The following is a 110,118-nucleotide window of genomic DNA, read 5'->3' on the forward strand; positions in this document are numbered from 1 at the left end:
TATACACTTGTAGACCTGGTTTGATTGCTTTTAGTTCCTAGATTCTGTATTTTGTCTCATTCCACATCATTTCTGTAGCTTTGGTTGCAAAATGGTTTACACTGACAGCAGACAGACACCAACGTTGTGTTCTTTCTGGCATCTGCTTAAAACATTTTTGTTTAGGCAAGTCTATCCAGACATGTAGATGTTGATGTATTTTAATGGGTTTTTCTTTCTTTCTTTTTGCTGACCACTAGTTTTAATGCTTTCTAATCACTTGTTTTAAACTGTTTTTATTGATAATTTTAATATTTCTTGTAAGCTGCTTAGAGATTTTGTTACAATCAAACCATATATAAAATTTGTTGAATCAATCAATCCGCAAGTAAACACAACAAATTGTTGCCCTTTCCTGACACCCCTGAGGGTCAAATGACACACTGTGTTTAATGTGGTTCTAGAGTAGAGTCCGAAGACACAGGGGGGCACCACCTTGATGAAACTAAGCAGGTCTGTGCCTGATCAGTTGGGAGGAGTAGACTGAGAACCACATATACACAGCCTTGGGTTCCATGGTAGAAGGCAGACAGGATTTCTTTATTTCTCTTTACTATTACATTTATAGTCCACACTTCCTCCAAGGAGCTCCAACCGGTGTACACCATTCTCCCTCCTCCTATTTTATCCTGACAACAACATTGAGAGGTAGGTTAGGCTAAGAGTTGGTGACTGGCCCAAGGTTGCCCAGTGAGCTTCATGGCCAAGTGGGGATTAAACTCTGGTCTCCCATGGTTCTAGACCAGACCTGTGGCCACTACGAAACCCTGACTCTTGTGTGGGAAGAATGCCAAGCACAAGTTGTTCTGTATGCTCCAAAGCTAAGCACTTAGGAACAGTGAAGGCAAAACGGCTGGGACTCATCTTCTGCAAATCACCCAAAGATCTACCGGCACATCCCAACCTACCTTCTGCCTACCCCCTGCTCTAGCATAGGAGTGTATTTTTGCACGTTGACACAGCAATAGACAGCTCGCTGAGTTTTGCACGCACTCAAATGTCCAGGTAAGTCTCCTAGCCGTGTCAGGTTATTACACCCCCCAAAAAAGTGTCCTAGCTACTTAGGATGATGTCAACAAGGCATCTTGGAATCAGGAAAAGTGTTTATTTCATACAGTGAAGAGACAGACACTGTTAGTACGATAGGGAAATAGATTAAGATACCATGGGCAATACCAGGGAAAGTAGGAAGTTGTGGTGGGCATTTCATAGGAGCGGGAAACCCAGGCTTAAGTTTGGCTACGATACTGCTGCGATGGCATTTACAATTGTTTTGTTAAGGCATACCCATTGGCAGTAATAAAAATCATAGAAAGTACAGACCAAATAATCCAAAACATCCCTGCCCACAAACAATTCTAAAGCAAAGGAAACCTAAACCCCCCACCCCCAGTCCTCAAAAAGCCTAAAACGCAGAGCTCACAAACACTGAACTGAGCCAGAGTAAAACAAATACCCCAGAACTGGCTCCATAGGTGGCACCAGAGTGGGAAGATGGGGAGCAAGCTATGCCCCTCCCGCAAACGAATAGCTTGCTCTTTGCCGGAGCCTCCTGTGAAATGGAAAAGGCTTTCTGTTATTCACTAGTAAGGAGGAAGAAAAAAAAACCCACCACATACACTTTTGCCAGACAACACCTAAACAATATAACTAAATCATAAACTAGGAATTAAAAGAAGGCCACAATTCTAATGCATGCTTACTTGAAAGTTAACTCTATCAAAACTAATAGGATTGCAATCGCGTGAGGGGGGCATGGGACATTTACTCCAGGGAAAAACAGGACGGAAGCATGAAAGTGAAATATGCCATTGTTTTTCTTTCACAAATCTTAACATGTGGAACCATGTTCCCACCACCCAAAATGCACTTTGTCCCTTCTGCCACCCCACAGAAGTGGTGCTGATGCTCATAAACGAGTTCAGAAGACTCAGCTGCTCTCAGGAACACCCTTAAGAACACAAGAACCTAAGAAGAGCCTGCCGGATCAGGCCAATGGCCCATCTAGTCCTGTACTGTTGTCACAGCAGCCAACAAGACGCCTGTGGGAAACCTGTAGGCAGGAATTGAGCACAAGAGCACTCCCCCCAGCTTTGGTTTCTGGCAACTGGTTTTCAGAATTATTGCTGCCTCCAACTGTGGAGACAAAGCACAGCCATCATGGCTAGTAGCCATTGATTGCCCCCTCCTCCATGGATTTGTCTAGTCCTCTTTTGAAGCAATCTGGTGCCCATCACTGCCTTGTGGGGGTGAGTTCCATAGTTTAACGATGCACTGCGTGGAGAAGTACTTTCTTTTATCTGTCCCGAATCTTCCAACATTCAGCTTCACTCGATGTCCACAAGCGGGTGGACATCTGCTCTCTTGTGGGTAAGAGTTTTAACAAATGTCAACTAAAGGTTGACCGCACACCAACCCAAGCCCAACGACTGAACCAGCCTTTGACAACCTGGCGCCTTTTAGATGTGTTGGACTATATAGCTCTCGTCAGCTCCAGCCAGCAGAGCCATAGTTTGAAACATCTGGAGAACACCAGGTTGGCAGAGGCTATGAGCCAAGGAGTTCCAATGCACACTTTTAAGAGGCCCTAAACCCTGGCATCTAGACACCGTTCTTGAAGTACCCACTTTCAAAACGTCTGGTTGGAAAAGCCTGACACAAAGAATGAGACTGGGGGGCAGGCAGGGGAAGGTTCCTGGACCGCTGCTATTTTGCACATGGAATTCAATCAGATGCTAGCAAGTTCAGGTGGAGCAATTAATAGTGGATTTAGAGCTCTTGTTCATGACACTTAAAAAAGGAGAGCCACTTTTTAGCAGTAAGGAAAGTGATGGGAAAATGCACTGGAAGGTGTGCAATTATAACTGCTTGATGTTACATCCAAAAAAATTATAATTAAAATAAATAAAGAAGAAACACTTTCCAGGTTGGGGATGGGAGAGAGAATGGTAATCCATAACATCACATCTATGGCAGCAGGGCTGGTCTGGCCACTACGAGCCAATTTCTGCTTTTCTCCAAGTACTGCTACTACAGAAATGACTGATTTCACCAAAGTCCACAATTGTACGGGGGAGGGGGGGAATTAAAAGTGTACCACCAGCAATGATAGTTCTACAATACTGCTGCACAACTTGAAAAAATATCTATATACAAGCTGTTGGGAGGATTTTGTTTTTTTAAAGAAACTGTCATTAGCAAAGTCATAGACCAGGCATAACACAACAACATTATGGGTGCAGCGCAGTGACTTCAGGCTCTGAAGTCGCACTGAAATCAATAGGCCTTTGGCATCCTTCTATCTGGAGTGCACCCCTCACATGGGAAATGAGACCCTTTCCTGCTCCCCCAGAATCTACCAGTCATAGTTGTACATGAGTCCACAGCAGACACAGGGTATATGCATGCAAAATGTCTAATGAAAGTGACCAATCAAGTGCAAGATCAAAAATACTTTTTTCTCCAGCATAAATCCAGCAGAATCAGCATATTCCTTCCTTCCAAGATCAGGCAGCTGAGGTCTGCAACAAGAAACACAAACCAGTTCCCTACTACCTGACTCATGAGGAGTCCTCTTTCTTGGATGGTAGGATTAGAATCAGGCCCTGAGAGGATGGCTCTTCTTTAGAGACCTCTTTATGCTCTACAGATCTTCCACTCTCCAAATAATGGCTGAATTCTGCCTTCAGAATTTTCCATGCATTTGCACTTACGATCGCAAACAGTACCACAATCATTTCCCCTCTGTACTCTCTTGTACAATGGATTGGCAACGAAATGACTTGTTCACTTTAGTGTTTGTGCGCTGACTTTACCGCTTAAGCAAACTCCTGCTGTTTATGAGGATACGTGCAAACACCCATAGGTTTGTGGGGTTTTATTGGCAGTGGAGAGTTGACCTCTCTGGTTGACAGGGGTTTAGCAGAATGAATCAATGGGCTGCATCCAGCTTAAATAACTTAACACTTTTAGTTTTGCTGGAACCGGTGGGACTTAATACAGTCACAACCAACTTGTCTTAATGATTTCAATGAGCCAACAGCATGACCAAGAGCACCATCCTATCAAATACTATTCCTCTATGTTCAATGGGACTTTCTGCAAGATAAGAATATGGCAGATTGCAGCCCAAGAGTCTGGAGTCAACCAATATTATTCTTTTCTTTAACTGTTGTGTGGCAGAACCTCCACACTTGGGAATGGAGGCTGGCCCATTACGGTGAACAGGGCACTGCCCTACCCGTCTCAAGTCTGCCCTCAGCCAGTCCTCCCTGCCTTCTTTCTTACCACTGTATGGGGGGGGGGGGGTTACACCGTCTATCAGCAATCCTTAGTCTCTGTGTTGTCCTTGCCCAAGTCAGCAGGGAGAAAGATGGGAACTGGAATTACTTGGCTCTGCCTGTCATTGGCTGTGGCTCCACATTTTGTTGATCTCACAGCCCCATGGGCAACAGCTATAACTACACACTTCTAGAATGGGTATGGGTGTGTGTAGGTCCAGATATTTAAGCCATGGGTCAGAGTTGACATATTCTTAGAAAACTGTCTTCCCCCACTCCACACATCTGAAAGCTTATTGATAGTCAGGAGGAGGACGTGTTTAAGCCTAGGTGTGAGAAGGAAGCAGTTTCGCTTCCAGGAAAAGCTGCCTTCTGGTTGTGATGTATGAGGGAGCAGACCTGAAAACTCTACCTCTGGCCCCAAAGCGAACTGACTTAGCTTGTGCTCCTCCCTTGAAGCATTAAGGCTCAAATCAGAATCAGGAGCCTCGGCCCTAGTGGAAGGAACGCCACACAAACTGACCACCCAAGAGGAAGGGAAAGCTATGCCAGTCTCAAGTGTGTTGTGTGGCAATTACCAGGGATATCCCCATTCAGAAAGGCAAAAGCCTGACTTTGGGGAGATAAACCCCTAAGGCAATTAAAAGGTTGCAACCATCATTTAGGGCACAGCAGAACATTCCAAGTATTTCTCTAGCAATTGCAGGGTCTTGGGAATCCCAAACAAAAAAAGCCAACCACCATGAGTCTGTACTGTGCAGACAAATAAAGGTTCACCATTTCAGTATTTCCACTGTTTGAGCACTCAGAGAGAAACCAATGTCAGGCTTAGTTCGGTTTCAAATTCATAGGAAGCAGAATAAAATAAGAGTTGACATAGAAGTATGAAACAGCTGCAGTTTTGACCAATCAACCTTAATATTCTTTCCAACGATTCTTGTGGTTTTTGTTGCGCTACATCAAGTTGGCCATTGAGATTCTGATGTACAGATGCTGTTTCTCCCATTTTGTATTTAGAAAGAGTTCAGAAAAAGCAGAGCGAAAACAAAAGAGGCTCTGCCTGCATCTTGCTGGCAGTTCCATTTGTTATGACCAACACGGGCTTCAAAGATTTAGACCTGTCATTAGGCAAACTAGTAAAGGTGTTATAAAGAATTTTTGCTCTTAGCCGAACAAATGGAGAGTTGGCAGGTTGCTGTCGCTCCTTGGCTCCTATTTCCTCCCTCCGTTGAGTTTCAATTTATTTCTTTTGTGTGTGTTCATAAACTCAAACCTTTCTAATGAGACGTTTTGCTCCATGCTTGTTGTACTTCTGCACTGCTTCATCATCCTGGATTCCAAAGAGGCCACATCAAAAATGACACATGCAGAGGCCAAGGGCCACATAACTCAAGGCAGCCACATGTGGGAATCCATGTCTTAGGGGGGCCCTGATACAAGACCATGGCTGTGCCCTTGTGCTATGCCTCTGAAGAGCCCGAGTGCCCAGGACCTTCACATTAGATTAGTTAAGAGCCACAGACAGCAAACTGGGAGACAAGCAAGACAGTATTTCCTAGGAGCGCAGGCTTAAGCAGAGAAAGTTTCAGGGACTCCAATTAAGAAGTTTGGTGCCTCCGCATCTCTTCCCATATGTTTCAGAGCAGCAAGATAACCGACTTCCTAAAGAATCACCAAATGTCCCCTTAAATGTCTTCTATAGAGGAAAATCAGCTAACTATTTTGTGTGTAGACAGCTGACACTATCATCTATAACTTCCTCCTCCATTTAAAAAAGCACAAGTAGCGACATTAAAAAATCCAACTAATTTAAGGTTAGTTTTTTACCCTATCTCTCAACTACAACAGAGTTACGCTGTGAAATGTATCAGCAGAACTATAGTCTTGTCCAAGGAGAAGAAAACCGTTCCAGATAGGAGATTCAGCCTTACCAGGAGATGCCAGATTGCACCTGGGATCCTATGCATACAAGGCAGATGCTGTACCACTGAGCTACAGCCCTTCTGAAGGGCAGAGGAGAGACAAACCCAAATGAGAACAGAGCATGCTCGGTGGCCACAGAACACCGAGTATCTGTCAGGTGGGGCAATGGGACAGAAAACTGGGAGATGGGGAACAGGATGGAGTACTCTGAAAAGAGGCATGGCTGGCAGGCAAAAGCACTGTAACATTTTGTTGCAGATCCCACTCGCAAGATAAAAATACTGCAAAACTAGATGCACACACTGCCAAGTGCCATGGAAGAGATACAGACAACTTTTGAGAATTGGTTCAGAAGCAAACCAATAGCCTTTGCCCCCAGCTGAAGGATACTGAAATGCTCAAAGGTCAGGCCCAGTGTTCCTGGTGTCATTTCCTGGGTACTGTGGGCAGATGCAAGTATGATATAAACTGCTTTTTCTTGGCCACCATGGCTGAAATGAAAAGCTGAGGGAAAGGAGGGTGGAAGAGTTACTCTAACTTCATTCCAAGTGAATCACCAGAATGATGCTTTTTTTTAACTCCAGATTGCCATAATGTTTACATGCTCACACATCCGTTGAGATGCTGGAGGTGTGCAAGGGGGAGGTGTGCAAACACCTCAAGTCTAAGCGTTCGTTCAGAGTTTCTTACTTTTGACGCACAGCATATTTCTTGATAGCCAAGTGGAAATTTAAAAAGGGTGGCCTTCATTTGCCATACTGAAGAGAAGGAAAAACACCCACCCCCACATACAGATGGCGTCGGGAAGATTTGACACTGTCCTTCCTGCTCTGAAAGAAGTAGCAGAACAACCTGCAGTTCCAGCATTTAAAATTATCGTCATTAGGTCTGCAAATGAACTGAGTGTGTGAAATCCACATTGCTTCGGTCTTTGTGCAGACCAGGGACCAACCACTGCTGAATTTGTTATGCCCAATTCTCTCTCAAATCACAGCAGCTAAACACTCAGGTTATTTTATAGCATGGAGAAAAGACGGGGGAAGGGGGGGGGGGGAGAGCCATCCTGACATAAAGACAAACGTATGTCCAATACTGGCCATTTCTCACCCCCCGTTTGGATGGATATAGGACCAACCCAGCTGACTAAACTTTATGTGTTCTCTGGTGCCTTACAAGGTGGGAGGCTGCCCCAAACCCTTTCCCGCAGCTGGCACACTTGAAAGGTTTCTCCCCCGAATGCGTGGCACGGTGGCGCTCCAGGTGGGCGTTGCGGGTGAAGCCCTTCCCGCAGTCGCCGCAGGAGAAGGGCTTGTCCCCGCTGTGGATGCCTTGGTGGCGCTGGAGGTGTGCGCTGCGGGTGAAGCGCTTGCCGCAGCGCGTGCAGCGGAAAGGCCTCTCCCCGGTGTGCGTGCCCTGGTGTCGGGTGACGTGGGCGCTGCGCGTGAAAGCTTTGCCGCAAACCCCGCACTCGTACGGGCGCTCCCCGGTGTGCGTGCTGTGGTGCCGGGTGAGGTGGGAGTTGCGCCCAAAGGCCTTCCCGCAGTAGGTGCACTTGTAGGGCCTCTCCCCCGAATGGGTCTCCTGGTGCCGTGCCAGGTGGGCGCTCTTGGCAAAGCTTTTCCCACAGTAGCTGCAGCTGAATGGCCGGTCCTCTTCCGGCACCTGCTGCCCGAGGCGCTTCCCGCCCAAGGGTCGCTGGAGCCCAGAATGGGTAGCCATGTGTCGGGTCAGGTGCGAATTGCGCCGGAAGCCTTTCCCGCAGTAGGGGCACGTGTGAGATTTCTCCCCCATGCCAGCGGCTGGTGTTGGTGGTGGTGGTGGTGGTAGTGGCGGCGGTCCGGGGAAAGTTCCTCCGTAGGAAAAGGAAGCTCCTGCCTCAGCACACCTCACCTCGGCCTGGCCTGGCCAGCAGTGGTTGAACAGACCTCCTGCCAGCCCAGAGCAATAGGCCTGGCCTATCTCGGGGCTTCTGCCGCAGTAAGCCGTTTTGATAGCTAGGCTTTTTTCTTTCTTTATAAGCCTTCTTTCAACCACTTCTCACCTTCTCAGCCTTCTCTTGACTAATAGTTTTTGGACCTTTGCCCACACCACCTGCTCGAGAAACAGAGAAAAAGAAAAGAGAGAGAGAGAGAGAGAGAAGGAACATATATGAGTTGTGGCCAAAGCTGAGCAATAGGATGGGAAAGAGAGACAACGTAATGTAGGTCAACAAAGTTTATGAATACTTTTCACCTGCTGCACTCGCCACCTTCACCCCCACATACATTTTTTTTTAAAACAGGGGCTCATGTACTTTTGGGGAAATGTAGTAGATAAAAAGTAGCATTTCACAAGTTTTATTACTGCACTATTGATGTGCATTGCACACATTGTACCTTTAGATCCAGGGCGTTTAGGCTTGCTTCTTAATAACACACTTCCAAAGAAATTGTGTTTTTTTTAAATGTCAAATTATACTTTTCAGGTAAGATCGGCTCCCAAACCAGCTTACATGGAGAATCTACTGAGATAGAATCAGAATTCCATCTTAAAACCACGGCCAGTTCAGACACAGTGGCTTTGACACTACTCCACAGCCACCTTTTCCTTCCCCACTCATTGTTTCGCTTACCCTTCAGGCCTGGTGAAGAGTCCCGGAAAACTTGCACACTATGTTGTGATGTTTAATAGTGAATGTGTATTTAGCTCCCTGCCCCACGTAGCTTACGCCCTACGTTAAATCTTAAATGCTACTCAGAAAAACAAAACAATGGTTCTTGAATCTGTGTGGGTGTGTATGTGCAGGGTTTTTTTTAACCTGAGCTCACAGGACCTCAGCTCTGGCACCTCTCAGGTGGGCGCCATTGCCATTCTAAGAGAATAAGGGAGAAGCTCACAGTGAGCTTGGGCACCTTTTCCCCCTAGAAAAATATCACTGTGTATGTGTGTGAATATGTATGTATGTATATACAAAGAGAGCAAGCCAAGCATTCCTATAACACCTCAGATACATCATTAGAAAGCCGCACCCACACAGCCCTTTTTTTTTTTTTTCATTACAAGATAAATCGCACAAATCCGATAGGTCTCAATGGGGCTTCCCCTCTCCCCCCGGTAAGTAGTTACAGAATGACCGCCTTCAATCTGCAGCAAAATAAAATAATTAAAAAAAAAGAATAACCCACAACGAAAATCCCACCCGAGGTTGGGCCGCGCTTAGTCGCGGAAACGGAGCGAATGGGAGGAAGACAATTAAAGGCAGAAAGCGAGGAGGGAGGAAAGAAGCTCCCTGCTGCAAAAAAACCGGGGGCAATAAGGAAAGACAGAAAAACGGGGGGAATGTGGGGCACGGAACTGGGAGGCGGGAAGCGCCCTCCGGCGCAGGGGGCGCGCGCCGCCCTCCCCGGCTCCGCATCGTGGGCTCCGCCCTCCTCTCCGTCCAAGGCGCTCTCACCGATGCAGCCCCCGCGCAGGGATCCCGGAGGGGGGGATTCGCGCGCCCTTCGGCAGACGCGTCCGGACCTCGGGCCCTGGGAGGGAACCAGTCACCCTCGCAGCGTGTGTGGGTGGGTGGGCAGCGGCGGGTCCGGGCACAGGAAAGGACCCCTCGCTGCATCCTGTCCCCCACCCTTCGCTTCGCGCGGCGGCGGCGGCAGCAGCAGCTCCGGCTCGATGGTTTTAACCCTCCTCCAGCCGACGAGGTAGAGAGTTCGTCCGGTTGGGTTGGGAAACAGCAGCAAGCGCAGAGGGAAAAGGCACGACGGCAAGCTCTCGCCGCTCGTTTCCACAGACCCGAGAGGCAGATTTATTTCTTTCCGTTTAAAAAAGAAAACCCGTTCCGAATGCAGAGGTCGCATTCAGCACCGATTTGCAAGATTTGCTGCCGTGCGTGAAGGGCAGTGGTGTTGGTGGTGCGCGCACACACCGTATATTTAAAGCGCATTTTCCCCCTCCCCCGCAAATAATCCTGGGAAACGTAGGTCGTTCAGGGTGCTGGAAGTTATAGCTCTGTGCGGGATAAACTGCGGTTCCCGGGACTCGTGCGTGTGCTTTAAATGCACGGCGTGGTCGCAGCATCCTTATGTGAAGCACTTTGAGCGCAGTAAGGTGCATAGTCTTATTAAATCGTTTGATGCGCACAGTTCGGCTTTAGCAACAGTTTTAAATACTGGCTCGGCTCCGATTTGGAAAAGGGGAGGTGCTTGATAGCTTCCAATTTTACACTATAATACATTTACGAAAGCCTAAGCTTATCCTTTTGGTAGCCTCCTTTGTGCCCCTTCTGCCTCCAGGCAAAACACTGCTCCTTTCCTTGATCCGCCCTGCAGACTGCTCCCCCACCAAGAGATTTATGCTTGTCCTTCTCCAATACTCCCTTTGTTCTAGTTTATGGCAGGGTTGATAAGACTGTGAGAAGGGAGGACGAGTCTCTGTTCCTCCACTGACCAATGCACTTCAGGAGTGTTCTAAAACTGCTTTGAAGCTTCACTCCTAGAGCTCAGGGAGTGAGCAGCAGGGCCCCAGAGATATTATCTGTAACATTGATTTAGTTCCCTTTCAGCTTCAGCAACAAACCAGACTGGAGTAAGGGCATGGTTGGCTGCGTTTCTGGAATTTCTGAGTTATAAGTATCTATAGCCTATAAATTAAAATTTCTTCTCTGTCAGAAATCCACACAGATGGAATTTGTCCTGTCCCTGAAATTGTCCTATATGTCCAGTTTTCCATTTCTCATATGGCCTATGCAACTCCCTCCCCCTTCAGCTAGGAGCCAGGCCATTGTCTGCTTATCTTTGGTTTTTTTTATCTGTTATTTCTAGTCATTTTGTGTATGATTACTTTTCAGATAACTCTGTATCTCATGGTCTGAAGGTACATGATGCAGTTTGAAACTTAAATATGGGAGAAGGGCAGACAACAGTGAGGTGCTTTTGAAGACTCGCGGTGCGGCTCCTAACTAGCTCTCTCATTCCCTCCTTGTTCTCCCCACAAATAAACAAAGATATATTACTAATAGGAAGTGTACACAAAACCTTTAGTGATTGCAATATACTGTATTTTCATAGCACTCAAATGAGAAAACTACTGCACCAGCATTTTATGAAGCTTCAGTCCCCCTCCCCACCTTTGGAGACTATGCTGGAGTATATACCAGTGCATATTTAAAAGAAAATAGCCAAACAACACACATTCCCAATCTAGCAATAAAATTCTTTCACTTGCTCTTTTATTGAATACTAGCTGGAAGAGCCCAGCATTGCTTGGGAATTCTAACAAGCTAATAAATACTGGGATTTATAAATGAATACTATATTTTCTTAGTTCTTAGTGCTATGCATGCCCACCCTCCCACAACTAGGGAACACCTGACCAGCGACAAATCAATTTGGGGGCAGGCCTCGTGTTTAATTAGGATTTTAAAAACATGATATGATGAGGAGGGGGGCAAAGGAAGGAGATGCTGCATCTCCTCCCCACCCCACCCCGCCTCCCCACCACTCTGCAGAGAGCAGAAGGGTTCAATCTGCTGGGTGTTGTTCTGTTAACATGTTCCCTGTAGTGAGCACTATGGCAAAGCAGACCCCTGCAGCCAAAAGGACTGCAGTATTGGTGGGAGGCTCCTGCACTGCTGATGCACATGCTCATACCTGCCTGCTTTCCCCTCTGTGCCCTCCCACCCTCCACATTGTTGCCCATGTGTCCTGACTTGTGGTTCAGGCCTCAGGCACATCCACTCTGATCACTACCACTGCCAGCATCGCCTTCTCCAACTCCCTGGCCACTGCTTATCTGGCTGCCATCATCGCTGCTGCTACCACCACCACCACATTGTGGGAAGCATCCGCCTGACCTGGACCCAGCTCACTTTCCCTCCCATCTTCTGAAACTGACTTGTGCCTTAGTCATTGCCATGGGGGCCATAACCGATGGTGAGAGACCAACTAACTGACCTGCAGTGGTGGTCCAGTGCAGTAGTCACACTGTATTAGTGACTAGGTGGTTCAGTCCTGTTCAGTTTGACTGTGTGTGTGTTTCTTTGCTGGGAGTAGACACACACAGCCAAACTGCTGTGTGGGGTTGTTTGAAAGCCCTCTTGAAAACAGCCCCATGCTGGTAGAAGCTGCCTGTCTCACCTTCTCCCCCCTTGACAGACCTGGATTACTCCAGGCAACCTGACTTAGGGTGATTTGTAGCTGTCTCAACCCAAATTGGTTGAAGCTCAGATCCAAATTTGGTGCACAGCCATTTTAGTTTACTGCCAAATTTGATTAAAATCACTGCAATTTTGAAAGGTTCAGCCCACTATCTTTATTCAAAATAGCATCCCATGATATCCAAATATAGACCAAAATGTTACCCTCTATCTTAGGAACCATCATGCCAACTTGGGTGGTGATATCTTCAGAGGTGCAGTTTGGAATGGTTTTGTCTGCCATCTTGATTCAAAAGGGGCATGGCAATTTCCAAACACAGACCAAAACCCATCTCCATCCTGGGAAGCATCACAACAAATTGAGCAATGATATCTTCAAAAGTGTCCAAATCAGTAGTGTTTGTAACTGTTTGGTCTTTCATAAACCAAATCCCACTCCTCAATCTTGGGAACTGTCACAGCAAATTGGGTGACAATATCTTCAGAAGTGCCCAAATTGATGCAGTTTGGAATGATTTGGTCCATTATTCTGATTCAGAATGGCACCTAGTTTCTAAAAGTAGGCAGAAACTAACTCCTCCATTTTGAGAACCATTGTGCCAAGTTGGGTGGGTGATATATCAATAGGTGTATGAATGCATAGAGAACAGACAGACAGACAGACAGACAGACAGACAGATGAACTAACTTGGCAAAATACTTGGTAGAGGGGAAAGTAGGAAGAAAAGGAGATAAAAAGCCCTGCTGGATCAGACCAAAGCTCTATCAAGTCCAGCATCCTGTTCTCACAGCTGGTATTCAGAGACATACTGCCTTCAACAGTGGACATGGTACACAGTCATCCTGACTAATAGCAATTGATAGCATTATATTATATGAATTTTAAAGCCATTCAAGTTCTCTACCATTACTACCTCTTCCGGGAGCAAATTCCACAGCTTAACTATGTAGTGTGCAAAGAATTACTTCCTTTTACCTGTCCTGAATCATCAAACATTCATTGCATGACCCAGGTTCTAACCTAGTATTAGAAGACAGAAAAACCTTTCTCCAATTTTCCCACACCATGCAACTTACCAGGAAGTATTTTCAAAGAGTTTAACAATGGAGTGAAAAGGCAGGGTGACAGTGTTTCTATGGAAAAGAGAAAAGTGCAAGCTAATAGTCAGTTGTTCCTGATTGCTCTGTTTCAGTGTATTAGCATCTAAACGACCTATTATGTCTTGCCTGGAAAGTCAATGCAGGCTTCTTCTAAAGGCTATCCAAAAAAATGTAAAGGTTAAGTAGGATAAATCAGGGAATAAATGTAATAAATAAAACTTGGGAAATCCTTCATTGTTATTCACTGATGAGAGATCAATGGAGCCACTAAAGCACTGGGGCTGTGAATGAATGTGTAAGAAAGTATGTACTTGAGAGTCATTGTCCATGGGGGGGGGGGGGGGTCCACTTCAGACTCCATTGTATGTTTTCAAAATTTTGGCAGCAGAATCCAAGGCATGTCTACTCAGGAGTAAGTCCCCTTTAGTTCATTGAGGCTAATTCCTATGTGAATGGGCATAGGGTTGCAGACTTACCGAGTAATTACTTGGGAAGAGTAATGACCGGGAAATGAAATGCAGCGGTAGTTGTATTTTATGATGTCTGAATCAGTTAAACACAAATGCCGTGATCCTCCTCAGGTTTATACATGCCCCTCAAAACAGATAGCTGCTAAATTATTTTAGAGAGAGGCTCAAGCTTGGATTTTGACAAATCTGTGTGGGGAAAAGATGAGTAGCTGTAGGAATATTGCTGGGACTCTCATGGTGTGTGTCTTTGATACTGGAACCTGGAATAGGATCATCATGTGAGGATGGTACAGTATTGTATTTGAAGGAATATTGGAGTAACCAGACTAGTTACAAAGTAGTACCGGGAGACTCAGATTCAAAGCCCCCCATTCAGCCAATGGGGTTACTTGGGGGTCAGTCATTATCTGTTAGTTTTGCATACTTTACAATAATAATTATTATTTCATTATTTGTACCCCACCCATCCGACTGGTTTGCCCTAGCCACAACAGAGTGGCTGTGATCATAAAACGGAAACATGGAAAACCATGTACTCTTCTTGGAGGAAAAGCAGGATATACTGCAAATGTATTAAACAGGTTAGGTACTCTTAACGAAAACGAATAAAAGATAAAACAATGTATTGGAATGTGTCCTTTACTTGAAAGGCTATCTGGTCCAAACCCAGTTTAAAGATTAAAAAACCAATTAAGGACAGTAAAGAGCTTGAAATTGGCCATCAGAATTTAGCAACTGGGCAGCCAACAAAGGAGGCACACAGGTCACTTGATCCGAGCCTGCCACTATGGTCTCCCCCCCCCCCTTTTTTAATCTATGTATATAAATCAGCATAAGCAAATTTTATGCAAATCTCTTTTTTGCTGGCAGTGCATTTGCACATTTTTGGTGTTAGATAAGTGGCCACCTTAATGTGGAACCTAGGTGGCTCAAATTAATGTTGGCCTAGTCTTCATAAGCAATAGCTGAGATGGCAAACTACCAAAAATAAAAATAAAAAGATTGTGACCAAGCTTCCAGTCACCAGAATCCCCATAATGAGACACACAAAGTGTTATCTTTATTTCATATATCTAATAAAGTGAGTTCTAGTCTTGAAGGCTTATGCCATTGTTGTTGTTTAGTCGTGTCCGACTCTTCGTGACCCCATGGACCAGAGCACGCCAGGCACTCCTGTCTTCCACTGCCTCCCGCAGTTTGGTCAGGCTCATGTCTGTAGCTTCGAAAACACTGTCCAACCATCTCGTCCTCTGTCGTCCCCTTCTCCTTGAGCCTTCCATCTTTCCCAACATCAGGGTGTTTTCCAGGGAGTCTTCTCTTCTCATAAGGTGGCCTCAACTTCATGATCTGTCCTTCCAGTGAGCACTCAGGGCTGATTTCCTTAAGAATGGAGAGGTTTGATCTTCTTGCAGTCCATGGGACTCTCCAGCACCATAATTCAAAAGCATCAATTCTTCGGTGATCGGCCTTCTGGATGGTCCAGCTCTCACTTTCATACATCACTACTGGGAAAAACATGGCTTTAACTATACGGACGTTTATGCCATTAACTACCACAATATATTTACTAGGCTTCATGGGAAGGGGGGAAGGGAGGGGCAGCTGCCCCCATAATCAATAAAAATCAATAAAAATACATAGCTAACTGAGGTTCTTCCCCCCCCATCCTGGCCACGCCCATGCTAGGTTTTAAGGTGCTGCAAATTTATTTTTTAAAGAAAAAAATGTTGCTGGCTTCAAGCATACAGTGTTAGGGCGTGATGTGTGTAGCAATACTTCCCAGCCGTTAGTGGTGGCAGGGACTGGCTAGTGCTTTAGGAGACATTTATGAATCCGGAGTTACTCCCCATTATCCTTGAAAAATAAATTACCCCGTTCATTGGACTGTGAAGGGGTTGGGGTGTGTGTTATCGGTGTCACTTTGGAGTCACTCCGAAGCAGCTACTCCAGAATTACCCTGACCTGCTTGCTTCGCTTCAGCCATTTAATGCTTTAAAGGGTATCCTCTGTTCGGGCTTCAACATGGAGGATGAAAGGGATTCGGTTAAGCAAAGGGGCGGGGAGGCGGAACAAAAAGGACTGGCTGCTCCCAGACTTTGCTTCTTCGCAACTGGCTCTTCCCATGTCAATCCAAAGCCCATTCCCGCCTCTCCCAACCAGCTCCAGAGACTTCACGGTTGCCATGGTTTCAGCCTCTTAAATCTCCCTTCGCCCGCCCTGCTCAGGGAGAGGGCGGGGCCTGAGTCAACAGCATTCCAAGCCTTGATTTATTCGCTCCAATAAAACAGACCGGGGAAGCTGAGGTCCGCGGGGTGGAGGAGGGGGGTGTACAATTGTGAAGCGTACCGGATTTTGATTGGACGGCTATTTATTCCCTCCTTGTTTCTTGGAGGAGGCGGGAAGAGGGCGGGCAGTTTACCAGTTGGCCGGTTTTGAGCATCGATCAAATATTCCGATTGGCCTTGGAAGATGCCTAGCTCCGCCTCCTGAAAAAAAAAAGAGGCCTGGAAGGCGCGCGTAACGGGGCTTCTATCCCTGCCTCCCCCCCCCAACTCCTGAAAACTACCCGTCGTTCACTCGGCCGAGTGGGCGGAGCTTCAGGAGGAGGAGGAAGGAGGGAGAGAGAGCGAAGGCAAGAGCGAGCTGTAACGGAGCCAGGCCTCTTGTCTGTCTCTCTGTGCTCGCTGCGCGCGCCGCTCCCCTTGTCTTTCTCTCTCTCTCGCAGCGCGTGCGGGGAACAGGCAGGGCCCCAGCGGGTGGCGGAGCGTCTCCCTCTCGAGGCCGCCAGCGCCGCGCCCCCCTCCCGCCAGCCTCCCACGAGGCCCAGCTTCTAAGCGCGCGGGCGCGTGTGTGCGGCTGCTGCTGCTTCTCCTGCTCCTGCTGCTCCTCCTCTCGGTGCAATGTCTGCTCCTGCGACGGCCCCTGCCCCTGCGGAAGCTGCTGGCGGAGGCGGCGCCGCTGGGGACAAGCAGCGCTCTTCCACCGCCGCCGCCGCCGCCCCGCTCAACGTGGAAGGCATCGACCTGCTGGAGAAATGCGGCGTATGCCGGGAGAGGCTGCGCTCCGAGCGGGACCCGCGCCTCCTGCCTTGCCTCCACACCGTCTGCAAGGAGTGCATGAAGGTCGAGCCCGCCGCCGCCGCCGCTGCAGCAGCCGGCGGCAACAACAAGGATGGCCAAGGTGAGGCTGGCGAGGAAGAAACGGGCGGCGGGTGAGGAGCCCCTCCTGGCAGGGGTCGAGGCGGAGGAAGCTTGCGACGGAATGGGAGGCGGGTGCAAAAGACGCTGGCTTCCTATCCCATCCCCTTTGGTGTGGGAGGGAACGTCCTTGTTTTATCCTCGTGCTCGCTAGGTCGATTTTTATATAAATATATTTGCAAGAAGTGGCCTTGGGAGAGTGCGCGCGGGGGGGGGGCGCGTCAGGCGTGCTGGTATAAATGGGAGTAAAAAAAATGGAGGAGGAGACGTGGGGGAAAAAGGTGCATGAGAGAGGAATGCCTTGTTTTGTACACGTTCCCCGCTCAATTTAAAAAGAGAGAGCATATTTTGGGGTGGGGGTCGTGAGCAGGAGGAGGCGAGGGGGAGTGGAGGAAGGGACGTTGTGGAGAAGGAGGAGGATGCGTGTATGGCGGCGGCGGAGGTGCAGCGAGGGAGGCGTGGCCACGTGCATTCCGACGAGGGGGGCAGCGACGCGTATCGCGAGAAGTGCAGCTGCTGGTCTGCTTTTTTTTTGAGGTGGGGGGAAGCGACGGGTCCTTATCTCTCCCCTCCTCGCCATTCCCGCCTTTTCCAGGCCCGCCCTGGTTGCGTTGAGCATTCCCATAAGGAATTTCTGTCTCCTTATCCTCAAGGATTTGTGGGAGGGAGAGGAATGGAATTGTAACAGATGTTGGAAGCGTAACTTTTTGTTTTATGCATACAGTACTTAAGGTGCCTCGTTACAAGGGGGAAAGCTTGCGTGCTGTGGAGCGGACATGAATTCCCTGAGTTGAATATGGGGTACGCCCACAAAAAAACAGCATGTGAGACTTCAGTCAAAGTTGGTGAGAGAACATCTAGGAAAGCATGCATAGGAGGAGTACACTGCAATGGGGTCAGAAACATATCTAAATGGGTTAATTAAAAGCAGCATGTTTGCTGTTGATGTCCCTAAGAAGAGTGTTTGCACTCCAAAAGCTTGCTACTCAACACTGTTGAGCCAGTACTATATGGTCATTGTTCTAGAACATAATTCATGTGATAATTGTTTCCTCCACGTTAGTGAAAGTAAACCGAAGTTACATGCTATGTGCTTTTTCTTGACCCATGCTTATATTCCCAGTTCTTGATAGTATCTGCATACCCCAAGTATATTTAGGTCATTTCCCTCTAGCACTAAATGAAGGTGTCCAGGTATTTGTCATGGCTTCTCAGTTCCAAGCAGTCTTAAATGAAGTTGATTATTTTGATCCTTTCAGTTTAGTTTCAGGCCTGGATATTGGATTGGAAACAGCCTCAGTCACCTGGGAGGAGAAGGGGTGCTAGCTGTTAGTTTTCCTGGACCTATTCATACCACTGACTGTGGGGTATCCTTCCTGGTCATTTGTCTGAATTAGGCTGGGAGAGGCACTGTTTTACAATAGTTTTATGGTTTTTTTTTTTTAAATGTTATAAGCTTCTTTAGGCCTCCTTGTTCCAGAAAAGTGGCACGATTAAAAAAAAAAAAATTCTCTGGCATTGGACTTGGAGAACCTTTGAATCTGCTTTGGCCAATCTGGTCCCCTCCAGATGTTTTGGACTACATCTTGGGCTAGTGGAGGACATCAGATTAGCAAAGGCTTCTTTAAAGGCTTGTCTCTGGCCTTGAACTTCTTGGGATGGGGAATGTGTTTTGTTTCCCTCCATCTAACCTCATTCTGTAACATCAACATAGCCAAGTGTTTATGGTAAGCTGTTTGGTTTATTATTATTATTTGTTTCCTGTAAACTCTTCTTTTTAAAATACTTTTATTAGTTTCCAAGTACAATTCAATAATAGCCTCATTATAACAATACCAATTGTTCAAATATGTTTTTCTTTTCCCCAGTTGTTGCTGTTATCCATCATGCCTTGGGAGAAGCTGATATCCCATTGTTCCAGAAATTTCTCCCTTGCTCGGTCATTTTGCAACTTTAACAGCTGCAAAAATCACTGTGTCCCAATAAATAACCTGTTTTCACCATTTCCCCTCTCAGCCTGGGAAGAAGAGAGGTCTGTCGAACTGCAGATGACTCAGTAATGAACCCTATCAGTTCCTTGGCAAGTTCGCAGATTTCTTTCATCCTTCCTTTCTATACTGAAGATAAATGAGCATTTATACTTCCAATTAAATTCCAAGTCCTCTTAGTGTCATTTAGTTCACTCACTAAATAATAAAGGGGAAGGGCCAGCTCTAATTTTCCATCAAAAACCTTTGCAAAATAGAGCTTTCCCCCCTTTTATTAACTCACAAAGTTCAGTTTAATGTTATATTCCATATCTCACGTGTACAAATATAATTTGAACTAAACATTCAGAGGAAGGTTGCCAAATCATAAATGTAGAGAAGAAAACTTTAAATAAACCATAGGCTCCCCTCCCCCCACACCGTCTTTTGCACCAAATGAAGTTTTATGTCAAATTCAAATCTTAAAGTCCTTGCAGTTGTTTCCGTTCCAGAGTTTGTGATCTCACTTCTAGCATGTGCCTGTACTTCAGTCCAATTAAACACTAATTAACAGGAGAACCTCTGCTTCATAATGGCGGTTTTGGAGGGGTTTGTTTTGCACTCGGCTGCTTGGTCTGTCAGGCAGCCTATGCATTCTACTCCTACCTACTTCCACTTCTTCCGGTGCAAAGAGGAGGGCTTCTGGAAGAGATCGGGGTTTCTTTGAATTGTGATGTGGACAAGATGATGTAGGAATTTGTGGTGAAATAAGCCTAAAATGTGCCCCAGTACCTTCCTTCAGGGATCCTACTGCTTGTGAAGATGTGTGCTTCTTGATTCCACAGGAGTTCCACCTGCAAGCTGAACAAGCAAATTAAGATAATGTTAAAGTTTATTAAGTTATGATTACTGCATACAAAAGAATAAACAATATATGCAAAGTTACTGGTTTTTATATGTAATGAACTTTTAGGACAGGTGATTTCCGATAGTGTCTTGGCCCAAATCCAGGTTCACATATGGGTTCAGTTCTTTGTCTTTTCTTCATCTGCCGAAAGCTCTGCCCAATAAATCTGTTCAGATATGAGAGTGCCTTTTCTTAGTTTTCTTAAATCAAGTCTTCCTGTGGTGGTAACTTCTGCCCTATTCATTTCTTTGAAAAGAAAACAATGTCTCTCCCCCTCCTTGGTTCTGTTTTCTTAGACATTTTTCAGACTGCGATGCTAAAAACCTCTTATTTTTCTGCATCAGCTCTTTATTTAATGGTTTGGCCTAAGCATACTTTTAAGTATGTGCCAAGGGGTGTCTAAGCTATTTATTTGATTTCAAACTGCTTTTAGCTATGATTTTGCCTAGCCCTTAGAGTAACCCTCAGTTTATCCAAAGTTTTCCTTAAGTTTGATCGGCCTTGTTATGTGAGTATGTACATCTTATTCTGGTGCTGGAATAAGACAAATAATGGAACCTATCTGCTTTGTTTTTTCGCCTTCTCCAGGAGTGAGGAGGATTCCTCTGCCCAGATGTCCTCTGGTGGGAACATGGGAGTGGGCTGGAGCCTTGTCTGCTTACACAAGGGAAGCACCCCCCCCTTAAGCAAACAAACCTCCCTCTGAGAAATCTCAGCCTTTCTTCCAAGTCCTCTGATAGTTCTGGAGGAAAAATGCAAAGACTTCTCTTACTCACAGAACACTGGGTAACTTGCTTTGCCTCTTTCTTAGATCCCTCTGGCAAACAAGAGAAACCAGAGTGAGAAGTGAGATCTCTCGGGACACTTTGGTCAAGGAAAAGAAACATCTAGAGGTTTCTAGCAAACTCTGAGCAAACAAAGATTTATTATTCTGGCACATTTTTATTTTGCCATCCTATCACTGGTGCACAGCGGCAGCCAGACAAGCTTTCTTAGTGGTGGCCCTCCCTGTTGTGCATGCAAATACACGTGAGCAACTTTAGGGATTTCATTCCTTCAGGGCACATCTTGGAGTAGAAAAGGAAGAATTCAAATCCCCCAAAACCATAAACAACGGTGCAGTAATTTTGATGCTGGGCTTAATGGTCTTAAGGAGTCCTTCACTCATTAGTCAAGTGTATTACTTCATTCACTCTAAAATGTTGTGATAGGAATTTTATGGTATTAGATATGTGGTAATATTCATAACTGCACATATATAAATCAACACAGGAAGACCAACCTGGAACCATTTTGATTCCTAAACTGACCAAATCCTTTCTCTGTGGAAAAGCCTCCCCATTGTCTTCTTTCCTCACAAGATATGTCTGTTTGAATAAGGTGTGACCTGGCCCAGGAAATAAGTATTTTAGCACTACAAAAGAATGGTCAGGCACCCCAGACAATCCAATCAAGTAACTTGCTAGACAGGAGATAGTAGAGGTGAGAGGAGAAAAACAACATTTAAATTCCTGTGATGTATGCATGTACCTGAGGGGTGGTCTTAGGTTACACCCCTTCTGTGATGTATGCATAATGTTTCTGGGGGTGGTCCTGATCTAGAGAATGGGATTTTCAAAAGTCTTTATAAGCTCTGGCACAGCAATTCTGGGGGGTCCTCTTCCTCTCCTGCGTGTGAGGGGAGTACCCTGTTGCAACAGATCAATAAAGATCAAGCTTACTAGCTGCTTTGCTTCTCAATATTCTCTGGTTGGCCTCTGTTATTTTCTCCTACCAATAGGGAACCTATGTAAGGACTCTATATGGGCTCTTGGATACCCCATAAGGGAAAAGGGCATATTTTTATTTACAACAGATGGCGACCACGCACGAAGGGACTTTTGGTTACCCGGATTCTGGAAGCGAGGAAGGAATGGTTATCCAGCGCGCACCAGGCAGTTTGCCAGGAGGAATAACCAGTCCTCCATCGATCCCAGGGTCTGGAAATAACTGGAGGTTCAGCGGGGCTAACCAGAGGAAGCAACGCCTGATCAGGCCGGCCTTAAACAACCAGTCAAGAGATCCCAGGATCACCAGGACAGCGCTTGCGAAGTGAGTATGAGTAGGAAAAATGGGTAGTAGGGTGGGATTCTGCAAACCACAGCAAACCTATACTTCTCAAATCCTTACTTCTTTCCTCACTTTAACTCTTGAAAAAATTGCCTTCTCCTTTCTGTCCTCTTTCTGTTCTCAACACCAGCCCTAGCCCTTCGGAGTTTGCCCAGGCACAAGGTTGTGTGTGATTTCTTCCACTTAATTCTACATGCCAACCTATTCCTTCGGAGTTTTGCCCAGAAAGGTTGTGCAATTTCTTCTGCACTGAAAAACTATAATTCCCAGCGCAGCCGCACCTCTGCCATGGCGATCTTTGTTAGAAATGACCTGTGAACAGAGAACGCAAGGGCGCTGAATTCCTTTCCATCTTTTCATATTCCAGTGTCTCAATCTGGCATTGCAAGTGTGCAAGCGTTCAGTAGGGACTCTGAGTTAGATTGTAAGAGGCAGGGAGGTTGCTGTGGGTTGTAGAATAGAGATTAAGTGAGGTATCCCCAGGGTTTTTTTTCCTTTCGGAGATTTGTCCAGCCCCAGGTTTTTTTTCCTTTCGGAGATTTGTCCAGCCCCAGGTTTTTTTTTTCCCTTTCGGAGATTTGTCCAGCCCCAGGTTTTTTTATGCCCAGGTTTTTTTCCCCTCGGAGAATTGTCCATGTATCCCCAGGTTTTAACGTATCCCCAGGATCCCCAGGCTTTTCCCCCTCGGAGCTTTGTCCAGTTTTCGGAGTTTTGCCCAGGTCCAAACCCCTTTTAATTGAGAATGGGTGCACCCTTGTCAAAAGAAAAATAGTCCTCAGACCCCTGGCGTGAAAGAAGCCCAATTGGTGCTTACTTCCCGCCTGGACTCTGACAGTCCCCTTCAATTTGTGTTTAAGAAACGTTTTTCCTGTGTTTAAATTGTACTTAGGTAACATCCAGCAGCTGCTTATCTTACATGTGCCATCTAAAATAAAAATGCAAGCTTGCTCCAAAATTTTAAATCTAAGAAAGCCATGTTGGGCCCTATCAATCTTAAACAAGACAACATGGAGAATGAAGTGTGCAAATGTTTGTTATTTGAGAGAGGCGCTAAAAGAGAGTTTTCCTCCCAAGTGGTAAAATCCTGTATATGTGCTACTTGTGTTCTGAAAGGAGGATTACCCCACCTCCTTCCTCTAGTTTAAGTGAGGAGGGTGATTTTAAGTCTAATGGTAAATGGTGTTTTGTTGTAACTTTTGAGTTTGCGAGTACACCTGTGTTCCAGTCTATTTTGGAATGTGAAGTTAACCTAATGTTTCTGCTGCAAAAGCCTAGTTGAGCACAATTGCTCTCAAGCTAAAATGCAGTGTATGTATTTGATTTAGCATATTCCTATGAAAGTATGGTGTTCCTTCTAAGAAAAATATCTGAGTCCAGTTTTAACTTTGATTTGGTTGGACAGAAGAGTTATTGTAAGGCTCCTGATATCAGTCTCTATAAGACTGGCCTCTTTTCTTAGAAAATGCCCCCCCCCCTTGTTTCATTCTGTCGCTTTCAGGTTTTTTTTCTTCTTACTTCTGTGCCAGGTAAATTTACTCCCGAGTAAGCTTCCTTTAAAGGAAACTGCAAGGGGGGGGGGGCATAGATTAGGCTTACTATTCCTCTGCAAGTTTAGGAAAAATTGTTCACTTCTGTATTCCTTTTAAATCAAATCTATGGCTGTTTTAACTATGCTTTATAAGAGACCCCCTTCCTATCTTAGGAAAATGTTCACTTCAATCTTACTTTAAAGATCATTTTTCTAGGAACTTGCACTCTTTAGTCTAAGGAAGCAAACTCACTCAAACTATCTCAAGATCTGCTAAAAGGGTTCTGTATAAAGTTGGGTACTTTTATTTTCCTCTTCCTTGGTACATGATAGGAGCATGGCTTGTGGTCTCTTCAAACAGTTGTGTCTGTGTACATAAGTATGTGTGTGTCTCTTTGGTAGTACAAATCTTGCTATGAACCCTGTATTTTGGGGTTGGACTAGATGACCCCAGGGTCCCTTTCAAGTTTCCCAATTTGTGGCTGTGTGGAGGGCCATGTATTTTGGGGTTGGACTAGATGACCCCAGGGTCCCTTTCAACTTTTCCAATTTGTGGCTGTGTGGAGGGCCATGTATTTTGGGGTTGGACTAGATGACCCCAGGGTCCCTTTCAACTTTTCCAATTTGTGGCTGTGTGGAGGGCCATGTATTTTGGGGTTGGACTAGATGACCCCAGGGTCCCTTTCAACTTTTCCAATTTGTGGCTGTGTGGAGGGCCATGTGTCTGCAAGCATGTGATGAGTTGAAATTCAGCCCAACTTTGCTCTTTGTTTTTTAAAAATTTAGAGTTGAAAGCCGTGATGTTTTGAAGCAGAACTGGTGAGGTCAGGCATTTAAGTGATTACAGTGTTAATCATTTTGTCTATTATTTACAAAAATCAAACTTAAAAGTCTATTCAAAGTTTAAGCACATAAAAAAATCATATAGTATAAAGTTGAGTAGCCTTCACCATCCTGTAAATAAAGGGCAGGAAAAATTTTGTCTGCAAATGGTAAGGCTGAAAATGACTGAGAATGTTAAAAATCTTATGATTTCTGACTCTCTGGCCATTTTTTCCCATATATAAGGGCGTGGCATTGTTCTGCGAATGGCCAGAGGGATATTAGCCCTTTCCTGTACATAAAGGAAGCAGCCATTTTGCTTGGGCTGATATTGCTAGCTTTGGTGAATACTTGAATTGCTGAGTTTCTCTTTTTTGTTTTAAAATCTAACCCTATTTTTAAAATCTACTCCTTACCCTTCCCTTCCTTTATTCAAATGGTAATTTAGCCAAAAGATGCAACAATTCCAATAGTAGAAAAGGTTTGCTGAGACATGAACTCTGCACATGCACAGGGGCTAGATCAGTTTTTTTAAAAAAAAAAAAGAGAGAGAGAGAGAGAGAGAGAGAGAGAGGAAGGAAGGAAGGAGGGGGGAGAGGAGGTTTGGAGAGAAAACTTGGAACCATTGAGGGAAATCACCCTTAATGTGTCTTTTGCTCCAAGGGCTACTTAAGACAAAAGGGTTAAGTACTGGACCATCAAAAGTCAAGAGGTTGCCAAGTTTCAAATCTTTACATGCCAAATTCTTTTCACAGGTAAATATCAAAGCACTCCTACTGTGAGTTCCTCTGCCTCCCCAATGGAATTTAAATTTTGTAACAGTTTTTTGTTGTTGTTGGTGTTGTTGGTGTTTTTTTTGTTTTTGTGTGTGTATGCCTATACATTTTAGGAACAGCATTTCCTGACAGACCTCTCACATGAAATAATTTTCCCTTTTAACAGGATATGTGAACCCCACTAACAAAGTGTTTGTCCCTTCCTTTTCTCCCACAGCACAAATGATAATGAGGGGATGCAAACGGTGATTTAAATACTCTATAAAAAGTAATTGCATTTGTATTTTTGTTTTTCTTCCCTTAAAGCCAAACAGTCACTTACTTTCTGTTGTGAAACAAGTCTGAATCCCTGCTGTATTAGTGACTTCCATCTCTTTGTGGCTTTTCAGGTTACAAATAATCTGTTTTTCATTTATTAATCAGTTTCTCATTGGGTTGTTAGAATGCCAAAACAGGTTACTTCAGGTTACTTCAGGTTTTTTTTTTTTTGGTTTTTTTTTAATTGTCCTTATTAGCATTTATTTGTTTTTGGTTCCTCATAGGTCATTGTGTGTGTGTGTGTGTGTGTGTGTGTGTGTGTCTGTTACTTTTGGGACATGTCCATTACATGTTGAAAGTCATTTTCATCAAGTTCTACTTATCAGATCAAGTTCTACTTATCAGATAGCACATGCTGAATTTTAAGCCTTTCTCCATTGTTTTCCTTTTTTCCAGTCCAGTAGTAATCTGTGTGGTTTTGATAATATCTTTGTATTATTTAATAATAATTCTTTTCTGAATCTGATGTCTTTGTGTCAAGTCCGTTTTCATCTGAATGGTAATCTAATTTTTTGCTTTTTTATTTTTTAACCTTTGTTGTATTTTTACAGTTCTCTTTCTATGCATGTGGAGTAATTTTTTATTTAATAATATGAAAAAAAAAACTAAGTGAATGAAAACAAACAAACTTAACAGATAATAACAGTAATTATATGGAAATGTGATAATAATATTAAAATGAGTAAAATGCTTAACATGCTAAGATTTTATTATTTGCAGCTAATAAGGAGATTTTCTTGGGGAGGGGCTTTTGCCCCTTCTTTTTCTAACTCTGTCTTTTAAGTCCCAAAAAAACCCTGCCCCTTACAGGATGTCACTTCTACAGATGTGCAATGATGACAAAAGCAGCAACAACCCCTCAACTCAGTTCTTCATCACAAGACCTGCAACAACAGACACCAGAGTTTTCAAAAATGCCCACAGCTATCTCTTTAAAAGGATATAGACTGAGGGGGGAGTGAGGGGGGGGAGTTGAATTCCAAGGACATTTTCTCACTTTTGAACCTGAATACTGTGCTCCAGGATTGAGATCACAATTGTCTCAAGATATGCAACTGATATTCAATTAGTTTGTTTTGTATTATGTGTTATTATGTAGGATAATTAGTTTGTTTTGTATTATGTGTTATTATATAGGAATGTTGAAATGTGCTTTAACAGTGTGATTTCCACAAAGGGGGGGGGGTACTTTTTGTGTGTAATTGTTTTTATGTTTAATGTCTTATTGCTTACACACCAATGGAGAATTCTCATGCATTTTATACTTTCTAATAGCTCACGCTATTGTGTAGTCCAATGTTTAGATCAATTTATAACCACATTTCATAGTGCCACCTGGCACTCTGCCAACCTTCCCTACCCATTTTAAAAAATGTGCTAAAACTCCCTTTACCAAGGAGAAGCTTCTAAGATACATGAAGGTGGATATGCTTTGGTTTAGCAAGAATGATCCCTTATAGAGTTAAATTGACTTATTTGGAAACGTGCCCTTTTTTTAAAGAATGGTTTTCTTTTAACAGATTGGTTTGAAAAGTTGAGAACCATGGGGCAAGATAAATTATAATTGGACTCAGTTTGAATTGGGCAAGTGTATCCAGGCTGCAACCAGCTTTTTGGTCCTTTAAGTGCAAGTGAGCAACTTCCCATGAATGCAAGACCAGAGCCTGCAATAATTAAACCCCACTGAAAGCCAAGGTAAAGACGTCTCTCTCATGCGATGTCCAAAACTTGTGGCAGCTAGGGTGAATGACAGGCGACAAGGTTAAATGAAAGCCCCGAGAGGATTCAACAGGATGTGTTGCTGTAGGACTATGCCGGCGTGGGACCACAGAACAGCTAGCTTGACACCTGAGAAACACACAAAAATGGCGAAGGACAAAACACCAACTGCATTTTTCAGTCAGTAGTGGACCTTCCTGCTAAATGTAAAGCATAGCCACTATTGAGAAAACATTTCTCCCAAGAGCTAGAATGCCACAAGTACTTTAGTAACAAAATGCAACATATGTTATTTTTATATGATATATTTACAGAAAAGGCATCCATTTACAATATATGATGTTATTTGTGGGGCAAAAATTTTTAAGAAAAATTCTAGCCCCAGAGGGGGGAAATGTGATAGGAATTTTATGGTATTAGATATGTGGTAATATTCATAACTGCACATATATAAATCAACACAGGAAGACCAACCTGGAACCATTTTGATTCCTAAACTGACCAAATCCTTTCTCTGTGGAAAAGCCTCCCCATTGTCTTCTTTCCTCACAAGATATGTCTGTTTGAATAAGGTGTGACCTGGCCCAGGAAATAAGTATTTTAGCACTACAAAAGAATGGTCAGGCACCCCAGACAATCCAATCAAGTAACTTGCTAGACAGGAGATAGTAGAGGTGAGAGGAGAAAAACAACATTTAAATTCCTGTGATGTATGCATGTACCTGAGGGGTGGTCTTAGGTTACACCCCTTCTGTGATGTATGCATAATGTTTCTGGGGGTGGTCCTGATCTAGAGAATGGGATTTTCAAAAGTCTTTATAAGCTCTGGCACAGCAATTCTGGGGGGTCCTCTTCCTCTCCTGCGTGTGAGGGGAGTACCCTGTTGCAACAGATCAATAAAGATCAAGCTTACTAGCTGCTTTGCTTCTCAATATTCTCTGGTTGGCCTCTGTTATTTTCTCCTACCAATAGGGAACCTATGTAAGGACTCTATATGGGCTCTTGGATACCCCATAAGGGAAAAGGGCATATTTTTATTTACAACAATGTGGTAAGCTAGCTCAGATGCATTTGGGAGTGGGACCCACCTTCCGCCCCAGAGTCCTTTCCTGACAGCAATGCTAATCCACAACACATTTTAATACGTCATATACTTTTTTGGGAGGGGGCAGACTTTCAAAGCAGCAGCTGGATACTCCTAGGAAACTAGGCAATTGAAAATAATTTTACCTTGAGTGCTCTTCTCTTTCTTGACTTGAAATGCAGCTTATCTAAATGAAGAGTGGGGGAAGTTAATTGATTTCTGTCTTTTACTGATTAACAAAAGGAAGGGTTTGATCTGCCTTTGTTATGATCCTTCTGCCACCAGTGCAGCTTCAGTGAAGATGGAACTGAATTTAATTCTTGAGTAGAATGTTTGCCAAGTTGGCATTGAATTGTGAAAGCAGAAACCACCAGTTACTCCCCCTGATAAGATTCTGCAGCAGTCTGGGAGCTAGACCTCTTTTCTTCTCTCCCACATAGTTACACACTCCCCCCGCCAAAAGAAACCAGCTATTCAATTGCAATTGGTGAAAAATGGTGGGGAAACCTTAGCAAAAGTTAGCATTTTAACTGGTTTACCTTTGGTCTTTATACATTTGTGATCTCTATGCTTATGTTTTCTCTCTCCACATGTGTTTACAAACCTGGCAAACTGGGATAGCATTGCATACATCTAGTCCCTGAAAGCTTTTGGCATAATAAATTTGATAGTCTTTCAAGTACTACAAGTCCTTAGTTTTCTTTTTGCTACAAGAGACTAAAACAGCTACTCCAAAAGCTAGAATGGTATTAGTTTCCTGCTGCTTAGTCAAAAGAAGACAAACAGCAATTTTCATCTTTGTTTATGAGAGTAAATAACAGTGCTTTCTCTAAATAGGGGCCTGTTTACGTTGTGTGTTGTTAAAATTTGTATGTGGCACTGTTTTCTGATTAAGGAAGGAGAGTATATTAATACTGCTCTGTTTACTATAGAATTGGTAGTCCTTTTAAAGATGGAGAATTCTTAATTTTGTATCTATCCAGGATTCAAATAGTTCAGATGTCTTGTATGGGAGCATAACTTTACTGTTTGCGCCTAAATACCACACTCATGTTAACAGCTGTGTGCTTCATTACCTAAATGTTTTTTGGCTTGTATTTGAATCAGCTGTGACTGAAACCCTTTCAGCTTGCTTTGGGAGCTATTGAAAAACTGGTTATTTGGAGAAATGGAGCCAGAGAACTTCCAAATCCAATGCTCCCCATTGGGAAACGATGCTTCTGAGTGTAGTTGGGAGCATCATTCCCACACTAGCAATATTTTTACCCTTTTGGTTAACACTCTTCCTGTAGGTTTCTCATTCCTCTGGAACAGATTTGTGGGGAAATTGGCTGGGAAGGCCAGACAGCTATTGGAGAAACAGCTACATTTTGAATTGACCGGAATTCAGAGGTGTCTAGTTCAAAATAGGCTTTTCAAACTGGGGGGACTCAATTTTTGCACCCCCTGTCCCCAGTATAAGAAAGCCAAGGTTAGAGTGGTCTGTATAATATTGTTACAGAATGATGGGAGTTGTAGTTAAGAACACCTGGGACCCAAGGTCAAGAAAGGTGAGCTGGAGGAATGCAAGTGATCAGCAGGGTCAAATGACTGCTAATCTCAGAAGAATGGAATCTGTTGCAGAGGAGTTAAGTTAATGAATGAGACATTAATTAAAAGTTAATTATAAGAATGCTGTCTTCTCATACAATGAGCAGTCGTGGAGACTCTTCATGTGCGCTCATCACAATAAGGGTCTAGCTTCATTTAAAAGCCTGCATCTGGCTTTCCTTTGGTGACACCAGGCAAACGGATTCCTAATCTTAAAAAAAAATCATACTGTGATTTTAGTTCTAAATGGTTTTGTCTTCACATAAATGTGTGTTTCCCCACCCTTAGATTACAGCTAATAACTACAGAAAGGTTATTTCTGCATTGCTGCCAATGTAGTAGGATGGTTACAGCACTGGAGTGGGAAGACTTGGGCTCAAATCTCTCTACCTGCCCATGAAGATGATTGAGGGACCTTGAGATGGATATATAGACAGCATTTTAAAAAGTAGAGACATCACCTTGCCAACAAAGGTCCGTATAGTAAAAGCTATGGTTTTCCCAGTAGTGATGTATGGAAGTGGGAGCTGGACCATAAAGAAGGCTGATCGCCGAAGAATTGACGCTTTTGAATTATGGTGCTGGAGGAGACTCTTGAGAGTCCCATGGACTGCAAGAAGATCAAACACATCCATTCTTAAGGAAATCAGCCCTGAGTGCTCACTGGAAGGACAGATCGCGAAGCTGAGGCTCCAATACTTTGGCCACCTCATGAGAAGAGAAGACTCACTGGAAAAGACCCTGATGTTGGGAAAGATGGAGGGCACAAGGAGAAGGGGACGACAGTGGACGAGATGGTTAGACAGTGTTCTCGAAGCTACAAACATGAATCTGACCAAACTGCGGGTGGCAGTGGAAGACAGGAGTGCCTGGCGTGCTCTGGTCCATGGGGTCACGAAGAGTCGGACACGACTGAACGACTAAACAACAACAAACCTCTCCTACTAAAATGAGAGGTTGGCACACACGTACAATAGCATGAGCTTCTTGGAGTAAGATGGGATAAAAATGTAATTTAAGTGAAGCTTTTAAAAGGTACTTTAAAAGGTCTCCGACAGATAGGTTACAAACTTGGCTTTCATCTCTCAGAAATGGGGAGAAGCCATTGCCTCTTCATCCCAGAATCCTTGGTGGATAACCTGATATGCTGAACACCTGGGAGGGATTTGCTTATCCTGCAATCTTCATCTTGGAAATTAGCCTACAAGCTGACCTCACGGCTACAATAGGCCGTTTAATTTTTGTACCTGACACCCTTGTGCAAATTAATTGAAACAAAGTATGTTTTCTATCCTACTCGTAATCCTGTACTCAAAACAAACACGAAAAGTCAGTTTGATCATTTTTTATGTTTTAATGATGCAGTCATTACGTCAGCAGCTACTGTATTGCATCAGGCTGTAGAATTCTGTCCTACCACTGTAGTGTATGATGCAATCATTACGTCAGCAGCTACAGTATTTCAGCTTTTAGAAACCTGACCAGATGCGATTTGACCGCTGTTCGAGATGGATGTGACACCTCGGAAACGTACAAAGATCATAACTCTGCACGAACACACAGCTAAGACGTATCGAGAGATTGCTTCAGTAGTTGGTGTGAGTTTAGCAACTGTCAGCCGTGTCATCAAGTTGAAGCAGGAAACCGGATCGGTTTCTCCTAAACGTAAAGGAAAGTGTGGTCGTAAGAAGAAAACAACTCCTAGAGATGATGCTTACTTGCTTCGACAAAGCAGCAAGGATCCCCGCAAGACGAGTGATGCATTGAATACGGATTTGAAGGAGAAAGGAATTCAAATCAGTTCCTCTACAGTTCGCAGGCGCCTTATTGCGGTCAAACAAAAAGCCGGAAGACCAGTCAATAAACAGCTTTTTACAAAAAAAAAAAAAATGAAAGAAAAGCGGTATAAACGGGCAAAAAAGTACAATGAATGGATGAAAGACCAGTGGAGAAAAGTCCTCTTCACCGGCGAAAGCCATTTCTTTGTACAGGGTCGGCGAAGTCCGCATGTTCGAAGGTCACAGGGAGAGAAGCTTCATGATTGCCACATTGGACCGAGCCCCCTGTCACACATCGAAAGTGGTGAAGAAATTCACAGCAGAGTAGCAAATACAGGTGCTTGATTGGCCAGGGAATTCCCCGGATGTAAATCCTACTTAAATTCATTGTTTGTTTCAATTAATTTGCACAAGGGTATATATCACTTGTTTCTTCCCAGCTCCTGCTTTGTGTAATATCTTGCCAAGTTCCAGGCAACTCTAGCATTCTGTAGTTTTGTGACATTTTGTAAAGTACTGGTCAGCTGCAGTTTGTAAACATTTCTGAACGTTCCCTAATGTGATAGTTCCATGAAAACAGGAAACAAGTTCATGGGGGGGATGGCTAGGCTAGAAATTTGAGTACTAATTTTTTTATTTGCAGGCTTCTGGGGTTTTGTTTTGTTTTTGCACGAGGCAACATTCAAAAGCAGTATCCCTCACCTACAACCTGAAGTGATAGTTTCTCTTCTGCCTCATTCTGCATGTTTCAGGCGCAGTAGAACATGCTTTCGGGGTTTGTAGTAAAAGTACCCTAAGTGGTCAGGACCGCACAAGATCACCAAGTCAACATTTAACTTTCTATTTACTCTTCATACTGCAGAAATGGAAGTATTTGTAAAATATTTTAATATCTTAAGTGCTTTAAGATCAACAAAGTTCTTGTGGCACCTTAATGCCGTAAGAATAGTTTATTACGACATTAAGTTTTCGTGGATTTCAGTTGACTTCATCAGACACATGGAGCGTTATCCATAGTTTCTGGTATATTCATATGGTTTGGAGTGGTAACTGGTGAGTTTAGAGGGGCATTAAATGCAGAAATTCACAAAACACTCTTTCAAATTGTATGTATAAAGCAGGATGTTTCAGACACATGGTGAAATGGACTGTAATCCATGAATGCTTGTGCCACTATGAGTTCATCAATCTTTAAGCTACCAAAAGGTGGTTCTTTCATTTTGCTGCAACAGTATGGCGCAGCTGTCCCCCAAGGAAAATGCTTTTAGGAAAGGAGTGCGGAACTTGGAGCCTTCCAAATGTTATATGGCTACAACTCCATCCCTGACTATTTGCTGAGGTTTACTGTGAGTTGCAGTTGTCCATTGGCTCCATTTAGCATCAGGAGAACGTTTAGTGGTGGTGGTCCAGAGATGATGGTGTAATTCTGCAACATCTTGTTGGGTAACAAGTTATGTAGAACTCTCTTCAAAAATGAAACAAGACTCTTGTGTATGTGCCTTTGTTCCCTGAGCTTTCTCTGTTTCTAAAGGAAATGCCAAGGTTTTCATGTGGGGGAGTTTCCTTATCACCCAGCCATTCTTTCTCCCTGTAGCTTAAGGGCAAGTTTGTGTTCCTTTAAGTGTGTGATTGATGACTCCCACCTCAACCCCATGAGTTTCCTGAGAAGTGAAGAGAAAGGAGATAAGGGCTTTCCATTAAGGATTGCTGACTCCTTGCTTTGTAAAGCAAATGAAGACAAGATGGGGGATTTAGCTGAAGATGAGGATATCTTTAGCCAGGGCTCCCATTTAGCTGGAGTAAATGATGTGCACAAAAGACTTGGAAATGGTGTTCACTAGCAAAACACAGAAACAGTTAAGTTGAAAAGCAGCCTAGAAGAGGTGTTTCCTTCTAGCAAAAATAAAAACCAAACCAAACCCCTTCTACTCAGTTAGAGAGGGCAATTTGACAAAACCCTGTGTCTTTATAAATGTGTGAACAACTTGTGCTTTAGAGAATTTATTTGGTTCTTTTTCAATTTGTGGTATATGGATGGTTATAACCAGCCATAGCAAAACAGAAGTACCAACCTTATTTGGCAGAATTTTGTGTACAAGACAGGGAAAAGGGGATAATCTACCAGTGGTGGGCTAAAATTGTATTTTAGCACACACCTTAAATAGCTTATTTTTTTGTGGGGTGGTTGTGGTGTTGAACATACCATTTGAACAAAATATTTTTTTTTGTCCTGCACTAGCTAATTGACTTACGTGCTATGTGAACACATGGTAGCACCACACAGAATTATAGTCCTGCTGTTGTCCCTTTGTGCATTTTCTGCTCTTTTTTCTCTCTTTTTTGGGCTTCCCCTCAAACTAAAATAGAGGGCTGCTTTGTCTACATTTCAGTAAATTAGTCCTTACTGCTTAAGAGCCTGAATTAACTTTCCTATTGCCGACTTCTAAGAATATAAAATAAAAGTGTAAGATTCGCTCAGCTCAGGAATACTTCCTGTGTTCCACATATTCAGAAAGCAGAATTGAAGCTCAATGTAAATACAGCCTTCTTGTTATCTCAGTGGAAGAATGATGTCATGCTTGGCCCAGGGCCATTGTTTCAAAGCGCTGTTTTTTGGTCTTGTAGTCTAGCCTTTAGAAATAACGGTGAAACAAAATTCATCGAGAGTACAGACTTGCATTTTTTTAAAAAATAATTGAAATGGAAAGATCCATCTCTGCTTACTATACCCATCAGCTGCCATGTACCATCATTTGTCCCCTTGAGGCTTTTGAACCCGACTACCCTTTTAGGAAGACCAGGAGGACAGTCTACCCTGGTGGGCAATGACATCTTCTGGGCCTTTTGTGACCCTGGCTGCTGTGATGGGAAGTGACCAGCCAGCAGATTGCAGCTAGGCCCCAGATGGCCCACTGTATCCAGTATAAGTCATACTCTGAGGAAGCTTATTGAAATGAATAGAAATAGCAAGCTTAGGTCTGGGCTGAGTGGGTTTTAGATACAATCCTATAAGTTCAGTCTCAAGGCTATGCTACAGCTACTTTTTAGAAAGGTTAGATCTAAAGCCTGTTTTTAAAGCTTTGAACAGCATGTTTCCATCAAAGCTGGTTGTTATAAAAACCTTGTAAACATTTAAGAATTTGTAGCCTGGCCTTGCTTGTCCTCTTCCCTTTCCAATACAGCTGTACCTTGGTTTTTGAACAACTTAGTTCTCAAACGTTTTGGCTCCTGAATGTTGCAAACCTGGAAGTGAGTGTTCAATCACTCTGGAAACCCACTCTGGCTGAAGAGTGGGTTATAAAATGCTATAAATTCAGGATGGGTTGGAGCACTAAATTAAAACAGATGCTTAACAGTGGTAGTCGGTAGGCCTTGTGATGGTAGCGAAGGAGCCTGACCTTTTCCACTTTAGGCTGTAGTCCTGGGAGCATCTCGGTGTGGATCACAAAACAGGCCAGTGCAGAGAGGCCTACTTTTGAGTAGGCATAGGCAGGATTGTGCTGTGAGATTTTGTGTTGCCATGGTGGCTAGGATCATTTGCAACATAGCACATTTAGGGCTGCTTTTGGTCCATCTCCACTAGGGATTGGTGCTCTTCTCCATCTCAGAAGTTTTGCCTTTAGTTTTTCTCCCCCTTTCCCCTCCATGTTTCCTCACCTCAGCTCTGTAGCCTCATGAATGCTTCCTCCCCTGTTCACATGGTGATTGCACAAATGCGCCTGCTGCTGATCTTTTGGTTTGCAGCAATAAAATTGATAAATGAGGCTTCCTTTTGTTTCCTCTTGGTGGGCGGCACTCAAGTGTTAGAAACTCAGGTATGTAAGCTAAACACAAAATGACACTTTAAAGCTTAGCTGCCAATTGTTGCCATTCTGGCTGTTACTTGGTTTTGTAAAGATGACAACATTGTGAATACTTCGATGGTGAAATAAGATGTGGTAAATGTACAAGTATTTATTGATTCTAAAATTTTTGCTTTAATGTTGGAATTGTGGTGTGAACTGCTCTGGAAATAACAAAAATCTACACAAATATGTTTCACATTTTTAAAAAATAAGTGCAAACTGGTGTACAGTGGTACCTCGGGTTACGAACTTAATTCGTTCTGGAGGTCTGTTCTTAATCCGAAACTGTTCTTAACCTGAGGCACGCTTTTGCTAATGGGGCATCCTGCTGCCGTCGGTGCGCGATTTCCGTTCTCATCCTGGGGCAAAGTTTGTAACCCGAGGTACTACTTCCAGGTTAGCAGAGTTTGTAACCCGAGGTGTTTGTAACCCGAGGTACCACTGTAGTTGGTTATAGGTTGTGGGGGAAACGTGGATTGTGAAATGGGCAGCTTTGGAATCTTAGGCTACACGGATCCTTGCACACATGTATGTGTGAAATACACGCACAGGGGAAATGAATGAAGGACTTGACTTGCTTATTGTACTAATAACTGGTTGCTTATAATTTGTATAATGTGGTCAGCGCTGTACAGAAAACATGACAGTCCCTGCCTACGATATTAGTCTAAAAGCATGAGATGAAAAGGAAAGTAGGATAGAGGGGCACCAGTTTTTAAAGTTTCTGAGTCGTTAATATGACCAGCCAGAATGGAAGCAGTTGACCTAATCTTTACATGTGAGCTGTTGGTGTGGCTCTTCCATTTCGTGCTCTGTAACCATTTGTAAAACAGGTGTATTTGGTTATATCTTTCTGATATAGAGGGAAATCAAGGCAGCAGAGAATTTGGGGTGTGTGTGTGTGTGTGTGAGAGAGAGAGAGAGAGAGAGAGAGCGCGCAAGCGAGTACCCCTCCCCCACTTTTCAGGTTGCAGTGATGGCTGCTGACCTGGCAAGGCAGATGAGTAATGGGAGAACAGTTCAGAAGCATTGACGTGCGTCTTATCATTGCTTCTCTCTTATCTGCAAACCCACCTTATCCTGAAATGGCTGCACAAATATGGCTAACAGGCTAGACAACCTAGAGGAGACTGGTTCTGCTAGGTGCTTCTGTGGGTCTTCCATTTTTATTTCTACAAGGCAGTTTACAAGCATATATCCTTTTGTTTAAAAAATGTAAAAATCATGATAAGCAGTACAAACTGCCCCCCGCAGATAGGCTTATAAGCAATACAAAATTTAGAATCTCCAAGGCAGAGACTTTTTCATCCAGCTGGAAAAGGCTGTTGAAACGAAACAAAAAATGTCTTAAATTGTTTCTAGAAAATACAGATAAGTGTGTTCCTGTGGGTCGTGCCTGAAGTTTCCGTTGTGCTTCTCTTTGCAGTGGTTGACTGCCCAGTCTGCAAGCACCAGTGTTACCTAAAGGACATAGTGGAGAACTACTTCCTGCGGGATGGTGCAACAGAGTCTTTTGGGGATGCCAGAGAAGCTAACCAGGTAATGGGGTCACCCCCCCCCCCAACAAGCACCTCATTCCAATGTGTCTTTGCTCAGTCTTTGGATGTTCCTTGGCTGTTTCTGGCTCTCCGATTGGGGTGGTTGGAGGAAAAAGACTCTGTTGTTCTTAATGGATAATTAACCATGTGCCTTTTCCCATCAGTGCTGCACCAGCTGTGAAGACAATGCCCCGGCCACCAGCTACTGTGTGGAGTGCCAAGAGCCCCTGTGCGAGACTTGCGTGGAGGCTCACCAGAGAGTGAAGTACACTAAGGAACACACTGTCCGGTCCACAGGTAAGTTGGCAGCATAGGGAGAAGGTCTTGTGGGCTGCAAATGTTCACTGTCATGGGCGTTTGGTGGAAACATCTGTCAGGCTTCAGGGAATCGGCTTCTTCCCTTCCTTGGCAGCAGATAAGCAGGAAAAAGGAAAAGGAGTCTTCTTACCAGTTAGAAACTTTTAATGATCACAGCGAGAGAACAAAGAATCCATTTCCTATGAATGGGGTGCTCCCAATTAAGAGTTCCACCCCATGACTTCCTAGTCACCCATGTCTCTACTGCATCTTGTAACCTGAGCTCACACCCTCTGTGCTTTCTGTTCTGCCACCTTCTGAGCTCTTACTGTTCTTGGCCTGAGCGGAGGATTGCTTTCCAGAGACAGTAAATCTGTTAACCCTCTCTCTCCCAGTTTTTCTTCTCCTAGCTGTTCCCCATCCAGTATTTCCCAGCTTCTCCCTTCTGAACTATGTCCCTCTGCAAACCACTGTCTTACTGCTCCTGGGAAGATTCTGGATCCTGATCAGGAGCCAGGGGGAGGCTCCCACTATTCCTCCTCCGTGCGGCCCTCCTCAGCACGGTCCCCGACAACATCCAAGGGAGTTGAGAGAACCATTACTTGTCTGAAACTAGTGCTGCTGGCCCTGGCATGGTGGGCGCAAATGCCATGGTTTCTCTCTCCCACCCACATAATGCTGCATCTGTTGAGGTGTGTGCCTTGCAAGGGTAAACAGGCTGTTCTCTGCTTCTTGCTAGGCTCTTCCAAATCCCAGGAGAGAGAGAAGACAGTGTATTGCTCCGTCCACAAGCATGAGCCACTGGTGCTGTTCTGCGACACTTGCGACACTCTCACCTGCCGGGACTGCCAGCTGAATGTGCACAAGGATCACCAGTAAGCATTCCTGCTGGCTATGTAGAAACATACCTGTCAATCCAGAATGATGCCTTCTGCTGCTGCCGCCTGAGACAAACTGTGGAGTTCATCAGCCGACGCCACCCTTCTCCAACCCAGTGTCCTGCAGATGTTTTGGACTGCCACTCAAATAAGCCATGTCTATTTGGTGCACTGCCTGGGGCTGATGGGGAGTTGGTAGCCCAGAAACATCTGAAGGGCACAAGGTTAGGGAAGGCTGTCTTGGCTGTAAGAATGCCGTTCCATGTCGACATGTGGAAGTTCCATCAAGAAAAATTGGCTGCTCCTATCTTGAGTTAGGCTTATTTATTCACCCCTTTCCTCCCCCTGCTTCTGCTAAATTGGTCTTGACAATAAGTGGGGAAAGCCAGTGCCATATAGGAGTTGACCCCCTTCCAACCTGAGATGTTAAGATGCAATAGGTTTTGATGGTTAATTGGAATATAGAAACGTATAATTGTAGAGGGTCATCCAGTCCAACTCTGTGCTATACAAGAATCTCAGTATGTTGTTTCACCACTACTATACCCTGCCTTTCCTCCCGTAGGGAGCACAGAAGGATTACTGTAAAAACAAACAACAATTCTAAAGCAGCTGAATGTTTCTCTTTTCTCTAAATCATTTTAAATAAATAAAAATAAAAATTGCAAGAGAAAATGCAAGCACAACTTTTATAATAGCTTTTAGAATCCCAGTACTGTCACCAAATGAAGGCTGTACCCTTCTCCGCAGGTACCAGTTCTTGGAGGATGCAGTCAAGAACCAACGCAAGATGCTGGCCTCATTGGTAAAGCGCCTGGGAGATAAGCATGCCAACCTCCAGAAGTCCACCAAGGAAGTGCGAACCTCGTAAGTGCCTAGTTTGCAGAAGACCCAATTCTTGGATGACCACAGTTAGCATCCATTAAGCTTTCAGGGTCGTCGTGTGGTTTTGGGTCACAGGCTTTTCAAAGGATTGTGGGAGAAAAAGCACTGGTAGCAGAATTGTACAGAACTTACTGTCTCTCTGGGGACCACAGCCTTAGGCTACCACCTGCTTTAAATCCACAGGATCCGGCAGGTGGCAGATGTGCAGAAGCGAGTGCAGGTGGATGTGAAGATGGCCATCCTGCAAATCATGAAGGAGCTCAACAAGCGGGGCAAGGTGCTGGTTAATGATGCGCAGGTGAGAGACTGAAACGACCGCTTCTGATTGCGAATGGGCATGGCATGGCGCGGTGGTTTTGGGGAAAGACGGGAGAGTTTGGGGTGGGGAAGAAAATTGCAAAAGAAAACTTGAATGCCACCAATCAAAGTAATCTTCACTTACTAGCTTGCAGTCATTTTTCATCTAATCAAGGAGGACCTACCATGCTTTTAAAAAAGCAGAACAAAATCTGACTCTGGGAAGAATTGCTCTTGAGGGGGTGGCCTTATTGCACAGGTCACCATCACTGCAAATATTCACAATAAGGGCCTTAGCCATAGTTTCCTCACATGTGGCGGCCAAAGCTTAACTTTGACTATGTCACTGCCAGTATTTAGTATAGTAAGACTAGATAAACCTAGTAGTGGCTATGATGATAATGAATCAAGTGTTCCCTTTTTTCCTTCCCCTTTACAGAAAGTCACCGAAGGGCAGCAGGAGAAACTGGAGAGACAACATTGGGCCATGACAAAGCTCCAGCGCCACCAGGAGCATATCCTACGCTTTGCAAATTGGGCCCTGGAGAGCGACAACAACACTGCCTTGCTGCTTTCGAAGAAGCTGGTGAGAGCTCTGGTGCTCCTTTCCCATATGCCCATGCAGGACTTGTTGAGAGCTTTCAAGCTGTTACTTGGCACTTCTCAAATGTTTGATATTTGCTTAATGTTTGAGGTTAATCCATTTTGGTTAAAGGAAAAGATGTATTAAAAAAACAATTCTCTGGGTGCCTAGATCCAGGTTTGGGACAAGTACTCTTTGGTGAGAGAACAACAGCAGAGATTTAAAATCTTAAAAGATGCAGCAAAGCAAAGCAAAGCATCGAATACAGCCTGTTAGAGCTTTAAAATAGCCCCTTCTAAGTTACTTCCAAAGTTCCCCACTTCCCTTAGCATAGTAAAAGATGATACATTTTGTAGTTAAAAACGGTATACAGTGGAACCTTGGAAGCAGAATGCCTTTGAATTCAAATATTTTGGCTCCCGAACGATCGAAAACCAGAAGTGATTGTTCCGGTTTTTGAACGGTTTTCAAAAGCCGAACTTCCACTCCTGCAGCCAATTGGAAGCCGCACCCAGAACAGATTAAATTCGAAAACCAAGGTTGACTGTAATTACAAACTCTTCAAAGGTCAGAGTCATGTGCTTTTCCACCCAGCTGTTAAACAGGCAGTGAAGCTTAGGTTCCATAGTGGTAAGTGTTTCTAATTTATTTGTACAGAAACACAAAGGTGGCTTTGTAAGAAAGCCACGTGGTTTGGGCCTGGAGCAACCAGCGCAGACCTCCTTCCTGGTAGGGCTCACATGGTGGAATGGTAGAACAAAGGCACGAAACCCTTCCTTCCAAGGTGAGGGGAAGTGACTTAGCTAAGCCAGGCAGGACAGCCCACTCCTATGATCTTAACGCCTTTAATGCATTAATTAAATTCAAGCTGGTTGGTTATATGAAGGTGGCTATCCCATTCAATCAGCTGGGATTAAGTTTTCTGTTTTACAATTTAAAATACTCTTACTGCATCCTTAAGATATCAATGACTTACCTTCTTCTCTTTCCATGGTTCATTTCACATATAAATCCCTGCATATTTTTTTAAAAAACCATACCATTCAGCATTCCATTACTGCATCCATCAAAACTTCTTTACCCTGTTGAATTTATCTTAATGCTGCCAGCGTTTTCAGCTGTACAGTTATTTCCCAAATAGTCAATAAATGTTTTCCAATCTTCTTTAAACATATGTTCTCCTTATTCTATATGTTAAGTCTGTGAGCTGTGCACAACACAACCCATGCTGTAATTTGAGCCCTTTTATACATAAAGTTAGGTACCTAAGCTGCTCAGTAACACTGATAAGGAAGTCTTATCACAAGGAGCTCTTTCCTCACTAATGGAATTGACCCATTAACTGCATTCTTTAACAAACCTGCCATGGTTCTCTGCGGTTTGCATTAAAATCTCTGCCCTTCTTGCCACACCATATGGGCATCCATTCTGGGTACCCAAAGGCAGTGCAGAAGGGTATTGACTGACCAGCTAGACTGTACTATATTGATGGTAGTGAATGAGTTTTTAATGGTTTCCCTTTGGTACAATTAAGCTTGCTTCTCTTTCCCTCACACACTCCCCACACCCTTCTGCTTCAGATTTACTTCCAGCTGCACAGGGCTCTCAAAATGATCGTCGATCCTGTGGAGCCCCATGGAGACATGAAATTCCAGTGGGACTTAAATGCTTGGACCAAGAGCGCAGAGACATTTGGTGAGAAACTGACTACTGGAATTATTTCATTTATTAATAAGATTGTAGTTCATGTTTTTGGACATACACTCCGCCCATGAAATCAATAAAATACAGCAGAGCAGGGCAACTCGCTGACCCCCCCCCCAGGTGTTGCACCCAGCAGTTGTAGCTAAGAACATCTGGAGTGAGCCATGTTTATTACCCTGCAGTATAACCCTCCAAACGTCTGTAAAAGCAATTAAGAACATGAAAAACTGGCTTTATTGTTACCATTTTTAAAGAACAGTGCTTCCCATTCAAGTAATTCATGCTTTTAAGAGACGGGATGGAGGCATTAGCATGGGATCCTGCTGTCCTATGCATACAGTGAAATCTATGATAATAAGTTCGGTTAAATAATTTTAGATCTCTATTTTACATTTCAAAACAGAGTCTTGGATTTTAATTATGGTAAGCAGTATACAATCAAGTAACTAAAATAAATACTAAACTTCTTTCCCATTTCAAGGAGGTGACTTGACTGGAAAAGAAAGTAACGCACCGGTTAATCCCCCCCCCCCCCGGCTTCCAGGGAACCAGATTTCTGAGACCCCAAACTCTTGGGTGTAGTCAGTCAGCACCCTTTTTGTGCATGGCTTCTCTGAACTGGGACTTCCTGAACTTAGAAGAACTTGCTTCTGTTGTCTGTCCTTCTTTTTAGCTACTCCATAGACTTCCTTCACACTGATGGTACAATGGTAATGCAGGGTGATGTGCAAGAAGGCCACAAAGGAAGGTGGGAAAACCATACAAAGCACAGTGCTGTCCCAAACGTCTTGCAGATATCTGTGTTTTCAAGATAAAAATCTACTAATGAAATGTGTCTCTGTCTGTCAGAGAGACAAGAGAACAGAAAATTCTTAAGTGCCTCTTTGGCATTCAATAGGTGGTAAGGTTTATGTGGCCTACTGTACAGTGCTGCCTACCAACCTGCCCAGGGATAACAACATCTGGATGTGGCTCTCTTGAGCTGTTCTGTGCCAGCTCTCCGGCTTCTTTGCCTGGATGCTTTGCTTGCCTGCATCACTGTTCCGGCCCTACCTCATTGTGACAATTTTTACATTCTTGCATCGAGACAAGTGTAACAAATGCCAGCCCTTGAGAGACATAACCTACCTTTTCTACCCCACCGTCCCTCCCCTAGGTCAGATAGTCTCGGAGCGGAGTGGCTTGCTGGCGACCCCTAATGCCCAGACTCCCCAACAGCGGGCCAATGCTACCTCTGCTGCATCTGGAGGAGTGGCAGTCAGGCAGGGCTCTGTTCCTCCTTCTCAGGTACCGGCTCTCCTTTGTACCAGTTCTGTCTCCCCGTGATTGCCTGTCTCTGTAGATCCAGCAACCCTTGGCTGGTTGGTCCACCTGCATCCTGGGAGTGCCTGTCTCAGTGGCGGGGAGGTGCATTTTATGCATGAAGCTGTCACAGTAACAACACACCATGCGTCATCAGTCGTGTGCCTTCTACAAGTAGATAGTACGTTGCTGCATGCCTTGGGCTAGCCTGCCGGGGCCCCCATAGTGGTCGATGGTCCATGAAATGCTCCATATCCATTGGCTTAACGTGCAGTAACAGGCTTCCTGGTCCACCTTTCCATGTAGGGTGTCCAGCAGATGTCTCTGCAGACAAGCATATTGAATAAGGGAGCTCTGCTTCAGCCTGTGCTGCCTTCCAACAGCCAGCGGCAGGCAATCCCCGACTGCTATATCAATGATGCTAGTGCCTCTTCTGCTGGACAGGTGAGCAGGGAAGGATGAGGAAGAAAGGGTCTCTAGAATGGAGGAGGGCGCCTTTCCTGGCACTGCTTACAGGAGATGGAATGTGTCTTTGTGGGTGCTGATTTCCCCCAAGGTGTGCCTTTCAGTTGTAAGCCTGCAGTCGAGGGCCACTGTCTTGCACAGGACCTGTAACAAGTAATGTATCTTGACGGAAAGTGGTGAGGAAGCAGCTTAAGGCTTGTGTTGGGTCTCTCCCTTGACTTTTTGCTCTGTTCTTTTGCAGCCAATGGACATGGGTGACGGCTTTGGCGTAGGTAAGCAGCGCGAAGGGAGCTGAAGGGGTGTTCAGTGGGAGGGCAGGTAAAAGCTTTAAGGGCAGGCTGAGGAGCCTGTGGCCATCCAGATTTTGCAACCTCCATGAGCTTTGTTCCGTTGTCTGGGATAATGGAGGTTGTGGTTTTAACATCTTCTGGAGAGCCACAGGTTTCTGATCTCTGCGTTAAGGGGTCCTTTCACTTCTAAGATTTAGAAGGAGCATGGGGGTGAGGGGTGAAATTAGGCATGGGGCAGTCCCATGGATTATGACAGATTTGTTCTGCATTTGGGCCAAGGAGGGCTGATGGGATCCAATTTGGGGTGACTGTCTTTTGACACTTGTTTCCCCTCACTACAACAGAAGGATCATACTCTGGTGAAGCCAATGTTTCTGGAATGAAGAGGTAAGTGCATTCTTTTTTATGTGCTGCCATGTCTTCCTGGGGCGCTGGGTTCCATTCTGCAGTAGTTGACTTCCAAACCACACTCCATCTTCTCTATTCCCACACACGTGTGCCATTTCAGAATCTGGTGCTAAGAATCTGCCTGCTCCAAAGGAAAAAGATCTTGGCCATAGATTTGTAGATTTGTAGGCTAGTATGAAAAAGTGGAGCGGTAACTTACCTAAAATATAGAGAGATTCTATTTACTACCTCTTGACAGTAAATGTATGAGATGGTTATTGAAGGGCAGCATCATGCAGTTGAATGGGTAACTCTTTCCACCCCACCCCCCCCAGTCGCAAGAAGATAATTCTGGAACAAGAATTATTCCCGCATGAAAGTATAACCTTAGGAGTTCTTCATAATAAGACCTGAATAACCTTTTGTTGTGGAACTAAAACTGAACCAGCGAGCATCCTTGTCTGCAAGAGGTAATAGGTATTAAAACTGGTTGTGTTGCTGGGCTGGAATTCTTGGTTCAAACAAGAATTTTATTTTGCCCATCCATGTGACACATTCCAATCAAATTTCCAAGCAGATGGAAAGCTTGAGAGTTGCCATGTTCTGGGAGCTCAGGTCTGATCATTAGGAAGTGCATTTTGCCTTGAGCTGGACTAGATAGAAGGCTGCTGTCTACTCATTAAGCATATAAAACCAGTTCCATCCTAGATAACACTACAACAGCTGGATGGGGTTGTAGTCTTGCAGGAGTGTCATTGAATAGGTGTGTTGATAGGGTGGAATCAGTGGGAGACTTTCTTTTCCTACCAGGTATTGTAGACTTCAGCTAGACCTTTGTAATTTCTGAGGTTTAACATACACGATTTTCAACTTTAAATCCAAGGCAAGAGGGCCTAGGACCTTAAATTTCCTAGACTTTACTGTGTATACATGAAGGCCAGGCCTGCAGTTCCTAACATGGGTTTCCTACTATGCCTCAGGTCCCGCGGCCAAGATGGAGAGGGTGGCACCGTGCGCAAGGTGCCCCGTGTCAGTCTGGAGCGGCTGGATGTGGACCTGACATCGGACAACCAGCCACCTGTCTTCAAGGTGTTTCCTGGTTCTTCCACTGAAGACTTCAATCTCATTGTGATCGAACGTGGGGTTCAGCAAGCTGCAGCTGCGGCAGCTGCCGCTGCCCATTTAGCAGGGCTGCCGGCAGCAGTGAAGGTCAGCGTTGCCCCTTTGGAGTTAGCATAGATCTGGGTGGGGTGGTGAGTATTGCTAGCTGCATGTAGCGATCCTGCTCACCTGTGGATACCACCCACTTTAAAAACCACCACCATCGCTTCCTGTTCAGTCCATAAGGAGTTCCAAGTTTTGTACACAGTCAAGCAAAGTAAGTCCGTCCCGCCCACCACTCCTGAAAGTGTGGGCCAGAGCATGCTGCTGCAGTGCCCAAGGGGTTGAAGTGTGCCTGGATGAATTTGACCAGTGAAGCAGGGATGCCTGCTGCAGATTGACCGACCTGTATTCAACCTCTCCCTCCAGCTAGTATGACAAGGAAATCTACTTGGGCATCTTCAGTCTGCATTAAAGCTGAAAGACGTAGGAAGCTCCTAGAGTATCATCAGTGTCCAGAAAACAGTGCAGTCTTCTGACCCAACTAGGCAGTGGGGAGGCTGGATAATAGGGGGACAGGTTTAACTGGCCTGTCCCTGGCAGCTGCAAGGTGGATACCCGTCCATTGTTCTAGGAGCTGTTCAAGGAAAAACCAGTATGCTTTTTGAGTTGAAGAATACTTGTGTGCTCACCCCAATTTTAATGAATTCCTGTGCGGTGTTGGTCTAGCCCAGGCATAGGCATACTCGGCCCTCCAGATGTTTTGAGACTACAATTCTAATCATCCCTGACCACTGGTCTTGTTAGCTAGGGATGATGGGAGTTGTAGTCCCATAACATCTGGAGGGCCGAGTTTGCCTATGCCTGGTCTAGCCCAATATTGACAATGTGGACATGATCTCTGGGATGTCTCCTGCATCTAATAACAGTTTTTAAAAATATATATACTCAGTTTTCATTTTTTCCATTGTGTCAGTTATACATTTTTAGATGTATGTTCAGAAATATTTCTAAAACATGAGACTATTGCATAATCTGCATCACTAAATTTATCCCAGCTGGTTTGTAGGAGCAGATTTATTTCACCCTGTACCCTAATAATGAGGGGGTGTTCTTTATACTGCTTTCCCTGTGCATTTTCTTGTTGTGCTTCTGTTCTGACTCCCTCTTTGTCCTCCTTCCTCCAGGAGGAGCAGATGGAGGCAGCTATTGACCACCCAGCTTCTGTTGACGCTAAAGACACTAAGCCAGTGGTGCTGTCCCAGGATGCTTTGCTTCCAGAAGGCTCCTTAGCGCCCCGGCTCATCTCCCCCAGTGGCAGCACCAGCTCTGCTATGGAAATGCAGTCTGTTCACAGCCATGATGGCACTGCCAACGGGGACGAAGCTGCTTCCTGCAGAGTCTGCATGAAACCTGGTGCTGTAGTCATGTGTGATGGCTGCAAGAAGTGCTACCACCTGGATTGTCACCTGCCTGCTCTCCTGGAAATCCCCAGGTATGGGCTTCCCTATTCCTGAATGTCATCTCGTGCATCTTGGTGTTCCTCCCGCTGGCTCTGGAGGAGAAGACAGGGCTTGTAAGTCAGGAATGGTGGTAGTGGCACAAGCAGCAAGCCTTATAAAGATAACTGTGCCCAATACTTCTATTCTTGTAGAGCTGCAGAAGGGAAGTCCTTCAGCAAAACACTTGAGTGCTCAGAAGACATGGAAATAGATGCTTCCCCCTTTGGAAATCATCAAAATGAATTTTCCTTTCTCTGTGTTATATGATTGCAGTTAATGCAGACTTAGTGTATCCGTTAACACTGCTTTGCTGGAGGGCCACAGGTTCCCCACCACAATTCTAGAAGGTGTTTGAATAGTAAACTTCTTCCTAAGCCATCCACAGCTAGTCTTTGCATACGTGTGTTGGGGAGTGCATGAGGACTATCTAGATGATGGAATGGAACCTTAAATTTCTGCACAGAGACGCTTGTAGAAACGAAAGGGTGAAGCCTGTAGGCAGCTCTGATCTCTTAACTTCTCCACTTCAAAGGTAATGGGTCTGCAGTGACCAGCCAAATGGAAATAAATACCTAGCATCCTTTCAGAATTAAATAATAATAATAATAATGGAGTGGGGAATGGAACCTTCTAAGCCATCTTAAAAGTAGCAAGAATGGAAACAAAATCACAAAATAAAAATTCCTAACGCAAGTTGTCAGGATTTCTCCCTAGCTGTACTGTAGCGGTGGCCAACCTTGGAACAATACCTCTCTCTCACTTTGCCCCTGCAGCCAGGAATGGAAGTGTCTGTTGTGTGAGCAGCCAGTGAGAGCCATTGAAGAGGATGGGACCGACTTGACTCCAGTCTCCATAGATGGGGAGGTGAAGATACTGTCAGCTGCTGACCAGCAGGTACTAGTCTGCCCTGTCTTGAGAAGAAAAGCAGCTTGCTCTGGCTGATGGTGTGGGCAGAGCTGACATGGGGCTTTGGAGAGCTGAATGCTTCGTTCGGGGTTGACCTGACTTTTAAAGCAGACAAGATCTGGAGCAGAGAGAAGCAACCGAGCACATATAATTATAACAGCATCCAATCCCAGGAATGGGTTAGGATGTCCAAGTCCCATTTTCCCTGACCATTGGTTTTGCTGGCTGAGACTGGAGTTCAACATCATCTGGAGGGCGTCACCTTGGCTAACACTGAGTTAAACCCCTCCTTACCTGGGAGTAAGGCCCACTGAACTAAATGTGGCTTTCTTCTGAGTTGACAGTAGATGCAAGTCAGCAGCACCAGGCGGCCCTGGTTGGCTAGTTGCTGGGGTGGCTTGCACCCTGCGCCCTCCAGTATCAGGCCCAGGCTGCCACCAGGCAGCAGCAACAAGCAGCTGTGGCTCATTCCCAGTCCTACCCATTGCCATCCCACCACTATACTTGCCTGACCTGGGGGTTTTGGGTCGCAGGCTCTACAGGTCAAACGGGCCTGTCCTCTTACCCTAGTTGTGATTGGCCAAGCGGATAGCCAGCCAATCAGGTTGTTGTTTTTTAATTCCCCCTTCACTTCTCATTTCCCTCTGTGGCCCCCTAACCTCATAGTGTGCCCCCCCCCCCCATTTACACATTTTTCACCTGGGAGCCCCAAGGGGGCCATATGGACCATCCTTCCCCAGTATGGCACCTTTTGCCAGCAACTCAAGTCAGCCTGCATGACCCAATGTGCAGGGGTGATTGTAGAAATACGATCTGAAACATCAGGTTGAGGTCAGCTTGTCCTGGACCCTGCCAGGGCTAGGGCTACAGTGAGCTGCATGGAGGTATGAAAGGGTGGGCAAAGCAGTACAGCACTAATCTTCCAATGTGGACCTGATTTAGGCAGCTGATTCCTGGATGTCACAAAACACTGAAATGATAATGGAGAAGACTTGACAATAAAACTACACATCCATGTATCTTGCAGGCTTCTGATTGGCAGCTTAGTCACCTTAACTGCTTTTGCCACTAACCACCTTCTCCGTTTTGTCTCCCACAGAGATGTGAGCAGGTTCTCCTTGAGTTACTGTGTTATGAGCCATGCAGGCCTCTCCACCGACTCTCCAATACCATAGTGAGTCTGTCGTATGTGATGTAAGGGGAATGTTGAATATCTAATCACCTCAATGGTGCTTCATTTAGTTGTAAAATGTTAACACGTTTATGGCAAAGTATTATCCCTTCTCCTTTTGTCCCCCCACTTCCAAAGTATTGGACTGGTTTTATGGATTTAAATGCAATGGGTTTCCTGTTCTTTTTCTGCTCTGATCCTCCCCACACCCACCCCTTTCCTTCCATGGAGAAGGGTATTTTGTAATACAGGAGGAGGTCCACTGGAAGCTGTGGACTGCAATTACCATCACCCCCAGCCAGCATGGCTAATGATAAGGGAAGATGGGAGTTATAGTTGAGAACAACTGGAGGGCACCATGTTGGCAACCCCTGCTCTTAATGGACTTGCTCCTCCCATTTGCTCTAATAGGCAGACCTGCAAATCACCCTGGTAACTCCCCCCCCCCTTTCACCCCTGCTTAGCTCCAAGGACACATTGGTGGAGTTCTGCCAACTTTTCAGTTTGCCTATTTCCATCCTCTTCGCAGGCTGGAAGAGAGAACCAGTTAAAAAAAACCAAACCCAAAAGGGGTTACTTGCATGGTTTAAAGGCCTACAAATGCTGTGGCTGTATTGCTTCCCAATTCAGGCAGGGAAAACACAGTATTTCATTATCTTGGGAGTGTTTGGAGGATCCCTTTGAAAGAGGATGGGGCAGAGGAATTCCCACCTGCTCTTAGGTAGCCATTCACGTAACAGCAGGAGCACTCTTCCCAAAATGCCACTATTTGCATTGCAAGCTTGCCGGATGTCTTGTGGACTTCTAAAACCATGTACCTGTGATAGCTTGAGAGGCGCTGGAAGCACCTGGTCAAGACAGCTTGGTTTTTATTCCTGTTGTCTTCTGTACTGCAGGAGGGGCAGAACACCATTGACTTGACCTTGATCAGAGCCAAGCTGCAGAGGAAGCTCTCGCCACCCTATGGCTCTCCTGATGAGTTTGCAGATGATGTCTGGAAGATGTTCAGGCAGTTTAATAAGCTGACAGAGGTAAGGCTTCCTTTCGCTCAAAAGGGCAGAAGGACGACAGGTTTAAGGGGGCTAGAATGGTGGCGGGGGGGCGCGGGCGCGGAAACAGCTGCAACATTTCCAACCAACCAACCTGCTACAGGACTACCCCTAGATATGTAGAATGTCTAGATGTGCCGTGTTTGAATCTGGGGTGGGTTTTTATTTGCTTACCAATGATATTAATTACTGTTTGAATGTTTCTAAATAACTTTTTAATGGCTGTCTCATTGTTTTACTATCCTTGTAAACGGCTGTGAAGTGTTTTTTTAACAGTCAAGCAGTATATAAATATTGTGACATATATAAACTTTGTAAATACTTGACTCTTCTCCCCCTCCCCCCTTTCCCTATTAACAGTTTATATATTTCCTTTGGAAATATATCCTTGGGTCCCCAAATTTAGGGTCCCCCAAGCCAAATACAGATGGCCTGTGGTTTATCTGGATTTGTGGTTGAAGATGGGAGTTGGCACATCCACCACATCCGAATATTTGTACTGCTACTCAGTTAGGGTTTTTATTGCTTTTTTATTTGTTATATTGCTGTAACAGCTCCATAGAATTCTAATTGTAATAACAGGCGGGGGAAAAAAAACAATTAAGGGGTCTGCCAAGACCATCAGCAATTTTCAGGTGGTTGCGGTGGGGTGTTGAATGTTTGGGAATCATTGATATTTACTGAGTATAACAAAGACAAGGGAACCTTTGCAGTTCTCTACTTAGTGTTAACACTTCCTGCAAATGTTTTGGTTAATATAAAAAACCTGTTTTACAGGTTCATTAGTGCCCCTTATTTAACATAGATAGAATATTTATTAGGTTTCTTACCTGCTCTTCACTATGAGGTATCGGGTTACAGGTGACACCAATTTAATAACGCGTTATTTAACACCAGTTAAAACTAAGTGCAGTCATTGGAATAGGATGAGTTCTAAATGGGTCAGCTCCTTTCTGCCCTTAACGTAAGTTGAACACTATTTCTTCACACACACAGGGCTGTGCCTGGTTGTGTTCACAGGTTGAATTGAGCCTGTTGGCTGACAACATTGGGCATCTAAATCTGTCAGCAGCCTAACACCGAATAGTTGAGGCAACAGCACGGCTGTATGTAATCCTGGGTGGATTCCCTCATGTGGCTTGTACTTGGAGGATAATGAGCACTCTTGCCTGCTGCATTCCCCAGCTAGTGTGTCAAGTGGGCAGTAAATATCCCTGATGTCTCACTTTTGAGTGCTCGCTTGCTTTTCCCACACTCTGGTTTTTTTGTCTCATCAGGATAAGGAGGATGTCCAATCCATCATTGGGCTGCAGCGCTTCTTTGAGGCCAAGCTGAGCGCTGCCTTTGGCGACCGCAAGTTCTCGGCACTCCGCGACCCCATCAATGTGGATGAGCCGCAGGAAAGTGGCCTTCTCCATGTCCGTGGCTCCCCAGCCACCGACCTTGGTGAGGCCACCTCTTCTAAGCCTGATGGGAGTGGTGAGGACGAGGGAATGGCCACCTAAAAAGAAGTGAAGAAGCTGCTCCTATCAGACGGACCAGCATTCCACGGAGGAGGGGAAATGTGTGTGTGGGGGGGCACCCTCTTGAAGCTGCCTTCATTTTGTCTCTGCCCTCCACTCTTCTGGTCTTTCTTGGGCAGCCCTTCTTTGTTCCCTTCTGCACCTCTCTGCCTTTTTTTTTTGAGAGTTATTGTAGACCTCGACTGCTTAGATAATGGTTATAAATCGTCTGACCTGTTCTCTCTCTTTTTTTTTTTTTGCTTGGAAAATTTTATGCCCTTGTTCTGACAGATACACTTTGTGTTTTGTTTTGTTTTTGTATTGGAATGGAAATTGATTCGGGGCAATCCAGAACCCTATAACTTGCTCTCCTCTTGTATTCCTTTCTTGCTCCAAGTGGGAACAAAGTTGTAGTTCCCTTTTTATTATTTTTTAAAATTCTCCCACTCTCACCCCCCAGTCCTCACCTCCGCACACCAAGGAGGGAGGTTGTTGTGGCCCAGAAACAAGTTGGATCTCCTAACAGAAAATCTCTGCCCCTTATAAGATACTTGACTGCTCTTGTGGGGTGTCCAGTAGGCCCCCAACTGCAGTGAGAGTTGAGGGCACAGACTCTCCTCTTTCTTGTCTGTTTTTTAAGTCTATGAATTTTTGAACATAGTGTTTTTTCTCAATTTATATGCGGTCCTAGTGAAAATCAACCTGGACATCTAATAGATGCAACTGTTGTTGGGCCTTCATGACAGCTGTTTTCTGAGGTGGTGGTGGTTTGATTATATATTTTTTTATTCCTGTGTCCAAATAGGACTCCTTGCTTTTTCTGTTGAGTTTGTTGAAGAGGAGAGATGTCTGTTTTCATAAGTCAAGGTAGTTGTAGGTTTTTAAATCCAGTTGTCCCCTCCGTGTAGCCGTACTTTTTGGCTGTACGTATCTTCAAAAGCTTTCTGTCCCAGTAGTTTATCCTCACTATCCCAAGAGCCATTCTCATGAAAATGTGCTTTTTTTTTTTTTGCTTATGTATATTTTAGACTTTGCTTCTTTCCATGTTCGAGAAAAATAAAAGATGTTTGCAACTGGTGTGTCTTGTCAATTTGGTGGTGGTGGGAAAGAGTTTGATTTTCGATTTTCTGCATCACAGAGGGGTTATAATACAGTGAATTTGATAATCTCTGCCCAGTTGGCAGAATTCACAAAGGCATACTCTGGTGTTGTTTAATGCCTACTCTACTCCTGTTCCCATCCTTCCTTTTCAGTTCTACAGGGGTAACACTTAGGCTGAGTTGGGATCTGAAAGGTGGTTCAATCCCCTGGACTGGTGGTGGTGGTGGCGGCGGCAGCCTGAATTTGGTGAGGCAGTGCCTCACTAGCCCTAATGAGTTGGCCTCCACTGGGCATAATGCAGCTTGAAAGCTGTATTGCCTGGCTCAAAAATTGCTCCCTTCCTGCTGTCCCAAGATAAGTTTTCTAAAAGTGGGGAGTACACAAAATGAACAAAATAGGCAATTCACTTGCATGCACTAAAAGCACTAATCGTAACTGTAGCAAAAATATAAGCCACAGTTTATTCCTGATGAAAAAAAATGGATGGCTGCTTCTGTGATTAGTGAAAGCCCCCAGTTCCAATTGTAGAGTACCAAAGAAATGAGCAGAAACCTGTGATACAACATTCTTTTGGAATGTTCTGCGATCCAGATTTGGTCCTACAGGAGATGACATTGATCCTGTGGGGTCTTAACTTTATATCCAGTTTCTTGGGAAACTGTGGCTTAAGTGCCAAAATGAGATTTCCTGGCAGTTAATGGGTGGTCATAAATATGTTCTGAACAAATCTGCATTAAATTTAATGTGGGGAGGGGTTAAGATTAGGAGGGAGTTGAATTTAGTGGGTCTCTAAACAGACTGGTGTGTGCCAGGTTGAAGGCACTCGAGTTAATGGTCCTGGTAAAAAAATAATAGGTCCCTAAATGCACCTTTGGAGTAAAAATGAGTTCTGGGTTTGAAAATAACCTGCTCTGGAACACATCACACTAGTGGATGATTGGTTCCCTAATTGCTTGGATTAATTTTTTGCTTGTTGAAAACAGCTGTTAATGCATACAATATCTTGTACAAACTTGGCGATGGTAATACAAGTAGTTATGTTTCAGAGTTTTGCTTCTGCAAGTCAGGATGGGATCAAAAGAGATTTTTTCATACTTTGTTTTTTTAAAACATATTTTAATTGTTAATATCCTCGCTCTTTTACGAAGCAGCAGGAAGCTATTTAAAAGGGAGCGGGTCAGGTTAGGTCTCCACCCGCATTAGAAGTATTCCCTTCCCTTTTATTTGCATCAATTAAAACCAATGCATGCGAACACGGAGTGGCTTTCCTCAACGATGCAACTGATTCCTGTTCGTAAAAGGGGGCAGAGAGGCAGTTGCGCGCTCTTAACAGAAAAAACCACCACACTAATGTACCGATAGTGCAAAGCTGATCCACGCTTGAGTACGCGAAAATAAAGCCTGTGGGTTTCTACGAGGTTTCTTCCCATACAAGCGTGCACAGAATTGTACCCGTGGGGACAGAACTCCGTTTATGCACAAAGGAGGCGGCGCGGCTTGCAGAGAACAGCCGCTTTCGCACATGCGTCTCAAAGGGACAAGAACAAGGGAGTTCCACGCTACTCCCTTACTGCCGGTTCTCGTGCGGGTGCCTCCTTTTGCGGGGCAGGGTGCATAGCGCAGAACGGAGCGGGGGAGGGCTCGTTGCTTTGCCCTCGCATTCGCCTCCGGTAAGGTTTTAAAGTACGGAACGGCAGCTTGGACAGTGTCTCGAAGCGGCGGCGTTTCTTCGCACGTCGTTCAACTGGGAGCCGGACGTGCCCATCGAGCTGACTTTCGGGCTCCAGAATCCTATTGCTCTGAGCCCGAACGCCGGCCGGAAAGCGCCGACGCCGTTTCGTCACACGCACCCCGGCTCGTTGGGATTGGGAGGGGGCCTTCTTCCCCACTACCCTGAGCCGTGTGGTAAAGAGAAGAAGAGGAGGAGCCGGAAATCACCGAGGGCCGCTCCGGAGAGTTCCGAGAGCTTCGAGCGAGCGTCGGGAGGACCCGAGTGCTTCCGGAGAGACGGCGGGCGGAGCTGGAGGGCGTGAGGCGGAAGTTGCCGACAGTCTTCCGGGAAGGGCCGAAGGGGGCTGTCCGTTGCCGTCCGACACACTCACGCACGAACAGAGCCCGCAGTAGGGAAAAGCGGCGGCGCTCTGAGGCGGGGCGGCCCCGGTTTCTTGGCCCCTTCGCTCCTTCCTTCTCTTTCTCTCCTCTCTCTTTTCTCCCCCTCGCTCTTTCTCCTATCCCTGCCCCGCTCCCTCCCTCTCTCCCCCCCTCCATCCCCGCCCCGGCCGCCCCGTCCCTCGGCCGACCCCGGCGGGCCAGACCAGGCCAGGCCTCGGGAGTCGCTTCCTCCGCCGCCGGCGCCGGCGCCCCCCTCTTCCCTCTTCCCCCCTCTCTCTCCTCCCCCCTCGTCCCTCCCTCCCCTCCCTCTCACCCCCCACAAGACGGGCCAGGCCGGGCCTCGGTAGCCGGGTGGGAGAGGCCCCGGCCGGAAGGGCGAGAGACCAGCCAGCCATCCCTACGCCGCCGCCAGCCAGCCAAGCCAGTCAGGATGATCAAGCTTTTCTCGTTAAAGCAGCAGAAGAAGGAGGAGGAATCGGCCGGCGGCACCAAGGGCTCCAGCAAGAAAGCCTCCGCCGCGCAGCTCCGCATCCAGAAAGGTTGGGGAGGGGGGAAAGGAAGGAAGGAAAAGGGGGGGGGGAAGTACCTTGTCCTCCCCATCACTCAAACACGCATAATAATAGGCACTCTGGGCTGTAGATCGGTCCTACTACGTGGCCTCTGTGCACACAGCAAGTGAGAATAATGTTTTAAGAGGACGGTGCCCTTCTCTCCTGGGGATATGAGGGGCTTGCAATTTGGGGGAAAAAGAAGAAAAAGCTAAAATAGTTTATGCACTGCTGATAAAGAGGTGCTCACTTGCTTTATTGGTAGGACAGTATGACTAGCGTTGCAGAACTGGGTGGGCTTTCCAAATGCCTCTTTATCGTTGTTTTTAGAGCATCTGTACCCCCACTGTGCAAACTACGATAAATGCTGCCTAAGGGAGTGGCAGAGGTGAAACTTGGAACTGGAGAGTGCCCACTATTTTAAGTGACTGTGGATGTTGGGGTACATACTCCGGGTTGGAATTCTGAAATTCAAGCCTGAGGACGCCAAAGCACTGTTTCATCCCCAAGGTGGTCTCGTGTTCGTTTGAGTCCTGGGGCCTTTGCTCAGACTATATATTTACTGCTTTTTCTTCTGTCCTGACTTTCTCCAGGGAACTCAGGGTGGCACCCATTGTGTCTTCACATTTTTACCCCTATGGCAAATCTATGACTTCAAATAGACTTTATAGAGGCCATCTTTAGGGAGCTTAATGGCTGAGCAAGAATTTGAAGCCCCATCTAACAGAGAACTAAGTATATAGTTCTTAAAATAAGCTCTTTCCCCTGTTTTGTCTTAGAGTGAGAAATGAAACAAATCTTCAGTTCCCCTTCCGTGTTTGATTACTCATAGGTAGTTGCCAGCTCTTGTACATGCACACCCGTCGCTCTTTTTAATTTTTGCGTACGGTTCCATAGATCTCTATTTCCAACATGCTAGCATGGACTTGTATTCAGACGGAAGCATTTCCTTTTGTTCCTGACTTGTGACCAGGGAGCTGATGGTATGTCTGTGCCCCCTTTTTCTAATTTTTTAAAAAATGAAATGGCACCTCATTTCAGCAAATCACAAAGCTTGTAAGGCCACTGGGAAAAAAGGGATAGGAATAGATTTTGATTTAAAAAGTGGGAGGTTTATTTTGGTTTTGGCCTGATCACCACTGCAACTGACCACTTCTGCTTTTCCTCCCAGATATTAATGAATTGAATTTGCCGAAAACATGCGAAATAGACTTTTCAGACCAGGATGACCTCCTCAACTTCAAGCTAGTTATCTGCCCTGATGAGGTAAGTGGTAGAGAGAGGAGTCATGTAGCCAGACCACTCTGCTGGGGCTTGCCATTCTATTTGTCACCATAGAAAGGCCTGGTGGGTGTGCCAGGAAACTCCGTTGCATAATAGCACAATTCTAAGGTACAGCTAAAGCAGGGAGGAGTCTTGCATCAGTTGACAGGAGATGATATCCACCACCATGAGGTTGACAGAATTCTAAGATCTGGATGTTTTTCTTTTTATTCTGCCTGTGTAAGAAACCTGTGCAAGGAATCTATTGTTGAACTTTAGATTTCTGTGATTATTTTACTTTTTAAAAATGTTTCTAGTCGGGGCTGTGGTGGCATTTTGAATTGCTTAAGGACTGTGTCTTAAGTGACACCAGTGATCAGGGATGCTCCATCCTTCCCTCCCCCATAGAACTCTCTCATGTTTCCTATTTTTAAATCTATCTTGACCTCTTTCTTACCTATACCTTTTATCCTCATTCCGTACCATGGAGGCTGTAATCTACCTGCCCAGCCTCTGTGCTTGCCAGCTTGTTACTTCTAGGTAAAATAATTGAGATGCTCCCATAACTTAAAATATCAGGTACAAAATGCATGCCAAGTAAGTGGGTATTTTATTTTATTTTAATTTCACTTTGGCATCTTACAAATTTCGGAGGCACAAGTTAGCTTCCTTGATCCAGAATACAAAAGTCCAACAATATCACATGAAGCTACCCACACTTTAAAAGATCTTTTTCAGAAGCACTGTCCAGGATCCCTAGGCTGTCTAGGATCCAGAAGAGTCTTGGCTGTGGGAATGCTCTCCAGCAGGGGTGATTAACTTATGGTTCTCCAGAGGGTGATGGATTAAAATTTCCATCATTGTGGCCAGGGATGATGGAAGTTGTAGTCTCACAAAAATTGAAAGGCCACAGGTTAACCACCTCTACCCTGTGGGAAGGTTCCTTCTCTGCCCCTTTGCTCCTCATTCTTCGATTTAAAGCCCAGATCTCTAGAATCCTGTTATATCGGCTAATGTCTGCAAGGAATTACTTAAGTTTCTACTGCTTATTTAATTTGCTGTTTGTTACCTTGCTTTTCATGTCTTGTAGTTGATTGTGTGTTTTGATTGTTTAATTTTTCACATTGAGCCACCTTGGAGACCTGCTTGGTCAAAAAGAAAGGATAAAATGTTTTAATACATCCATATTAGTGCAATATATATTTTATCAGCAAGAGAGGTAAGATTAACCATACCTTAGCATTTTGTAGTGCTTATTCTTTATCTGCCTTGGCATGCTGTCCCTTAAGAGGAGTTCAGCATGTTTTATACACTTCATATGTGTGTTATTGAAATGATCAAGGTGCGTCTTTATTTTCCTGTCCTAGGTCTTTGCTGTACTCAAGTCTTCTGGTTTAGCTAATTCCACGCAACCAAAACTAATTGGCCATATTCCCTTCTATTCCGTAGCATGTTCATATGAGCATTTTTTTCAGGCAGTACTGCTTGCAATTTCAACTACATACACATACTCTGGCTGCAGTTCTCTCTTATCTTGGGCAGTGGTTTATTTGAGCACAGGTGTACTAAACCTTCAGACAGTGGTGTTTTTCTTTGCCTGTGTGTTTGGCATTGTAACCCTGCATGTGGCGGGTTAAAGTGTGATCTGTGAGATGAAAGAAGGAGATTAATTATGTGTAACTGACTTTGGGCCACAGACCATCAAATCTGGCATTTGATTTGCGGAGATTTCAAGTATTGGCTGATATGATAAACTGGGTACATGGAACATTTTTTGATTGATTCTTATTTTGAGATGGCTGTTGATAGCACTTCATTTCAGGAAACTTCTTTCTGAATGTACCTTTTCCTCATGGTGATATGGCAAACGAACAAGGCCCGGGGTTCCTCAGAATGGGTGTCACATAGGCGCACATTCGGTTTTCATGTTTTTGTGAAAATTACAGGAGGAAGCTGCCTTGTGTATATTTACTGTTTCAAAAACTGGGGCCGTGAGTCACCATTCATTGTTGCCTTCCACCATCTGAAGCAAGCACTGAAAGTTGGAGCCCTGCTGGGGTGGCACAATAAGTAGTAATCTGTGATGATTGGTGCTGGCCATTACTGAAAGCCTCAACTTAAAAAACCTGAGAATCTTTGTTTGCATTTTCAGACAAAGGGGTTTTTGCAGTCAAGGATACTGATAAGTGTTGGTAGATGGTGGAAAATAGAGAAAAAGCACCTCTGCTAAACACAGTCCTTCTTCTATGGTTCAAAGTCTCTCTTCTGATCTTCTGTGCACATAAACACATTTTAGCGCATCAGAATTTCCACCCATGCCTGCTTTCCCAACTAGTTTACCATTTTGTTTTCTGGTTTGGGAAAATTAGCTGTACATCCAGAATACTGGGTTTGCAAAAGTGCAGAGATTTATGAAGCGTTAATCACCTTGCTGTACACATTCAATTTTGACTGTTTGGATGAGGGATTCTAGAGTTGATTAAAATTTTTCATCATTAACCTGCCTTCCCCCACCCAAAAAGGTGAATCTTGTTCTCTTTTATATGGAGCCAAAATTGCTTAAAATGTTTAAATTTTTGCCTTGCAGGGCTTCTATAAAGGTGGGAAATTCGTTTTCAGTTTTAAAGTAAGTAACCTCCCTGTTTTCTCTTGTCCAAGCCCCAGGCTTTTAACGGGGTGGTGTGGTGGAGGTATACGTTTGGTTGTAGGAGTTTGTCTTGGCACACTATCAAGCTGCCTGATTTTCACTGCATTTTAGCCACCCTTTTTTACTCGGGCTAGTTATAAGAGGCTATATATTGTGTCAACAGCCATGTAGATGAGTAAAAGTACTAATAATTGGGGCAGAGGGGGCAGGAAAGGAGAGGAAGTAATAGATTGGTCCATTGTGAGGTACAATGTGACCGTGTGCTTCCTTGGGTGTATCCCCAACCCCCAAATCTGACTTTACTTCTGGGAGTACCTGAGCTTTCTTGGGCACACGCAGAACCCTGTGGTTGACTTCATGAACGTAGATCCAGGCATGACTGGGAATGGGGTGGGGCAGCAGGACAGGGTTTGTCCTTATTTTTCTGCCTCAAAGCTGCCTGGTTCAGGGAAAACCATTTGATGGGAAAGAGAGACCTTTTTAAAAGTAAATAAACACCCCCCAAAAAACAACAACCAAGGGAGAATGATTGGGGAGGGATTGAAGGCATGTCCTAAATGGGCTGTTGTCTGATGTAAGACTTCCTACTTAGAGAATCTCAAACTGGGGATTGTCTGTGCTTGAAGACATGGTCCTGAATGATTTATAAATTGAAGAAATTCTACTTCTTTGTGTAGAATAAATTCCGCAGCTACATGCATTGCTAGGATTTGGGGGCTGCTTGTTTGATTTTTACTGTTGTTGCTTTTACCAAACTGAAAAATATATATAATTTTTAGAGTTTGAAGTGACTTTAGCCAAGGAATGGGCTGGAGTGAGGAGCTCTTGTGGGAATTCTCTTGTTCTGCCTGCTGCCCATTCGAATGTTTTGGACTACAGCTTGCATCATTCCTGACCATTGGCCATGCTGTCTGGGGCTGATGGAAGTTGCGATCTGAAAACATAGAAGGGAAAGGCTGCCCTGGTTCTGATCATCTAGTAAACATTGTTTTTTGTTTTCAAACTTGCCAGCCCCTCGAAACATGAGATTTATAAACCAGATTTTTAAAAAAGTGATCTAGGAAGTTCTTCTCACTTTAAAACATACCTGCTTCCAAATTGGGGTATCTCATAGCACCTAGTGTTTAGCCCCATTGGTCTTGAGTTAATCTATCTGGGGTGCACATTCCATTGCTCAGAACCCGGCATCCCTGCAATCTTTGCTTTCATTTAAACTTTCCGTTTCACTTTTAAAAAACACCTAGTTCTGAGAAGATCAGTGAGCACACAGGCTACTAATGAATCAAAACAAAAGGGTAGCTGAAATGTTTCCTGTACAGCTCTGACCCTCTCTATTTATTTATTTATTTATTTTTGTTAGAAGTTTTATTTTTTTAAACCCTGCCTTTTCAGTAAAAAGTGCTCAAGGTGGATCTTCTCTCTCCGTGTCAGGGCCATTTCTGTGAAAGCCCAGCAGCAGCAGGGCTAAATGATGCAAATGAAGAAAAATGTTGAGTGTGTAGCTTGGCAAGGAACCTGGCTTGTTTTGAACTTGGAGGTGAAAGAGGAAAGAAACTCGGGGCTGTTTAGGCCTCTGCGCTGTCTTGGCAATTCTTAAAATGTACTTGCCCAATGAGCCAGAGCTGTCAGTAGAAATTAGGAGTTATGATGAGGATGTAGAGGAGTTAGGAAAGGGGCTGCCAGCCATGGTGAAGGATTTTCCTGCTAATTATTCATCTTTCTTGACTAGAGGGGGAAAGTGACAAAAGTATGAAATGTAAACAATTAAAATTAGTTTTAATTACGGCTATTTAAAGACAGCATTAATGGGAAGAACCCTGGAACGTTTCTAAAAATGTAGTGAGGGTGTTCGTAATTGTGTGTGGGCCCCAAGATTTCCCTTCCTTTGTCAGTTGGGCTTGATGCATAAATGTTGGCCGTAATTATATTTTTATCCCACCGTTCAGGGTGTTATGCATGGTTGTTCTTCTTCCTCCCTCACCTGCTGTTTGATTATTGTAACAGCCATGTGGGATAGGCCTGGCTGGGTGCTGGTTACTCGTCATAAGGCACCCATGGAGCTGCTTGGTTGATCGAGGGATTGTTCCTGAGTCTCCCCAATCCATGTCCCAACAACATATTCTCTGTATAGCCCATTGGTTCTTAAAGCTTAATCCACAATAAAATCTGTCACCAACGTGGTGCCTTCTTCTATCAAGCTATCAAATTTGATTTTAAAGCTGTTCCTTTCCTGAAGACATTGGAAGCATTTCTCTCAACCTAATTTAAAACAGACATAGATCCCTGTATCTTGAGAGCATGTTGGGCTTCTTCCCTTCACCTTTTCTGTTGGAGCCTCCCAGTGTCTCCACTCACAAAGATCTGGATCTCACCGTTTCAGCGCTCAAGTCACAGCAGTTTCCTTGTTTTTATTTATTTAAAAAGTGTTTATCTATATGATCCTTGAGTCATATTCCCCAGGCAATTGACAAAATAAATATACACAATTACTGTCTGAAAGGCATTCTATAGAAGCACTTGTTTGCTTCTGGAACCAGTGTTGCACTGCACACATGAATAAGAGATGCCAGAGATTTCTAATAGAAAATGGTGCATTAAGTGCTTCAAGGAATGACTTGATTACAGTCATACCTTGGTTTTCAAACAGCTTAGTTCTCAAACTTTTTGGGTCCTGGACGCCGCAAACCCGCAAGTGAGTGTTCCAGTTGGCGAACTATTTTTGGAAGCCGAACATCCGACGGAGTTCCCACAGAACTTCCTGCAGCCCATCAGAAGCTGCACTTTGGTTTCCGAATGTTTTGGAAGTCGAACGGACTTCCGGAACGGATTCTGTTCGACTTCCAAGGTACGATTGTATTTGCATGTCTTTGGGACAAACTGCCTAGAGGAGAGGTGGGGAACCTATCACTCAGCAAATATTGCTGGACTACACTTCCCATTGTTCCTCACCATTGGGCATTCTGGCTAGGTCTGATGGGAGTTGTAGTCTTAACAAGATAAGGAGTCTTGCAGGTTCCACACCCTGTGACCTAGGACAAACAGGTTGCAAAACCTAGAGTGTATGAAGATAAGATACCATGTTAGGAAATTAGTTTGTTGGTATGAGAGAAGTTGATCTGCTAGGTATGGCTTATGTGTGTCCAGGGTTTTGTGACTGGTAATCTTAAGGTTTTGCTGTGCATTATGGAATCTCTTATAATGAACCCAAGGAGGCCAACAGCTCTTATTTTTCTTGTATTTCATTTGCAGGTGGGACAAGGGTACCCACATGACCCACCCAAGGTGAAGTGTGAGACCATGGTGTATCATCCCAACATAGACCTAGAAGGCAATGTCTGCCTAAATATCCTCAGGTACAGAGGCTCCTCTGCTATCCTAAGCCCTATATTCCATTCACTTCTATATATTGTTTTTCTGCAGCTGTCGGTGAACTTCTCTAAAATTATAAAGTAACAACGTATGCCAAGCATCATCACGTCACTGTGTCTCCCTGTTGATTTACCCTAACTTATTTTTTCAATTGGATATGAAAACATTATTTTCATTTTGGGTCATCAGTAACATTCCCTGCTTTTGCCTTCGTAGTAATAATAACCAGTTGATTTGCTGGACTTTGATAGAACTGCATTGATGTGAACAAACAAATGAGACCCAAGGAGAGTAAAAGTTTGGAACCAGGTTGACAGTATTGAGACCTGTCCTTGGGCTATTTGTAATGGGGTTTAAGGATTTTATTCAAATGTGTTTCGGTAATAGAGTTCTACTATATGCCACTTCAAGCATTAAGATTTTAAACACAATGTCCTGGTCCTTAGGGAAATTGCTTCTTCAACCCGTTTTGTGCAGTGTCACACAGTGATCTTATTATTTATGACATTTGTTGTTTGCCTTGTACAAAAAGCATCTCAATATGACTTGACTTAAGATAAAATACAAAAAAATAAATAAATCCTGAATCCTACCCTACATTTCATTCTGCTGTTACTACTCCTTTTGGGAGGTTTTCCTTTCCCTACATTCACTTTTTTCTCTCTCACACACAGAGAGGACTGGAAGCCTGTACTAACAATAAACTCTATAATTTATGGCCTGCAGTATCTCTTCTTGGTGAGTATACGTGAAGTTGAAAGTCGAAAACGCAGAAAGAAACATGTCTTTCCTCACTTGAGCCTGAGCAGAAAGTGTGGGTGTAGGAATGGGAGACACACGGCACAGAAGGTAGAAGAAATGCAGCACTGGCTTGATGATTCTGTGGGTGTTAGTGTGAGACAGGGTGTGCATAAGGTAAAGGCAGTTTTGGCTTTATATAGTTGTGCTTGGGTAGGATGTGTGTATTGTGCTGTCTGTCAGCCTTCAAGAATAGCTTGAGATGGGGATTTGCCTTTGCACAGCACTGTACTTGACAGTTTTGACAAAGAAGCGTTATGAGGCCTCGCTCTGACAGCCTCTGATCCAGGGTAGCTTGACGTAAGCCAGTGTTCCTCATCCTTGTTGTCACCAGATGCCAGTAGACTGCAGCTCCCATATTCCCCAACCATTTTCGCCAATGACAAAAAATAAGAGTTGTAGTCCAGTAACATCTGGGAACCCATGGTTGAAGGGCACTGACTGAAATCTTGTTTTAGCTTCCTAATTTATTTATTTCCTAAACAGTTATGCATATTAATATGTGGAGGTAACAGTGAAAACATACCTGTTTGTAATAAGATGAAGCCCCAGGAGCATAATCTGGAAACCTCTCGTCATCCACCCCTTGATGCATTTTCCACTACAAAATCTATTAGTGCAGTCTTGTGCATGTTTACTAAAATGCAAGTCTTGCTATGTTAATGGAGTTTTCTCCTAGGTAAGTATACAGAATTTCAGTCTCTCCTTAAATCAGGGACAGTTCGTAAAATTAAGTAGTTTTGTTTAGCATTCTATGAGTGTGTAAGGACACATAAATTACTTCCCTGGTGACCAAATACCACCAACTTTCCGTATGCAAAGGGTGGTAGTTACTGGGCAGAAAGTCTATAAATACTCACCGTGCATACAATAAATACATTCCAGGAGCAATGATGCCTGTAATGCTGGTCTGCAAGGTACCCACATTTTTTGCTCTTGGGTTATAATTTTACATAGAAAATTAAGCTTTAATTCATCGCTTTTAATCGGGGATCCAGCTTTAAAAGACCTGTTTGTATTACATCAATATTTATTCTATTGTATTCTGAAAAACCAGGTTATTTTAAAGGGGTGCTTAATATAACTCTTTAAAAACTCTGATTAAAAAAGTTTAAATCATTTTTTATACAGCCTGATTTGCGTGGATCGCAATACAGCTGGTGCTGCTGTTCCTCTGGGTTGTGTCTCTCAACCCTTCTGACAACTGTAGATCTTGTTGTCATGGCCCCTCCCAGCATAGTTGTCAGAAAGTGAAATGATATACCATAATGTCTCATAACTCCCAACCCAGACTTGCCATCCTTTTTGGTCTATTCTGTGCTTTTGGAGCTGAATTGGAGAATGGTGATCATTTTTTTCTCAAATAGGCTTGGAGCTTCTTTGCTTCAGGGAATGGGGAAGCTGAAACTGACCCAGTTATTCGGTTACAACTCTCATTGGCAGGGTGAGAGGCAGAGGAACATTTGAGGTCATGTGCCCTGGTAGTTCTAAAAGCCTTGGTTGACCTTGTGTCCAAAGAGTGTAGAGGAAGAGGGTGTAGCACACTGTCTCCTAGGAGACAGATTCATGTTGAGAGGCTGGCGTCTCTCAGGTGGTGTGGGCTGTTTCTAGGCAAATTCAAGCCTCTCCTGGAAACCATCCCTGCTAGTGCTTTCATGAGGTCAGGAGGCAAAGTGCCAACGTAGTTCCTACATTTGTGATCATTGCTGAGGTTGCTAGAGGTTATTATGCTATTTCTGTAGGCTTGCTGATGTATTCCTGCCCCCCCCCGAGTTCCTTGCATGAAGCCTTTCAGAGGCTTCTGTGGACTTACTTTGCCCCACTCCTTTTGTATTTCCCTCGCTGCTAAGTGCAAGAGGTGGTGCTACATTAGGATAGCCTCAAATGTTCTCTCTGTTTGACGGGGAGGGGAAGGAAAAGGAGGAGGCTTGCTATAATAACAAGAGAACCTCAGCTCCTGGAGCAATGCAAACCCAGAGGTTGGAAGCCTCTTCTCATCACTGAAACTGAAGGCCACTGGATGTGATTCACTAGAGACAGAACCCGGGGGACTGTTTGTGCAGTTGGTGGGATCAAGTTGTAAATGGTGGCATGGGAAGGGCTTTTGCCACTTGATTATGCTGAGTTCTCTATAGGCTGCTATAGCTGTTGCTGTGTCTTTTCTAGCTGCTTATCCAAGGCATGGTTTTAGGGAATGCCTTCATTTTCCTTCGTATTGGAGGGAAATTGCTTGAGGAAATGCAATCCTTCAGGAGAAGTTGGGCATCAGCCCCACTGATGAAAATGGTGTGCAGATGATGTTAATAAGATATCAAACAGGGTTTGACTTGCTGTAGAGCATGTAGTGAAACCCTCCTATTAAACTTGTATGTTTTTTCTCTGTAGGTGGGCCTACTCTTGGGTCTGGGTTGATCTGCCAACCAGTTGATCTTCTTGCCCCTCAATGCAGGAGTTGAATGCTACCTTTTTAGCTAGTTCTAGTTCTGTGGGAATAATTATTCTAAAAGCGGCGATGCCCCCAGTTTTTGTTTTAGCCCACCAATCTTAAATGTGCCTTAGCTTCAATGTTTATCTTTCACTTCTCCAGCTGTCTTCCCCAAAGCCCCTCTTGTTATTCCTAGAACAGGCAATGGGAATATCCAGCCTCTGTGCTGGACTAGGTGCTCCAGGGTCCCTAATTCCACTTCAGAGATTGCTTTTCCTCAGCCATATCCACCTGAGGTTGAGTGGCATTAACTGTTGGGTAGCTAAAGCTTGTCTGCAAAGGAACAACCAGGAGCCTTCGATTGCTCTCCTGCTTTTCTCCATTGCCAGCATGGCTTGTGCTTGGTGCCTTTTGAATTCAGCACTGAAAGTTAGCTCTGCTGAGATAAGCTCCATTTGGGAGCTCCCAGTAGGAGTTCCTGAGTGGAGCCGATCACTGCCAAGAGCGGGACTTTAATTCAGCTCTGAATTTAAACACTGCCAAATGCAAGTTCATCTGACAAGCAACAATTGGGAGCACATGGCTTAGAGCACACTCCCTGTTGTTTCTTCGCAGTGGGACTTGGGTGCGGTTCAGATTCAGTGTTCAAGTGCAAGCCCTGCTTCTTCCTGGCAAACAGTGGTCCGCCTGATGTCATTTGACTGGTGATTGACAGCTGGATGGACTTGCCCACCCCTTAAAAGTGGCCCATGTAAGGATGGCTGCTTTTGGATTCACCCTGCCTGCTCAAAGAGATTCTCCACCCCTGCTCTAGAACATCAGCTATTCACCTTGGACCATGAATAAGGCATCTGCACTCCAGTATGGAATTGGGGATTTGTGATGGGGGGGGGGGGAAGAGTCGAGTGAGTCCCAGGCAGCTCTGTGAACAGGTAACAGAACAGGAATGCGGGTTGGCATTTAATCTTGCATCTGACGAAGTGGACTCTGCTCCATGAAAGCTTGTGCCATAACAAGTCCTTGTCTTTGAAGGTGCTGCAATTCTCTTTGGCATTTAATAATAGAGCTTTTCCTCCCTCCTCGCAGGAGCCAAACCCTGAAGACCCCCTGAACAAAGAGGCTGCTGAAGTCCTCCAGAACAACAGACGCCTGTTTGAGCAGAACGTCCAGCGCTCCATGCGGGGCGGCTACATTGGCTCCACCTACTTTGAACGCTGCCTCAAATAGAACTGACCGGCTCCGGGCACAAACCTGCCCTCCCCATGCCCCTTCATCTCCCTTCCAGCTCTCCTAAGGGACTCTGCCAACACCGCTGCCTTCAGCCACCAAGGGGGGCACAGGAGTCAGAAATTGGCAGGAGGCCCCCTCCATCCTCCTTTCCCCGCTTCCTCGCCCCACCTGCTCGCCTTCCTCCCCCCCCCCAAACTGCCATCCTGGGGCCCCAGGAGCTGCCGCCTCACTAAACCCTCGTACCTTTCTCGCCACTCTCCCTGTGTGCTGCTGCGGGGCGAGGGGTGAGGTTACTGCTGCTTCTCTGCCATGCCCCACCGCATTGGGGTAGCCACCTGCCCCATGGGGCTGGGTGTGTGGGACCCCATGATGGTGCCCGTTTGCCTTTCTGGGGGCTGTGGTTTTGCTGCTAAGAACAGAAGGCTCCCTCTGTGCTCTGGTACCCCCTGCCTGCAGTGTGGTATAACTGCACTGCATGATCCGCAGGCCATTTGCCTCTCCTTTCCTCCTCCCTTGCTGGGCACCACGGCTTCCGAGCGTAACTATTTATTACACAGGGAAGGCTCTCGAGGGCTGGGTGAGTCTGGGAGGCTGAGAGGGGGTGTTGAGCCATCTCCATCCTGCCCCAGGCGCCGTGGCTCTGGGGAGGCTGGGTCAGGCCTGGAATATTCCTTTTAGAATCAACTCACTTGTGTGTCTGGTTTTTAAGGAAAAATAAAAAAAACCACAACCAAAACAACCAGTGCTAATAATAATAGTAGTAGTAAAAATGTAATGGGGGGCAGCGCTGTCTCCCAACTGTGTCCACCAGGGCCTGCCCAGCAACGAACACTCTCTGCCTCTCCAGTGACTCCTGCGAGCCCCTGGCCAAAATAAAGCCACTGTACTTCTAGTGTGTCGGGTTATTAAAGGGGAATGTTAGCGCACTCAATTGGCCCCTTGCCTCTCTCTCTCTCGTGTTCTTCTTCCTTCTGCCCTGGTGAGCGGGAGGGGAAAGTGAAGTCCAGTGTCCATAGGAACGCCTTGCATAGGATGCAGTTTTCTTCAGCCCCCCCCCATGTGCCATCCACTGAGACAAGCAGATCCTGTGTGCTTCTTCCATTGCTGGAAACCGGAGATGATCCAAGGAAGGGGGGGAGAGTTGGACGTGTGTGCCCAAGAGGGGCTAAAGAAACAATACCTTTTGCGAAAAACTTCACATCCCCACCTTATTTTATTCCTTTGAAGACTTGGTTCAGTTCTGCTTTAGGGCACCTTCAAAAATTAAAAGCAAATCAAGGGTTGGGTCTCTATGAGCGAGATTCAGGGCGATGCCTAATTGTGTCAGTCTGCTCAGTCAACAGCCATTCTGCCAGCAAGAGCCTTGCTCTTGGCATAGCGCAACAGCCAAATCCAAGTGTCCCGCAAAAGATGTGTGATTCCTAGTGCAAACACTTCTACTCTGACAGTTAAGCTTTGTGTGGTATGTCTTGCGCTGCTGCTTGCAGAACGTCAGTGCTCAAAGCTCCTTGCATTGGATCTGGCCCTCAGTTGTTGCATGATACACAGCTGAGAAGTGTGTGTACGCTTTGCATTTGTCTACATAGAGCGTTGTGACCACAATTCTTTGCATATTTACACAGAAGCAAGTTTTGTATTGAGTGGGGCTTATTGCATACTTGAAACTGCTTTGCTGTTAACCATTTTGCACAGTGACCACAATGTTCTCCCTACTTCCCATTTTACAGATACAAACACTTTCCCAAGTGTAGTCTAGGGATGAGTGTCGTGAAGTCTGATTTGATTCTGCTATGAGAATTTCAGATCAGCTACTTTGGTGCAGCTATGCAAAGTGCAGTTGCAATGTAACTACTCTTCTTGGTGCTGGTTTCAGTGAAAGATTATGAAGGAATCTGCATGTAAAAAGGAGTTCTGCTCATATTTTCTGTGGAGATTCCTGGAGTAGTTATTCTGAATTCTTGGGTGCTGTTTCCTGCATTGGGATACTTGCAAGCACTACTTTTTGCTTCAACCACTCCCGTTGAAGTGTGGCTGGTATGCTTGGGACATTTTAGCAGGAACGTGCTATGGTGAATACAACCAAAGATAAAAACATTTGGCAGTCTTAGGTTGATTCATTCAGAAATTGAGGACGTGAGAATTTTATTTGCAGGTAAAGGAACTGCATGTTCCCTAGTGTGTGCTATTCATTCCTGTCAATCAAAAGTCTGGACAGAAATTATAAAGCAACTCCCAAGTGTTGAGACTGAATATGGCCTGAGTGTTTTGTGCAGGAATTGGAAATTTGGGGTCCAAATCTCCCCCCCTCCCAAAGAAAGAATGACAAACAGACTCTAAGCAGTTATCTTTATGCTCTTTGTGTGCCTTATACTGTTAAAACATCTTGGGTGCATTGGCAAGAGCTCTAGAATGATAAGTAGCTGTGGTATACCAGAGATGGCAACTCTGATCCCTGACCATTGACCATTCTGCCTTGGACTGATTGGCCGTGTAGCTTAGGCACCCCTTGGCAAGACTAACATTTCTGATGTTAGTCCACCCCACTTGTCCTCCCCCTAGTTATTTATCAAGCCTAGTTTGTCAATTCTGGTTTGTGATTGCTTGGATATGGGGAGAAAATAGCCCCATGCTGGCCACCGGCTTTTTGGTGTTCTGTATTTTTGCCTAGCTGATCTCAGTTTCTTATGATCTTGCTGGAGACAGTTCTGGCTGACATCTCTCCCCCCCCCCCCATGCACTAACACATGGACAACTGTGACAGCTGTTGTAGAAATCTCTGCATGTGTTTCTGGACATCTGCATTCACAGCATCATGACCCTCTGAGCAAGCCTGACTTGGTGACCACTGCTATGGGGACTGAATGAGGAGCTGAAATTTCACCCTAAGTAATCCTTGTTTGGTGACACCATTCTCTTTCCACAAGATCTTTCTATTTAGGAAGTTTAGTTTTTCAGTTTGAGAGAGTTGCCATCTTTGTGATGGTTTCAAGTAATCCAGGTTACTATGCTGTGAAACGTGTGCCTTCTAGGAATACATGAACGGGGAGGATGTGATCTGTTCTGCTGCAATAAGTAAACACTGGCAGTGCAAGGTGGGTGATGCTGGTTTTTTTGCATAAAAATTACAGCCTGCAACCTTGTTGGTTGATTCTGAAAAACACTGAGTTTACAGTGCCAGTAAACTGTTTAGTAGGGAGTTGGTGTATGCTCAAGACGTGTGAAGGTAGAGAATGAATAAAAGGTGGTAAATATTTGAAGAGCCTTTGCTAGTAGGAAATCTTTTCTGCAGTAGCTCCCTGGCTGACTTTCTGATCCTTGTCTTTAAATGCTGCTCTTGGAAACAACAGCAAACCACCGACCAAGTCTGACAACATGCTATTTATGGAATAGAAACTGCAACCCTCTGGGGTCTGCCTAGGTTAGATAGCACAATGAAACATCACTCATCATAGTGGTTCATGTGCATAGAATAAGCCTGTTAGAAACTTAGTGCTTTGTGGCGCTGATTTTTGTGATTACCTGAGGTCCTCTGAATTTCTCAACTTGCCTTAGAATGTTGATGATTTTGTTTCAATTGATATAAGTCTCATTTTTGGTGATAGTGTAATCTTTCATCCTATTTTCTTGGTTGTTGACTGGGAGGTAGTGAGTCTACCAATGGAACATGGGGTTAGCAGCTAGAATTCTTGGCTGCATCTTCTTTCCCCAGTGAGCAGTCTGTCTGAATACTTCCAAGCAGTAATCTAGCCCACAGGAACGAACTGAGACATAACCAATGCACAGCACCATGCAGACTGAAAATGTTAAGAGTTCAAAGGAGCTGAGGGGTGGGGAGAAGAGGGCTTATGAAAATTGGTTTCCCTAGGCTATAACCCTGAAAAAGGATTGTTTGAGGGCTGAAATGTATGCTCAGCTCCATCTGGCACTGAAATTTCAATAGCTACTAGGCAATGTGATAATGGAACACATCTTTTATTATCAAGCTGTCCCAAATTGCAGGCATTAAAAACAACAGTCTGTGGTTAAAATAATGCTCCATAAATTTTTAGGTGCTTTTTGCAGCTGCATCTCAAAAGGGAGTCTTTCTAGCTTCTTATTACCCTCCCTTTCCTTCCACTGTCATTGGTCCGCTATCCTTTTGTGCTGTGTCTTTAGGACACATGGAGGGGGGTGTACCAGAAGGGAGGGCTGATGCATTTAGGTCCTGCTCTTCCAATAAACATCTGGCTCAACACTGTAGGAAATTGTGTTCTCGGCTGGATGGGACCCTTTGTCTGATTTGGCAGGGCAGCTCTTAAATCATCCCTTACACCGAATATTCAGTGTGGTTAATTACTATACACACCAACAAAAGCATTTGTTGTGCCTGTATGTAACCTGCCACTGCTTGTGCATATCACGAATCCCTTGAATTAATTCAGTGGCGTTTGTATGATACCAAGCTTGTGCATAGGGAGCTGCCCTCAGGTTTTTTTGTCCCTCTAAAGCACCACTGCCTACTCTGACTGACAGCGGGTCTTGAGGTGTGGTTTGCTAGGACTTTGCTTTCAGACTTCCCCAAACAACTGCAGAAACATTTGTAGCATTTGTGAAAGCCAGACTTCCTTTGGATCCCAGCACACAGTTGCATAGCATGAATCACATTACAGAAATGACAAACATAACGTGTTGGTCTAGAAAAACAACACCAAAAGGATTCTGCTGGTTTACCTCCCACCTTGCTGCCCAGCAGTCTCCATGACAGAGCTGGTCTCAGGCGGTGTTGAGGGCTCCCAGACTACTGGCTTTGGGGTGGCTCAGGACCTAGTGGCAGTGAAGGCAGCAAAGAAGATTGCATTCTCGCTATACCATCCAGAACTTCCCCAGGTAGTGTGAGGCCTTTTACAGCCTGGCCAGAAGGAGGTGGTGGAACAGAGGGTAGCTCACTGTGACTTGTTTGCAAAGCATTATGGATAAAAAAAACACTTGTATCCACCAGGATATCGACTCCGCTATTATAGCAGATTAATCTCAAGGGGTTGGCTTTGTTCTTGTTGCTCCTATTATGAATTTTTCATTTTCATCTTGTATTTTTTATGCTGTGAATTGCCCTGAGATCAGTGGATGACAGGTGGTATGCACATTTGATAAATAATAATAATGCAGGGAGTTGGGGCACCCTGAGCCATGAATTCTCCACGCAGGCTAGGGCTGATGGGAACTAAAGTCCAACAACATCTAGGCTGGAGGGTCTTAGACCCCTCGCCCTTGTAAGCACGTTTTTGCACGGTAAAACATGTTCCTTTCTTAATCTCTAGCGTCTAGACGCTTGTCCCGAGCATTTCCACGAGGCCATTCGGGAGAGGGAACAATAGATCGACCTTTTTCATTATCTGAACGGGATTTCCGAGTAAACACAGAACCCACATTTAACTCCCTTCGCCTCGAAGCTATTCATTGATACCAATGCAGAGATTAATTTTTTTAAAACATTCCCCCCCCCTCAACTGAAAGAGGACGAATTCCTGTATGTGGCGCTATCGCCACATTGTTCCATTGTTCTGCCATATAGACAACCCTCACTTCCGGCCGCACTCTCCCTAAAAATAAGTAAATCTGGGGAATATTTAAATATGGTTTCTCGATGGGAACCCGGAAAGGATAAAGGAAAATAGTGAGATTGCCTTCTCTACACTTTTCTAACTCTGGCGCGATAACAGGCTCTATTAGAAAACGGCGGGCTGTGTTTGACTCTCTAGCCTTTCCCTTCCCTCTGTGTCTATGGTTCCTCCGATATCCGGCTTCCTCTGTGTCTATGGTTCCTCCGCTGTCCGGCTTCCTCTTCCGCCCTCCCTCCGCGTGATCCTGACGCGAGAACCCCGCCCTATGACGTAAACTCGGACAAGGCGGAAGAAGAAGGGGAAGAAATAACAAGGACTGGAAAGGAGGGGACTGAGGCTGCTGCTGCTTTTGTTGTTGCTGTTGGGTAAGGGGCTGCTTCCCTTTTTCTGGGTTATTATGGGGAGGGGGTGTCCTGTCCTTTTCCGGGAGGGGGATTGGGAAAGCCCGCAGGGGTCGGGGAGAGGGGAGCTGTGCTGATGGTGTCGGGTGTGGGGCAGCTGGTGGATTTAGGATTTAAGTGAGAAGATTGGGTACCTTATGTGGGGCTCTTCTTCCCCACCCTCGTTTATTTCCTGTTGTATTAACATAGTATATTATAGTATAATTATATGTAATGGTGTGTGTGTGTGTGAGTGAGAGAGAGAGATTTACGATGGAAAAATAAATTAAAAAAATAATATATTATTTATACCCCTGCCTATCTTGCTAGGTTTCCCCAGCCATTCTGGGCGGCTTCCAACAAAAGATTAAAAATACATTAAAACATCAGTCATTAAAAACTTCCCTAAACACAGCTGCCTTCAGATGACTTTTAAATGTCAGATAGTTGTTTATTTCATTGACATCTGATGGGAGGGTATTCCACAGGGTGGGCGCCACTACCGAGAAGGCCCTCGATATAACTTTTCTGGTTGTCCCAGAGTCACACAAAGTAAAATTTAGCAAATGCCCCTCCTTTCAGGCCGGTAAATCTCACCACATTATCCTATGAGTTGACATTCAGTAATTATTTTACAGTGTTGCCTTTTTCCTTTTTACTCTCCTCTCTCTCCCTCGCTAGGAGTTTATCACTTGCCTCGCAATGTAGATTTTATAGATTACCTACAGTCAAATCTCGTAGATGCTGTCGCCCTCTGTTGAGCTGCCTTGGCAGCTTTCTTTGTGGTGATCAGATAGTCTACCATAAGCCTTTTATTTATTTTTTTGGTATTGCATGCTTTGGGTGCCATGGCAGAAAGACAACATATAAATGCAATAAACAAATGAACAAACAAACAAATAAGTGTGGTATTACAGTAAAGAGTGTGTGGATCAGGGTGCAGAAGCTTTTTCAGACTGGGGGTGTGTGCAATTAGTGATGGGTGAGGTCAGAGGCTAAACTGGTCAGAGCAACAGAAGTAAAGTTTACCTTTGTACAGTAGGCTATTATCTACACATGCTCCTATCTGTCCTTCATCTTGGCAAGCATGAGGCATTATCAGAGATCAAGGACACATTCCAGTAAGGTGAAAACACTCATGGAAGGTGTAAAATATGGCCAGGAAAGTTGGTATTTGTGATCTTGGGCTGTGGAGGAGCTGTGGCCTGGTGATGGTCCTTAGGGCCAGCTAGAGATGCCCTAGGGGCCACATTTGGGCCTCAGTCCTGAGTTCCTCCACCCCTAGTATCGACCAACCTCCCTCCACCCGACAGCATAAAATACTGAACAGGAGAGTTCTGTCAGTCTGTTGATGGTCTCAGTGGAGCTTAATGACAGGAACTCATTGGCCAGGTTTCATGCCTGTCGGAATCATTGTCTGCTTTCACTCCTGTTTCTATTCTGGGAGAATCGTCTCTTGGGTAGCTTTTATAAGGAAGTTTAGTTGCTTTTGATCCTTGAATGGGAGACACGTTAGTGTATAAATGTACGTGAAAGTGGTAGCAGTTATAAGCTCAACATAAACACTTCAAAATGCCTTCCAGGTCTTATTTATGGGTTTTCTTTTATATTTTTATATTAGAGTCATTAATAGGGCTTAACCTTCATCCCCTTGTCCCTCTCCTTTAATAATCGAAGAATCGCATTCAGAGCCAAAAATGCTTTACAGGGTAATTACTTTTTGTTACTTAAGCAGTCTATATGAATGTGATGCTAATACAGAAGCTCTGTATGAGTATGAAAGAGATGGAGATCTCCAGGCTGGTTGCCAAGTGACACTCTTCCATGCCTGGCTTGTCTCTTTGGCAGCATCAGTCCTGTGCCCCTGTCATTCTGTTTAGGTATGTATTCATTTTGGATTTGTATCACTCTGATCTGCAGGTAACAGTAGACTGACAGAAGTCACACACAGAAAGAAGGGAGAAAGAAGTAAAGGAGGGTGTGGTGTGTGTACAGTTTGCCTCTGAGATACCTTGTTTCCTTTCCTCTCCAAATCTCTACTGCCGAATTTGCCCTGGACTTTCCCCGATTGTGGCATGTGTCTGTAGACATTAAGGAAGCCAACCCCTACCTCCCTTGCTCCACCCCTTGGTTTACACCTCTCTTGGTCATACTAGAGAGTGGCAAAGAGACACAGTGGAGGGCCATGCCGTGTTGTGTGTGGTAGCCAGTTAAAATAATAAAGTTGAATAACACATTAAAAGGACATCCTACATTTTAACCTTGGTAAGACTCTGCTCAACTAAAGTTATTTCACAGCTTACTACCAAAATACACAATGATTCAGCTACCAGTAAACCTTCAGGGGATTTTTTTTTGTAACTAGCTGCGGGTTACAAAAGAAACTTTTGGATAATCATGGAGGTCAGAGGGTAGTGGTTTCTTAGATATGTTTGGTGCATGAACCATGTTATGGGATTTACCACCAATAGACTTTTGTAAGGGTAGGCATAGGGATCTTTCTGAACATTTGTTATAGACCAGGCTTCCTCAAACTTGGCCCTCAAGATGTTATTGGCCTACAATTCCCATGATCCCTAGCTAGCAGGCCCAGTGGTCAGGGATGATGGGAATTGTAGTCTCAAAACATCTGGAGGGCAGAGTTTGAGGAAGCCTTTTTATAGACCCTCCTCTCCCTTTCATTTTCCTCATATTGCTTGGTGGGCCTCTGGCCCAGCTAACTGCAGCATTGTGATGCTAGCATTGTGATGTCACACAGGCTGTTTCTTGGGCTCTGCCACTAACCTTGAGTTAGTAGTCTACAGCCTATGGCAGACAGAAGGTTGCTCAAAAATATGCCTGTGCTTTACTCCAGAAGTTCAGTATGCTGCCAGTGGCTGTTCAAAACATCAGATTGTGCTTTGGAACCGGGTAAGGCTGGCTGATACTGGGCATCTGCTCATGCCTAGAAGAGTGTTCCCTTTTTATTTTTCTGCTTGCTTTCTAGAAGTTACATTCTGTTTCTTTGGTTCTTTCATTCCACGCCCCTTCACTCAATTCATGAAGTTTCTATTATATGCGCACAGCAGCAGAGAGCTGGTGCTGGGATGCGAGCTTTGGAGAGTGTTAATATGATTGGTTGATTCAAACTGATATTTATTATTTTATTTTAATTGGAAGATTTCACCCTGTAGGACAATGGCCTGAGTGGCTTATAAAATTTAAAAATAATTCTACATAGCAGGTGCTTAGGTGTTTCGTCATTATTATATTGAGTATTGGTAAGCAGTAAATGACAGCAACCCCAAAAACTGAAACGGGTCAAAAACGGGGGTCAAAAACGGGTTAGTAAGCTGCTGTTGACTCAAGCCTGTTAGCAAAGCATGATCAAAGCAGTGCCCAGTGTAATATGTTTATCATTAGGCTCTGGTAGTCGTTCCCCTCATAACCCATTATTCCTCTTTTTAGTGGCCATCTAGCGGTCAGAGTTCACTTTCGCTCTTACCACAAAGCACTTCATAAGGATAGATGTATGTATCTGTCTCAAGTCTCTCATCATTTGACTCTCTGCCTTGATAATTGTAGGCTGACTCATCTTCTGCCACAATGGATATGCTGTTTGGACGCCGGAAAACCCCGGAAGAGATGCTCCGGCAAAACCAACGGGCTCTGAACCGTGCCATGCGAGAGCTGGACCGAGAACGGCAGAAGTTGGAAACCCAAGAGAAGAAAATAATTGCTGACATCAAGAAGATGGCTAAACAGGGGCAGATGGTGAGCTTGGAAGCGCAGATGTGCCATCGGAGGGCAACCCTTATCTCCATCTCTAACTTGTTTCTCTAACCCCAGGATGCAGTGAAGATCATGGCGAAAGACCTGGTGAGGACAAGGCGCTACGTCAAGAAGTTCATCATGATGCGAGCTAATATCCAGGCAGTGTCCCTCAAGATACAGACCCTCAAGTCTAACAACTCCATGGCTCAAGCAATGAAAGGTGTCACCAAAGCCATGGCTACTATGAACAGACAGGTGGGTTGTCTCCAAGCCAGTCCAGCTAGGGGTCTGCAGTGCCAGGAGAGAGAGAGAGAGAGAAAGTCCACTTGAGGGCACATAGCCTGGTTCTGGAGCACCTTCTTTGCATGCAGAAGGTGCCATGTTCCCTCTTTGGTATTTCCAGCATAAAGGATCCCAGGTAGCAGAGAATGGGAAAGGCCTCTCTTCCTGACACCCTGGGGGAGCTGCTGATAGAGTAGACAATATTTGACTATATGGACAAATAGTCTGGCCTGAGAAAAGACAGCTCTCTGTTTCTTGCAACAGGATGTGCAGTAAGACAGGCTTTCTTAAAATGGGGTGTCCTTGGTGGACACACGATGGGAGGATGTCAAGGGTGAGAATCGGCTGTGGGTGCCTAAGCAGAAAACAACAAGTGGACAGGCCTTTTTCAAAAGCCCCTGAATCTTCAAAGGATGGGAAAAGATGTTACTAATGACCTAGATGGGGCACAGTTCTTCTTTCCTCAGTTTTGACCTTAGCTTCTCCCAGACAACAACAGCATCTGGAGCAGCTGACTTGTTTGCACTAAGGGAGGATTCACCAGACTGGATGTAAGGAGTTCTGGGCTGTTCTTTCTGTTGTCTCTAATTATTGCTTCTTTAGAAATGAAAATTCAATCTGCCTCTTTCTTGGTAAGAAAGACAGCTTTCCATATTTAGTGATGTGATAGTGGTCCTACAAGTTCTTAAACCTACTACGGCTTCCACCTGTGTGGAAGACAGATGGCTGCCTCTGTCTCTTTCTGGGATGCTGGAACAACAGGCTTCATGGGTTTCTTTCAGCTCAAGTTGCCCCAAATCCAGAAGATCATGATGGAGTTTGAGAAACAGTCAGAGATCATGGACATGAAGGAGGAGATGATGAATGATGCCATTGATGATGCCATGGGAGATGAAGAAGATGAAGAAGAAAGGTGTGTATACAATGGGGGACAGTTATGGGTCCACAAGCAAAGACAGTGGGGAGTGGGCGCCTCTGTGTCCCCATTGCTGCTTAGCTCTTAACTTCTGTAGGTAGCTTAGGTTTTGGAATGACGCTTCTCCTTGGTCACATGAAGGCAGCAGCTTCCACACCAGAATTCCTGCTAAACGTCTATGAAATCTGGGCTTGCCCACTCTGATTTCTTGATGAGGTTCCTGCAAAGGGTGTGTGCATGTGGTAATTGAGAGAGAGGTTATTGGTGCTGCTTCCACCATCATTGAATGGTGAACATTGAAGGGAACAACAGAATGAGTTTGAGATCATTCAGATCATCTGTGGCATGTTAATCAAATGGAGAAGGAAGTGGGGATGAGCCTACTTGTCTTTCTCCTTCTGTTTCATTTCTGGCCATCATCAGTTAGAGGGCAACTGCTTTACTTTGTGCATTCTAGAACTCTGTTTTCTCTTCTAGAAGCTGTGCATTCTAGAACTCTTGTTTTCTATTGTGTAGGTTTCTTATGAGTTCCAGAACCCTGATTTTCCAAGGTTCTGAAATGCATGAGGTGTCTGCATGAGTAGAGAGGGCTCTGTACTAGAGCAGTCACCCTCTATCTTGTGGAGGACCACTGTGAATGTAAGGGAGGGTGGGGCGAGTTGTACCCCTGGTTGCACCCTTGCTTCCTTCTCCACGACATCATCACTTGAAGGGCAACTTCCTCAATAGGGATATTATCCATGAGAAATATATACTCTTTGCCCATCTGTGCACGCACACACAAATTTATTGTATGCTTGTATATTTGTGTGCGTAGCTGAGCAATACTCAAATGCAAGGGACATGGGCTGACTGCGGATGAGACATTTGAGGGTGGTTGGGAGCAGCAGAATCCCAGCTACTGTATCCCTACTACCTCTGTGCATAGCACAACAAGTGGAGCCCTGTTCACAATGAAACAAAATACATAAGTTCACCCAAAATTTCACCAACAGTTGCTCCAGGGGGCAAGGCAGATAGGGGAGCAGGGCGAACAGGATGTGTAGGCACAGATGCATCTTTGGATTTGGAAGAAGAGTTTGGATTTGATATCCCGCCTTTCACTCCCCTTCAGGAGTCTCAAAGCGGCTAACATTCTCCTTTCCCTTCCTCCCCCACAACAAACACTCTGCGAGGTGAGTGGGGCTGAGCGACTTCAAAGAAGTGTGACTGGCCCAAGGTCACCCAGCAGCTGCATGTGGAGGAGTGGGGAATCGAACCCGGTTCCCCAGATTACGAGACTACCGCTCTTAACCACTACACTACACTGGCTCAACCTTTCACAGAAACAAGACACTCGATATGGTTGGCACTCTAAACTAGGGGTTGTCAACCTGGTCCCTGCCGCCCACTAGTGGGTGTTTCAGGATTCTAGGTGTCCTCTTGAGGTCTCATGTTCTCTTACCCTTCCATTCACAGTGACGCTGTTGTCTCCCAGGTGCTGGATGAGTTAGGTCTGACGCTGACGGATGAGCTATCCAGTGAGTATCTGTGCATAGTGAACATAGGAGTGGAAGGAACAGTTTGGCAAAGGCAAGAGGCCACAACTCACATTGCCCTTTCAGACCAGTGCAGTTCCACATGCTGGTAGGCACAAGTTCTGGTAGGCAGGGATACCAAGTCTGAGCAATCAGAAACTGGACTGTTGTGAAATTTCTCTTGTTTAGCCCAGTAAGATTTCAAGCCTCATTATTTACCTCTTAAATCATGGATGGGTAACCTCTTGCCCTCCAGATACAGGGATGGTGGGTGTTGTAGTTCAACAACAACAGCAGTTTTATTATATATATGCCACCCATCAGACTGCGTTGCCCCGGCCACTCTGGGCAGCTCCCAACAAAATATTAAAAACAATAAAACATCACACATTAAAAACTTTGATATACAGGGCTGCAATACCTAGAGGGCTGCAAGTTCCTCATCCCTGGCTTAAAAAAAACACCCTGTTAGTGTTGTAGAACCCAGAAGGGACACAGACTGAAACATAGTAAGGAAATGAAACAATGTACATTAGAAATGAAAGAAGGTAAAGGTTAAAGACTTAAGAGTCTTTAACACCCTCCAGGTGTTGTTGAGCTGCACCATAAATTCAAAGCCACTTATACTACCTTAGCGGTCATGGCTTCCCCCAATGAATCCTGGGAACTGTAGTTTAAGGTTGCTCTGACAACTCTCCATACTTTTACGAACTACAGTTCTTATCTTAGGATCCTTTGGAGGAAGCCCTGATTGTTAAAGTGGTAGAAGAGGTAATGTAGGGAGTGGTTGTGACCGACATCTCTTGCATGCATATGTAGTTCTACCCACCGTCCAGGGTCCTTAGTGGGTGTGGGGTGGGTGCTAAGGGTGTGGCGAGAACTGGGGGAAGGGCGGGGAAGGGCGTCCCTTCTGCCACCTCAGACTTTCCTCTTCTCCCTTCCAGACCTGCCTTCGACCGGCGGTTCTCTGAGCGTGGCGGCAGGGAAGAAAGCCGAAGCCTCCTCTGCAGCTCTCGCCGATGCAGATGCCGACCTGGAGGAGCGCCTCAAGAACCTGCGGCGGGACTAGTGGGCACAGAGCTTGGCTCTCCTCCCTCCGCCGTTACCTGGCTCTTTGAAACCCTCCTGGCGTTGGGATGACTTCTGCTGCGGCAGGGAGCAGGGCCTCACGGGCTCCTGAGGGGTGTGGCTGTGGGCAGCATGAGGGGTGGGAATGGGTTCCATGGAGCTGTCTAGTGCTCTTGCTCCCCCTCCCTTTCCTTTTTTTTTTAAAAGGACTTTAAGCATCACTAGGTGAGGTCATGGAGGCAAAGGGTTTTCTTTTTCCTGTATCTTGTCAGAGCCTCCATTCCACAAGCCTGGGTGGTTTGGAGACTCGGATGAGCTCTCTTCTGAATGGTGGGGGAAGGTGTGTTTGGCATCCCCTACTGTAACCCCTGCCCAGTCCCTGATAATAATCCCCCCCCCCTTTGGTGGTGACGGTGAGACGAGAAGAGAAGCACCAGGCAGCACCTTGGCTGATAACGTCCTGCTCCCGCGAACGGGGCGAGAGACACTCCGGCACTTTTCCTGGCTTAAAAGCTTTATATACAGCCCTGCTCCCTGGCCTCAGGTGGGCGTTGCCATTGCGTCTGTCTGTCTCTTGTAATAAAGGTTGTAGATTTGTATTGAACGTTCCTGTGGCGTCTGCTCTTGCTCCCATGGTGGAGTGTCAGAGCTGGGAGGCCCAATAGTCTCGGTCAGGCATAGGCAAACTCGGCCCTCCAGATGTTTTGAGACTACAATTCCCATCATCCCTGACCACTGGTCCTGTTAGCTAAGGATGATGGGAGTTGTAGTCCCAAAACATCTGGAGGGCCGAGTTTGCCTATGCCTGGTCTCGGCACTGCTGTCGGTGTGTATCTGGCTTTCTGACACAACCCGTGACTTTTGGAGAAGTGTACATAGGTGTTGCATGAAGGGGATTATTGTAGGTTTTAGTGCAGGCGTAGAGAGTTTTGGCCCTCCAGGTTTTGTTGAGCCACAGCTCCCATCAGCCCCACCAAGCAGGGCTAGTGGCTGGGGTGAAGGGAGTTGTAGTTTGGCAACATCTGGAAAGCGAAAGGTTCCTTGCCCCTGGTTTAGTGTGTTGACTGTTTGCTTGCCTCTTAAACATGACCACAGACACTGGTTGTGGAGCAGCCGCCAAGTTCCACTCTACCTGGCCTGCCCATCACCTTGAAATTCTCAAAACGGACAACATGGGTTGAAATGCAGCACTCTTGAATGTTTAGCAGGGCCCTGTGCCACCAACTTCAGCTATGGTGTGACTGGAATATTGTGGCACCCTGATTGTCTTTCGAATTGGAGAGGCTGGAAAGTATTCTGCAAACATGAAAATTTGCAAGAGGCAACTAAGAAGAAAAGCCTGGACGTCACATAAAGCTTTTGGAGCAATCCTGAGAGTGGGTCTGGATCAGATAGGGCAGGTTTCTAACTTGTCTGATTTGTGTTTGTCTTTCTACTTATTTATTCATGTCCTTGTGAATCAGACTTTGCGAGTTCTGTGATAGGATCCAGATTCTGAGGTGCGATAAGTTCTGCTAGTAAGCAAGAGTGCGAACCCAGTTTTGAAATCTTTGTGCCACACTGGTAGAAGGGATGTTGCTAGTATCTTGAGCCACAAATGTAAGAATCTGCATGGGCAAGTCTTACACTATGAAACACGAATGCCCAAATCCTACACAATCCTAGGCTGCAGTGGCCCCGAGAGAAGTTACGTTTGCAGCATGCTGTAGGTGGAGGAAGGAGCTGATGTCTTCCTATCCTTGAGATCAGTGTGCAAAGCAGCCATGTGGGCTCAGTTGCCTCCCAGACTGGGCCATAGTGAGTGGCCTGGATACAGGCAAGAGAACGATCCCTTCAAAGCTGAGGGAGTGCACTGTGAAATATCCTTTTACGCCCCCTTCCAGGTCAACACAATATTGTGTGCAGCATCAGTGTATGCAATTGGGCCTGATGTTTCCTTGCTAAAATGGCTGGTTGGGGCTGGACTGAAGAACCCCGGAAAGTAAAGGAAACTTAGAGATGGACTGAGTTTCTAATATTTGCACCACATTTTACTGGAAAAAGAGCTGCCCATTTTCTTGGATTATATGGGCACTTAACTTCTGCAGGCTGCATCAAGCCTGTTGAACCAAGGTCCACAGAGACAGTTCCCCTTTTCTTTTCGTTTTCTTACTGGGTTGCCCCAGAAGTTTAGTTGAAATGTCTTCTGAGATCTGGATGCAAAGGACTGTCTGCATGTGTGATGTCTAGGATTGGTTGTGGCGACAGCAATGAGGAGAAGTAGAAATGGACCTCTTTCGGGGCTGGCTCAGCGGGCACTTGAGGCAAGAAAGGATCATAAAGCGCTTTTTCAAACTTTTCTTTTAAGGTGCTAGATATAAATGATACATATTCGAAGCAGATACAGCAAAGGCAGGGTCAACAACCTCCTGGGGGAGGCAAGGATTTCAAGGTGGGCCAGGAGCACCCTGATGTGGGTGGATTAAAGAGCAACGACTCGGTAACTAATGCAGGCCCAGCCTGTGTAAAATAAAAGGGCTTTATTGCACTTGGGAGCCCTTGCTCCAGCGGCTCCAGGGAGCGTCTCCTCCAGCTCTGCGCAGTCTCCACCCTGGAACTTTGCTTCTTGAGTGCCATGGAGTTTCCGGGAGCCGGAAGACTCAGTCAAGCAGGTCCCTCAGTGACTTGGCGGCTGTAAGAATAAGGAAGGGAAACCATAGGGTGATACAGCTGGGCGTTCCTCCCCTCGGCATTACAGTCTCCAGCTTCTTTCTCTTTCCCAGCCCCTACCTATTCTATACCTGTCAGAATTTCTGTGAAGAATGGATATAGCAAGGTGGCACTGTGGTCTAAACCACTGAGCCTCTTGGGCTTGCTGATTGGAAGGTCAGCAGTTTGAATCCCCACTATGGGGTGAGCTCCCGTTTCTCTGTCCCTGCTCCTGCCAACCTAGCAGTTCGAAAGCATACTAGTGCAAGTAGATAAATAGTTACCACTGCAGCCGGAAGGGAAATGGCGTTTCTGTGCGCTCTGGCTTCCATCATGATGTTCCATTGCGCCAGAAGCGGTTTAGTCCTGCTGGCCACATGACCCAGAAAGCTGCGGACAAACGCCGGCTTCCTCAGCCTGAAGTGAGCTGAGCGCAGCAACCCCATAATCAAGTTAGACTGGATTTAACCATCCAGGGGTCATGAACTTTTACCTTTACCTTAGTATTGCTGACTGCAAGCTTCCCCCTAGCCTATGGCTGCTCACTCTTGTTTGGCAAGGCTCCTCTGACTAGCAGAAATCCAGCACGTGGAGCTTCCTCCCATCTTGTCATCTTGGGAGGAAAAGCTTTGATGTGCTAAAGGTTTTGCCAGCCGGGGCTCTTGTGTTAAATGCCCAGGCACCCTTTAGGGTGTGTGTGTCAGTACTAGTCTCCAGGGTGGGCTGATATGTTGTTATTCCCCATTCCTCATACTGCCTCTCATCTATGCTGTATCCACAACTGGTCCACAACTACATGTCCCAGAAGGGCCACTTTTGAAAAAGAGCTAGGAATGGAGAGCCTAGGTCTTGTTGCCACAGCCGCTACTACCTCAGGGACTTCCTTTGGTGGCAGGTAGTCCTGTGTCCCAGGTGCTGCAGTTAATGCATCCCATTTACTGCTGAGTCCAGAGTATTGCTATTGTCTCTATACCTTTTAAATTCAGCACCCACCCCTTCATTTCAACTGTTTGCGCTGTATAGGACAATATCTTACCAAGGGGTTGGCTTCTAGATCTTGGTGGGCCATGCCCAGCGCCCGCAGACACGAGTGGTATGCCTCCAGCAGCTCCTTGCATGCCTCTCCTCCCTTTTCTTTAATGCTACAGGAGGTAAATGGAAACAGTGAAGAGCCTTTACATTTCCTGCCCTGTAAAGATTTTGACTTGCAAAAACCCCCAAACAAGCATGCACACTTGCAGCAGCTTGGAGTGGTTCAGTGCCTAGATGTTGTGCTTTGGCAACCCTTTTTTATTCTCGGTTTGCAGGACTACTCCATAATGTGCTTGTGAGCCTATTATCTGGATAGATCCAAGGCAGGCATTTGCACCCTCAAAAACCATAACCTGGCAGCTCATACGGGAAGCACCCACCCACCCAGTGGAACGTGATGGAAGGAATTTAGCTTAACAAAGTGCATTTAAACATGCTAGAAATTTGGGTTTGTGCAATTAAAATTTGGGTTTGTGCAATTAAGTGGATTAAAACACACTATTGCCCTGGCCCTAGTGCAACAACTCCACTTAAACAACAGTCTTCTTGTGGTTAGGATAGTGAGGGGGAGTGCATGGCAAATGAATGGTTAACAGGAAGTAGTCTATAAACGTGCAGCAAGCACAAAAAACGGGATGGATGCCTGTCATGTAAATCTCCTTGTAACCAAATCGGAAGTATTGCCTAAGAATGACTGGGCATGTTCTAACCTGTGTGAGCTTTGTGCATGTTCAATAAGCAGGTCATCTAGAGGACACTCAAGGTTCTAAGGGCTAAACAATAATGTGATTTCTCCTGAAAAGCGATAAAAAAGAAACAACCATCATTTTGCCATGACAAGGTCTTGGGTGTCTGAAGAGAAAGCCAATAAACATTTCCTCATGCAATCAGCAAATTGGGCTATAGATCAGGAGTGAAGATTTAAAAAATAGAGGTCACGAGGAATTCAGGACCTTGTCCTTGCTACCATTATAATCTGAGTGCTTTCAATGAGCAGCAACAGCACCTTCCCCTCACTTGTAACTTTCACCTTGCATATTTTGTGCCTTGTGTCAATTAACGTTAGATGGATTGGCCGCCAGGTGGTAGCAGAGGGCCACCCATAGCCAGGAGAGACTCACTGCCTGCTTGATGCTTGCTGACCTTGCTAAAGGTGTCTTTGTTTCTGTTTTTCCTACTATGTGTTTTGATCAGCTGGATGGCTGGCCAAAATAAGGCAGCTGAACTCTTTTCTAACTGCAATGCTGGGCAAAGTGTCACCTATTTTCTCCTTTTAAAAACAACAACAACAAAAAGACACATACTATGCAGTTGTTAATGGAAGCGCAATAAGCCCTCCCAGATAGGTGGTAGCCTGGGACAGGCTCATTCTCAAAAGGCTGCAAACTGCTTGCAGATACTACCTACCACCCTCCAACCAAGAGACCCAAGTGCTGGCAGTTAGGCCTGCGGGCCAGAGATAGCAGCAGCAAAGCTGGCAGAGGGAGGGTCGCTCCTGAGATAAGCCTAGGGAAAGGACCTGCTGGAACCTGCAGATCTATTTGGAGCCAGCTCTCATTAAATTGCAAGAGAATTGCTGCCTGTTTGCCCTGGCCCCTGTTCTGGTACTCTCACGGAAACTTAGCATATGAAGCCTTTGATGGCAGGGAGAAGAATTGCATGTTTGGTGGAGATCTCTGTGGCACCAGTTGGGAATTTTAGAGACCTAGGTCAGTTCAGTACCTTTTGGAGCTAAAGCGATTAGCAAAGGCTAGTTTCCCTTTCGTCGACTCGTCTACGCCTTAGGTGTTGTAGTATTTCAGTTGTAGTAGCTTGAGGTCACACTGTCTCGTAAGTACATAAGTACATCAAGCTTACATCTCCTTTAGCTCACGTAGTCTCTGTTTTTGAGGGTGGCCCCATGCACAGGTTGGTTGTTCTTGATGCCTCTGAACTAGTGACCCTAAGATAGCAGCATGCAAGGTAAGCCGCTTGCGAGAAAAAAGTCTGGGTGTTACTAGACAATGCAAGATATCTCATGGAGGAAGTAGACCTGCCTGAGCTTCACTGGGTTCTGGCAGAATTGACACTGAAAAGAATATTTTTGAATCAAAAAGACTCGAGGGAAGGTCTTTATAAGAACACTTGCTTCAAATTATCAAATAATATTTCCATAATGGCAAGAGACGAGAGTGTATAGCACAGATAAAAACACAATGCAGTTGCACAGTGATAAAAAACATGTTTCAAAAGCCTTTTTAGAAGATTATTAAAATAGTTGTGCCTCTCCATAAAGAATCTTAACCGAAGTTATATTTATGAGTTTTTTTCCTCCAATGGAAAAGGCTCTGCTGAAATGTTAAGGATTATTCCTGCCCTCAAAGCCAGGGAGGTTCTCTTGGAAAGAACCTAATTTACAACATGAATGTATATTTATAGAGGTTTCCGATTGGCTTATGTACAACCAATTTATGTGCGTCCAACTGATTGCACACGTGTGCATCACAGCAACCCAGAAGTGGCTGGAAAAGGGGTCAGAACAGGGGCGTAATGGGCTTATGCACACTCAGCCATCATGTGTGATAACCCAAAATGCAATGCCTGCGTAAATTGGGGTGGGGGGTGGGGCTGTATCGCAGTTAACAAAGAAAGGGACTAAGTTTAGCATACTTTAACAATGAACTATTAATTTTATTATAAGTTTCAGACCTTATCCAGGAATATTTTCCCCAGCGTCTTCGAAATGACAGATTTCCTTTAAGTTCCAAAATAAGATACTGTACTTGAATTTCTGGTTATTACTGAGTTCCCTTCCTTTGACTCCTGTGGCCTTTCAGCAAGCCTAACTGGTTTAAAGTCCATTCATTCAATAAACCATTCCATCTACACCCATTTACATCGCATGAGAAGTATCAACAACGCTAACTTTACTAATCAGCCGAGTTTCCTCTGAATTCCTGAACTGCACCACTTTTCTAGAGTTTTTGTCGTCCTTCGTGCTTCCCCCACCTCTAAGGATTGTTAGACTTCTGCAGATTTTGATGTCTGCCTTCCCTGCACAGCTGAATCAACTGAGTCTCCACAGAAGAGAGAGGTCATCATGCAGCAAAAAGTCAATTATGGTCAATCCTGATGTACACTTGGGTGTAAGTAAGGCCCTTTAACTTCAGTGGGGCTTCTCAGTAGTAAAATGCATACCCACCAACATTTCTCCGATGGAAATAGGGACATCCCATTCCATAATACCTGAAGGAGCGTCTCCACCCCCATCGCTCTACCCGGACACTGAGGTCCAACACCGAGAGCCTTCTGGCGGTTCCCTCACTGCGAGAAGCCAAGTTACAGGGAACCAGGCAGAGGGCCTTCTCGGTAGTGGCGCCCTCCCTGTGGAACGCCCTCCCACCAGATGTCAAAGAGAACAACAACTACCAGACTTTTAGAAGACATCTGAAGGCAGCCCTGTTTAGGGAAGCTTTTAATGTTTGATGTATCACAGTATTTTAATATTCTTTTGGAAGCCGCCCAGAGTGGCTGGGGAAACCCAGCCAGATGGGCGGGGTATAAATAATAAATTATTATTATTATTATTATATTATAATGATAAGTTTACTATTTATACTCCCCGCATCTTACTGAGTTGCCCCAGCCACTCTGGGCAGCTTCCAACATATATAAAAACGCAATAAAACATTAAACACTTCTCTATACAGGATTGCCTTCAGACGCCTCAGGGGTCGGATAACTCCATACCCTCCAACATTTCTCCAATGAAAATAGGGATATCCTAAGTAAAAGTGGGACATTCCGGGATCAAATCAGAAACCGGGATGGTGTTTCTAAATCCGGGACTGTCCCTGGAAAATAGGGACACTTGGAAGGCCTGAAAGTTGGACGGGTTTTCATAAAAGGTAAAGGAAGAACACCCCCACCTCATGAATTGAGAATATTAAGTGAATTATTCTGCTAACAATGAGACCATGATGGCACCTCCATGGTAACTGTCTCTCTTGGCATGGGGGGCATCCAGCCCTTTGTGACCTGATAGGAGAGGGATCCCACTGAGATCAGAATAGCCTTCACTGCTGTTTCTGCCTCTCTCTGCCTGGTTCAGCTGCTCAAATTCCTCCTCACTTGGGCCCCTTTCCTGTCTGCTACAGCTGAGCACATTCCAGACAAAAAGAGCCTCAGGGCAACAGCTTTGTCCCTTTGTTGGAAGCCAGTAGGTATGGACCATTCTTGGATGTTAACTTATGGTTACCAGAATTTTTTCAATGAATCTGGGGACCCTTTTTTTTTTTTTTTTTGAAGCTGAGTAGCAACAGGGAGTCAGCAGTGGGCATGGAGAGGCAAAAGACCCTGGGCCCAAGCACACATGCAAATTGTATAAAGGCGCAAAGCCCTTCTTTCGCACCCTGTGAAACATGTTTTTTAAAAACTGGGCAATGGCTGCCTGCCTGCGGCTGCCGAGCCTCCCCCGATCTGTCAAAACAAAGGGGGAAGGGGACAGGAGATCGGGGGAGTCATGGGCAGGTGACACGTCATTGCCCAGTTTTAAAAAAACACTGCACATTTATGTTTCACAGGGTGCGGAAGAAGGGCTTTGCACCTTGCCCGGCAGAGAAACTGCGTGCCTTGCACCCCTCCTGGGCAACGGCTGCCTGCCCGCAACTCCCAAGCCTCCCCCATCAGTAAAAACAAAGGGGAAAGGGGGCAGGAGATTTGTACCACTACACGTCCCCAGTTCCCCTTTGGCAGTGGTGGCAGCAGTGAGCAGTGAACAGCTCCTGAAGCCAGTCAGAGCCAACTGCGCTACCAGGCTGGCTCCAGGCTACTGAGGCTGCCACTGCCACGTTTCCCAGGGACAGATTTGCAAATCTGGGGACATTCTGGGGACGGAATTTGTCTGGGGACAGATTTGCAAATCTGGGGACTGTCCCGCGGAACCCTATGTTAACTTCTTGGCGTGTGTTTCTAAAGAAGGTGGGGTTAATCCAGCCATGCTCATCCCTGTGTAGCTCATATCAGGCGCAGACAGATGTCGGGTTTGCAGGAACTTCCGGAGTGACTGGCGCAACCCAACTGGATGGGTGGGGTACAAGTACTTATTATTACTGTGAGGTCCACCAGTCAGAGCCAGGTGCAAAATGGTGTCTTGGAGGGGCCCGAGCTGGATGCAAAATGCTGGTGTGGGTGGAGTTAATTATCTCCTGTATTCCATAAGCCATACTCTGGGGTAAGCTGTTTATGCAAGGTTGTATATTCATTGATATAGCTCAGGGATTCTAACACCTAACTGAGCACAAAGGAGATATACCATTAGATGCAGAGATACCGAAGGATCAGAAAAGACTGTTTATGACTGCAACAACAGCTGCAAGGATGTTGGTTGTCCAGAGCTGGAAATACGACAAGGTCCCTACCAGAGTGGAATGGCAGAAGGAGCTGTTGGACTATGCAGAGATGGCAAAAATGACTGGGAAAATCAGAAACCAGGAGGATCAGAACTTCAACAAAGAATCGGGGGAAATTTATATTATACTTGAGAGACCACTGTAAACACTTGAACTCTTTAGCAGGTCTTAAATAACTCTTGTAATGTTACATAGACTTTGGACACAATGGAAACCTGAAAAACTAGAGTGATTTATAATATGCAGTTGAAAAAGTTAACTAAAGAACCAATGGAGGGGACGAGGAAAGTCTAGAGATTTGGAAGAATCTTGTGTAATTTTTACTATTTGTGATTTTGAATGTGAATAAATTTGTAAAACCAAATAAAAATTATTTAAAAAACAAAACAAAAAACAAAGGAGATATACCATTGATTCTAATAGCCCCTTGAGGACTGTTAGCCCCTTGTTAGGTCAAGGTATGGTTTGCTATCTTCTGCCCACCTTGACTTGCATCCCAAAGACTTTCTACATCTGTTTGGTTTGATTGACTGGCAGCTCCTACACAGCGGTTTTAGATAGACTGCAGGAGAATGCTTTGCAGGCCTTAACAGCACACACAAAACACTTCACGTTCTATTTATCCCATTACGTTGAGGCTAGCACAGACATGGCATAAGCTAACAAGGAATGGCCAAGTGTGTTCTCTAACCTCCGAGTTTTGTCAGTCCCTCCTGGTTCAAATTGCATGGAACTAACAACGGTCAATTTTGTGTGTGTTTAAGTCGGACGAAGGAGCTTTCTTCATTATTTTTAAATTGTGTGAGCGGAAGTGTGTACAGGGACACTGCAGCAAGTAAAGGGTTACTTGCGCGGGGCTAGACAAGCCACATTATTGCCGCATGGCTGTCCACTCTGTTTGGTCCTAATGAAGCCTGTGCTGAGTCAGCTTCTCTCCTGCTCCCTGCCTCTCTGGTTGCCATGCCATAACATCCTTCTCCATTTTGGACGCTCTGGAGTTAGTGTAGAAAATGGAGGTGTGTTGCCCCATAGGCTGCTATGTGCTGGTTAGACCTGCCGCCTGGCCCCCTTTGTGTTTTGGCAGGAAATGGTGGGCGAGGGAAAACTTAGAAGCTACTTTAAGCGCTGGGCGTATTTAAGAGTGCCAAAAGATGCAGAACAACTTGTAGGATGGTTGGTGAAACATTCAGCCGAATTCTACCCCCTCCCTGCCGTCCGCCCCACACCTGGCTCTGTTCACTGAACAGCATTAGCAGGCAGCAAATCAACCACTGACTCTTCTTCCGATAAGGAGATGGGGGAAAGCTTCCTCTGCTGAGCAGCGTGCTGGCACACAGGGAGTTATCACAGACCATCACACCAATCCCACAGTTCCACGCAGGGCCTGTTGCCAGGGAAACGCAGCAGGAAGAGCCCAATGTGGGTCAGGGATGTGCTGCTGGCAGTGGATTAGTTGGGATCCACGTGGTTGTGCAGGTGCCAGCCATTGGAGACGTTTGCTGTGTAGAGATAGGAGGATCTGGACGGCTGCCTTTGCCTGTCGTCTCCCATCAGGTCCACAAATTAACAGGATTGAGCATGCAAACATACAGTGCAGAGTTCTTTCTTTCTTTCTTTCTTTCTTTCTTTCTTTCTTTCTTTCTTTCTTCCTTCCTTCCTTCCTTCCTTCCTTCCTTCCTTCCTTCCTTCCTTCCTTCCTTCCTTTGCAAAGTGCAATTTTAAGCGTTCATAGATTTAAAAGATTCAGCATTTTTTAACACTGCAATCCCAATATGTCAGAAGTAAGATATTTGGTATATGCTCTTTTGGTCCCTTCCAACTCTACAGTTCTATGATCCTTCATTAAAAATAAAAAAATCTCATTCAACTTGGATTGAATTTGGCCCAAATCCTGCACAGTGATCAGAGATCTTTTCTGTCTCCCCCTCACCATAACTGATAAACTTAAACTGAAACCTACCTACAAAGAGATTTTAAGTAGTAAGATCTCAACTTAATTTCAAATGACAAGAGATTATTTATTAGTATTAAGGACTGAACTATTATCACCATCATCGTCAAAAATCCTAAAACTGAGTACTTAAAAAAAAAAGCATTTTAAGGTTCTCTTTTGCCTTTTAGTCAGCAAAAGCTATGCTTCAATCCATCTGTAGGATAGATCAAGTTGATAGGACTTCCCCAAGCCAATACAGTCTTAATGCCTTGGTACTCGGATGTTTTGGCTCCAGAATGCTGCAAACCTGGAAGTGAGTGTTCCGGTTTGCAAACGTTCTTTGAAACCCAAATGTCCGACGGGGCTTCTGCGGCTTCTGATTGGCTGCAGGAGCTTCCTGCAGCCAATTGGAAGCCGTGCTTTGGTTTCTGAATGTTTAGGAAGTCGAACGGACTTCCAGAATGGATTCTGTTCGACTTCCAAGGTACGACTGTATAGTCAAGATTCGTCAGCCTTGTTGGCACTAACATCACAATAACAAACATTGATATTTATACAGTGCTCTCTTTCTCTTGACCACAGCTGCTCTAGGCCCACAGCTTGAGACAGGTTGCTCGCTAGACCAGGCCATGTGTCCTACTTTACAGAGGACAGTCCTCTATTTGATAGGCCATCAGTCCTCTTGCCACAAACCTTTTTTTCTGCTGGAACTTGCCGAAACTCAGTTCCAGCACCTTTCAGGTGGGTGCCATTGCCATAATAAGAGAACAAGGGAGGAGGTGTTCATGGTGTGTTCCGGCACCTCTTTTTCTAAAAAATAGCACTGGTGACATATACAGTGGTGCCTCGCAAGATGAAAAGAATCTGTTCCGCGAGTCTTTTCGTCTTGCGGTTTCTTCGTCTTGCGAAGCAAGCCCATTGACGGAGTAGCGCTATTAGCGCTATTGACATTTTAAGGGCTAAAAACGGCTTTTTAAGGCTTGGGGGATTAGCGGTTTTGCTGCTAAAATGCTTTTAGCAGCTTAGTGATTCAGAAAAAGGGGTTTTGGAGCGGAAACCCCCCCCGAAAATTTTCATCAATTTTCGTCTTGCGAAGCAAGCCCATAGGGAAATTCGTCTTGCGAAGCGCCTCTGCAGACGGAAAACCCTTTCGTCTTGCGGGTTTTCCGTCTTGCGATGCATTCGTCTTGCAGGGCACCACTGTACTGCATTTCTATTTGAATTACTATATTATTTCTAAATTTTGCACCGGTAGATATACATTGAGCTGTGCTTGTGTTATGTAAACCTGTATCTTCTGTCTTGGCAATTTGAACCTCGACAAGGTTCAATGACGGGGACCGCACAACTTCTCTAGGTATCTGAGCACACATTGGATGTGAGTCATGACTTGTATGTACGAAGAGCGCTGCTGGATCAGGCCCATGGCTCATCTAGACCAGCTTCCTGCTCTCCCAGTGGCCAGCCCAGATGCCTATGGGAAGCCTGCAATCAGGACTTGAGCTCAGCAGCCCTCTCCCCACCCATGACCCGCAGCGACTGATATTTGGAGACATATGCTGCCATTCCTTGTCCTGCCCCTTTGCTGACCTTGGCAAGTGTGCCGTGTCTCTCTTCCCTCAATAACCCCCTGCTCCCTGAGTCCAGTTATGTAATTGATTGTCCCCTGCTGATCAAAAATCCCTGCGGCCTCATTAGCGGCAGCTATGTCCCCATCCCCAACACAGCCTAGCAGATGGCAAGTCACAGGGCGTTCTTGTCATCCTGCATTAGTACCAACAGGCAGATCAGAGCTGCTGGGGTCGATCAGAGTGTGTTGCGACATTTTTAATTCACAGATTTATTTACATGAAATGCACCCCACTTTTCCTGTCCAAACATAAACCAGTCAGAGTGACTAATCTTAAAACCACAAAAGCACACACATAAAACACACCAATGCTAGGGCTGCCATACATCCGGATTTTCCCAGACATTACCGGGATTGACGTCTGGGGGGTCTTTTCTGAAAGGTGGTGCTTTGTCATGGATCTTTGACAAGTCAATAATAATAAATCACTTTTGGGGGGTATTTTTGTAAAAAAAGAAGCTCAAAAACTTTGAGGGTTTCCTAAAAAAAAGGTCAAAATTTTTAGGGTGTCCTTGCTGAAATATGACAACCATAACCTACACCCACAAGGTACTCCGAAAAAGTATAACAAAATAGTTACAGAAAGGTCTGCTTACACAAAGTCCCTATCTGCGCTATGATGTGGGGTGCGAGACACCCTAAATTCCTGGGTCCAATAAAAGCTAGAATTTAATTGAGGTTTGGGAAGTTGCACTGTGCCATGCACTGAACCCTAGGTTAACAAGCGAGGCCTGCCTGGTGATAGCTAGCTGAGTGTGACTTGCTAAGGGGACAAAGACCAGGGTCACCCATCAAGAAAGTATTTAAGAAGGCAAGGCTATACCAGATAGCTATATCCAAAAGAACTGGATATAGGAGACCACCATTTTTCTCACCAAAGAAAATTGTTCCATCAAGAATGAGACATATGTGAAGCCATCTTTTATTGCTTTTGGTTTGTAAGCTGCCTCAGGCACTTTGCTTTGGAAAAGCAGTATAAAGAAAAATATCTTAAAATAATAAACAATAATGGTGTATATTTGTTATATGCGTGCAGTATTGCAATACTAGCACCTTTTTTTTTTTTGCTTGAAGTGTGGTGGCTTTGCTCTGGAATGTATGTATGTATGTATGTATGTATGCATGTGCAAAATGACTGCTTTTCATTAGGTGTCTGCCCTGTCTCTAGAGAGCAGCATGTACCCTGCCAGCTCATCTTTTCTAAGTCTTTTTTAGCTCAAGCCACCTGGTCATTAGCAAAAAAAGGGGGAAAAAAGGGGAATGAGCTTGGTAGTGTATTATTTCTGGTAAATCCAAACTATCATCTTCCAAAAGAAAATCCCCCTCTGCAGGCATTTTAGGATTAGCCTGGCAGACGGAAACAAGTGTGTGTGTGTGTGTGTGAGAGAGAGAGAGTGAGTGAGCGAGAGAGAGATTATAAAATCACAGTGATGTCACAAAAGAAAAAGCAGGGGACAGTAGGGTAGTGGTGAGGGGAGAGGTGCTTAAGGAAAGGAGAGAATATCTCCAAAATTACAAAGGGATGCAGGCTTTGTATTTGAGATTTAAAGCCTAGAGATCTCTAATAGGGTTGCTGTATTTCAAAGTGAAAATCCGGACAGAAAAGGTTATTTTTGCCACCCTTCCAATGTAGTTTTTGAGCTATTTTTAGGGAAAATAACCAAAAGCAGCATTGCCAACATGGGTTGTCACATGTCCAGATTTCCCCGGACATTTGTTTTTTAATCGATTTCCGCCTGGTCACTGCTTCCAATTGCAGTATTCTGGATGTATCTGGGAAATTCCAGACATATGGCAACCCTGTACTATAGCCGAATTCTCAGCGTTCCTCACTGTACACAGAGCATTAGTCACAATCCATATCTATCCTATCACTTATTATGAAATGCTGCATTTATCCCAAGCCAGCTTTGACCTGAATTGATAAAAAGAACAACCTAGCCATGTTCTAAGCCAACAATGTGTCTACACAGCTTGATTGTGGCTGCCTTGAGAGGGCTGTCGCTCTGGAAGATGGCATCAAAATACAGAAAACAAGCAAACAAAATAATTGTCCAAGATTATTTACTGAGCAAGAAGAAGGACTTCTGGGTGCATTTGAAACCAGAGCTGAGACTAAGAAAGACTATGTTGAAGATTTCTAAACATAATCTGCTGCCTCTCCCTTCTCTATGGTTTCTAGCTGAAACATAGCCAGGGCAGAGGTGAGGACTCTGTGTGTATACATAACCCTTTCCCCAATTACGACTCCCTCCAACTACTGTGGTGGAAAAATACAGGTAAAACTTGTGCCTTCCTATTCCTAAAACCACTGATCTAACCCAATAAATAAGGCTGCATACACAGTACACCTTTTAAAGCACATTTGAAGCACATTCGTTCACTCAGATAATTCTGGGTATTGTAGTTTGTTAAGCATTGCCGGGAATTGTAATTGTGTGAGGGCTGAACTACAGTGCCCTGAATACTTTGAGGGGGGAAATGTGTTTTGAAGGGACTTTAAAGGTATACACAACTGTTTTGTGTCCTGAAGCTAGAGTGTGAACTTACAAAGGTAAATTTATCCACACCATACATTTAGAAAGCACATTGCTTTCCCCAAAGAATCCTACAGACTCTAGTTTACCCCCTCAGCTGCAGTTTCCAGCACATTTAATGCACAACAGTTCTAAAGATTCTTTGGGAGAACTTCCCACCCCCCCAAATCTGGGATTTAACGTGCTGAAACTTCTTACCTATTAATATTAGGCAGGCACCCTCGCTATAATGTTTTAGGCACTTGCCAAAGCCTTAATTTGGTTCAGCAATCGTATCCAGACACATACTTTAGTTACACATAGTCGTTTTAAACATTTGCTGATTAAATCAGTGTTATATTGATTATTGTTTTATATTCAGTGGCACCTTGGCTTTCTGATGTCTCTATTGTTGAACATTTCGGTTTTCAAATGCCGAAAACCCGGAAGTAAATGCTTCCGTTTTCGAATGTGCCTTGGAAGTTGAACGGCTTCCGCTGCGTGTATCTGTTGTTTTTCACAGTTGTCTCTATTGAATTGGCAGGCTGCCTTTTGCACCTTGGTTTTCGAATGTTTCGGAAGTCAAATGGTCTTCCAGAACGGATTATGCTTGAAAACCAAGGTACCACTGTTTATTGTGCAGAGGTTTTTAAAAAATGTTTAAGTGGGTGTGTGGGTGTGTGTATGCGCAAAATAAATTAAAGGATAGGCTCGGTTGGAGCCCTGTATTTTAAAAATATGATGCATTTGGCAAAATCCTGTTACCAGGAATGGGTCAGAGTGCTAGTTCCTGTGGGGAGCTTTGTGGGGCCAAATGCATCCGTCACAGAATCACCCTGGCCTTTGGCCCAAGAGGAGGATTTACTCCTTACCCTCTAATCCTCCTAGTTGAGCTTTAGCTGCTTGAGTTAATTGAGGCTCAGGAGGCTCAGGGTCTGAATAGTATCACTGCAAAGAGCGGCAGAAGAAATGCAGAGCTGTCATTTCCTCTCCATCAATTCTCTCCCCCCCCCCCGCCTGCATAGCACCTTTCATGTGCAAATACAGTCTTCTACCTGTCTCCTCACAACCACCCAGCATAAAGTTACACCCATTTCACAGAGAGGCAACTGAGGCTCCAAGACTGGTCCAAGCCACTCTGGGACTTGAACCTCAGGACAAATGCTGCACGTTGGTCCTCCACCAGACCATACGCAATTGGCTGCTGCGAGATGGTCTTCTACAATTAATAGTGATAACTGGCCACAGTTATGGACAACAGAGTACACACCGGAAAGGCAGTTACAACCAGAAACCTGTCTGTCTGATACGTGTCTTTCTTTTACTCATTCATTATATTTTTAAGCATACACTTCAAATAAAATTTTAGGTTCACATCTTTTTTCTCTCTTTTAAAGAAAGAGTAATATGTGAATTGGCCCTAGGAAACGCAGGACGGGTACTCCAGTGTCTTATTCAGCCATTATCTGTTGGTGTTTGCAAGCTTTTTGGTGTGGTGTTTTTGTGCCAATGAACTTTTTCAAACTGATAGAGACCTGTGTAACTTGAAAGCTGACATCACTGACGTCAGCCTAGTAAAATACATTGCCTTATTAGTCTGTATGATTATGTGTTGTGCTATTTCTTCACAGCTGTGCTAAATAGTGCACACAATGTAAGTGTGAAATGACCCTTACCCGAAAAGTTGGCAGTTTTATTAGAGGAGTCCAGGCCCCGTTTGTTTGTTTGTTTATGTATTTATAATTTACACTTTCATAAAAAAAATAAATCAAGGCGGTATACAACATATAAGAATAAAATCAATAAAAGGTGCCTACAAAAACACCATTAAAAATCAGTAAATGCTGATTGGTTAAAAAGAGAAGAGGCAAACCAGCTGGACTTGGTAAGAAGCACTCCTTGCCACAGACTTGGACCTCTGGTGACAGAGAGAGATATCAAGGAGTCTTCCTAAAATGTGTCCCTGCTCCTTTTAGAAGGAGTGCAACCCACTTTCAAACAGGCACTGGGCTTATCTCCCATTTAAATCAAAGGTAGGTGCAGAGGTGACAGTCTGGAAAAAAACTGGAAGGAAAACCCAGAAGAAGGCGGGGAAATGGAAAAAAACGCCACAGGAGAAGTAAAAACCACATCTTTCCCCTGGGCTTTCACAACTGCTCCACACGACCAGTATAATGTTTCAAAACTGCTTTATGTACCCCTGCCTCCATTTCCTTCCCTTCTTGTTCTGTTACCTGCCTCTTGTGCTAAATTTGAGATGGTAAGCAGGGACACATCCTCCTAGCACTAGAAGCGTACATGACACCTTACTGTCTCCAAATGTTGGCTGCTGACCAGTGACTCCTGGACTGGTTATAAGTAAAAAGGCAGGCAAGTTGGGTGTGGCTGAAGTTCATTGGGCAATGCCCCACTTGCTTTAATGGGCAACCTCTACTGAATCTCAAGCTTTCTCTCTAGATAGATATACAGTGGTACCCTGGTTCCCGAACGGCTTAGTTGTTGAACAAATCAGCTCCTGAACACTGCAGACCCAGAAGTGTTCCGGTTTGCGAACTTTTTTTGGAAGCCGAATGTCCGAAGTGGCTTCTGTGGCTTCCGATTGAGTACAGGAAGCTCCTGCAGTCAATCGGAAGCCACGCCTTGGTTTTCGAACAGTTTCAGGAGTCGAACGGACTTCTGGAACGGATTAAGTTCAAGAACCCAAGGTACCGCTGTAGATAAAAATAAACAAAAGGATGCCCCACATATATATAGTGTGAATACAGCCAGTGAGAAACACAGACACCACCAGTTAACATATATTCAAGGCCAGTCTGCTGCTCTGGAAGTTGCCACTTCGTATCCCTACTACTTCATTTAAACTAATAACTATTAACACATGCTCTTTCAATGTATGCTGGAAGCAAAACATATCCTGTTACTTTTGCAGTTCCTCCTCTCCTCACCTTTTTATCCCAAGTTCTTGTTGAAAGCCGGGACTAAGCCATGGCCTATTTATTATAAATATATACACAGGTTTCTGATCCAGAATACTGACATCTGTGTGGCCTCACAACTGGTAATCCCCAAGCAGTCACTTCCATTCCCTGCAGCCATTCTTCCCCTACTCTGCTCCATATATATTTGAATGTGGTTATAGCTGGCTGGCAGCAGAAAGCCTAAGGTATTGCATTCTCGTTTTTTTCCAGGAGCTCCGAGCTAGCTTAACCAGCAGCTCAGGTCTTGCAAAGGTTTTATGTGAGTGATTTAGCCGAGGAGGCAAGGTTTTGCAGAGCGCTCGGCTTTGAGCTAACAAATGAAGCTCTCAAAAACTGCACCTGCCTGTTAGCTATGCTACACTTGATCTTAGCCAAAAGCCCGAGAAGCAATTAACGTGGTTTAGGAAATCCCATTGAAGTGGAAGCTGATCAGAACCAGAGGTGAAGCCAGGCAATTAGATGTCGAACCAGGTGGGTGGAGGAGGAATCAGTGTTAAAACTGTCCTAAGAGCTGGCAGATCTTTATACACAGCTCTGTGGTTTCAGCCACAAACTATGCCACGACCAAGCATAAGCCTGGCTTGCTTAGGGCTGGCCTTTCTTTGAAGCTGAGTGACGCAGCTGCCTCTGGTGGCAGATTTTGGCTATCTTGATGAAATGGTGGCACACTGGCATTCATCCTTTTAAAAAACGAACCTTTCTTGATCATTTGCAGCCAATGAGGCAAGGACGCCATTTGCATTTTCCGCATCAGGTGCCAAAATATGGGTAGCTGCCTCCCTCTAGGCATGTGTGTGAACAGTGGGGGCCTCTAACAATTTTCTGCTAGGCCAGTTTCCCAACACACATGGCTTTGGACTCTAAGCATGCTCCTTTTCTTGATTCAGCAGAGGTCGCTTGTATCCCTTCGTTACTCTTCCCAAGCTTTTGCCTCCGGGCATCCAACCCGCCCTGTCACTCATCTGACCTAGAATCACCCTGGTACAGCTTCCCTTGGAAAGACAGATGGGAGTCAGGTTGGGGGGTGGGTGTCTTCCCACTCTTGCCTTCAGCGACCCACCAACCACATCCCTTCAGTGCATGAGTGCGCCACACTCCACAACATCCTTCCTCAACTTCCCGACGGGCTTTTGAAACTGACATGTACCTGCCCTCGGGGGCTGTTCACTGCCCACTTCGCCCCTCAGTCCCCTTACCATTTCTCAGAAGCGGCTTTCAGCTCGGCGCAGGGTGGCTCTTCCGTGGTGGGGTCAGGGGCGCCCTGTCCCTCTGCAGTGGCATCGCTGTGGCTCTCTGACATGCTGGGTCTGCTGGTTGTGGGTGCCTGTGTCTTCTGCACTGATCGAGGAGAGCGGCGCTGACAATTCCTCTGGCTAGAGGCAGCCGGAGCCCTGCCCAGTCATGCGGGATAGACAGATAGCTGGGCGTGTATTTGTGTGTGTGTGTGTGTGTGTATCTTCTTGGGTATTTGAGATAGGCTGCAGCCGCTGAGGTTTTTTAATTCGCAGAGAGGCTTAGCTGGGACAGAGCACCCTCCCTTCCCCTTCCTGCAACAGGGCTGGGGGCAAGCGAGGAACAGGAATCAAATCGCCTCTCTCGGTGAAGGGTGGACTCTGACCTGGAAGGTGGCCACAGAGTCAGGGCCAAGGAGATCAGCCGCAGCAGGGAGTGACAACTGATGGGCACTGTTCTTGCTGCCCACACAACTTAAGGATAATTGGCTACAGAAGGTGTGAAGCTCGATGAGATCTGTGGCCAGCCAAACCAGCCGTGACCTCAGAGGGGCTTGGAATCTTTTCAGTGGGCCGGGATCAATAGGTCCATCTCTGAGGAAGGAGATGGTTTGGTTTTGTGGAGCTTGTCTCAGGGAGTATGTGTCTTGCAGTAATGCAGTTATGTACACCTGAGTGGCACATGCGAGTGGATCTTGTACAAGTCCCTCTTCAGAGGCTGGAGTGGATTTAGTGTGGCGGAGAGGTGCTGGGGTTCAATTAAGCCCTGCTTCCAGATGTGTGGACACTGGCTGGGACTGCTCAGTGGTCCACTCTGCATGTGTTCAGAGGAACTGAAAGAAAGATACGCTTCAGGGTTTGCAACCTAGCACTGAATGCAGGGGCTTAAGCTTCAGAGCAGGTTAAGCTCTGGCACCATGGTTGATACGCCTTGATGACAGATGTGGAGCTGTGCATAATACAGCTGGAACTGTTTTTGGGAACTGGGGTGGCTTAAGGGCATGGTGGGATGTGCACCAGGGCTTGGGGCATTTCTGTGCAGCTGTGAGGGGTTGAGTCAGAGGTTTTTGACACTAATTGTGTTGTTGCATGAATCCTGACTGTTGAATTGCTTGTGTAAGTGTTGCTGTGGAAGGGAGAGAGGCGAATGTGGAAGTTTTGGGTGGAAATGTCGGTGAGCTGTTGCATTGCACATTTGACTCTGGCAACAGAGAGCTGCTGATGCAAAAAGGCATGGCATATACCTGGCGTGTGTATGGGTGAAGCAGGACTTTTGGTAGCAGACTTGATCACATCCTGGTAGGAGAAGTAGATATATATTGCAGCACAATCCAGTGCATGTTGATACAAAAGGAAGTCCTATTGGGTTCACTGGGGCTTACTCCTGGGAAAACGCATTATTTCAGTGGGACCTGTTTGCAATATAGAATGTGGCCAGGGGGTGCATTTGTGTGTGTATGTGGGGGTGTGTGTGTGCAGGATATATGCCTATCTGCATATGCAAAATGTTTGTATGTGTTCAGCAGGGCCAGCCCTACCCTTAGGCACTTTGAAGCAGCCACCTCAATCCACTGACTCTGGAGGTCATGAAAGAACAGCAAATGGTTATTTCATTTATTAGCCTTGTGTTTTTACTGTTGGGTGTGGACGTAGGTTTTTTTTGTTTTGCTTTAGGCGGTAAAGCAGATTGGCCAGTCTTGGCTCGAGAGTGTTGTGAAATGTCTTGAGCCGGCACTGATGTTTGATGTAGATATTTGGGGGTTGTTTCTCTGTGTACATAATGGTGGGGTTTTTTTTTGGTTAGTACAAGAAGAGGGTTTGCTGTGTAAACTGTGTGTGGAGTGTGCCAAGTGTCTGACAGCGCCACCCCTATGCATGTCTTCTCAGTATGTAAGCCCCATGGAATTCAATGGAACTTACTCCTGGGTAAATGCAAATAGATCTGCAGCCTTGGTGAGTCATTTGAAGAAAGCAGGACATTGTCATGCCCTGTGTGTGTGAGAGAGAGAGAGGGGAGGGGGGCAAGAGCAAGCAAGACAGTATTTTGTGGGAGGAGTACAAATATATACCCTACACTGGGCTTTGAGCAATTAAAGTGGATTAAAGTGTTTTGTAAAACACACACTAATATAAACAACTGCCAGAATTTTAGCAATTAAGAAAGTGATAGGGAAATGACGTAAAAGTTTGGGGCTGTGGTATTAAGACTGAACGAATGCTTAATGGGAAGATGTATAAACACCCGTCATGCAAATCAGAATGAATGCTCAGTAAAGACCAGACTATGGCTGTGTACATGCTATACCTTTAAAACATGTTCAAAGCACATTTTCCCCTCAAAGAATTCTGGGTAGTGTAGTTTACACCTCACAGAGCTGCAATTCACAGCAACCCTTAACAAACTGCAGTGCCCAGAATTCGTTGAGGGGGGAAATTGCGGTCAAGCTGTGAAACGGAGCACAGATTAGTTATTCAAATATACCTATTAATTCAAACATCTGTAAATCTGAATAATAGAATCTTAGAATTGTAGGGTTGAAAGGCACTTCAAGGGTTGTCTAGTCCAACTCCTTGCAAGGCAGGAATCTCAACCAAAGCATCCTTGATGGATAGCTATCCAAACTCTGCTTAAAAACCTTCAAGGAAGGAGAGTCCGCCACCTGCCGAGGGAGGCTGTTCACTGCGAGTTGACCATTGCCTAGCAGTGCACTTAAGCTGAGCCAAACAAACAAGTTCAGGAGTAGTTGCAATAAACACCATACATTAAAAGCACATATTTTGCCCAAATAATCCCAAGACCTGTAATTTGTTAAGGGTTCTAGAAATTCTCATTCTGTGAGGGGTAAGCAATAGTTCCAAGCAATCTTTGGGGGAAGCCATGAGTTTCAAATACTGGTACATGGTGTGCCTACTGTACCAAAATACAAGGACAATCAGACAAAGAAAATAATAAAAGATGGGGGGGGGGGAAGAATTGCATAAGTACAGTGCTACCTCGGGTTACAAACACTTTGGGTTACAGACTCCGCTAACCCGGAAGTATTACCTCAGGTTAATAACTTTACCTCAGGATGAGAACAGAAATCGTGAAGCGGCCGCGGGAGGCCCCATTAGCTAAAGTGGTACCTCAGGTTAAGAACGGTTTCAGGTTAAGAACGGACCTCCAGAACGAATTAAGTTCCTAACCAGAGGTACCACTGTATTCTGAACTTTAGTAGACCTGAAACTACCCACTCATCTGAAGAATGTCAGGCAGCAAGTTATTCACCACTGGCAAACAGCAGAGGTGGGAAACGGAAGGCTAAAAGGACTTAACGTCACTCTAGTTTGCCAGCAGCTTGTGGCTTATATAAAAACATAATGCTTTCACTCTCCTTGCAAACCTTTGGCTGCCCCTGCCCTAGTGAAACCGCTCTGCCGCCTGCCTTGAGCTGGGAAACAATATAGGAAGAATGTAAGTTTTCGTATGGGCCTGCAACGACCCCTGGTGGTCCATAGTCAAAAAGGCATTATGAAACTAAATGGGGTTTTGTGTGTGCCTGTTCTAGGTTTGTGGTGATGTGCTGTTTTTGTTTGTGCATTGCCCTGAGTGCTCTGGTAGGCAAAACCCCAGATCAATGCATATATAGTGAGGAGGCCCAAGTAGAGGCAAACTCCTTTATTTTATGTGAACTGTGAGAAGCAAACATTTCTCCATGGTTGAAATGATTTGATTTACATACCCTCCAACAGTGCTTTCTTTCCTGGGGGTACACAGGAGTACGCATACCCCTAAACATGTTGTGAATCTAAGTTTGGCCTCATTGAGGGGCAGTATTTCAATATGACTAGGAAAATGAGAGTACCCCCAAATATTTTTTTAAAGAAAAAAAGCACTGCCTCCTAACATTTATTTGATGAAAATAGGGACGTCCCATTCCATAATGATAATTTTATTATTTATACCCCACACCTCTTACTGGGTTGCCTCAAACACTCTGGGCAGCTTCCAACAAATATAAAAACATACTATAACATTCAACATTTTAAAAAACCGTCCCTATACAGGATTGCTTTCAGACGGCTCAGGGGTTGGAGAACTCCATACCCTCCAACATTTCTCCAGTGAAAATAGGGACATCCTTAGGAAAAGCAGGACATTCTGGGATCAAATCAGAAATCAGGATGGCTTCTCTAAATCAGGGACATCCCTGGAAAATAGGGACACTTGGAGGGTCTGGATTTACTAATTTAACTTGTTATATCAGAATAAGTATTAATACTCTCAACTTGACTTTGAAGCTGGTAACTGACCTTTTCAGCATTCATGCCTAAAGGAAACTGTGGTAGAAGAGGATTTTTTTGAAAAAAATCTGGAAACATCTACGAGACCTCAAAATAAATATTGGTTCAGACATTACTTTCAAAGATCCCAATCTAGCCCTGCACTAGAGATTGTGAAGTCCATAGCAACTGGTACCCAGAGGCTTACTGCCTTTGACAATGGAGGAAGAACATAGCATTCATGGCAAGTAACCACTGAGAGCTTTCTCCTTCATGGGCGTGTCTAATCCTGTTTTGGAGGTTGGGTGCCCAGCAGGGGCTAGGGGTAGAGGATGTTTTTCACCCTCTACTCTCATCAAACCCTCGCTGCTGGAGACAGGCAGGGCACAGGGATCTCTGTGAGGGCTGGGGGCACTTGGTTCGTGCCCCCCCCCCAGATTCTGCACCTGGGGCCTCAGTCCCCCTGTCCCCCCACACTATACCACTGCGTTTATAACCAATATATTGGACTCTGTGTGTCCACAGAATCCTGTAAGATAGACTATGGGAAAACACCTGTGAACCCAGCACACTTAATATGTTTAGGAAAATCTGGGAATAGCTGAGTATAATAAAACGAACAGTGATCTCACTATTAGAACACCACTTTCTGGCGAGGTTGTACAAAAACCAGGACAGAGTAGTGCTACACTATCAGGTGCTTATTCCCCCCCCCCAAAGATCCAGGCAGATGGCCTAAAACATAGTGGATTAAATCCTTCAAAATATATATTCTATGTGGTGCCTGATGTTTAAAGAAATAAAACATTAGCAAAGTCAGTGCCATAAGACATTGGATGGTATAATTTTCTGAATTTCTTCTCAAATGTGAAGCTTCTTAAAGAAAGAAAAGATACATAGACACTGGCTTCTTTTGGACCTCTACCAACTAGCACTGGGAGGAAGTGGTTGGCAGTGCTGCTTTGGTGGCCACTTTTAAGTTTATCTGTCACAGATTCTCCCCCAAGAATCCTGGGAGCTGTAGCTTGTTTAGGCTGCTTAATGCTCTTGGCAACTCCAAGCCAAAGAAAAAAAAGAAGCTGTTGGGTGGTGGGGTGGTGTAGTGCTTCAAGTTTCATACTATGATTGGTTTAAATCTGAACTTAGCCGTGAATCTCACTTGCTAACACTCAGCCTAACCTGCCTCACACAGTTGTTAGGAGGATGGCATAGGGAGAAAAATGACCTGTACTGCCTTGAGCTCCTTGGAGGAAAGGCATGGCTATAAATTGGAGGAGGAGAAAAAGAGAGTGAAAAAACAGACTATACATACCCACAATTATTTTCAGGGATTCTTTAAGTTGTATTCATTCAACTAGTTTTTATTATTGCTTGTTAGCTGCCCTGAGCCCGGCCTTGGCTGGGGAGGGCGGGGTATAAATTATTATTATTATTATTATTATTATTATTATTATTATTATTATTATCCGCAACCAGATTCAAATAGCAGGTCAAAAGATACGGCATAAAAGCTGTTATTTACCTTACCATACTAAAACATCCAACAGCTACAGTACAATATTCAAGCAGCAGGTCAAGAGCTATGGCATCCAGCACAGGCAGGTGGAATCAACAGGGTCTTTATAGCATCTGTAAGAGTCTGGCAACCAGCCAGCCCAGTCATGAGTTTACATTTAAAAGAGCCTCATTATCAGCACCTGCCTCTGCTGGTCAATCAATTCCTGACAGTTACATAACATCAATATGTTCTTCATGCAGCTCCATTGCACTCTCAATGTATTCTTTAATTTGGAAAGGGTTGAGTGGAAAAGGTTGCATGGACCTCCTCTTCAGTGCTCCTCCCTCCTATTTAATGACTCCCTTTTGTTCAGCTCAGGCCTGAACAAGATAATGTAGCATTTGGGGAAGAAGATACAAGTCAGCAGCCCAGCACTGGAGGCCAAGATGGAGAAGATCTCCACAGCCACCATGTATTTCCCTTTGGTGCTCAAGTAAGTTGGAACAAAGGACAACCAAACACTGCAAAACACCAACATGCTGAAAGTGATGAACTTGGCTTCATTGAAACTGTCAGGCAAGTTCCGGGCAAAGAAAGCTACAGTGAAGTTGGCCATGGCTAGCAAGCCCATGTAGCTCAGGACACAGTAAAACATGATTGGGGATGACTCGTTACATTGCAGTACAATCTGCTCAGTCATTGACTGGGCGTCAGTATCTGGGAATGGAGGAAAGGTGGAAAGCCACACCAGGCAGATGCCTGCTTGGAGAATGGAGCAAGAAACCACAATGGAGATGGCCAGGCTTTTCCCAACCCACTTCCTGATCCAGGATGCTGGCTTGGTGGCCATAAAAGCCAGAACCACAGTAATAGTTTTTGCCAACACAGAAGAAACAGCCACTGTGAAGACAATGCCAAAAGCTGTTTGGCGGAGGAGACACGTCACCATTGTTGGTTGGCCAATGAAGAGCAATGCACAAAGGAAGCAGAGCAGGAGGGAGATGAGAAGGATGTAAGTGAGGTCCTGGTTGTTGGCTTTGACTATTGGAGTATCCTGGTGCTTCATGAATATTCTTAGCACTAGAGCTGTGGTCAAAGAAAATGAAAGAGCAGAAGTGGTTGAAATGATGCCCAAAGGTTCTTCATAAGACAAGAAAGTTACTGTTTTGGGAATGCATAAATCCTGGTTCTCTTTTGCATATTGCTCATCTGGACATTTGAAGCAATGGGCCATGTCTGAAAAAGAAATGTTATATTGTCTGTACATAAATGTGAGTTATATTTTTCTTTTAAAAATAGTTTCTTGGGGAAAGTAGTGTTTTTGGATTTTTAAAGCACAATGTGGGGCTGTTTGAAAGCCCTTTTGCAAACAGCTTTTTGCTGCATTTTGAACCTCCAGTTTCCAGAGGATTAAATTGCATTACAGAGCTGTTTGTAGAATAACTTTCCAACAGCCCTGTGCTGAAATTTGTGGTACTCACATTTGGGACTTCAATGTGCAGCACCATCTGATGATGTAGGGATGTCACATGATTGGCAGGTGGATAGCCCTACCGAAAGTGGGGAGATATGATCTGGTCTACCTGCCAAATAAAGTTCCCCTGCCTCTGAGCACATTAATGAATAATTCTTAGGAATGATACAAAGCTGTTTGTCTTGCTCAGGTATTGCATTCTTTGCTGATGCTGTGAAACATACCATTCTTTGCAGGGAATAATGGTTATGGGCCCTAGCCCTTTTGTTTTTGAGTCATTTCTTTGGTCCTTTTTGGCCCCCCCTTTCTTTTTTTCCCTGAGGGGAATAGTGACTCACCACCAACATTATATCTTGTTATTCTCCCCACCCATCAATTTTGTGTCCCATTTTCAGCTAATGTAATAAATAAAATAAAATGCAATATTTTTGCAGTTGTGGCAGTTTTGTGCATTTTGTGAAACTTGTTTTTTAACAATAGCACCCCAGGATCTAATGAGTGGTCATAGCTTTACCCTTTTGGTTCATGGAAAATGGGATTGGATATCCTTTTAAGGGTGAAAGGGTGTTAAATTGCACAAAAAGCCAAGACCCACAAACAATGTTGAGGAAGCATGCAAATGAAACAGAGAAAGCAATTTTGCAATGGGAATCATTGTACAAAGTTTAGAATGCTCCCATTTGATTTAAATTAAGCATTGTGAAACTGCAGCCAAAGCTTTAAAGAAGCTAGAATTTGAATTTGTTAGCAAGAAGTTTCAGGTCAAATGGATGAATCAACTATTGAGGCTAACACTGAATTCCAAAAGAGACTGTGGCAAGCATTTAACCCAGGTAGCAACACTGATTGACCAGTTTGGCCCTAACAGGCTTCGTTCTTGGTGATCAGCAAAAGGTCTCTGTGCTGATCAGCTCACTAGGAGATAATTCTGATGCTTTTGCAACAGTATTGGAAAGAAGAGATGCCCTGGACTTTAACAAAAGCCATAGGATTTCTGAAACAACATTGTTCTCAAAAGGAGGAAATAATACCATCTGCAAGCAGAGAGCCTTCTTGCTCAAATTACATCTCACATTCAAGTGGGGAAAGCCCAGCCCAAGAGGGAATATCTTACCTGTTTCAAATGTGGGAGGGCACAGGACTATTGTGTGCTGGAGTAACAACCCCGCCTACAAGGCAACACATTCCAGGCAACAATGGGGAAAACCCCCAGAACAACTAAGTAATATGCTCCTACAGTGCAAACTTGTTGCGACTCAGAAAAATGCAGACACACTCCTATACAGTGTCTAACCATTTTTCGAATACTGAAGACTGGTAACTTTGGAAAACAAGGAAGCATGAAAGATCATTTCTCACACTGAGGTTATGCACCCAAGAAGCTCTGTGTGTGCACTGATGTTCTTGCATGCATGTTCGTTTGGATCCTCACCAGTCTTCTGATGTGTCTGTGCACTAGAACCCTCACCTTCATGGTCAGATATCCACCCTTTGGGGCATGGGATGCAATCATAGCAGCAGAAGGGCTCCCCTTCCTTCTTTTTCATACTGTAACCAGGCTGGCAGTTGGCACTGCAGACAGAAAGGGGCTGTACCTATCCACCAATGGAAGAGGAGAATGTTAAGCTTCAGAAGAATAGTCCTGGAATCATTGAGGTTCAGGAAACAACCTGCTTTGGATTTTTCTATTATCCTAAGCATGATCAGCAGAGACATCACCTTACCAACAATGGTCCGTATAGTTAAAGCTATGGTTTCCCCAGTAGTGATGCATGGAAGTGAGAGCTGGACCATAAAGAAGGCTGATTGCCGAAGAATTGATGCTTTTGAATTATGGTACTGGAGGAGACTCTTGAGAGTCCCATGGACTGCAAGAAGATCAAATGTATCCATTCTTAAGGAAATCAGCCCTGAGTGCTCACTGGAAGGACAGATCGTGAAGCTGAGGCTCCAATACTTTGGCCACCTCATGAGAAGACAAGACTCCCTGGAAAAGACCCTGATGTTGGAAGACAGGAGTGCCTGGCGTGCTCTGGTCCATGGGGTCACAAAGAGTCGGACACGACTAAACGACTAAACAACAACAACATGCATGACCAGCAGCATTTGAGGTCTCCCTCCCTTCAACTCCACAGCACTTGAGCTCAATTCCAGACATCTGACATGGGAAGGTGACATCTGTCCCAGGCTCTCTCCAAGACTCATCACCAGGGATTGAGAGAGTAGAGAAAAACCTGTTGGCCATGCCTTCCTGACACCAGTTCAAATCAGATCCTGGATCCCAAGACCCTGTCTCAATAATGTATCTGCCACTGCATGTGTTTTGCCTTGCTGGTACCCTGCTTGAGGATTGCTGCACATCATGCATACAACAAGTCATTGGCACTCAGTCCAAATCCTTGCAGTGTATCAGAAGTACTAAAGGTATGTGGTGATAGTAGAGTGTGAAGGATTCTAGCCCATAAAGGTACACTGCCTGGTAGCAGTTCTTCAGGGCTTCAAACAGGGTGTCTCTCCCAGCCCTCAAGATGCCAAGGATTGAACCTGGAAGCTTCTAAATGCAAGGCAGATTCTCTGCCACTGAACTACAGCCTCTCCGCTCAAGAAATAATAACATAATAAAAACAAATTGTAATTTCATATGCACTAGTACACAGGTGAGAATGCGAGGAATGCTCTAACAAACATATCTTGCAATAAAGGTACTGTATTTGACTATGAAATACCATTAAATGAAAATACCTTATGGTTTCCTATTTAGGATAAACAGTGGAATCTTGTTTCTCAAACTTAATCTGTTCCAGAAGTCTGTTTGACTCCTGAAACGTTCGAAAACCAAGGCATGGCTTCTGATTGGCGCAGGCCCCCCAGAAACAATAGCCGACAGCTGCATTGGATGTCTGGCTTCCGAAAAACGTTTGAAAACTGGAACACTTACCTCCAGGTTTTTGGCGTTTGGGAGCCAATTTGTTCGTCAACTAAGCTGTTCGAGAACCAAGGTTCTACTGGATGAAAATGTCTGATCTGGAGTC

The 110,118-nt window shown here is 45.0% G+C and overlaps 3 protein-coding genes and 2 long non-coding RNA genes across 11 annotated transcripts; 4 read left to right on the plus strand and 1 right to left on the minus strand.

Annotated features, from left to right (window-relative positions):
- Nucleotides 1-1,124: 1,124 nt before the first annotated feature.
- LOC310663450 lies at nucleotides 1,125-9,869 on the minus strand. Its single transcript, XR_014504491.1, has 2 exons — nucleotides 9,676-9,869; nucleotides 1,125-8,333 (listed from the first exon to the last, which is right to left on the minus strand). It is a non-coding gene; the product is annotated as an uncharacterized lncRNA (long non-coding RNA).
- Nucleotides 9,870-16,175: 6,306 nt separating this feature from the next.
- TRIM28 (tripartite motif containing 28) lies at nucleotides 16,176-52,516 on the plus strand. Of its 6 annotated transcripts, none has more exons than XM_083411077.1 (18): nucleotides 16,234-17,126; nucleotides 37,013-37,125; nucleotides 37,289-37,421; nucleotides 38,161-38,296; nucleotides 39,050-39,166; nucleotides 39,368-39,482; nucleotides 39,921-40,067; nucleotides 41,645-41,759; nucleotides 42,925-43,055; nucleotides 43,377-43,514; nucleotides 43,777-43,807; nucleotides 44,170-44,212; nucleotides 45,193-45,421; nucleotides 46,501-46,808; nucleotides 47,589-47,709; nucleotides 48,821-48,895; nucleotides 49,789-49,923; nucleotides 51,219-52,516. In XM_083411077.1, exons 1-18 carry the CDS (start codon nucleotides 16,847-16,849, stop codon nucleotides 51,444-51,446), a joined length of 2,595 nt encoding a protein of 864 aa, XP_083267203.1. In that variant the 5' UTR covers nucleotides 16,234-16,846; the 3' UTR covers nucleotides 51,447-52,516. The 6 variants fall into 6 exon arrangements, with proteins under 6 accessions (XP_083267205.1, XP_083267203.1, XP_083267204.1 ...); XM_083411078.1 differs by having other exon boundaries at nucleotides 45,193-45,301; XM_083411080.1 differs by lacking the exon at nucleotides 16,234-17,126 and adding an exon at nucleotides 17,925-17,988.
- Nucleotides 52,517-54,356: 1,840 nt separating this feature from the next.
- On the plus strand, nucleotides 54,357-67,867 carry UBE2M (ubiquitin conjugating enzyme E2 M). Its single transcript, XM_083411274.1, has 6 exons — nucleotides 54,357-55,195; nucleotides 56,376-56,470; nucleotides 59,055-59,093; nucleotides 62,364-62,467; nucleotides 63,158-63,221; nucleotides 66,793-67,867. The coding sequence occupies exons 1-6, from the start codon at nucleotides 55,087-55,089 to the stop codon at nucleotides 66,931-66,933; spliced, it is 552 nt and encodes a 183-aa protein (XP_083267400.1). The 5' UTR covers nucleotides 54,357-55,086; the 3' UTR covers nucleotides 66,934-67,867.
- Nucleotides 67,868-68,019: 152 nt separating this feature from the next.
- On the plus strand, nucleotides 68,020-81,056 carry CHMP2A (charged multivesicular body protein 2A). Of its 2 annotated transcripts, none has more exons than XM_083411269.1 (6): nucleotides 68,020-72,901; nucleotides 76,481-76,669; nucleotides 76,745-76,924; nucleotides 77,734-77,864; nucleotides 79,326-79,387; nucleotides 80,329-81,056. In XM_083411269.1, exons 2-6 carry the CDS (start codon nucleotides 76,502-76,504, stop codon nucleotides 80,451-80,453), a joined length of 666 nt encoding a protein of 221 aa, XP_083267395.1. In that variant the 5' UTR covers nucleotides 68,020-72,901; nucleotides 76,481-76,501; the 3' UTR covers nucleotides 80,454-81,056. The 2 variants fall into 2 exon arrangements, with proteins under 2 accessions (XP_083267395.1, XP_083267396.1); XM_083411270.1 differs by lacking the exon at nucleotides 68,020-72,901 and adding an exon at nucleotides 75,686-75,826.
- Nucleotides 81,057-87,751: 6,695 nt separating this feature from the next.
- On the plus strand, nucleotides 87,752-89,960 carry LOC310663454. Its single transcript, XR_014504495.1, has 2 exons — nucleotides 87,752-88,374; nucleotides 89,424-89,960. It is a non-coding gene; the product is annotated as an uncharacterized lncRNA (long non-coding RNA).
- The last annotated feature ends 20,158 nt before the right edge of the window (nucleotides 89,961-110,118 follow it).

The sequence above is a fragment of the Podarcis tiliguerta genome, assembly GCF_965153285.1.
Source record: "Podarcis tiliguerta genome assembly, chromosome: 13".
Classification (NCBI taxonomy): domain Eukaryota; kingdom Metazoa; phylum Chordata; class Lepidosauria; order Squamata; family Lacertidae; genus Podarcis; species Podarcis tiliguerta.

Coding starts and splice junctions, on each gene's coding strand:
- UBE2M (XM_083411274.1), top strand. CDS start 55,087: ATGATCAAGCTTTTCTCGTTAAAGCAGCAGAAGAAGGAGGAGGAATCG. Junction 59,094..62,363: donor AATTCGTTTTCAGTTTTAAA/GTAAGTAACCTC, acceptor TTTCATTTGCAG/GTGGGACAAGGGTACCCACA. Junction 62,468..63,157: donor GTCTGCCTAAATATCCTCAG/GTACAGAGGCTC, acceptor TCTCACACACAG/AGAGGACTGGAAGCCTGTAC.
- CHMP2A (XM_083411269.1), top strand. CDS start 76,502: ATGGATATGCTGTTTGGACGCCGGAAAACCCCGGAAGAGATGCTCCGG. Junction 76,925..77,733: donor TGGCTACTATGAACAGACAG/GTGGGTTGTCTC, acceptor GGTTTCTTTCAG/CTCAAGTTGCCCCAAATCCA. Junction 77,865..79,325: donor GAAGAAGATGAAGAAGAAAG/GTGTGTATACAA, acceptor TTCCATTCACAG/TGACGCTGTTGTCTCCCAGG.
- TRIM28 (XM_083411077.1), top strand. CDS start 16,847: ATGTCTGCTCCTGCGACGGCCCCTGCCCCTGCGGAAGCTGCTGGCGGA. Junction 39,483..39,920: donor TGCTGGTTAATGATGCGCAG/GTGAGAGACTGA, acceptor TCCCCTTTACAG/AAAGTCACCGAAGGGCAGCA. Junction 47,710..48,820: donor TGTCAGCTGCTGACCAGCAG/GTACTAGTCTGC, acceptor TGTCTCCCACAG/AGATGTGAGCAGGTTCTCCT.